This window comes from Carcharodon carcharias, chromosome 17, assembly GCF_017639515.1.
Source record: "Carcharodon carcharias isolate sCarCar2 chromosome 17, sCarCar2.pri, whole genome shotgun sequence".
NCBI classification, from domain to species: Eukaryota; Metazoa; Chordata; class Chondrichthyes; order Lamniformes; family Lamnidae; genus Carcharodon; species Carcharodon carcharias.
In genome coordinates, this window is record NC_054483.1 from 58964242 (window position 1) to 59108420 (window position 144179).

Genomic DNA, 144179 nt, shown 5'->3' on the forward strand with positions numbered 1-144179 from the left:
TTTTGGGAAGTTGATTTTACTATTTGCCTGATGGTATGATGTCATAGATTTATTATGTGTTTGTTTTTCATTTAAATAGGCTTCAGGAAAACTTTCATTTTTTTATTCAGTTGTTTTTAATGTAATTGTTTCTTGGTCTGTGCCTTCACTGAGAGATCTTTCTGATCTTCCTTGCTAAGTAAGGAACACAAAAATATTGATAGGTTATTTTAAGGCAACAGCTTAGCTCATTCATATGCTTTCAATGAAGTTTTCAAAGGGGTAACATTGCCATAGTGATGTGACTTACAAGACAGCATAGTTTTGTATATAGTTTTGCTTCAGTTGTACAGGGCATTGGTGAGACCACATCTCAAGTATTGGATACAGCACTGGTCTCCTTATTTAAAGAAAGATGTAAATGCATTAGAAGTAGTTCAGAGAAGGTTCACTAGACCAACACCAGGAATGGGCAGGTTGTCTTATGAGGAAAGGCTGGACAGGTTAGACTGGACAGGTTAGGAATTTAGAAGAGTAAGAAGCGACTTAATTGGAACCTTTTAGATCCTGAGAGGTCTTGACAGGGTGGATGTGGAGAGGATGTTTCCTCTTGCGGGAGAATCTGGAACTAGGATCAAGGTTTTGCCCTCGTCGGGCCGGCTCAGTGGGAACGACCGGGAAGCTGACCACCGCCAGTGATCAGGTTGTGACTGTGATTTCATGCTGGTGAGCCAATTAAAGGCCCAACCAGCATGAAATGCATGCTGCAGCGCTCAGCGCTGCCTGTGTTTTTTTGGGGGGGGGGAGGGGCGGGGACGAGGGCTAGTGCACAAGTTTGCGCATTCACATGTGCGCACGCAGGAAAAGCTCCCTGAGGCACAGAGCTACCTCAGGGAGATGAAGATTCTGAAAAATAAAAAGAAGGATTTTAAAAATGTTAACATGTCCCCTCATGTGACTCTGTTAAATGAAGCCTGTTAATTGTTGGCAGGCATGCTGCCGACACCCACACATGTCCACCGACTGAAATATCGCACGGGACACTCACCCGACATCATCACATGTCATTTTACATTCATTTGGGTCGGGCTCACATCCCCACAATGAGTAGAAAATTCTGCCCTAGTGGTCACTGTTTAAAAATAAGAGGTCACTCATTTAAGACAGATGAAGAGAAATTTTTCTCGCAGAGAGTTGAGAGTCTTTGGAACTCTCTTCCTCAAAAGGCAATGGAAGCAGAGTCTTTGAATATTTTTAAGGCACATCTAGATAGATTCTTGTTTAACAAGGGGGTTAAAGGTTATCGGGGATAGTCAGGAATGTGCAGTTGAGGTTACATTCTGATCAGCCGTGATTTTACTGAATGGCGGAGCAGGCTTCAGGGGCCAAGTGACCTACTCCTGCTCTTAATTTGTTTGCTTGTATATTTAGGAAGATTAAATTACATAATTGCATCATTACGGGACTAAACTGCTCTGTAAATTTATTTTATTTATAATCTAAACTTATCATAAGAAGTCCATGATGAAAAATGGTTTCAGCTATTCCAGAATAAAGAAAAGCTCCTTAACATGGCAACACCTCTCCTTTAATACCAGACTGAGACTTTCAATGTTGGCAGGTCTAATTCAACTCTTTCTGAATTGAAATAGTCAAGTATTAGAAAGAATGAAAATAACCACTCCTAATTCAGGAAGAGTACCTCTCCATGGCCATTTTTATTTAATGCTCATTTTAGTCCACAGTCCTGACAACTTTGGGGAGGATTCCTCTCCTAGCAATTCTAAATAATTTTCAAAGATGGAACAAAAGAGAGGAATTTAGTTAACCGGACATGGGGTTGGCTTGAGGTGTTTTAGAACTGGCTGCACAATCTACTTAAATACTGCTAATAGTATCTTATTTTGTTTTATAATGTTCCTGTGAAGCACCTTGGGATGTTTTATTGTTTCAAAGGTGCTATATGAAGACAAGCTTTTTTATTGTGTTTATTCAATGCATTGTAGTTGGACTAAATAAAGTTTTTATTTTGTTACTCCACCTAAGTTCAATAAGGAAGAAGTTCTTAGTTGACAAGTATTTAGGAAACACTGGAAAATTCATTACTAAAAAATGCAATGTCATTGAAACACCTTGTTGTACTGCAACAATAATGCCATGATGCCACTTGCTTATCATTACAAAAGACTCTAATTGTACAACCCCATTGTTTGTGAACAATTAGATATATGCCATAAGCTATTGGGGAGGTTGTATTTGTAGCATAATATTTTAAAATTTCTTCAGCTCTGTAAGAGTGGCCTGTTACCCTTGGGAATGATTGTGAGTATTTGAACTTAATAACAAGATAAACATTATATAACAGGAGTTCCTGGAATTGGCTATCATGACACGTTGTACAAAGTTCAAAGTTGGACCTCATTTGACTTAGGAAGTTGTTTTTATCATTTGCCTAATGGTCAAATGCCATAGAATCGATATGCACTGGTTCTCATCGTGTACCTGTTCTTAATTTAAATAAAAGTAGGTTTCAAAGAAGAATTCTTTCATATTGTAAATTCAGATTGCAATTAATGTAAGTGTTTCTGTTCCTTCTCTGAGAGATTTTTCTGATCTTCCTTGCTAAGCAAACATTGACACACATAAATATCAAAAGGTTATTTTGAGGCAACAAATTGGCTCATTTGTTTGCTTTCAATGAAGTTTTAAAAGAGGTAACATTGCCATTATGATGTGACTTACAAGACAGCATAGTTTAGTATATTTAGGAAGGTAGAATTACATAATTGGATCATGACTAGACTAATTAGAAACTAAATATAAACTAAACTATTATAAACTAAATTTAAAATAGGAATTCCATATTGAAGAAAAAGCTATTCCAAAATATAAGAAAAGATCCTTAATATGGCAACACCTTTCCTTTAATGCTATGCCAAGGCTTTCAATGTTGGCAGGTCTAATTCAACTCTTCCCTGAGTTGAAGGAAGTCAAGTGTTAGGGAGAATCAGAATAATCAGTCCTAATATAGGAAGAGTAATTCTCCATGACCATCTTTACTTACTGCTGTCATGAAGCTATTAATGTATATAATATTTTGGAAAATATTTTTCTTTTAAAATAGAGGTTTAGTCTGCAGGTATGTCTTAATTGGATTAAAGCCTGGGTGCTTTGATATGTACTAGTTTTGATATGTAAGAGAGATAGTGTGCATTTGCATTTTTTGAATAGAGCATTCAAGAAGTGGGGTGAAAATTTGACACCTTTCTAACAATTACAAAGCAATCTGTTTATATTACTAATAAAATTGGTACTATGAAAGGGGTTCCATTGTTAAAAAGTAAAGTTCAAAGAGACTGGTGAGACAATGAGAATCTGAATTCAATCAGTGATGGTAGGTATAACTTCAGTAGTTTTCATGTCTGCAGGAAGACGCAATGTAAGATCAAAAGGCAACTGCAAGCCTCCAACTGGCTCCACAGTGAAAAGAACCTCATTTTGAATTTGTACTGTGATAATGCTTTGTCTGGTGTTTGGCTGAGTCTTGGGTTGCTGTTGCCTTAATGGAGATTAGTTTGGGAATTCGTTAAAAGTTATGATAGTAGTAATTTGTAGCCAATGTGTACATATATTTTAACGTGTGTAAATTAATAAAATGGTTCAATTAGTTTCATGTAAAACCTCAAGAACTAATGGTCTGATTCCTGAGTTTAGAGTCGCATCTCAAACATAACACTTAAAATTATTGGTTATGACAGTTGTTTAAAGTTTTCCTCTGGAATTTTTTTAAAAATAACTCCGCTTTACCAACTGCATCAGTCATAACAACTGACCATCTCAGTCCACAGTCCTGGCAACTTTGAGGAAGATTCCTCTCCTAGCAATCCTAAATGATTTTCAAAGATGGAACAAAAGAGAAGGAATTTAGTTAACCAGGCATGGGGTTGGCTTGAGGTCTTTTAGAACTGGCTGCACAATCTATTTAAATACTGCTAAGAGTATCTTATTTTGCTTTATAACGTTCCTGTGAAGCACTTTGGGATGTTTTATTATATTAAATATAAGCAATAGTTCTTGTGTAACACATTACATATATTTAGGAATATCACAAATGGACGACTCACAAACATTCAAGTGTTTTTGGTTGTTTGCAGTAGTGACCTTGATTTGTCCAATGTGGCTGTTCGCCTGGAGTTGATTAGCAAAGCACTTTGACTTAGGGATCGCAATTACTATTGATATGTCAAATTAATAGACCCTGCATTCTCCAAAACTGTTTAAGCAGTAGTTTTAAAAGACTGACTTGCTGACTTAAGCTCTGACTTACTAAATACAGGTCCATGAACTCAATAATGGTTTAGTAATCCCTTGAGTTAATGCATGGACCACCTGATAGCTATTATTTCCTAGGAGTAAGAGAGTGGAGCAATAATTATATAAACATTGCCTTTCTCATTATTAAGCCACTACTTTTAGGCTAGTTAATTGCCCCTCAGTAATAATATCCTAGTCATTATAAAACAATTCTTTCATCTTTGTACGTGATATATTGGAATTTGCTCCATTCCAATAGCAGTTAGCCATCTTCCCATCTATACATTAGCTTTGAGTCAGTTCCTGAGGATAAACTTCACACCCATATTCTAAAATACACCAGTACTTCCAGTTAAGAGTTCTTTTTTAGTTTGATCACAGATGAAAATTATCAATTCAAATATTTTAACTAAGATCCAAGCCTTTAGCTGTACAATCAGCTTGATGTCTGTCATGTTAACAGGTTCTGGTGTGGCCTCCCCAAACTTGAAGAAAGTGGCACAAATTTATGGCAGTAATGAGCAGTCATTACTGCTCTGAAACTGACAGCAGCTTCTGAAGTCCACACATGTCCAATTAAATGCAGAAACTCAGAAGTTGCTGTTAGTAAATCTACATTTCTCCAAAGGTGCACTCTTAAAGTCTGCATGACTTTAGAGATGGGTCGAATTCCCAGCCACCAAGCATCAGGAAAACCTTTTGCATACATTTGGATGGATGTCATGCATGCTTATTATTAAAAGGCCAGCTCACCAGAATTAAGTGGCCTCTCCCATTTAAGCTCCCTGTGAGCAAGAAATGTGTGTGTTTAGAATCATGACTGCATATAAGTGTCACGCACCTGACAAGGTAGACTTCTTTCTGGACTTTGGGGCGAGTAGCTTTTGCTTTGTTCTTCTTTGGGACCTCTCGTAAATGTCAGCCTATTGATTGAGATCGGGTACTGGTAGTCCAAGCTCCGGGGAAGAAAGCCAGACGCTCCAGGGCAAGTTAGGAAGGTGTCCAGGAAAGGAAGCCAGACTGTCTGCGGCTTGTTAGGCGAGTGTCTGGAGCAGGGAACTAGACTCTTCGGGGCAGTTTAGGAGGGTGTCCAGGAAAAGAAGCCAGACTGTCCAGGGCTTGTTAGAAGGGTGTCCAGGGAAGGAAACTAGATAATTGCTGTTTAAGAGGGTGTCTGGAGATGGAAGTGAGGCTATTTGAGGCAGGTTGGGAGGTTAAGCATGTCTCACACACATTGTTCCAATTGTAGGGCGGTGAATGGGCTTTCTGGGCAGTGAGTGTTGTAGAGAGATGTTTCTAAAGGGTTTGATCGGTGATGTCAACAGTTGCGTCCAAGGGGTTTAAAGGAGGGTGCTGGGAGGCAGAGGATACAGTGTCAGAAGGGGTAGTTGGAACAGGTAGAGTGGAAATTTTAGCGTCATGAATGGGTGGTGTATGGTCTCATGGAAGGGTTGCGGAGGCACCTTAGGATGTCCCAGGATGTGGTTGCTCACATATGCCAGCTCCTCAAGGACTGGGTGGCAATCCCATGCAGGTAGCCTTAAAGGTGACTGCAGCCCTAAACTTCTTTGCCAATGTCTCCTTGCAGGGCTCCACTGGGAATCTGCGCAGCATCTCCCAGTCAGCAAGTGTATCCGGGAGGTGACAGATGCCCTCTTCAGGACAACATATGATTTTGTCAGATTCCGCTTGGATCCCGAGAGCCAGGCAGCCAGGGCATTGGGCTTTGTAGCAATCGCAGGATTCCCGCAAACATAAGGGGCTATTGACTGCACTCATGTGGCATTGAGAGCTCCCTGCATCAGCCAGCCACATTCATCCAAGGGAAAGGCTTCCACTCTTTGAATTTGCAGCTAATTTGTGGTCACAGCAGACAAATCCTGCATGTTTGTGCTTGGTTCCTAGGGAGCTCTCACGATGCCAACATTCTGAACCACTCCCAGGTGCCACAATGTTTTGAAGGGCCTTGGCAATTGCAGGGCTGCCTTCTTGGGGACAAGGGATACCCCAAAGGATCTGGCTGATTATGCCAGCTCGACGTTCACAGAGTGCCACCAAGGAGAGCTAAAATGCCACCCAGGCCTCCACAAGGGTCACCGTTGAGCAGACAATTGGCCTCCTAAAGACCAGGCTCAGACGTTTGGACCGCTCAGGCAGAGCACTCCAATACTCCCCACAGAGTGTGTCCAGGATCATTGTTGTCCACTGCACCCTGCACAACCTCGCACAACAAAGGGGGCATGTCTTTGCAGAGGGTGACATTGATAGCTGATATGTCTCCGATGACGATGAAAATGAGGAAAGTGATGGCGATGACGAGGGCCAGGATGTTGTGGGGGTACATGCAGAGGCCATTGCAAGGGTGTGACGTGGCAGACAGGCCTGTGACAGTCTAATAGCTAACAGATTCCAGGCAGAGTGAGCTGCTGATAGTTATCCTTTGTGCTGTTGTTTTTAATCCTCTGCTGGCTGGCAGGCCACAGCTCTGGGTTTGGGTCACACATTATGGTTTAGTTTCAGTGACCTTGTTTTCTGATGGTTGAAGTAAATTGCACTATTCATCATTCGCTTTGCGGATCCTTTGCATGCGCCAATCTGTGCTGATAGACATTCCTCTTGTGCCAAAGCATGCAGCAGTACCTGCTCAATACTGTGTGCTTCCGTGACCTCAGGCGCCTCAAGAAAAACTGATTTTTTTCCCTTGCCCACTTGCACGATATATTGGAAGCCATAAGCAGTCTGATCTCGGCAGCAATGCATTCATGTCACCCTGACACCTGCCCCAAACGGGGTGGATTCCTTGTAAAGAAACCTTTCAGGTGGATTCAGAGACATAGGTGCATAGGAAAAAACAGCCTGATTCGATCATTTGTCCACAATAGATTGCTCCACCATGCACCTCGATCAGGGCTGTTCTTATAACTATGATAATAATAACTAAAAACAGAAAATGCTGAAAAAGTTCAGCAGGTCTGGCAGCATCTGTGCAGAAAGAAACAGAGTTAGTGTTTAGAGCCTGTACGACCCTTCAGGGTTAACTCTTTTACTCTCTCCACAGCTGCTGTCAGACCTGCTGAGCTTTTCCGGCATTTCCTGTTTTTAATCAGCATCCACATTATTTTGCTTTTACCTTTGTTCTTATAGCTGTTTGCCAATTTTCGCACAATGCCCTTGACATCTTTATTAGCTAGAAATCTATCTATTTAATTGGTGAACATACTCAATGACCGTGCTTCCATTCTCCTACGGGGTGTTGAATTCCAACCACTCTCCACCCTCTAACTGAAGAAAATCCCATACATCTCAGTCCAGATGGCCTACCTATTACTGTGAGACTGTGTCCCCGATTCTGGATACCACAGTCAGGTTAAACATCTTTCCTACATCCGCCTTGTGGAGTTCTGTAATAGGTCTTTATGCTTCACATTGATAGTCTCTCAGTCCTGCACTGTCCAGCATACAGGCCCATTCTCCTCACTCTCACCTCATGGGATGATTCCCCAGTCCCTGAATTAAGTCAAGTGCAGCTCGGTTGCAATCCCTTTACGTGAGCTCTGATCCATCTCTAGATAAGGAGACGAACAAGGGCACACAATAATCCAGGTGACATCTCACCAAGGCTGTAGTCAACTGCATCCAAGCCTCTTTAATCCTACACTCAATCCCTCTTGCCATCTGGGTCAATCAGTCAGTACCCTCTTTTGTGCTGGCTTCACCTGCATGTTAGCTGAAAATTACATTTACACAAGGACAGCCAGGTCTGATTAGACAGCCACACCTCTCCATTTTCTCACCATCTAGGAAAGCCTCTGGTTTTCTATTCTTCAGAACACAGTGGAGAGCCTCATGCTTTTCATCTTCATGCTCCATCTACAGTGTTCCTTGCTACTCACTTAGATGTTTAACTCCCCTGAGAGTTTTTGGCATCCTCCCAACATCTCACATCAGGACAAAACCAGCATAAAATGCAATGACTCAGCTGCTGGTACTGTGCAGAAAGCATTCTCATAGAGCTCAGAACCTGGTGAGCTGCACCTGATGATTGCAGAATATGTGCCCAGGCCACATTTTCAAGATGATTTTCAGGATCAGGTCCTCTTGTTGTTATATTGAGTAACCACAGTGCTGACAATGGGAGACAAGTGTCTCGATTATGAGACATAATTGGAATCTGATGGGGCCAAGTTTGACACACCGAAATGCCCGCGAGCATTTAAGCAACTGGCAGCAAAACGAGAATCCAGGAAACTTCCAAACAGTGTAAGTGAACATACATTCACAAGTGTGAAAAATCTCTACAGTGGTTGGACACTAATGCCACCTATGTGCCTTCAAAACTTCTTTATGTTTCTCTTTCTACCGCTATGCCTAGGTGCAGCCCCAACAACCACAGCTGAGGTGGAGGCAGCCTGCTGACTGCTATGCCCTGTTCACTGTCATGACTTTACAGGCCTAGAGGGCCACAGCCTGCTAAGGGCTTCCTGCACAGATGCAGGTGCACCCTCCTTGGCCTGTCCTGCTGGAGACAATGGGGTCACTGGCAGAGGGGAAGTGGATTGGCATGGCATGCTTAGAGTGCCCTTGGATGAAGCCCAGGTGTGCTCGGCTGGCACTCCTCCTCTCTTAGTATGTGATGGCACCTGTCTGACTCCTTGAAGAGAAGGGGCACTTGGAGAGAGGACAAGGTGCCCCATCCCCTTCACACCTAGCCACTGCTGCACTGCACCCATGGCTAGAGCGAAGGAGTGAAGGTCCAAGTGCACATCTGGCAGCCATTGCATGTTCTGCTGGACCTGGGTCTCCAAGGTGGCCGCTACCCTTTCCACGGAGGCAGCCAAGCTCTCTCCTGCCGGAGCCATGACAGCAGAAAGAACGTAGACAGGATCCTCCAGCTTTCAGTCCAGTCTGCGCAAGGCCTCTGGCATCTCTGCTTGATGTTCCCCCACCAGTCTCTGCATCTCCAAGAGGACTCTTATGACCAAATCCAGAGGCTCATCACTGCATGGGGCTCTGCAGGGTCCTGGTCTCCAGCAGTCCTCCAAATGTCAGAGGCCTCGGCTGTCACTTCCTCCATCAGCTGTGGGCCTGTGTTAGTGAAGTGCTCACCAGATTCTGACCCTGAGTCTACTCTAGCATGTGCACCCAACGAGGTGCATGTCTCTGTGCTGGTGGAGGGTGCAGGTGAACGCTATGGCAGTACATCCTCTGAGGCCTTCTGAGTTGGAGCTGGAGGTGGAGCTCGGGGAGGAGCTGCAAGTGGAGCTGCACGTGGAGCTGGGGGTGGAGCTGGGGTGGACCTGAAAGTAGAGCTGCGGGTGGAGCTGAAGGTAGAGCTGGGGGAGGGCCGCCTCCTCTTAGCTTTGGCCTGTTTGCTGGTACCTGGAGTGGAGAAGAGATGGACTTAGCTGAAGCTTATGAAAACTCTCTTATCCAAACATTGTCTCACTCCGTCAGTGCTTCTGACGACTTCAGACTGGAGGCATCCTCACTAGCTTCCTGTCTCGCCAACAATGCAGGTATGATCCCAATCCTCCCGGGCTGGTTCTGCAGCCTCCTCCTCGAATGGCGTGAGGATCCAAATACCCAGCAGTTCACCACTAGTCTGGGACCGTTCTCTCTTGTTGTGAGTATTTTCCTCCTGCTGACAGACAGAAGGATTGAGAGTCATCCCAATGGTTGCATGAGTGGTCTAGGAGCATGCATGCCTATGCCAGCTCTTGAGCCCTCCCCAATAAGAGATTAACAAGCACGATGCCCTCCAACTGAAACAACATTGAGAGCATGAAGTGGCAGGCACATATTCATTGCTTAGGTCCCATCTGCTGCTGAGTCCTACTACCTAATCTCCTGTCTGACATCCCTGTGTACTCGCACACTTACACTGCTGATGCCCTTATGAGTGTGACTTTGCAGCGAGTAGACTGTGACACTTACCCTGGCAGAGTTCAGCAGATCATTCATCCTTTTTTAGCACTGGAGCCAAGTTCTTTTGTGCGCCCACAAGCACTAGCCTCCACTGTAATGTCCATCCATCCCACCTTGACAGAGACGGGGGGGGGCCCCTGCTGCCAACCCTGGGCATCATGACCTCCCATCTTTCCTGGGCGACCTGGAGGAGAACCTGCAGGGAGGCATTGCTAAGCCGGAGGGTCACACGCTGCCTGCTCTGTGACATCACTGTTTTCGGAAGGGTGAGCTAACGACAGTAACAGTGATGTCGCTAGCCTGCAGTGAGTGAAAGGCTGTCTGGATGCCCTTTAAATATGGCACCCGGGCCTCAACCCACTGAGGTAAGGACGGGGACAGCGACTTCCTACCTGACCCATGCAAAATTCATCATGCTCCTCGCATGTGCACATCTAATGAACTGACCAGCACAATATCGTGCGTGGCCAGCTGCTCTGCCCCCGAGTGGATGACAATCTCATTTTCACTCCTGTCTCCCAATTTATACTTTAAAATGGAAGATCCCACCCTTCTCGCTTAGTCTTGCTATGAAAACCTTTGAAAAAGTTACACCTTATCGAATCAGTATAACTGATTTATAATGATGCAGTAAATTCATAATTACTGCTGATCAACCTCACCGGCCCTGAAAGATGAATTTCATACTTGTAGACAGATATGTCCATTATGCTAAGATAATCCACATTTTTAAAGTCATAGTTTTTAAAAGAATATTTGTTTATATTTCAGCTTCTACCTTAAACCCATGTGAATGTCCCAAACGTTTATTTTGCTATTTGTAAAATTTAAATTAGAATTGAAGAGGTTCAGTTACTTTCATTGCTAAGCTTGCTGTCTGTGAGAATACTTCAGTGTGATTGGCTGCGCACTCTGCTTTACCCATTACTATTGGGGACACCTGGAGATGACCTTGATTTGGCGCCAGATTCAAGCTGATGTTTAGCAAAGGAGAAATCCACTTCACAGGGATTGCTAGACGTTTGTAGGCAGCTTTCTTCAAAGTCAGTGGCAAGCAACATCACTTCACCACTGACTGCAAATTCAAGGCCAATGGGAATCAGTATCCCTTAAAGGGCTGACAGTTTTTCCCAGGATAACTGAGTTCATATCAGCAAAGACTCAGTCAAAGCTGGTCTTACTGGTTGTACAACTATTAATAACCAAATTAGATTCTGTTATTGTTAGTGCTTCTATTCATTCAGAACAACCAGTTTATATGCACCCAAGAGTGAGGTATTAGGTAATCTCTTGTATTACCTACACATCTTCATGTTTTAACACAGTAATGACATTCTGCCATTAGCTTGCAGCTTTGGTACACTGTTGAGCAGGATCTGTGTTATGGCCAGTAAGCTGGGCCTTGCTGCCACTACACATCACAAGGCCTCTTCCTCTTCATCTGCATTCCGACAGTTCTAGTAGTTTGGCTTTATCATGTAAACAAGTGTTCCTATATTAAGTTCACTACAGATGAAATCCTTGTCCATATGGGCTGCATCATTCCACTCACAAGAATGGCCTTTACAGGCTATTTGATTGTCACCATTTGATGACACTCTCTGCAGTCTGTTTCAAAGGACAGGGTTTTTAATAGTATTCTTGAGTTCTTTTCTTTCCCTGTGTGAGTGACAGAGGTCCTGGACTATTGAAGATTGATGCCGTAACTAGTGTTTTTCCTTTTTTTTACTTTATTGGTTTTAGTTGATGGCTGTTTCAATTATGTCCATTTTCAGTTATGCCCTTTGAGGCAGGGGAACCATTAGGTTTGCTCTTGCAATTTTTGTTGTGGTGCTAAACAAGTTCTGCGTTGTGGCTGATAAACTGGGCTATGTTGCCAGTGCACACAGCAAGACATCCTTTCCCTCACCATCTGTGTTCAGGCAGGGCATGGCCACAACATACGGCAACGCCAGTAATTATCTCTAATTCAGGTGCAGCATCCAAGTTAGTTGCATTGTTTTTCACAGTGCTAGTCAAAGTGAAAAAATTCCCAAACAGCGGCTGAAAAGAAACCTCAAAGATCACAGACTCATATATGCCTGATCCTTGAAGGCATGACAATCAAAGTTTGCAAATAACCTTAGGCCGTTGTCATACTTTGATGCATTACATTGTCAAACATTTTCTTTCAACAAAAATGCCAATGTTAAAAATCTAAGGTTGACTGAGGGTTGGAATGTTCAATCCAGAATCAAAATAATGACACAATCCACCAGAGAAGGATAGCACCTCACAGAAATCAATTTTCTAAACCTCCTTCTTAACAACAACAAATTATATTTATAATAGTGCCTTTAATGTAATAAAACATCCCAAGATGTTTCCCATGAGCATTAGAACACAAAGTATGACATGGAGCCACAAAAGGAGATGTTAGGTCAGGCGACCAAATGCTTGGTCAAAGAGGTACCTTTGAAGGAGCGTCTTAAAGCTGAAAGAGGGTAGAGAGGCGGAGAGATGTATGAAGGGAATTCCAGAGCTTGAGACCAATGCCACTGAAGGTATCAACTAGCAATGGTGAGTGATTAAAATTAGCTTTAAGAAGCCAGAATTAGAGGGGCCCAGGTATTTCGGAGGGTTGTGGATCTGGAGAAGATTACAGGGTCAGGGATGGGACAAGGATATGGAGAGATTTGAAAACAAGAGTGAGAATTTTAAAATTGAAACATTGCTTGACCAAGGGCCAATGTAGGTCACCAAGCACAGTGGTGATGGGTGAGCAGAACATGGTACAAGTTAAGAAATAGGCAGCAGAGTTTTGGATGACTTCAAGAGCCAAGATCCAAGGAGATCTAACAAGAAGAATACACAGCAGCTGCCAGCGTTATCTGGGGTAGCCAAATAATGAAACGGGGGAGAAAGGAATAGGTGGATATGCTGATAAATTGAGATGAAATGAGGTGAGCGAAGGCTCATGTGGAACATAAACACCAGTATAGGCCAGTCGGGCTGAATAGCCAGTTCTTGTATTGTAATTTTAATGTAATCTGCTATGTTCTCTCAACATTTTCTTCTGCAAATGTCAAAATGAGGCAAAATTAAGGTTCCAGAAGAAAAGCAGGTTAACTTAGAAACCAAGGCTTATGAGTAGTGCATCATCAGGAAACTCGAACTTAACTGGTGACCTCTTTCCACATTGGTGCAATGCTGTGATAAGTAAAAGTGTCCCTGTGAATGTCAGCATCGAGTAGAAGGAACAGCAGTTAGTGATAGTGGCTATTAGGGAATTTTACCTGCACTATTTGAAACTCTACCAGATATGTAATTTCTAAATAAAGGACCTACTGTTCCTCTTGCTGTCCTAGAAAAATACATTTGTTTGTAGGTAAAAAAAAATTTAGTTCTATCTAATCTGATTACAAGAATGTCTAGATTTGAGGCAACAGCTTTGATATTTAATTCTATAGTATTTCTGTCATAATTAATTTCAGTTGCATTAAGTTAATAAGAGTTATTCTGACCCTAATCTAACTTTTAATTGTTCAGAAAGAACAATCTCACAGCCTCAGGTATAGATATAATATCACCATTTGGCTCAAGTACCGCAAAGCACAATTCCAATTTGTCATAGTCAGGTTTGAGGCCAGCCTTTCACCAAATGATGCTGAGCCCAATAGCTACTCAGCACCGTGTTAAAGACTGCATTTTCCTCTTCCTACCCCCGCCATGTAACAGCCCCTTCAATCATATCCCAGGTTTTTGCCATTCATTTGAATAGAATATTCATGCTCTAATTTGACAAATCATAAAGCTTTCCATTGTGGTGGTAGGGGGCAGCGATCAGAGCCATTCTTATAAACATTCTGTGCCTTTTTTTACACCTCAAAGCTTCATTCCGAACGTTTCCTCCGATTGTACAAAATGTAAGAAAGGACAATGATTTTTACAAAACTTCTCTATTCATTGCCCCCAACAAAACTGGTTTACCTGCACATTAACTGTAACTCAGAAAAAAAGGTCCCCAGGGCACTTCACAGAATAAGCAAAATGGAATCTGAACTTTTCTGTAAGGGTTGGATGTGTGTAATAACTGGATTGTGAAAATGGACTTTGAGTGAGATGGTGGAGAGAAGAAGCTGGGGGTGGGAAGGGGAATGAGGAAGTGAGCTCCAGAGAGTGTTCGGGCGGAAGACGGGTGGGTAGGAGACTGGGGACTCAGCTAGCAATGGTATGTTATCTACTAGATGTGTATGAAATTTGATCAATGCACAGTTACATATCTTCGCCATCAAGGCTGCATTATTATACTTATTATAGCTGGGGGCGGGGATGTGCCAAACATTCTTTTTTAATACTGAGAAATGTCTCTCTTAAGTGTCGTTAAACAGTGAATGCGTCTTTGGCACACTTTGGGATGTAAATTTGTGTGCGACAGAATAGTGTCGTCTCCTTGCTTTGGGATAAACTGGAAGTATGAATTACATTGTTCCTCAGGCCCCCTTTTGATTTTCGATCCCGGCAACTTGTCTTAGTGCTCAGTTTTCTGAAGACATGTATTTTAGAATCAGCCCTCTTTCTTCACTTTTCCAAAGTGGATGAGTAAACTGGTTTCCTGTGTTTCGTCCAGCCGGCAATGACGTGGCTGGTGTTAATATGCAGATCGGTGGTTCTGGGGCTGCTGAGAGGGGACTGCTACGTGTCTGAACGATTTAAAAAGCAATCTAGCTTCCATCTCAGCCCAGCCTCTTCCATCAAGACAGTCAGAGAGAGAGAGAGAAAGAGTGGGAAATCCTATCTAAAGCTTCCTAATCCCGCTTCCACATCTCAACATGTCAGGCAACAAGAAACTGTGCACGGTAAGACAATGGGCGAAATCTTCAGCAGAGCAGTTTCAGATTAAATTTGCAGTTCAGAGTCCGATGTCATCTACTCTGTACGGAGGCGGAGAGCAGGGGATCCCAATCTATAACACTCGGCTGCCAAACGAGGGTTGCGTTTATTGAACTTTAGTTTTGGTGAAAGTAGAGGCTTACGATCATTCGAATGCAGTTAACAGTCGTACAGCATTGCTTATTGAGTGCCACACATGTCATGGATAAGGCGCACTGTAGTCACTGGTCTTCACCAGGCAGCAGGAGTCTGGCTTTGGTTATTTATGTTGAGAGAAAACACAGGAAAGAGAAAAATCGCAACTTTGAGAAGATATGTCTGAGCAGAGCAGAAGTATTAATATGAATATAAAATACATTTCTAGCACGACGTCAATATAAAAGGCTAGTCAAGTTGCTTTAATGTGAATATATTCTATACCCACAGCAGAATACTGTTAATTCAAGTATATATTTAATAGAATAATGCAAATGTCAATATATATTTAAGAATAGCAGAATATTTAATTTGAGTGTACACACAAGAGAACAGCACTAATTTTCATAGAAGTAGTTTTTAAAAGTGTTTAATATTGTTCTGAGTTTTTCAGTACAGCCAATGATCTGAATAGGTCAGTATTTTATCAAGATTATGTAGGTGTTCATTACCTATAGGCTGTCATAATTAATACAAAGCTGCTTTTTTGAACACTTTCTAAGTACAGTATGTACTTGTCTGCGCTATGTAGGATGTCATTGGTATGCCTGTGCTGTCTGCAACAAACATTGATTGTGCATTATGAACAGTGGTTCATTCATGAATGCGAACCTTTCACAGTTCAGTATGAAATCAGACCTATTCCCCAGTGATGCTGGTTCTTTTGGTATTTCCTTCCATGGATACCAAATAGAGATTGGCTGATGACTAGCTACCTTCTGACAGGGGACTCACCAAGGGGAAAAAATGAAGTAGCTTTATGAAAAAAGTATACTAAAATCTATTGCTTTATATGTGAGGAAGAGCTGACTGCCACAGTAGGTCAGTATGGCAGTGGAATGTTGCGGTGAAGCAGACAGGTCTCCTGTCTGGTGAAAAGCATTTGTAAAAAAAAGTTTGCTCCATTTATAATGCACTATTCAGATCAACAGTTGTGTGTTAGTTTCTCAAGTGTATTTCATCAGCCCATAGTTGAAGCGTGTGTACAGTGTTCCTGTTCCAATGTGCCTTGGTTGGAGTGAGGAAGAAAAATTTCAATACAGCCACTGTAACGTCTTAACGTCATAGACAGGAGACCTGTCTGTTTCACCGCAACATTCCACTGCCATACTGACCTACTGTGGCAGTCAGCTCTTCCACACATATAAAGCAATAGGTTTTAGTATATTTTTTTCATAAAGCTACTTCATTTTTTCATGAACTTCCCATGTGATGATAAGGCATTTCCCAATGAGCTAAAGATACTGTCTTGGTATGGTTTTTAACCCCTCTGATCAACCTTAATGCTGAATCAGAGAAGAGCTCGGTTTCTTTTTGATCTGCTCTTTTAGATTTAAACAGCTGTTTGAAAATGTGAAAAAACTGAAGGAATTTCTTTCTTCTGATTCCTCAATTTTATTTTTTACATGTTGCTGTAATGCAAGCAAATGGTTGAAATGGGTTTGGAATGGAGCAACCTTAGAGTAGGTTAGTGGTCTGTTGGTCAGTTGAGTATCTGACTTTGAGAGAAGCCAATCATCATCTTGCTCAGAATGTTCCTAAAGAAAATAACTGCAAAATCTGTATGAATAGATTTCCCAATTACCCAGGTGAATTTGCATCTCCTTCCCTTAAAGATCCAGTTTGCAACCATACTGTATTCAGTCTGGATACAACACCTCGAGAGGGCCCGAGAGAAAGGTACAGTGTAGATTTACCAAAACAATGCCAGGCTAAAGAGGATTAAAACTGGATACTCATGATGCACTGTGGGAATCAGCAACAGCAGAATTTTAGTCCACCACAATCTGTAGCCTATCCCTGAACTATGGTCACATACTATCAAGCCAGGTGACCAATCCAAGTTCAATCAAAAGCAGCTAAGGAATACTACAAGCAAGAGATCAAATCAAATCTCTACAGTTCTGTCACATCCAGCTGTGAATGGTGGTGGACAATTAAACAACTAACAGGAGGAGGTAACTCCACAAACACCCCATTTTCCACAATGGTGGAGCACAGGAGGTGAGTGCAAAAGACGAGGCTGAAGTATTTACAGCCACCTACTCTTAATTATCTGCAAAATTATGAAAGGTATTGCCGATGCTGCTATCAAGTGACATTTGTTCAGCAGCAGCCTCCCACCAATGTTACTTTGGATTCTACCAGGGCCGCCCGTCTTCAGATCTCATTACAGCTTTGGTCCAAATATGGACAAAATAGCTGAAAGAGGTGATGTGGTAATGACCCCCTGACATCAAGGTAGCATTTGGCCGAGTGTGGCATCAAGGGGCCCTAGCAAAATTTAAGTCATGTGAAATCAGGGGGAAAACTCTCCATTGGCTGGAGTCATATGGAGTACAAAGGAAGATGGTGCTGGTTCTTGGAGGCTAGTTATCTCAGCTCCAGGACATCGCTGCAGGTGTTCCTCAGGGCAGTGTCCTAAGTCCAAGCATTTTCAGCTGCTTCATCAATGACCTTCCTTCCAAAATAAATCAGAAGAGGAGATGTTTGCTGATGATTGCACAGTATTGAGTTCTGTTCACAAATCCTTAGATAATGAAGCAGTCCATGCTGTGTGCAACAAAATCTGAACAACAGCCAGGCTGGGCTGATAAGTAGCAAATAACCACTTGCCACTTATCAGCCCACATAGCCACCATTGTGCCACATAACTGCCTGGCAATTATCACCTTCAACAAGAGACTAACAACTTCCATTTTACTTTCAATGGCATTATCAGTGTTGAATTCACCACTATTAATATCCTGGGTCGTCACAATTGACCAGAAGCTTAACTGGACCAGTCAACTAAACACTGATTACAAAAGCTGCTCATAGCCTGGGCATTCACCACCAGATTTCCAAAGCCTTTCCACCATCAACTGGGCACAGGAGTGTGATGATATTCTCCACCTGGCTTGGATGAATGCAGCTTCTGGAACACTCAAGAAGCTTGATATCATCCATCAGCCTTCACGATTAGCACCTCATCCACTACCTTAAACAAGTGGGGAGGTGATGGCGGAGTGGTATTGTTGTTGGACCAGTAATCCAAAGACCCAGGGTAATGCTCTCGGGACTTGGGTTTGAATCCTGCCATGGTAGATGGTGGAATTTGAATTCAAATAAAAATATGGAATTATAAGTCTGATGATGACTTGATTATCGATTGTGGTAAAAACCCACCTGGTTCACTAATGTCCTTTAGGAAAGGAAATCTGCTGGTCTGGCCTACATGTCACTCCAGACCTGCACCAATGTGGTTGACTCTTAAATGCCCTCTGAACAAAGGCAAATTAGGGATGGGCATTAAATGCTGGCCTAGCCAGCAAATAAATAAATTCAGCAACTCACTTAGGTTCTTTGACAGCACCTACCAAACCTGGGATGTCTGTCATCCTAGAAGGACCAGGACAGCAGGCACATGGGCACCATACCAGTCACACACCATCCTGACTGGGAAATATATTGGTGTTTCCTCACTGTCGCTGAGTCAAATTCATGGAAGTTGCTACCTTGGTTTACATAGGCTGCAGCAGGTCAAGGCAGTGGCTCAAGGCACCTACTCAAGAGCAGTTAGGGATAGGCAATAAATGCTGGTCTTGCCAATGCTGCCTATATTCCATGAATGAGTAGTTAAATAAGACATTACAAGGATTGGTTACATGAACAGGGGTTGTATTCTCTTGAGTTAGAAGGTTGAGGGGTGATCGAATTGAGATGTTTACAACGATTGAAGGATTCATAAAATCAGTAATGAATAGAAGGGTGGATAGCTCAGTCGAGTTCAGCTTGGTGCTTAATAATGCCAGTAGTGCTGTTTCAGTTCCTATATTGACTGAGGTAGTTCTTGCAGCCTGCATCTTCTCCTTGTCCAATTGTGATATCATGGCATAGGTATATGTGGAGAACCAGAATTAGAAACCCTCAGACAACAAGGATGCTACATGAAGTGAGCAAGAGATGCAGAGAAGCTATTTCCTCTTCTGAAGCATTCCAGATTCAGGGGGAGCAATTTTAAAATTAGAGCTCATTTGGGGGTGAAATCAAGGCAAACATTCTCACTCAAAGGTGAGTAGAAATCTGGAACTCCCTCCTACAGAAGGCTGGGCAGTTGAATTTGCCAAAAACCACAATCTAATTAAATAGTAGAACAGGTTTGAAGGATGAAATGACCTACACCTGTTCTTATGGCACACCCACTTCCCTGTGTTCAGAAAACTGATTCCTGGGCTGGCAAGATTGTTGTATGAGGAGAGATTGGGCCAACTAGGCCTGTATTCACTAGAGTTTAGAAGAATGAGAGGGGATCTCATTGAAATTTATAAACCCACATGCAATGTTGACCTCTCCCTGCTCCATCAATGAGCCAATCTGTCTGTTTAATCATCAATATTAGATCAGATATTGTATTACAAAGTCTGCCATACAGTGTCAATCTCACTTTGACTGTAATATGTCACCTTCAAACAAACCCAAACCTAAAGCGGTCCCACTCTTAGCTCATCCCTTAGCTCTCTGGGGAGGCTAGATAGGTACATGAAGGAGAAAGAACATAGCGCAATGGGGAAAGGTCGCTGTCGAAAACCATTCTGACATAGTGCACCGAGGGGCTGGAAAGGTATAGACCTCTCAGGCAATACGACTCACATTAATGCATGTAATGAATATTAAATGTATCATAATTGTATTGAAGCACCGCAGAGTGCAACATGATGAATGTTGATAACTCCAATACCATTACACTGTCTGACTGTCTGTAATGCCCATATTGAAATGACTGTAATATTTATTGATTGTATTGAAGCACCTTGTGACCCATGTGTAAAAGTTGAAAATGATTGTACTTTTTGTGATGGCCATTTAGAAATGTTTTGTAATGTTCTTCCAGATGTGTTATGAATAAAGTATATTTTTCAAAAATAAAATGAAGGAGAAAGGATATGGTGATAGGGTGAGATAAAGTAAGGTGGGAGAACTCTCATATGGAGCATGAGCATTGGCGTGGACCTGTTGGGCCAAATGGTCTGTTTCAGAGCTGGTATATTCTATGCAATTCTGTGTATTATGATGTAGATTTACATTTATTCATAGTCAATGAAATATAAATGGACTGTGTATAATTAAAGGAATCACATTTTTATATAATCAAAAATGAACAATTCAGTTGATAAATAGATCAATCATTAATAGAGTAAAAAAATTACATTCAAGGAATAGATTCAACTGCTACAAGTCAATATATATTAAAATTTGACTTGAATCTGCAAAATTTACTAACATTTGAAAGAATCTAGCAGCACATCATGAATTAGATGGAGATGAAGATCAGACTAAAGGCCTGGCATTCAATCCTTTACTTTCAACATAGTACACTGGAGTGCCCATTACAATCGTATGTACAAATCACATCATGGCACTTAATGAGACAATACATTAATAAGGACTCTATTGATTATTGAAAACCATGGTCTAACATTAACTGAAAGATCTCACCAATCTGTTGACTCTGATTTTTTTTCATTCCACCAAACAACACATACATTTTCTCCATCTCATAAGTAATCATGTACAACAGAAGATTGATATTACTTGTGGGAGAAATTTGGTAGAATCTCATCTTCTTGGAAGTTTTATGTATTGATTGTCTTCCTCAAGAGATGCTTGGACAAAGGGGTGATGGGGGTAAACCATGTACAAGTATTATAAGGAAAGGCATTGTATTTATTGAGCACCTTTTAATGATGTCAGAATATCCTGAAGTGCATATGGATTTCTTAGGATAGAAGACCTTTACTCATATCTTTGTTATCTTTATACTTGGTTCTCCACCCTCCTTCTGCAACCAATATGTCTCTCCCTCACACACTAACGCATTCTTTCTATCTTTCAAATCCAGCAAGTAATGGATTAGAAGTGAGCAGTGCCAGATATTAAATAACATTTATTATGATCCTTATCCTGTCAAGGATAATATCTGATTTAGCTGAGATGTTAATGGTCACCTCACCATGCTGACTTGGAATTATATCACCATTCCTTCATTGTCGCTGGGTCAAATCCTGGAACTCCCTTCCTAACAGCACTGTGGGTGTACCTACTCCACATGGACTGCAGCGGTTCAAGAAGGCAGCTCACCACCACCTTCTCAAGGGCAACTAGGGATGGGCAATAAATGCTGGCCTAGCCAGCGAAACCCACATTCCATGAATGAATAAAAAAACTATTTTACAAGATTCTGTTCTCCACCCTGACTATCTCCGTGGCTTCACACTCCTTCCATCTCTAATGTATCTCAGAATCAGTCTAATCCCCATTCTGACCCAGTATTCCTGCCTACATTTTGTCATCCTACCTGGCCTGCTCCATTCATCTGAGGTTAGGAGTCAGCACTATCCAAACTTGTCTTATGCTATCAAGCATGTTTTTTGTTGCTCACTTTTTTAAGGTAATAATGAATCATCTGGTCTCATAGTTACCCATAAAGAATTTTTTACTCAAATCATTTCATTTTTCTTTAATGAGCAGCGATGGGCTAAGAGCATTTAAGTCGACAATGGGCAGAATTTTCTGCTTGTTGGATGGGTGGGCCCGACCCAATCTCCGGCAGGCAGGGAGCCGATTCCTGCCAGTGAAGTGGGCCACACCGCCATTTTACGTGGGCGGGCCAATTAAGGCCGGCCCAGCGTGACATCCGGCGGGAAGCGCTATGCGCTTCCTGTGCAAGCAGGGGGTGGGGAGAGGATTCCCTAAAAGCGAGAGTGTGCTCTTTTGCACATGCGCACAGAAGAACGCACATCTCCCTGAGGCTAATTGCAGCCTCAGGGAGATCGCTTCCATTTTGAACAATATTAAAAATTTTTTTAAAAATTCCCTAACCTGTCCCCCTCATGTGACAGTGTCACATGAGATGGGACATGTTCATAATTTGCAGATTAACTTTATTAAAATTTTTAACACCCTGCATGAAACCTCATTCTGCCTGTGGATGAGGTCTCATGTTTTCTCTATTTGCCGTAGGGGCTCCTGGCCTGCCCGCCAACCTTAAGGTCGGACGGGCAGATCCTTTAATTATTTAAATGATCCTGTCAATGGCCTCAATTGGCCATTGACAGATTGGCGAGCCCACAGCTGATTTTGCTGCGCCCCCATTTTCCTGAAAATTTAAATGGGGCGGGATGACGTCGCGAGTTCCGCCCAACATCATCCCGTGTCATTTGATGTGCCGGTGAGCGGGCCCCGCCCCCTGCTCACCGACGGCAAAATTCAGCCCAATGAGTTTGCTTCAAACTTTCAGTTAAACCTTTATTTCCATTGGAAGAGACAAAAGGATGACAGCATTTGCAGGTTTTAAAAGAAGAGATATGCATCAGTTTTGAATCTAGTATTTCCATATGTACTTGTTCCATCCAAGACCTGGTTTTGATTTTCAAGATGACAGCCATGCCTCAGTGAAAAGATACAATACACAGTCTCAGTGTTTTAAAGCAGCCCCCATTAAAACTATTGAGCAGAACAGTCAATAGATAATCATGTTACTATTTTTGTTCAATCCACAAGAATTTAATGAATTTGGAACTTTACCACTCATGTTACTACTGAAATAAGAATCTTCTATTTATAATGGAATGATATTATCCATCATGCATATCATAACACATGCATTCAGAATTCTGCTCTGGGGAGATACCTTTGTAAATCCTATGCATGCCACCCACATAAAGTTGGCAAACAATTAACGTTAGATATAAAATAGATGGTCAAAGTTGAATTGCTGAAGTGTTAATTAAGCTATTTTAAATTCAGGACTATTTAAAATTAGGATAAGAAAGCTAGAAAAAAAGTGTGAGGTAGTTACACTAAAGCTAAGGGGAAACTTTATGATGCAGATTAATTGCATCAAAAACCTCAACAATTTGTCTAAAAGTGCAACGTAACTCAATTCTTGTTACATTGCATAACTTGAAAGACAGCCATATGAAGGGGACAGACCAATTGCTGTTTTGAGTTGAATTAAAGGAGAAACCCAACCAAAGTTTGGTTGATCATATTGTGCCATTGTCTATGCAGAGTAAATTTCCACAAACAGCAATGAGATGAAGATGAGTGACCCGATAGTGTGTTCTTAGTGGCATTTATTTAGAGGTAAAGATTGACCAGATTACCCCTGTACTTGTTTGAATAGTGCCATGGGGTCTTTTACATCCGCCTGATTAGGCAGATGTGACTTCAGTTGATTTTTTATCCAAAAGGACAGTGTATCTAACAATACATTACTAGCTCTGGACTGGAGCGTCACCCTAGATTCTGTGTACCTGAAGTGAGATTTGCACCTATGATGTGAGAGTACAACGTTATGAAGATGTTTTTTATAGAATATTACTTTATAATGTCAGCGGCTGGACATATAAAACATTTTGAGAAGAATCCTTTTGCTAGGCAAAGAACACTGGCCTACAGCAGCTATTATGTTGCATTTGTGAAGGATACAAGCTGCTTTACGGAGACAGAGCTCTCAGAGACAGTGGCTAAGATAAGCCCAGATTGAAACTAGAAGGAGATCACATGACCTCACTCTTGGGTGTAAAATATACTGAATATTAACAATCAGAGAGACTGCCACAGGAATAGAAGGGGCATCAACCTTATCCCCTCTCTCTTTCTCTGAAACCTTCTCATCAAAGCTGAGCTGTTTGTGATTTGAAAGCCCACCAGAAGACCTCATTGCTGCAAACTGAGAGTCCTTAAAGGAGGATTCTGAATCAATTCCATTGTCTCCAAGAGAAAAAAGAATCAGCCAGCCCCAACTGCTGAACAACTACTCCAGTGAGAAACCCAAGTACCAACAGCTACTGTGGAACGTGACCCTTCAGCTGTAAACAAGCATCCAGAAAGTCTGTGAATATTTTTTTTCTAACTTCACTTTTTACTTTGCCAAGTTTTAAGATTTGATATTCTGCGGAGTTTTATTTTTTTTTGCATGCTTGAGAGGTTGTATGTGTGCTGGTTTTGTATTAGTGAGTAGTTGGACATATTTGTACATTTTAAACCATTTGTTAATAATTTCTGTATCTTTAACTGAGTTTTAGTAATAATTTAATTTAGTAATAGTTCAATTCAGTAATAGTTTAGTAATAGTTTAGTAATACTTTAATATACTTAGGGGTGGCAGTGGAACAGTGGTATTGTCACTGGACTGGTAATCCAGAGATGCAGGGTAATGCTCTGGGGACCCGGGTCCACATCGCACCATGGCAGATTCTGGAATTTGAATTCAATAAATACCTGGAATTAAAATTCTAATGATGACCATGAAACCATTGTCGATTGTCGTCAAAATCTATCTACTTCACTAATGTCTAGTTCACTAACGTCGTCACCTGGTCTGGCCTACATGTGACTCCAGATCCACAGTAATGTGGTTGATTCTTAAGTGCCCTCTGAAATGGCCTAGCAAGCCACTCAGTTCAATCAAACCACTAAAAAGTCAATAAAAAGGAATGAAACCAGATAGGCCACCCGGCATCAACCTATGCACCGGAAACGACAACGGCAAACCCAACCCTGTTGACCCTGCAAAATCCTCCTTAGTAACATCTAGGGGCTTGTGCCAAAATTGGGAGGGCTGTCTCATGGACTAGTCAAGCAACAGTCTGACATAGTCATACTCACAGAATCATACCTTACAGATCATGCCCCAGAAACCACCATCACCATCCCTGGGTATGTCCTGTCCCACCGGCAGAGGTGGTGGCACAGTGGTATACAATCGGGAGGGAGTTGCCTTTGGAGTCCTCAACATCGACTCCCAACCCCATGAAATCTCATGGCATCAGGTCAAACATGGGCAAGGAAACCTTTTGCTCATTACCACGTACTGCAACCCCCTCACTCCCCTCAGCTGATGAAGCAGTGCTCCTCCATGTTGAACACCAATTGGAGGAAGCACTAAGGGTGGCAAGGGCGCAGAATGTACTCTGGGTGGAGGGCTTCAACGTTGATCACTAAGAGTGACTCGGTAGCACCACTACTGACTGAGCTGGCCGAGTCTTAAAGGATAGCTGCTAGACTGGGTCTGGGGTAGGTTGTGAGGGAACCAACAGGAGGGGAAAACATACTTGACCTCATCCTCACCAACCTGCCTGCCACAGATGCATCTGTCCATGACAGTATCGGTAGGAGTGACCATTGCACAATCCTTGTGTAAACAAAGTCCCGTCTTCACATTGAGGATATCCCTCATTGTGTTGTGTGGCACCACCACCGTGTTAATTGGAATAGGTTTCAAAAAGATGTAGCAATTCAAGATTGGGCATCCAAGAGGCGCTGTGGGCCATCAGCAGCAGCAGAATTGTACTCGAACACAATCTTTAGCCTTGTGGCCCGTCATATCCCCCACTCTATCATTACCATCAAGCTAGGGGATCAACCCTGGTTCAATGAAGAGTGCAGCAGGGCATGCCAGGAGTAGCACCAGGCACACCTAAAAATGTGTCAACCTGATGAAGCTACAAAACAGGACGACTTGAATGCCAAACAGCATAAGCAGCAAGTGATAGACAGAGCCAAATAATTCCACCATTAACAGATCAGATCTAAACTCTGCAGTCCTGCCACATCTAGTCTGGAATGGTGGTGGACAATTAAACAACTCACTGGAGGAAGAGTGTCCACAAATATCCACATCCTCAATGATAGAGGAGCCCAGCACATCAGTACAAAAGATAAGGCCAAAGCATTCGCAACAATCTTCAGCTAGAAGTGCTCATCCATCTCAATCTCCTCCGGAGGTCCCCAGCATCATAAATGCCAGTCTTCAGCCAATTCGATTCACTCTATGTGATATCAAGAAATAGCTGAAGGCACTGGATATGGCAAAGGCTATGGGCCCTGACAATATTCTGGCAATAATGCTGAAGACTTGTGCGCCAGAACTTGCCACATCCCTAGCCAAGCTATTCCAGTACAACTGAAACTCTGGCAACTACCTGGCAAAGTGGAAAATTGCCCACAAAAAGCTTGACAAATCTAACCCAGCCAATTACCACCCCATCAGTCTACTCTCGATCATCAGTAAAGTGATGGAAGGGGTCGTCAACAGTGCTATCAAGTGACACTTTCTTAGCAATAGCCTGCTCACTAACGCTCAGTTTAGATTCTGTCAGGGTCACTCAGCTCCTGACCTCATTACAGCTTTGTTTCAGAAATGGACAAAAGAGCTGAACTCCAGAGGTGAGGTGAGGGTGACTGCCCTTGACATTGAGGCAGCATTTGACCGAGTGTGGCATCCAGGAGCCCTAGCAAAACTGGAATCAGGGGGAAAGCACTTAGCTAGTTGGTGTCAGACCTGGCACAAAGAAAGATGAGTGTGGTTGTTGGGGGTCAATTGTCTCAGTTCCAGGACATCACTGCAGGAGTTCCTCAGGGTAGTGTCCTCGGCCCAACCATCTTCAGCCACTTCATTAATGACCTTCCTTCCATCATAAGGTCAGAAGTGCGGATGTTCGCTGATGATTTTACACAATGTTCAGCACCATTCACGACTCCTCAGATACAGAAGCAGTCCACGTCCAAATGCAGCAAGACCTGGACAATATCCGGGTTTGGGCTGACAAGTGGCAAGTAATATTCGTGCCACGCAAGTGTCAGGCAATGACCATCTCCAACAAGAGAGAATCCAACCATCACCCCTTGATGTTCAATGGCATTACCATCACTGAATCCCCCACTATCAACATCCTGGGGAGTTATCATTGACCAGAAACTAAACTGGAATAACCATATAAATAATATGGCTACAACAGCAGGTCAGAGGCTAGGAATTCTGCAGTGAGTAATTCACCTCCTTACTCCCCAAAGCCTGTCCACCATCTACAAGGCACAAGTCAGGAGTGTGATGGAATACTCTCCACTTGCCTGGATGACTGCAGCTCCCACAACACTCAAAAAGCTTGACACCATCCAGGACAAAGCAGCCCACTTGATTGGCACCACATCCACAAACATTCACTCCCTCCACCACCGAAGAACAGTGGCAGCAGTGTGTACCATCTACAAGATGCACTGCAGGAACTTACCATGGCTCCTTAGACAGCGCCTTCCAAAACCACGACCACCACCATCTAGAAGGACAAAGGCAGCAGATAGATGGGAACACAATCACTGGGAAGTTCCCCTCCAAGTCACTCACCATTCTGACTTGGAAATATATCGCCGTTCCTTCACTGTCCCGGGTCAAAATTCTGGAACTCCCTTCCTAACAGCACTGTGGGTGTACCTGCAACACATGGACAGCAGCAGTTCAAGAAGGCAGCTCATCACCACCTTCTCAAGGGCAATTAGATATGGGTAATAAATGCTGGCCTAGCCAGCAATGCCCACATCCCATAAATGAATGTATTAAAAGAAACTACCTCTTTACTTGTTAACTTAAGGAATCTGGCTTATTTCTTATACTGAGCTACACACAATTATATATATTGAGTTTGCAATATCGCCTTTTTTAAATTCGAAGTCTATTATAGCCAGCCCAGGGGCAAGATTTTTAGATTGGCGTGCGGGCACGAGCAGCGGGCCTAGGAGCGGCCTGGGAACAGCTGACCTCGATCAATCCTTGACCACGATTTCACGCTGTCTGGCCAATTAACAGCCAGCCAGCATGAAGCGCGCGCTGAAATGCTCAGCGCTGCTGGGGTGGGAGGAGGGCGGGCACTGATGTAAGCACGGGTGCGGGCAAATGCAGAATGAAAGCTCCCTGAAGGCAAATAGCTGCCTCAGGGAGCTGAAGACTTCGAAAGTATTAAAATAAAGATTTCAAAGTCAGAACAAAAATGTCCAAGCATCAGCCACCATAATATACATTATAAAAATTCTGTCCATCGCTTTTTTTAAATTTAATAACGGAAACCTCATCCCAATCTTGGAAAAATGTAAAGGTCGTCTGGCCGATTCACCCGTCCGCCAACCGTAAGAGTGGATTGACCACCAAAATTCAGGGAAAATTACAACTTTAGCGGGTTTAATTGCCCTCTTAATCGTTGGCGGGCATGCTTCCGACTTTTGCACATGCCCGCTGACCGAAATATCGTGCGAACACAAGATGACGTCGGGACACGCTACTTTATGCTCGAGCGGGTTGTGTGCACACGTGAATGCTGACCTGAATATTCTGCTCCAGGAGTGGGACAAAGAAAAGAGTCAGTTCACTGCTTCCAACCTGCTTGTAACAATTACCACTGATATTATTTAACATATTTTCCAACTTTTAAAGGGTGTGGACAGGTGAATTCTTTAACTTTTTTAATCCAGGCATACTTACAGATTTAGTGGCATATAGTAAAAGCATAGCAATTGGTTAAGGGGCATTGTCAAAGAATACAATAACCCAAGATTAGCAGCTGAAAATAGAGAACAGCATTTTTAACCTGCTGAATTGCTGGACAAGTGCACTGGCTAAATGCCAGATTACGTTAGGATTCTCAAAGATATTAACAGAACTCTTTCATAATTGTTCAAGAAATTACTCTTTGATAGGAACTTCCAGGGCTCAGTAATGTGCAATAGGAAACATTCAGCAAGATTACAAAATTATTTTCAGTTGGACAGAAAGCCATTGTAATCAGAGTTTCCACTCAGAAGATTTCTACCACACATTTATTCACATATTGCATTAGCTTGATGTATGCAATTCCCAACTTAGGCAAAGTATTATAGTAAAAGTGTTAACCTTGCAGTTGAATATTTAATTTGCTGTTGACATTCTCAGTTCCTTTATACTCATTTGGACTTATATGTGATTATATACATTCCCTGGTCCATCCCAACTGCACAGTATCACATTCTGATCTGGACCAGAGCTGTGGTTCACATAAAGTTAGATTCTTGACATGCCCTCATTTCATTCTGGAGATCACCCAATAGCTTAAGCAGACCTGCACTGGATAAAACTGCCTGGGATTTCTCATCTAAATTCTGAATTGGAATTTTCAGCAGGATTTTAAACTCGTAGTTTAGAGTCCAAGCATTATTATTGCCACAGCTGTTAGCAGCTTCTAGTTGAAAAGTAAAATACCTGTGGACGCTAGAAATCTGAAATTAAAAACCGAAAATGCTAGAAATATTCGGAAGGTTATAGGCAGCATTTGTGGAATGAGAAACAGAGTTAATGTTTCAGGTATGTGAACTTTCACCAGCAGTTTTTAGTTCCTGGGTTTGTTTTTACATAAAATTACATTAATAAATTTGAGCTAAGGCATTAACAGCCAAGCATGTGTATAACTCCTTAAAGAAAGAATATTGGGATATATTGAAGTTCCAATTTTGGAAAATTATAAGAATATCACAAGACTTTCTTTCTCAGATCTCTTGGGTACTATCTTATAAAGTTATTTTAAATAAATGGATTTCAATGCAGGCAAATGTACTTTGGACCTAAAAAGGATAGAGCAAGTTTCTTTCTAAGTGGTGAAAAATTTCAGGATGCCCAGAAAGACTTGGAAGTGCAAGTACACAGATCATTAAAATGTTATGAGCAGGTGCAAGAAATAAAAAGGCTAATGAGATACTGGATCACATTTTCACTCTGTGTAAGTAAAAGGGATTTAAGTGAGTTTCAATGGGACCCTGCCCTTATATCTGGAGGACAAATGTACAAGGGGATAGAAATCATGCTTCAGCTATACAAAGCCCTGAAGTGCTCTGAGCAGTTCTGGGCACCACACCTTGTAAAAAAGTATTGGTCTTGGTGCAGCATAGGTTTACCAGAATGATACCTAGACTCCAAAGATCAAATTATAAGGAGCAATTGCAAGAACTGAGGTTGTAGTACCAGGACTTAAGAAGATTACGGGGTGATTTGATTGAAGTTTCCAAGATGTTAAGGGGAACAGATAGGGTAGATAGAAACTCTTTGTGCTGATTGGGAGTCTAGGTCAAGGGGGCATGCGCTAAAAATTATAACTATATCTTTCAGGAATGAAAAGGGGAAACACTTTTACACACAGGTAGTGGTAGAAGTTTGGAATTCTTTTCCACAAACAGCAATTGATGCTGGATCAATTGCAACTTTTAAACCTGAGATGGATAGATTTTTTGCTACCTACAGTTACGAAGGAAAATGGGTCAAAGGTGAGTTGATGGAAGTAAGTCACTGATAAGCCATGATCTCACTGAATTGTGGAACATGTTCGAGGGGCTAAGTGGCCTACTCCTGCTCCTATGTTCCTATGAAGGTTGGAGGTGAACAAGGTATTGTGTGGAGAAAGAAAGTCCTTTTGAAATTGCCCCCTAAACAATCGCTGTGCTGTTATGGCCTGCCATTAAATCTGTAAATATGTCTGGATTAAAAAGGTTAAAGAATTCATCTGTCCCTCCTTTTAAAAGTTGGGAAGTATATTAAGCAATATCAGTGGTATAACTCCCATTTCAAAGGTTCAAACCTCACACTATGTTGAAATAGGTGTGATATCTGCAAAAATCCAACCACCAAGCCAAGTAATTAGGAAAGCTAATATAATGTTATTGTTCATTGTGAGGGGAATTGAATATAAAAGTAGGGAGGTTACGCTCCAGTTATACAGAGCATTGGTGAGACCACATCTGTGTACAGTAATAGTCTCCTTATTTAAGGAATGATGTAAATGCTTTGGAAGCAGTTCAGAGGAAGTTTTACTAGATTAATGCCTGGTGAGGAAAGATTGGACAGGCTGGGCTTGTATCCACTGGAGTCTAGAAGAGTAAGAGGTGACTTGATTGAAACATATAAGATCCTGAGGGGACTTGACAGGGTGGATGTGGAAAGGATGTTTCCTCTTGTGAGAGAATCTAGTACTAGGTGCCACTGTTTAATGATAAGGGGTTGCCCATTTAAAATGGAGGTGAGAAGAAATTCTTTCTATCAGAGGGTCGTGAGTCTTTGGAACTCTCTTCCTCAAAAGGTGGTGGAAGCAGACTCTTTGAATATTCTCAAAGAGTTAGATAGATTCTTGATAAGCAAGGTGGTGAAAGGTTGTTGGGGGGTAGGTGGGAATGTGGAGTTGAGATTGGGAATGTGGAATTGAGGTTACAATCAGATCAGTCGTGATCTTATTGAATTGTGGAGCATGCTCAAGGGGCCGAGTGGCCTACTCCTGCTCTTAATTCGTATGTTTGTATCCCATTGAATTGTGAATGTATTGCATGTAATCTAAAGCCACTAAATTTATTTATTAGAAGCAAGGTCACGACTTCCCAATGGCTTGATATGATTTCTCATATGTTTTTCTTGATCGCTTTTCTGCCTGTGCGTGTCTGCATTCTGAGCTGGACATTAAAAAAATCCCATAGCACTATTTTGAAGAAGAGTAGGTGAGTTATCCCCAATGCCCTGGCCAATATTTATCCCTGAATCAATATTACAAAAACAGATAATCTATCATACTGCTGTTTGTGGGAGTTTGTTGTGCGTAAGTTGACCACAATGTTTGCGACATTACAACAGTGACTACATCTCAAAAGTATTTCATTGGCTGGGAGGTCCTGAGTTGGTGGTGAGCACCATACAAATGCAAGGCTGTTTTATTGACCCTCTCGCTAATGGAAACAGTTTCTCTTTATTTACTCTATCAAAACACTTCATCATTTTGAATACATCTATTAAATCTACCCTTAATGTAGGCTGCACCAAAGAGACCAATCCCAGTTTCTGTAGTCTCTCCACATAGCTGAAGTCCCTCTTACTGAAATAAATCTGATAAATCTTCTCTACACCCTCACCAAGGCCTTGACATCCTTTCTAAAGTTTGGTGTACAGATTTGGGCACAACACTCCAGCCAAGACCTAACTGGGAATGTATAAAGGTTTATAACATTCTGCTTTTACAGTCTGCACTCTAAGATTTCCATATGCTTTTTAACAGCTTTATCAAGTTGCCCTGCTACCTTGTTTGTATGAACCCCCAGGTATTTCTGATCCCAAATACTTTTTGTTATATTGTGCTATCCCATTCTTCTTCCTAAATGGCATATTTCACACAATAAAAAGGTAATATTTGTGTTGGACTGTAACAACAATAACAACTTACATTGATATAGCACCTTTTGTATAGAGTAACATTCAAAATGCTTCAGAGAAAGTAAAGGAAATTTGCTAAACTGTAGAATGAGAGAATAAAAGATGTGGCACAATGCTAATTTGGTGAGATGATTTTAAAGGTGAAGAGAGAAATGGAGAGGCAGAGAAGTTCATGGAAGGCTGTCCAGGCTGTAGAGCCAATGCTGCTGACAATAGTGTGTAGATGGCAATCAGTGATCTGGGTGACAGGCAGGCTTTTGACAATCAACTCTGGGTTAATTAGCAATTCACAGGTTTTCAGCCTGGTTTAGCCTAATTGAGGGACTGGAGAGAAGAACGGAGTCAATGGCGAAGGAGTGAAGTTTGTGACTTGGGCAGAAAATGGTCTTCTGGCAGTTGGAGAAATTTTGGCTCAGCTATGACTTGATATCAGACAGACAGACACAGCATTGGTTTAACGCAAGGTCAGGAAAGGTTGTGGGTAGTTGGGTGTCATCAGCAAACATGTGGAAATTGACCTCCATACCTGTGGATTATATCACCAACGGGCAGCATGAGGAAGAGGAGGAAGCCAAGGATCAGTCGTTAGAGAACATTGGTGGTGATTGTATTATTTAGAATAATGAAAAGAAGGAAGCTAGGGAAAAATGAGGATAATAATTATATACTCTAAATGCATGTAAGGCATTACAGAAGGAAGAGTTGTCAAGTTAATACTAACAAACCTATGAAGAAATCTATGCTGCCTTCCACAAGCATTTACAATCCATGAGTTTTGCCTTTCTGTAGGAAACCAGGCTCTGTGTTGCAAATACTAAATCATGACCATTGTGAGTCCACATTATCCATGACTTCTAATTCAAGTGAGGTCTCTTCCTTCAATGCCAAATAATGAATCAAGAGGTATTATTCTAAACCTTAACAGCAGCAGATTTATACAACACCGAACAGGGCTTGAGTAAGGTGAGATTTTAGAATCTGCTGAGCGTAAGGTGTGAACAGTGAAAGTATTCAGTATTGCACAGTATTACATAGTTTGGATTAGTGAGGGCTGAAAGCGTGATCGGTAAATATTTTTTAAAAAAGACTTTCAAACACTGCTTTACTGTTTCATACACCTGGCACACCACAGTGTCAAACTGTTTTAAAATTACAGCCACAAGCTCTGCCAACAAGAACAGTTAGTGAAGTAATTACTGGAGTCTAGCTGATGCTGAAGAGGGGAGTGCCTTCACATTTAGATTTTTTTTCACAAATGGAAGTTGTATTAAGTTCCTCACTGGCATTTTCTACTGGTCCTGTTTCCTGAAAGATTCAGTTTATAATTTTGGCCACAAAGGAAGCTGGCTGTGTAATTCAGCTGTGGTTGAGGTTTTCAAATGTAAAGGGCCCAGATAACCCATATTATCCTGAATTCTGGCCTGCAAAACACTGCTCTTCTTAGAAGGCGATGGGTCAATATCTTGCAACAGGCTCATTAACTAAAGTACAAAGTAGTTTAGTGGTTTTTAAATCAGGGATTTGATTTTGTCGATAAATTAGGTTCCTATCTCAATAACTGAAGATAATACAATTCTGTTCTTAAGTCCTAACAAAATAAACATTCAAGTGTTAATTTCATTTTTTAGCAGAAAGTAAGGCTGACTGTCCACTGCCCTTGATAAATGGATCCCGTTTTTCTGTAAAGCTTGCACCCATCAGATCCAAGGGGATCAGTGCTTAGGGATGCAACATGTTTCCATTTTCTGCTTTAGAAAATTCCTGAAGGTGGCTGAAAAAGGAAATGGAATTATTCACCTCGGTGCAGTGAGCCAGGTTTGGGTGGAGAGGCAGAATGGGAGCCGTTGAGAGGCTGGTTGCGTTGTGCCTGACCTGGAAGTGCTTGATGTAGACAGAAAGAGGTTAAGCGTAATTTTTCCTGTTGGGAAACTGACCAAATTGGATTACACCCTTTATATCCTTTTGTTACTAAATGTAAAGTCAGGTGGGGGTATTAAATGGCCAGTCAGTATGACCTGTCAGCTTTCCAAAAGGTGGTTAGGTTAAAGTAACTCCCCTAAGTGTCTCCATTCAAACATCTCAGGCACATCTCTACAGATCTCCACTAACCTGTCTTAACTCAAGCCTCTCAAGAGATTCCCCCTATTGCACCAAAGTGAATTTTTCCATATCTGACAGCTTCACGACTTTTCTGCAGCAGATTGCCAACTTTGAGCCAATTGAGGAGCAAATTGGTCATGTGGACCCAAACCCACAAGGAAATGGGTTGAAGTTACACAACTGCTTATCTAGGGCCCTATAGGAAGTTGGGAGAAGGGATCTTCAGTCTGTTCATCAGGGCTGAATTTGAAGGCAGGTCACGTACATAGCTTTTTTTATTTGTTTACGGGATGTGGGTTTCGCTGGCTGGGCCAGCATTTATTGCCCATCCTTAATTGCCGTTGGGAAGGTGGTGGTGAGCTGCCTTCTTGAACCGCTGCAGTCCATGTGGTGTAGGTACATCCACAGTGCTGTTAGGAAGGGAGATCCAGGATTTCGACCCAGTAACAGTGAAGGGACCCCAATATATTTCCAAATCAGGATGATGAGTGACTTGGAGGGGAACTTCCAGGTGGTGGTGTTCCTGCCCTTGTCCTTCTAGATGATAGCAATTGTGGGTTTGGAAGTTGCAGCCTCAGGAGCCTTGGTGAGTTCCTGAAGTGCATCTTGTAGATGGTACACACTGCTGCTACGATGGTGGAGGGACTGAATGTTTGTAGATGTGGTGCCAATCAAGCGGGATGCTTTGTCCTGGATGGTGTTGAACTTGACTGTTGTTGGAGCTGCACTCATCCAAGCAAGTAGAGGCTTTTCCATCACACTCCTGACTTGTGCCTTGTAGATGGTAGACAGGTTTTGGGGAGTCAGGAGGTGAGTTATTCATCGCAGGATTCCTAGCCTCTGACCTGCGCTTGTAGCCATAGTATTTATATTGCTAGTCCAGTTTAGTTTCTGGTCAATGGCAACCCCCAGGATGGTGATAGTGGGGGATTCGGTGATGGTGATGCCATTCAATGTCAAGGGACAATGTCTAGATTCTCTCTTGTTGGAGATAGTCATTGCCTGGCACTTGTGTGGCGCAAATGTTACTCGCCATTTGTCAGCCCAAGCCTGGATATTGTCCAGGTCTTGCTGCATTTGGACATGGACTGTTCCAGTATCTGAGGAGTCGCGAATGGTGCTGAACATTGTGCAATCATCAGCAAACATCCCCACTTCTGATCTTATGATGGAAGGAAGGTCATTGATGAAGCAGCTGAAGATGGTTGGGCCTCAGACATTATCCTGAGCAGTGATGTCCTGGAACTGAGATGACTGACCTCCAGTAACCATAACCATTTTCCTTTGTGCTAGGCACGACTCCAACCAGCAGAAAGTTTTCCCCCTGATTCCCATTGACACCAGTTTTGCTAGGGCTCCCAGATGCCACACTCTGTCAAATGTTGCCTCGATGTCAAGGGAATTCACTCGCACCTAACCTCTTGAGTTCAGCTCTTTGGTCCATGTTTGAACCAAGGCTGTAACGAGGTCAGGAGCTGAGTGGTCCTGCCGGAACCTAAACTAAGCATCAGTGAGCAGGTTATTGCTAAGTAAGTGCCGCATGATAGCATTGTTGATGATCCCTTCCATCACTTTACTGATGATCAAGAGTAGACTGATGGGGCAGTCATTGTCCAGGTTGGATTTGTCCAGCTTTTTGTCCAGCTTACAGGACATACCTGGGCAATTTTCCACATAGCCAAGTAGATGCCAGTGTTGTAGCTAGGGGCATGGCAAGTTCTTGAGCACAAGTCTTTAGCACTATTACTGGAATATTGTCAGGGCCCATAACCTTTGCACTATCTTGTGCCTTCAGCTGTTTCTTGATATCACGTGGAATGAACCGAATTGGCTAAAGACTGGCATCTGTGCTGGGGGCCTCCAGAGGAGGCCAAGATGGATCATTCACTCTGCATTTCTGAATGAAGATTGTAGCAAATGCTTCAGCCTTATCTTTTGCACTGATGTGCTGGGCTCCCCATCACTGAGGATGGGGATATTTGTGGACCCTTCTTCTCCAGTGAGTTGTTTAATTGTCCACCACCATTCCAGACTGGATGTGGCAGGACTGCAAAGCTTAGACCTGATCGGTTAGTTGTAAAATCACTTAGCTCTGTCTAACGCTTGCTGCTTATGCTGTTTGGCACGCAAATAGCCCTGTGTTGTAGCGTCACCATGTTGACACCTCATTTTTAGGTATGTCTGGTGCTGCTCCTGGCATGCCTTCCTGCACTTGTCATTGAACCAGGGTTGATCCCTGGCTTGGTAATGTTGGAGTGGGGGATATGCTGGGCTATGAGGTCACAGATGGTGGTTGAGTACAATTCTGCTGCTGCTGATGGCCCACAGCACCTCATGGTTGACCAGCCTTAAGTTGCTAGATCTGTTCAAAACCTATCCCAATTAGCAAGGTGTTAGTGCCACACAACATGATGGGGAATATCCTCAATGTGAAGACGGGACTTCGTCACTACGAGGACTGTGCAGTGGTCACCCCTACCGATACTGTCATGGACAGATGCATCTGCAGTAGGCAGGTTGATAGGAATGAGGTCAAGTATGTTTTTCCCTCTTGCTGGTTCCCTCACCATCTGCCTCAGACCCAATCTAGCAGCTATGTCCTTTAGGACTCGGCCAGCTTGGTCTGTAGTGGTGCTACCAAGCCACTGGATATTGAAGTTCCCCACCCAGAGTACATTCTGTGCCCTTGCCACCCTCAGTGCTTCCTCCAAGTGGTGTACAACATGGAGGAGCACTGATTCATCAGCTGAGGGGGGGACATTACGTGGTAATCAGCCGGAACTTTCCTTGCCCATGTTTGTGCTGATGCCATGAGACTTCATGGGCTCTAGGGTCGATGTTGAGGACCCCCAAGGCAACTCCTTCCCCACTGTGGACCACTATGCCACCAACTCTGCTAAACTGTCCTGTCCCATTGGCAGGACAGACCCAGGGATGGTGATGGTGGTGTCTGGGACCTGTTCTGTAAGGTATGATTCCGTGAGTATGACTATGTCAGGCTGCTGCTTGACCAGTCTGTAAGACACCTCTCTCAATTTTGGCACTAGCCCCCAGAATTTAGTAAAGAGGACTTTGCAGGGTCAACAAGGCTGAGTTTGCCGTTGTCAATTCTGGTGCCTAGGTCGATGCCAGGTGGTCTGTCTGGTTTCATTCCTTATTGACTTGTTTTTAGAGGTTTGATACAAGTGGGGATGAGATCAGAGAGCATTTAAGAGTCAACCACATTGCTGTGGGTCTAGAGTCGCATGTAGGCCAGACCAGGTAAAGGCAGCAGATTTCCTTCCCTAAAGGGCATGAGTGAATCGGCATGGTTTCATGTTCATTATTAGACTTTTAATTGCAGACATTTTATTGAATTCAAATTTCAACATTTGCCATGGTGGGATTCCAACCCAGGTCCCCAGAGAATTACCCTAGGTCTCTGGATTACTAGTCCAGTAACAACACCATTATGCCATCACCACTGTTAATACCCAGGAAACAGCAATGGCGTTTCAGTTGACTCCCAATCTGGGATGAATACCTTGGCCAGGAATGAGCTTGTTGCTAGCTGGCAACTATCCACCATGTTTTCCAACTCACTTTGGGTGTACAACATATAGATTAGAATAGCATTGAGGTCACAACTTTGCTTTGTAAACTTGATTGACTCCTCCCACTTTTTAATCCATCCACCTTTTTTGCTGTCCCTGGAATAGAACTCCTTCACCTGCAATCTCTCCAACTTTTCCTCTTGCACACCTCCTCAGTTAGTCTAGTGAATTACAACTTTACTACCATTTGCATACACTTGTGTTTGCCCCTGGAAGTCCTCCACCCCCACTGCTCTCCTGGTACAACAGGCTCTCCTCCTCAGGTCTGTGGGCCAGATGCTTTAGCACATGGAGCAGATCCAGTTTGGCTGCTTATTACCAGATTTATCTTCACTGTCTCAAGTGGTTGGGCCTTTCTCTGTTCTGCTAATGCTGTACTGGAGAGCAAAGTCAAACCAGTACAAAATACCTCTCCTCTGTCCTCATTACTGATCAATCCATGCACTCTCCATCCTCACCTCATTTTGTTTTCAACATTAAGATCATGTGTGGTTGCCTCTCTCTCCTGCATTGTACTCTGAAACTCATTGCTCCCCTAATTGTTCTCTAACTCAGAACCTCAACCCTACCCTTGGCAGTATTTTCCCTTCTCTTCCCAAGCCCTCATTAAAATTGACTTCTTGTCAGAAGCCTTCTATCTGCTCTGTCAACCTTTTTAAACCCATTTTCTCAGCAACTACCTATGCACTCTCCCGTCCTACTCGTATCCTTTCATTCCACTTTCCACTTACCCTGTAACACCGAGACCACTTTGTCCATTATATTCTAAGACATCCCATATGGCTATAGCAGCTCACTATCCTCCTTCACCCTCCTCAATTTTTCCATCAGTTTTAACATCCTTCATGCCTCACTTCACAGTCCACCTCCATAGCACCATTACTTGCATTGTTTTATTGGTACTGTACAACACAATTGTTGCATCTCCTCAGATGTTTCCTTTTCTTGTGCCCACGTAGTGATCTGTTGTTTTCAAATGGTACCCACTAGGTTCATCCCATTTATGGTCCAATTGCTACTCCTAGATAGTATCTGCAAACATGGAGGGGAATGTAAACTGATGATGCCCAACTATATACCTCACTGTTACTGCCATTGACTTCCTCCCTGGCAGCAAGCCTTGTTGAGGCAAAACTTACTAAAGCTCAACATCAGCATACTCACTGTCACAAATAAGCATTGGTACTGACTCAATCAGCCTCCCTGCCTGCTTGCTAAGTTTACCCTGATTGTGTGTAAATTGAGCATTATATTCAAACCTGAGCTGAGATTTCAACAACGTATACATTCCATCATCAAAACCAATTTCTTCTACTTCTGAAATGTTGCCAGTTTACATCCTTAACCCTCAGATGCTGAATCCCTCATCCATGTCATCACCAGCTTGAGCTCCAACTTCTCAAATGCTCTCTAATCCAGCCTTGCTTCCTCCATCCAGATGACAGCTAATCCAGCATTCCTCAATTCAAGCTTCCTTCTGAACTTTCACCATGCCCATCCTTGCCAAGTTCCACTGGTTCTCTAATTTCCAGCAGATCTGGATTTTTATCTTCATTTTAAAATTGCTTTCAAAGCTTGTCCCACCCTGGTAATCATTTCCAGTTAAACATCTCAGCCCACATCATTCACCCGCTAGATTCTCAATCACTTCTTGGTCTCCATTCCTTCTGCCCCACATCAAAGATTGATCTTTCAGTTATGACCATACTCTCTGAAACATGCCTTCAAAGCATGTTGCTTTACCATTCTGACCTTTTCATAAGCTGATTCAAAATCTCTCTTGTCGAAGGCAGGGGGTAGGCGGGAGCTGTTTCAACAAGGGTGGCCCTACCCTCCATGGGCCTTGGGTGCTGATAAGGAAGGTCTCCCGGGCTCACAGGGGGACCACCAGCATTCATTGGCGTAGTGCATAGCACCATCAACCACCCCCCACATGCCCTTGCCATTGGTATTCTACTAGTGGCAGCAGGATGAGGTCCTTAAGTGTTGCCCATTTAAGACCCTCAATTGGCCTCTGGGCAGAAAGGCCATCCTTGATTTAAACTGACCCGGATTTATTTGGGGGCGGGGTGTGGCAGAAGACAGGGTGGGCGAGCAGTCTGCCTCCAACCTTCCCTTCTGATTCTATGGCCATCCCCTACCCCCACCAACCACCTGTCTTGAGGGAGGAATTCTGCCCAATGATTGTGCAGCACACTATTTCCTGACTGCATTGCAGGAAACCATCTGACTTGTCCAACTGTCTGAAAAGCTATTTTATGACTCCAGTAGTTTGCTCAGTGAGTCTTTCAGTTCAAACAGGAAGCTGACTATCTTGGAGTTCCACAGCTGACCATGATTCTAAAGAAATATCATAAGTCAAGTGTGAAGGGGGTAGCACTCATTCCCCAAGCAGCTGGCCTTTCTTCTAATGTGTAAGGGAAACCACTGGAGGAATGAACAACTGATGCGGTATAAAAGCATCAGACTATAGATAGGTTCAGTGAGCGGGCAATAATTTGGTAGATGGAGTATAATGTGGGAAAATGTGAACTTGTCTACTTTAGCAGGAAAGGCAGAAAAGCAGAATATTATTTAAATGGAGACAGCAGAACTCTATGGTGCAGAGGGATCTGGGTGTCCTGGTACATAAATCATAAAAAGTTGGTATGCAAATACAGCAAGTGATTAGGAAGGCAAATGGAATGTTGTTGCTTATTGTAAGGGAATGGAATATAAAATTAGGGGACAAAAACAGAAAATAGATAAACTCAGCCGGTCTAACAGCATCTGTGGAGAGAAAAAAAAAGAGTTAACTTTTCGAGTCCTTATGGGTCTTCTTCAAAGCTGAAGAAGAGCCATAAGGACTCGAAACATTAACTTATTCAAAGCTGAAGAAGAGCCATAAGGACTCGAAACATTAACTCTGTTTTTTTCTCTCTCCACAGATGCTGTTAGACCTGCTGAGTTTTTCCAGCATTTTCTGTTTTTATTTCAGATTTCCAGCACCTACAGTGTTTTGCTTTTATAAAATTAGGGGAGTTTTGCTACATTTGACAGGCCTTTGGTGAGACCACACCTGGAGTACTGTGTACAGTTTTGGTCTCCTTACTTAATAAAGGATATAATTGCATTAGAAGCAGTTCAGAGAAGAGTCACTCGACTGATTCCTGGGATGAAGGGGTCATCCTATGAGGAAAGGTTGGACAGGTTGGGCCTGTATCCATTGGAGTTTAGAAGAATGAGAGGTGATCTTATTGAAAATATAAGATCCTGAGGGTCTTGACAGGGTGGATGCTGAGAGAGTGTTCCCCCTTATGGGAAGACTAAAACTAGCGGCCACAGTTTAAAAATAAGCGATCTCCCATTTAAAGTGGAGATGAGGAGATCTTCTTTCCTCTCAAAGGGTCATTAGTCTGTGGAATTCTCTTCCCCGAGAGCAGTGGAGGCTGGGTCATTGAATATTTTTAAGGCAGAGCTCGATAGATTCTTGATTGGCAAGGGAGTCAAAGGTTAAAGAGGGTAAACAGGAAAGTAGAGTTGAGGTCACAATCAGATCAGCCATGATCTTATCAAATAGTGGAGCAGGCTGGACAGGCCAAATGACATACTCCTGCTCCTAATTTATATGTTCACATTGACCTTACTTTAGATTCCAGTCCCCACCCTCCCCTTGTTCTATCTTCCTGGCTTGCCTCTTACCCTGACCCTGTCAGCCTCCTTGTCAGGGTACAAATGTAAGTTGTTGTTGATGCTTCATGTACCTTCAATTTCTTGACTATTTCAAATTAACATTGTTCCAGAGATAGCAATGAATAGCTGCTTCAGCTATCCATTTAACCATTTATACAATTTTAGCCTCCTAGCACACTGTGAAGACTTCAAGGAAGGCTGCAAGGAAGTTTCTACTGGTTTACTTTGGCATGGAGAGTTTTCTTCAAGAATTATGAATGAGCTGCTGAATTCCCTTTGGTTACCTTGTTTGAACCTGGCGTGATTGCTGGTAGATAGAAAGGATGGGAAATTTACTTTCCTTCAGGTGGTGCCCAAACATAGGCCAGAATTTTACACCCTCTCACCGGCAGGTTTTTAAGATGTAGGAGCAGTGTGAAATCGAAGGGATGGGATTCCCTTTGGATTCACCCCAGCCCGAACCACACAGCAATTTTAAACTGGGACAGGCAGGTTCTTAGACAACAAGCTTGCCCTTGCCCCAATTGAGGACCTTAAGTGACCAATTAATGGTTATTTAAGGGCCCTTTCCCACCCAACCTCAATTTTTAGGCTGGCAGGAGGATTGAACCTCTGTGGGGGAGGCCGGAAATACATCTCGAGTGGGAAGGGTTGGGGGGAGGGGGGCGCCTCCATCAGAAACCCCTTCTAAACTCAGGTGCCCCCCACCTTCCGCAGGGTCCAGTGGCCTCTGGGCCTCCCTTCACCTCCACCCCAACATCTCTCCCGAGACCCTAATCGCTCCCCCCCTCCCCCGCGGACCCCCCTAGTCCTTCCCTACCCTCCCCATCCTGGGACCCCCTAAACTTACCTGGGCCTCCAGTTCCTGTACTTAGTCTCCAACGTCTTCTTGAACTTCCTTTTCTGTCCACTGCAGCGCAGTCACTGCAGGGGACTGGAGAGCTCTCGGCCAACCAGATTGGCCAGCAGCTCTCTAAGGCAGGACTTCCTCCTGAGTGAGGGGTGGAAGTCTTGCCTGCAGCCAATTAAATCCTGTTGGAGCCTAAATTGGCTGTGGGGCAGTCGGAATTGGCAAGGACGTGTTCTCCGCCAACTTTTCAGATGGTGGGACACAAGACACCGCCATCTGAAAAATTCAGGCCATAAGATTTACTTATTAAAAAGTTCATTTCAGTTTCCATTTTGCTATATTTTATCACCAGAATCTTTGCTGAATGTAAATGTTAAAAAAAAAGTTAGGGTAGGTTTTTCATTTAGGATTAGTGTGCCATTAAAGCTGATGTAATAGCATAAAATATTTAATAAAATGTTGCCTGGTAAAATTATTCAGTTTTGCATGTTGTACCTGCTGAACTGAATTACTGAAAAAGAAACATATTCAGGAAATAATAGCCTGATGTGAAAATTATTGTTTCAATGACAAAAATGCTAACTTAATTCTTTTAAATCTTCACCAGGTGAAATTGGTGCGCTATCCTAGTTTCAGTTCTCACTTGTTACAGATTATTATACTGGCCTATTAGTTGTCATGAAAAGGTCTCAACTTACAGTAATGGGGTATGACCTAGATCTTATAATGCTCACATTAACAAAATATGAACCACTGCAGGAATGAACTTCAAGATTCAAAGACAATGGCACAGTGTAAGATTAAACTTCCTTAATTACTTAAGTAATAGCCTCCATTCATGCAGTCCCTTTGTGAAAACTGTCTTAAGTTTGTTGTGCAGTTTCCAGAGACTCTGGAATGAATGCCTTTGCTTTGTTGCTAGTTTAAAGTGCTGTTTGTTTGACTGTCATTGTTCTCCAGCTGCACCTTCTTAAATTTCTGAAATTATCACATTGATACCAAGCTCCTCTTGCTTATTGAAAATTTGAATCCTATCACTTACTTGCCTCTTTTATTTCTGCTGCTTCACTCTTGTTTGGCACTATTTCCCATCAGTATGCTTTCTACAGCTGGGGATTGCTACAAGGCATGCAGACAATAGCTTGGTATGTGGAACAACACTGACCAGAGCAGTTTCTGAATAAGTAATCAGCAAATAATGAATCAGAAACCAAATAAAGTGACAGTAGTACCATGCAACAACAGCATCTTTATTTCTACAGCGTCTTTAATCTAGTTGTGTCCCAAAGTATTTCATGGGAGCATTAGCCATCATGTAAGTAGATATTAGGACAGGTGGCCAAATCTTGGTAAAAATTTAAGTTTTAAGGAGTGCCTTAAAGCAGGAAAGAGAAGTAGTGAGGCAGAGAAGTTTAAGAAGGGAATTCCAGAGTTCAGGGCCAAGGAAGCTGCATGCACGGCCAGGAATGGTGGAGCAAACGAACCTAGGGAATGCACAAGAGGCAAGAATTGGGGGAGCGGAGATACCTTGGAGACTGGTAGGGCTGTCTTCACTCATCTTCTGCAAATACTTCAAAGCAAAAGACACTGAGATATTTTCATACCCCATGTCCAGAAAACATACTGCCAGTGGCAAATATGATTAGACTGCAGCCATTGGTTCTGGATGCCACATTTCATCTGTTGGGGAAATTCATTCAATCAGAAATATCATGTGACATGTTTGCCTACAGAACAACAGTAACTAGATTTGTAAAGATTGGAGACCTGCCCCTAAATCAGGTGAAGACTAAATGATCAGAAACTTGAAATCACAAATGTAACCTCTAAGCAACTAAGCATCTGTAACATACACTTGATATGGCCCTGCAATATCTGTGGGATACAAGCTTTAAATTTTGTGTCATTTATTCTGTGGTTTAAAAAAAAATTACCAAAGAGCATGTCCTATTCACCACCACCCCCCACCCCTCCATTCCCCTTAATGTTATCCATGGGATATCTTCTGGAGTGCTCTACATAAGAGACTGTATTAGTTAAGATATCCTGGCATCACAAACTCTGTCTCATTCAAAGATGTTATGAAAGAATGCACAAAGCAGTGCCTTAGTTCTTCATCAAATGCTGACTACAAATTTATCAAAATTTTAAAACTTAAACCTATTGAAAAATAATTTTATTTTCACTATTATCTTTCTTTAATCATAGTCATCTCCAGAATTCTGGCACACTGACAGAGCACAAAATGCAGTATTTATTATCTTACCAATGCATACGTCATTCAGTATGAACAGATTAATGGTACCTCTGGCTATTATTCTATTTCTTGAGATCTCCATTGATACATTATTAAATGTAAGAATTCCAATGAAAGTTGGAGCAAACAATCAAGGTAAGCAGAGGTCAAAAAACTTGCATTTATATAGCACCTTTCACAGCCTTAGAAACCCCAATTCACAGGTAGTCAATTATTATTGAAGCCGACTCATTGTTGCTTTGTAGGCAAACATGGCAGCCTTTCTATGCACAGCAAGGTCCCATTCAAAACCCATGAAAACAAACTAATAATAAAAATGGGCACCAGACCTCAAAGGAATTCAGGTAGACCCCCCTCCTCCATTATTAGGTTACACTTTGGACCATATTCTATGCAGAATGTGAATCCAAGCTTTGATCTCCCTAATTCTGTTTCAGTATAAATTGAGAAAAGCACAGGGAAGTGGGATACATTAGAAGTAAGAAGAACGCAAGCTGTAAGGTATTTCCCATCTTGGTTGAGATTATTTTGATGTACACCATTTATAGATTGTGGTTTGATTTTAGAGAGCAACAGCCTGAAAGCAAGGCTTTAATTATTGCGCTGCAGCAAAGCACTGAGTTAGGAATTAGTATAGAAATACAACACAGAATTTTCCCGTTGGCGTTTGGGTTGGGACCCGCACTCCGATGCTTAAAATGACGCGTGGTGATGTTGGGCGAGTGTCCTGATGTCACCACGCACCATCGCGATATTTCGATGGGCAGGCGCACAATGATATCCAATGCGCACCCACCATTAATTAACGGGTCACTTAAGGCCCTCGAGGCGCCAATTGATGCCAATTTTTTGGTGCCCGTGTGATCTTCGAGTCAGCACACAGGCACAATGGGCAGGCGGAGGAGACATTTGTATAAACCTCATCCACAGGTGAGATAAGGGGGCTCAGTGGCGTCACGAGTGTGCTCTGTCGTATATTGATTTTTCAAACTTACTGATACTTGCCTGAGTGACCTGCAATACTTCAAAATGCATGTCAGCTGCTTATACTGGACTCACAACCTTCAGGTCAGCACTCTACAGTGAAGAATCTTTTTTAAGCCTGCAGGTTTCAGGAAGCCTTCAGTTAGCCTGGGAATGGGAGTTGAAATCTCCACTGGGAGCACCTCCTCTGAGGAGGAAGGGAGGGCTAGAAGCGGGAGGAGGCCAGGAGTACACATTCAGCCTCCAGAGGAGCCACCTTCAGGAGGACAGGCGCAGGCACAAGGGGCGCAGGGCCAAGAGGTAGTCCAAGGCGGAAGGGGCCGCAGAAGATGCCACTATCCTGCTGCCAGGGTATACAGGCAGCGAAGCAGCTACCTCAATTCGTCTGAGGTGCAGTGCCGAAGGAGGCTCCGTCTCCCAAAGGAGACAGTCAATTATATCTGTCAGATGATTAGGCCTCAGATCTCTGCTAACTGTGTGGGCGGACGCCTCATGTCAGTGGCTCTAAAGGTAACAGCTGCCCTCAACTTCTATGCCTCTGGCTCCTTCCAGGGATCAACGGGTGATCTTTGCGGTGTCTCCCAATTAGCTGTCCACATTTGTGTCAAGCAGGTTCAGGTGTGCATTGACCTTCATCCACTACAGTTGGGACCAGGCAAACCAGACAGAGTGAGCCAGAGGCTTTGCAGCCATTGCTGTCTTCCCCTGCATCCAGGGTGCAATAGACTGTACACATGTGGCCATCAAAGCGCCAGCAGGTGAGTCCAGTGCCTTCGTCAACAGGAAGGGCTTGCACTCCATGAACGTGCAGATAGTGTGTGATCACAGGATGCCGATTCTACAAGTCTGTGCCAGGTACCCAGGCAGCTCCTACAATGCCTACATCTTCAGATATTCCCAGGTTCCGGGGCTCTTCAGTGCTCCAGCCCGGCTGGATGGATGGCTGCTGGGTGACAAGGGCTATCCTCTCAGAAGGTGGCTCATGACGTCTCTCCGCCATCCAAGAACAGAAGTTGAGCAGCGCTACAGTAGGAGCCAGGGCACCACAAGGGCTGTGGTGGAGAGAGCCATTGGTCTTCTCAAAAAGCCCTTCCGATGCCTGGACTGTTCAGGGGGCGCAATCCAGTATCCCCCATATCATGTCTGGGTGATAGTGGTTGCATGCTGCACTCTCCACAATCTGGCGCTGGAAAGGGGGGACGAGGGGGATATAGAAGATGTAGACGCATTAACTGTGGCTGCACATGATAAATCTAGCAGTGGCTCCGAGGATGAGCACAGGGAAATGCTGAGGGGGTAGACGCTGACCCGGGCATACTCCAGGGAGGCAGGAACACCTGGGAGGCTTTAATCCAATGAACCTTCAACTAGCACACCACAGATGGATCTCCAGGACAAGCCTGGGCTGCAGGCTCGATACCTGAGTGCAAAATCTGCCTGGGTAGGAACATTAACTAAGAGTCTTGTTAATAAAGCTGAATATCCCACAAATCATCCCTAAAATTATTGGTAAACATCCACCTGCAGAAGAAAAGAGTCACCCTCAGCCATGGTGACATGTCTAAATTTAATATTATAACAAAAGGAACTTAAGAAAACAAAATGACAAAGGTGTTAAACATCACACCAACTCATAATGACCTCATTGTGGACCAACACAAAAGCACCAGTGATAAACCCGTGGTGTGCCTAAGGTACCTTATGTTTATGTTTTCGGGTGCTACGTCTTGGTGCTGCCCCCTCGCTGGGAGTGGTATCTGAGCCAGCCTGCTCACTCTGCTGTCCTGTTGGCCTCAATGACCTTGGCGGGCGTCCTCTGGCCCATGGAGCCTGTGCTGGCCCCGCCTGGGAGGGAGCAGCTAGTTCCACAGCTGGCATCTCCCCAGAAGTCGCAGCCTCACCGGATGCAACAGTCACTGGGAGAGGGCCAGAGGATCTACTACCCTCATCCGGAGCACCCTGAGAGGAGCCCACAGAGACAACAGGCAGCTGCTGCGCCGACATGAGGCCACATCGGACCTCCCTGGTCACCGCGGATGGATGGGCACCGAGCTGGGACACTTGGTGCCCAGACCAACTCCCACACTGGCAATGACCAGCTGAGGTCAATGCCAATATGAGGGCTTGCTTGTCCAAATGGTCTCCTGGAGGAGCGTCTCCATGATTGTCGTCACTTTCTCCATGGCACTCGGCCATGAGGTTCATTGCATCAGCGTAGACTCCTCCACCACAGAGACCAAGCCAAGCATAGCCTCATGTATCTCCCCCAGATGCTCCCAACACACCCTGCTGCATTTCCTGTGTTTTCTGCATCACAGATGACCCCAGAGGCACATCATCAGGCACCGACTGAGCATGTTCCTGGTTCCCTGCAGTCCTCCGACTGCTGGCGCTATGGGCACTGTCTGTCTCTGCCAGCTCCTCCAACAGCTGTGAAGTGCCCTCACCACTGTGCCCCGGGATACTAGCCGATGTTCTAATTCCCACCGAGGTGTTAGTATCTGCGCTGGTGCCTGCCTGGCAGAGATGGTATGACGCTGGTGAGATTTCAGGCTCCTCGGGTGTGAGAGGTGGCCTCTGCTGCTCCTCCTCCCAGCCCTGTTTCACTGATGCTGAATGAAGAACAAGGACATTGGATCAGTTAATGTGGAGACAATGTCAATGTGCATCCCTGTCCCCTGGATCATTATGCGCTCATCCTTCCATAAGCAATGGTCAAGCCATGTTGCAAACTTTAATCACTGAACATTCAGCACTGCCATGGCTGCTGGCAGAACAACGGTGACCTCAGTGCTGTGCAAACATACCTGCCCGTGGCACCCTATCCTCACTGACACCGGTGGACCTGGGCGCGTGGCGCCTCTCCAGATCTGGGGCCTCCTGCACAAAATGGCTGAGAATCGTCAGCTGGGCCGGCCCTCTGCCAGTCCTCAACCTGCTCGGCAGCATTATGTGCATTCTTCTCCTGGAAAGGAGAGAAGACCATTGCTAAATGCTACTTGTACCTGGATTCTCTTTGCAGATAGCCCAACCCAACCTGAGTGGAACATTGCAGGGCTCCAGTGTCTCTTCACCCTGCTGCCGAACACTCTCACAAAGATGCAAGGCCTGTTCCCCCCCACGCCTCCTTGGCCAAATGCTGCCTACATCACATTTGGCACCACATGTTTTAATCTTCCATAGCAAGGAGGCACTGTGGAGTGCAGAGGGCAGCAGATCGATTGGTGCCACACCACCTTGAAGCTCCCCTCCCAGCATGTCATCACCCTGACTTTGACATGTCCTGGTGTTCCCGCACTGCACCTAGGTGCAGCTCCTCCAGGTTGCCCCCAACATGGTAATGTGGATCTCAGTGTACCACATGCTGTGGGTGCAAAACCCATCTCATCACCACCCTCTCAGGGTGACCTCGGCATGGGCAATATCTGCTGGCCCACCCAGCGAAGGACACATGCGTCAATGAATCAATGCAGTCACTACAGTCAGACTTGGGGCGGGGGGTCACCTAAGGAGCAGGTAGGAGGTAAGCCTACCTGCTGGGTTAAGTGATCGATGCCAACAAGGTACTCACCTTTCACGAGTGCAACAGGTCATTGAAGCTTTTGCGACACTGGATCCAGGTGTGTTGCACCATGCCGTGGGAGCTCACCACCTCCACCACCTCCTCCCAGGCACGTTTGATCATGTGGGAGGGCCTCCTCCTCCAGTCCTGGGGTTTGAATACCTCCCGCCGCGCAGCCACCTGCTCAAGGAAGGCAGCAAGGCATTCATCCGAGAAACGAGGGGCACAGTACCCCCCTGCCCTACCCCCCTGCCCTTCCACTAGCCATGATTCACAGTGTTTGAAAGGCTGCAGCAGCTTTTTAAAACAGGCCGGCAGGTCGCCATTGGACCGGGTGGTCATTGCAGTCCCGCCGCCGCCCACCCACTCCCGCTGTTCCCGGGAACCACGATTCACGCTGGGCGGGCCTTAATTGGCCCGCCCATGTAAAATGGTGGCACGGACCCAATCGTGGATGGCGAATGGGTCCACACCTACCCACACCCACTCCCACAACACCCACCCAACAGGCAGAAAATCCTGCCCACAATGTTATTGAAAGGCTGCTTTTCTGTGAATGAATTATGCAATTAACCAGAAGCCCTACTGCTTCATAATGGAATTAGTGAATAACTAATTACTGCCAATATAAGCTTGACTGATAGGTGCCATAGGATAGGTTTAACTAGTCAGCATCCTTTGCCCAAAATTCGAAAAGTTTCACAAGATGACAATTATCCTATTTATCTTTATAAGACCACCAGCTAAAATCTAATCAACAAATGCGCCATGAGAACTGTGCCTGTGAGTGTTGAGGTGGGGGTGAAGTCTAGTCAGACTTGCCACATTATCATTTGTCATTATTTGCCCCAGTGTTCTGGTCACAAACGTGTACTGATGATAATCTTGTAACTCGCAGTTAAACTGCAAGCTAATCTGTGATGCACACTGACATGTCACATTTGGGCTTCCATTATGCAGTACATGGCAAATTAATCCTCACTCAGCAAGGAAAACTCTTGGAGGTTTTATATTTGCATGTGGTTTGCACTCAGGTTGGTAATCATCCAATGTCTCTTCAGTGAACATTTGGGAACAGCAGCTTCTAGTGGACCACATCCTGTTTTTGTTAGTTGGCTAGGATAAGTTAAAACAAACAAAAATCCTCAATCATTCTTTTCCCAGTATCATACGTTAAAAGATGATACAAAATGTGCCTCATTAATATACATTTGCTTTACTTAATAATATGTGGTAATTTTAATTTTGTTTACTTTTTATGGTTCTTCTATTGCCTGGTAAAATGCCCTGTCAGAAAATTGCTAACTCATAACATTTTCTATTCTTACAGGAAATTCAGAAATCCACCAATGTGGTCTATCAGTCCCATCATGTTAGTCGAAGCAAGAGAGGCCAAATTGTTGGCACCCGTAGTGGATTCCGTGGCTGCACTGTCTGGCTGACTGGTAACTTGTTATCTACGATTATTTATGATTGCATGCCAATTCACCAACATGAGTACAGTAACGATATCACATACTTAACCCCAGGACTTTTCATTTATCTCATTATTTCCCAGACAATGAGCAAAGTGCTCTGTGCTCTTCCAATAGGTTTACACTTGCGAGTGCAATATTGTTTCTGCTCCTGCTCCTGCAACTGGAGCTAGCCTGCAGCAGCAGAATTGGGGAGGGAGGATGGGTTGCAAGTAATCTCAGATTGCAGTAGAAGTGAAAATCAAATTAATAGGCAGGGGAAAGCTGCCAGCAGCATCGATGCTGGTATGGTGGGCATGTGAGGTAATACCGAAATGGCGGTTCTCCTTTGGATCTTTCTTTTAGGAATTTTAGGAAGCTCATTCCAACCTAATTGACGTCATAATTTTCCCTTCAGGCCTATCAGGTGCTGGAAAGACCACAATTGGATTTGCATTGGAGGAGTACTTGGTAACCCATGGTATTCCTTGTTACTCTTTGGATGGAGATAACATCAGACAAGGACTAAACAAAAACCTGGGTTTCACCTCTGAGGACCGTGAGGAGAATATTCGGCGTATTGCTGAGGTATCCAAACTGTTTGCAGATGCTGGACTTGTCTGTATCACTAGTTTTATCTCTCCATTTGCAAAGGTAAGTTCATTAGAAAGAAGAAACTGACATGTTCCTTGATGTAAATTCATTCCAGCCTTCATTCTCTGGACAGGTGGATAAATGATATGTATCAAAGTCTCTGACCATCAGCTTCTTAGAACAACCTCTAATTCATTGTGGGAGCATTAAACTGTGAATGATTTGAATCTCAATCTTGACTACCTGTTTGAGTTTACTGTAAACTGTAAATGTTGGCCAAGATCTTTGGGAGGATGAAAAGCCCCAGCAGGGAGGGAATATCCCAAGAAATTAGCCTCCTGGGGAATCAATGAAGGAGCAGCACTTGATGATACTATGAGCTTGTCTACAGAATGGACTGTCCCTGCATCCTAACCAAAAAGGAGAGCTTTGACACAGAGCACCAACCTAGGGCCAGAAAACAGGGAGTAAGGGAAGAGGAGTGGTAAAACTTTTCAAAAAACATTGAAATGCTAGACTCCTACCATATACAGTTGTAGTGACTGACCTGGATGTAGCTAATGAATGTTGGAAAATAAATAAGGAACCGACTATAGTTTCTTTAATGTAGAATACCGAGAATGTTTAGCATCAAGTTCCTTGACTGGTGCTTTATAGAACCAAATGGCATCTTTCTATAATCTATTCAAAAAGATCAAATTTTTTTTAGAAACATTTTAAACAATGTTGGGCTCATCCATTTCATTGACCCTTACATCCTGAATTGTATATTTGATAAATGATTGTTTGTAGGAAGAGATTTGCTTGATGGATGAGCAAGTACATTAAACTCTCTATAACTGTCAGTAAATAAACCTATTGTTGAAAGTTCTCTCCAACAGTTAATTGCAAATGCAGGAAGAAGCAATTTGATCGTTAAAACTTTATTCTCAAAGGTGTCAGAAAAGGTCATTTAAGAGGCAGACAATTTATTTGATGATTTTATTACAGTACTCACTAAAATGGCACTTTAATTATTAAAATATGCACTTACTCCCACATTATTGTGTTACAGTGAAAAGATAAGGATATGTATAAAATACACCCAATGAAATTATATAGACAACATTTTCTGCTGGTTTTAATTGCTTTTGTATTTTGTGAACAAGACATGTTTTATCAAAGACTGTTTAAACTATTTATTAAAAATACAGAAAAAAACAATTTGATCCCAAACCATGGAGCACAATTAAGGCAACCTGATAATTGATTTTAGCACAATACTTCTTTGACTGACTGAGTCACAAGATAGCCTGGTGGAAAGATTTAAGGAGGAATAATCATGTGTCGTGGCCCCAACAACTGTCACAAACAAGCAGTGTTAATTTTGTATCTTCATTTAAATCTTTAGGATCGTGAAAAAGCAAGAAAAATTCACGAGATCTCCAAACTCCCGTTTTTTGAAGTCTTTGTCGATGCTCCTTTAGATATCTGTGAAAGTCGTGATGTGAAAGGTCTTTATAAGAAGGCTAGAGCAGGAGAGATCAAAGGTACTAATATACTATCAGCAGAAGGGCTCTTGTGATAATGCCATCAACTAAATATTCTCTGATAATGTGAGACCTCTCAAGCACTGCAAATTGTAGCTTTCAGCATTGTTGATGGCTATCAGTTAATTGAAGAGATGTTACAAGAATGTTTGCACAGTGAACATGCAGCTCCATTTTGTGCAGTGAAACAATGTTCATTTAGTACAGCTATCAGTGAGAAGTGTGAGAAAAACCAAAGTCTAGGGGCAGGGGTGATATTTCATTCCTAATCTGCAGCATGACCTTGCTGTATCCATGCTAATAAAATGCAGGAACATCAAACAACTGCAGTAAAAACTGCACTGATTTTGAATTTAACAGAAAGACAATGGAAACCTTAGAGAATTATTTGTGAGGTAAAAGCCCTCTTATCTTGCTTCTGCTTTAATGTCCTCAGGGCCCAACTTGCCTCTTTTGTACCATTTGCTGTAATGCCCAAATTACATATTTTCCTATCCTGGATATTGCATGGAATTTACAGTAAGGCTAATCGGCCCAACTGGCCTGTGTTAGTGTATAAGCTTCATATGTGCCTCCACCCTTCCTACTTCATCTTACCTTCTCTACGTCCCTTCTGTTCCTTTCTCCCTGAGGTGCCTATCTAACTTTATCTTAATGGACCTATGTTATTCACCTCAACTACACCAAGTGCTAGCGTGTTCCACATGCCACTGTCTGGGTAATTTCCTGAATTTCTTACTGGATTTATTAGTGTCTATCATATATTTAGGATCCTGTGGCAGGGTTTCCCACCCCACCACCGAAAAAGTTGGTGGGGTACTTACCCTCTGCTCCATATGGCTGCCCTGCAGCCATTTAACAATCTGATTGGCCTGCAGCTGTCTGGTCTCATCAGTACCATGGGGAGCGGTGGTCACTGCTGGGACTGCATCCAGTTCCAGAAAACAAAGAGCCAAGTGCTGGATAAAAGGTATATCTGAGGGGGGCTCTCAGCAGGGACAGGACAGGAGGCCCCAGAGAGGTAGGGGAACCAGGTGCAAATGCCAGGAGGAAGGGGCCACTTCCACGGAGACAGACCTTGGGGAAGGCCTCTGATTGGAAAATGGGGCCCGTGAAGGAGACAATCCCACCCCCTTTCCCAACTGATGTCCAGGAGGTTAACCTGCTGGGCATCCCTCCTTCATCACTCTCCTCCCGCTGGCTGAAATGTTGCAATCAGAGCAGGAAGTGTCTCTTAAGCGGACATTAACTGATCACCTAAGGGCCTCAATTTGGGAGATGGCTAGGCATTCATGAAATTGCAGTGAGGTCTGAGGCAGGTGAGTGGGCAGAGGGAAAGTCACCTGCAGGATTTTACAGGCCCCATCCCACCTGCAAGCTCATCACAGGGGACAGTAAACTTCTGCCCCTAGATTTGAACTTCCTGCAAGTGGAAACATCTTCTCTATGTCCAAAACAAAAATAAAATACCTGGAAAAACTCAGCAGGTCTGACAGCATCTGCGGAGAGGAACACAGTTAAAGTTTCGAGTCTGGATGACCCATCAACAGAACTAAGGAAAAATAGAAAAGAGGTGAAATATAAGCTGGTTTAAGGTGGTGGCGGGGGGGGGGGGTGTGGTTTGACAAGTAGAGCTGGATAGAGGGCCAGTGATAGGTGGAGATTGCCAAAAGATGTCATAGACAAAAGGACAAAGAGGTGTTGAAGGTGGTGATATTATCTAAGGAATGTGCTAATAGGTGACATTAAGGGTAGAAAGCAGTTCAAGCAAGGTTCAGATAGCCCTAGTGGGGTGGGGTGGGGAGAAGGGATCGAAATAGGCTAAAAGATAGAGATAAAACAATGGATGGAAATACATTTAAAAATAATGGAAGAAAGGTGAGAAAAAAAAATCTATATAAATTATTGGAAAAAAGGGGGATCAGGAAGTGGGTGGGGATGGAAGAGAGAGTTCATGATCTAAAATTGTTGAACTTAATATTCAGCCCGGAAGGCTGTAAAGTGCCTAGTTGGAAGATGAGGAGCTGTTCCTCCAGTTTGCGTTGAGCTTCACTGGAATGTTGCAGCAGGCCAAGGACGGATATGTGGGCATGAGAGCAGGGTAGTGTGTTGAAATGGCAAGCAACAGGGAGGTCTGGGTCATGCTTGCGGACAGACTGAAATTGAGGGAAGTACAAGTGGAGTGCTGCTTTACTTGAAAGGAGTGTTTGAGCCCTTGGACGGTGAGGAGAGGGGGAGTAAAGGGGCAGGTGTTGCACCTTCTGTGGTTGCATGGGAAGGTGCCGTGGGAGGGGGTTGAGGTGTAGGGGGTGATGGAGGAGTGGACCAGGGTGTCCCAGAGGGAATGATCCCTGCGGAATGCAGCCAGAGGGGTGAAGGGAAGATATGTTTGGTGATGGCATCATGCTAGATTTGGCGGAAATGGCGGAGGATGATCCTTTGAATGCAGAGGCTGGTGGGGTGATAAGTGAGGACAAGAGGACCCTATCATGGTTCTGGGAGGGAGAGGAAGGTGTGAGGGTGGATGCGCGGGAGATGGGCCGGACATGGTTGAGGGCCCTGTCAACCATGTCTATCCTAAGAAGTAGTTCCATTATTTAATGACCCCTATTCAGTTATCCCTCAGCCATTTCTTTTCTAGGGTCATGAATGCAACCCAGGTCCTATCACTCTGGGTACAAACAGAGAAATTGCTCACTTCCTTTTTTAAAATTAGTGGATGGAAAATAAAGTCTGAGAGTCCAAGTCTTCTAGCCCATCTTCATATCCTAATCATGTGCATCATTTCCAGGGCTTGGTTCATTCTGTTGTGCCTTTGGCTCACTCCTGCAAATTGCTAAGGGCATCACAGTCAATTATGGTGCTTTTAACTGACTTCCATTCTAGGTGTCGAGTGAGAAAAGGAACCCGTGCTATTATTTTCCCCTACACCAGCGAGCCCAAGTTCAATTGTAGCTCTCCAACTGCTACCTTGACTGAGAATAGCTAACTTAGCACATGGGCCTTTCTGATTCATCTGGTGCTACACCAATAGCCCTGTTATCCATTGGTCCCTGGGAGAAGTTGAACAAACAGCCCTGTATAATGTTAGATAAGGTATTTTTCTTAGATCAATAAAAGTCATGTTAATACCTAAAGGATCTATGCATAATTTTCTGCATACCCCAGAATAAGGTCCAGTGCTTCATTCAGCTTATTTTGTTTGCTTGTTTAGGATTTACCGGGATTGATTCAGAGTACGAGAAGCCTGAAAGTTCGGAGCTGGTGCTCAAAACAAACCTCACATCTGTGAATGAATGTATCCAACAGGTGGTGGAGCTGTTAGAGGAGGAGGTAAGTGAAATGTCCAGGTAAAGTTGGAAGTTATACCTGGGTTTCTGAAAAGAAAATAGCTACTTGCAAGACAACAGCTGTTAATGGCGGGCTTTGAATTTTATTTTTATATTTCTACAAGCATACAGACAATAACAGACAGAAAAAGACACTCTGGCCCATCTACCCTGTCCCAGGAAGCTGCAATGCTGTGTGCATCACATGATGTACATTTTCCGCTCCATCCAAAACCATGTGATCACCTGGTGGAGGTGAAAACTCAGGATGATTTGAAGAAAAAAATCTGGGAAATTCCTCCTTGACCTGCTTAGACAATCGAAACTAGTCCAGATCACCCTGGCCCATATGCATACCACTGTACTTTTCTCAGTTAAGTATCATTTGCCAGCCTTGTGCCCAATCCCTCAACACATCAAATCCACCTCTAGCATTCAAGCATCATCTACAAACCTGACATTCACACAGGTCGTTGTTTAATTTTCAACTTGCCCCAACACTTGGAACAATAATAAAATCAAGTTTTGCTCTGATAAAATTCAAAAAATAAATTGTGAAAGAGCTTTATTTATTTCAGTCTCCTTCCTTTGTGAGTGGCACAGTATCATGGAGAAATGAGAATTTAATATTTTTTCAATTATTCTTAATTCAAACCAAATGCAGCCTTTACTTCACTTTCCTTTTCTGCCTTTTCTCCTGATGGCTGCTACTTTGGTACAGAATATGGACTGCTCTCAGAAATAGATGTACACACAGTTACCATCTATACTGTGTCTTAAAGATCAACAACAATTTCCATTTCTTTAGCACGCTTAACCAGAGAGTGAAGGAATAGTTCATGTTGACAAAGTTAGGTGTTGTGACAAAGTTTGGTGGAAGACGCCAAGGGGAGAAATTTACTTGTGTATGCAGACTTATAGAATATAAGAACATAAGAATTAGGAGCAGGAATAGGCAATTCAGCCCCTCAAGCCTGCCCCGCCATTCATTACAATCATGGCTGATCTCATCTCGGCCTCAACTCCAATTTCCTGCCCTCTCCCCATAACCTTTCAAGCCATTACTAATTAAAAATCTGTCTATCTCCTTCTTAAATTTATTCAGCGTCCTGGCATCCACTGCACTCTGAGGTAGTGAATTCCACAGATTCACAACCCTTTGAGAAAAGTAATTCCTCTTCATCTCTGATTTAAATCTACCACCCCTTAGCCTAAAACTATGGTCTCTTGTTCTAGAATGCCCCACAAGGGGAAACATCCGCTCCACGTCGACTTTGTCTATCCCCTTTAGCATCTTATATTCCTCAATTAGATCTCCCCTCATCCTTCTAAACTCTAGTGAGTATAGGCCTAAGCTGCTCAATCTCTCCTCATAAGACAAGCCCCACATTGCTGGAATCAATCTAATGAACCTCCTCTGAACCGCCTCCAATGCAACTACATCCTTCCTCAAGTAAGGGGGCCAAAACTGGGCACAGTACTCCAGGTGTGGTCTCAACAATGCCTTGTACAGTTGAAACTACACTTCCCTATTTTTATACTCTATTCCTTTAGCAATAAATGCCAACATTCCATTTGCCTTCCTTATTACCTGCTGTACCTGCATACTAGCTTTCAGTGATTCATGCACAAGGACACCCAGATCCCTCTGCACTGAAGCATTCTGGAGTTTCATTCCATTTAAATAATAAGTCGCCTTTTTATTCTTCCGACCAAAATGGATAACCTCACACTTAACCACGTTAAACTCCATCTGCCAAATTTTGGCCCATTCACTTAACCTGTCTATATTCATTTGTAAATTTCTTATTTCTTCAACTGACTTTCCCACCTATTTTGGTGTCATCTGCAAATTTAGCTATAGTACCTTCTATCCCTGAATCCAAGTCATTAATATAGATTGTAAGTAGTTGGGGCCCAAGGACCGAACCCTGTTGCACCCCACTAGTTACAACTTGCCATCCAGAAAAAGACCCATTTATCCCAACTCGCTGCTTTTTGTTGGTTAGCCAATCCTCTATCCAAACTAATATATTACCCCTAACTCTGTGTAATCTTTTGTGCGGCACCTTATCAAAGGCTTTCTGCAAGTCCAGATATACTAATCTACAGAATCCCCATTATCCACTTTGCTTGTCACATCTTCAAAGTACTCTAGCAAATTAGTCAAACACAATTTACTCTCCATAAAACCATGCTAACTCTGATGGATTGCATTTTGACTTTCCAAATGCCCCATTACTACTTCCTTGATAATGGATTCCAACAATTTCCCAACGACAGACGTTAAACTAAATGGTCTATAGTTTCCTACTTTCTGCCTCCCCTCCTTTTTGAATAAGTGTGTTATATTAACATTTTTCCAATCCATTGGAACCTTCCCAGAATCCAGGGAATTTTGGAAAATTATAGCCATTACATCCACTATCTCTGCTGCACTTCTTTTAAGACCGTAGGATGTTGGCCATCAGGTCCTGGGGATTTGTCACCCTTTAATCCCAATAGTTTACTCAGTACTTTTTTTCTAGTGATGGTGATTGTTCTAAGTTTCTCCTTCTCTATACCCTCTGTACTACCTGTTACTATTGGGGTTGTACTAGTGTCCTCCACTGTGAAAACTGAGGCAAAATATTAAATAAGCATCACTGCCATTTCTGCGTTTCCCACTTTTAATTCCCCAGTCTCGTCCAAGGGACCAACATTCACTTTAGCCACTCTCTTTTTATATACTTGTAGAAGCTTTTGCTATCAGTTTTTACATTTCATGCTAGTTTTCTTTCATAATTTACCTTTGCTCTTTTTATTATTTTTTCAGTAACCCTTTGTTAATCTTTAAAAATTTCCCGATCTTCCAGCCTGCCACTGACCTTTGCAATTTGGTATGCCTTAGTTTTTGCCTTTAAGTTATCTTTAACTTCCTTGCTTAGCCATGGATGCTTTTTCCCCCCTTACATCTTTCTTCCTCATTGGGATATATTTTACTTGGGAGGAATTGAATATCTCCTTAAATATCTGCCACTGTCCATCAACTGTCCTACCTTGTCGACTTCCTGCCCAGTCCACTAGGGCCAAATCTTCCCTCATACCTATGTAGTTACCTTTGTTTAACTCCAGAACACTAGTATGGGACTCAAGTTTCTCGCTCTGAAACTGAACTTGAAATTCTAGCATGCTATGATCACTCTTCCCTGGAGGATCCCTATGTTGATTCATTGAGGGAGACAGTGCAGTGAGTGGCTGCATGTCCACCCATGCACCATTTTTCAGTAATATCAATGGAGAATGCCACCCCGGCTGCAATGGTAGGGACTTATGACACTCGTGCTCCCAGGGAATCGATATAAGTCTGTGTAGTGTCACAACATAAATGAATTTTTCCCCTCAAGCCTTTTAAAGACAGGAAGGGAGATAGAGTGAGGGTTGGAATTCTAGGAAGCAGGGTCAAGGTGGCTGAAGGTTTTTTTAAAAATTTATTCATGGGATGTGGGCATCGCTGGCTAGACTTAGTGCCCATCCATAATTGCCCTTGAGGTTCTGCCAATAACCTGATAGGAGTGGAACATCTTGCAGATAGTGAGTATAATATGAATGAGTTTGAGAACCAGCTAGGAGAATCACAAACTAAACTTCTGAATTTAAGTAAAAGGCAAACTTCAACTGATTGCAGCAAACTGATTGAATTGTGTTCAAAAGGTGGGAGAGCGGGACTAGCTGAGTTGCTGTACATGTAGCAATAAAAGGCAAGATCTTCACTTGTAGTGCGGCAACCATGGTCAACTAATGAGGAAAATGACAATATCAAGTTCAAAGAAAAGGCTTAAGCAAATGCAAGGTAGAAATCCAACAAATTGGGAGATCCATAGAAAAAAATAAAGGGATATAAGGAAATGAGGTAGAGTGGGATGAGGCCATGGAAACTTTGTACATTATACTAATGGAAAGAAAATAATGGAGAAAGCACCCGAATTCATGACTCCACTTCTGGTTGGATGGAGGGAGGTTTGGGGGTCATTAGGGGGGTGCTGGTGGTTGTGGTGAAAATATGCTTTGGGTGCAGGAAATTGCAAAACTATTCCTGTTAAGTTTTAGGTGTTCCCTACAACCATTTCATACATGTATCAACCATATATGCACCAGGGTACTTGTTTTCTGATATATCCACTGCTTCCTTCCTCACTCCCTCATCCCAATAGTGCAGCTGAGATATGACCTTGTGTATTTAAGTTATTTTGTCCCAGCACACAGTGACATTGTGGTGCCTGGCTAGAGGACAGTTCAAGCACTATAGGTGAGAATGAATTCACGTCTGTTAAAGCAGCCAAGGAACACCTGAACTCCCTGTCACAGGTGAGATATTGTGATGCTGGCTCATAGTCAAGGTAACGTAGGTTTATGGTGGAACTTGACATTTATCGTTAAGTGAATTCTGGAACAGCAGATGCTGCAGTCGCAATATTAGTTAGGACTATACACAGGTTATCAGATCTGACTGTCAAACTGTGAGCAGCAAAATTAGCAACATTAGATGGACTGACTGTTAGAAGTGGAACACATTTGGAACCCACCCTGAAAAGAGAATGAATTATGTGTCATGTTCTGACATTCTGGGAGGCAAGCCAGCAGAGTATGGAACTAATGTATTTATTGTTACTCTAAGGGCATTGTCCCCCCTGCCGCCAATGAAGAAGTGAAGGAACTCTTTGTCCTTGAAAACAAGCTGGACTTGGCATGTGCAGCTGCCCAGGTCCTGCCCACACTGCAGATAACACAGGTAACACTTTCCATTCTACTCTTAAAAATTATTTTCTTACATAACAATGTGATTAAACAAAAGCAGATTGTCAATGTTTCACACAATTGTACATTATTGAACAATTCTTGATACCTGACTCCTGCAGAGTGACTGTAAAGCTGACAGGAAGGAGCCATATTCCTTTCACCAGCTCTTTCCCACCAGACTAGCTGTCCTTTAAATATATTGCTGCCTGCAGAAATCGAAGTATTTTCAGTCCTAAGATCTTGTTTAGTGTTATTAGCTGTGCAGATGAATGGTGTCATCTAGTCCAGAGCAATCAGGTTTAAGATTGGCGGTTTGTAGAAAAAAACTTCAGTTTCACTTTTGTGGCGAGTATAGACATGCCTTTTTAAAATTCAGTCATGGGATGTGGGCATTGTTGGCAAGGCCAGCATTTTTGGCATCCCTAATTTCCCTTGAGAAAGTGAGCTGCCTTTCTCGAACTGCTGCAGTCTATATGGTGTCGGTATACCCTCAGTTCTGTTAGGAAGGGAGTTCCAGGATTTCGATCTTGTGAGCGAATGGAAAAAAAAGTGCTTGAATGTGGCCCAGATCTTGCTGAATGCAGGAATGGACTACTACACCACCTGAGTAGTTGCAAATGGAATTGAATAATGTGCAACCATCAGTGAACATCCCCACTTCTGACGTCATGATGGAGAGAAGTTCAATGATGAAGAAGGTGAAGATTATTGGGCCTAGGACAATCCTCTGAGGAACTCCTGCTGCAATGGCCTGGGACTGAGCTTATTAGCCTCCCCACAACCTGAGGATATGACATTTGAGAAGTGTTATTGAAGCTTGTGTCGAGTTGTGTGACTTTGGAAGCAGGGAGACTCTGCAGCTGTCCTCTTATCAATGATTTACATAAAATCCAAGGGAGCATTACCACGTGGATAACTGTTCACACACCCAGATAGAGAATAGCCCTTTAACTAACAGGCAATTCCCTCAAAATTAATAGGCATAAAATCATTAACAGAATTTGCAATAAGCGCTTCAATCCTAACCAGGCACTGAAGAGGAATAAAAACAAAAAATGCTGGAAAAGCATCTGTGGAGAGAAAGACAGAGTTAACATTTTGAGTCCATATGACTCTTCTTCAGATCTGAAAAAGTGTCATATGGACTCAGAATGTTAACCCTGTTTCTCTCTCCACAGATGCTATCAGATCTGCTGAGTTTTTCCAGCATTTTTGTTTCTGTTTCAGATTTCCAGCATCCGCAGTATTTTGCTTTTATCTAGCTGAAGAGGAATACCTGATCTTTTTCTGTATAAAAAAATGGAAATTGATGGTATTATCTGATTGGACAGACAGTGTCCATTGTCAGGAATTTGTTGTATTAAATTGGGGTTTGCACAACAAAGCATTTGGACTGTGTCTATATTCATTAAATATCATTAGAAAGCTGAGAAATCCTGGTTGGTGCATGTGTTGCCATGGTGCAAGTGAATTGCGGGCATTGTTCACAGGTTGGAGGTTTATCATCTAGCAAAAAGGACTGAAAAGAAAGAAAAAGATACAATGTACTTCAAACAGAGTTAATGAATGTCAACAAATTTAAAACTTCATTTGGACATCATGGCAGTTTCTGGCATTAAAACCATGCCTGAATATGTATTATTAGAAGAAATTGGAACTCTGAAAGAATCACTGCATTAATTTTTGTTTATGTTCAGTAAATTGATAGTGCATTGGATTCACTGAACGACCTGTTCTCTCTACAGCTGGATCTGCAGTGGGTGCAGGTCTTGTCTGAAGGTTGGGCTACTCCACTATCAGGCTTCATGAGGGAAAGGGAATTCCTGCAGGTTCTGCACTTTGGGACTCTCTTGGATGGTAAGAACCACTGACTGCAAATTCTTCAAACTGCATTGGCGATAATGATAGCCGTTAATGTCTCAGTTGTATTAAACATAGTCCTTAATGCCTCCATTGTATTCAATATAGTCGTTTTGATGTAAAATGTGTCTGATCCTCACAGGGAAGAAGGATTACCTACATGTGTCAGTTCTCATCACCATTAGGGTCTTAGCCCGTTTCTTTCAGTTTTGGTCATGACATTCATTGCCAGGTTCCAGTGTGCTGCCACATATATGCTATTTGAAGGCTTCTTTTTATTCATCCATGGGATCTGGGTGTCACTGGCTAGGCCAGCATTTATTGCCCATCCCTATTTGCCCTTGAGAAGGCGGTGGTGAGCTGCCTTCTTGAACCACTGCAGTCCATGTATGTACACCCACAGTGATGTTAGGGAGGGAGTTCCAGGATTTTGACCTAGTGACAGTGAAGGAATGGTGATATATTTCCAGGGATGGTGTGGGGCTTGGAGGATGGTGATGTTTCCATGTATCTGCTGCCTTGTCCTTCTATTTGGTAGTGGTTGTGGGTTTGGAAATGCTGTCTAAGGAGGCTTGGTGAATGTTGCCCAGTCTTCTGTAGTCTTATCATTTACCTCTACAGAAAAGCAGAGACTATAGATCAGTGGTCATATTCACAGATTTTATTGTACAATGATCTTCAATGATTTTCATAGAAGCACCAGGTGAACGACATTGAAGAATGCTGAAGGCATCAAGTTGGGGATGATAGCAAACTATGAAGAAGAAGATAGGAACACGTTGGTAAATGGAATGAGCAGCCAAGTGATAGATGCAGAAAAATTATAGAACAGTGAAAGAAACAATATCTGAAATGCTAAAAGAAAGATGGATTTCTATAGCACCTTTCATGACCGCAGGACTTCCCAAAGCACTTTATAGCCAATGAAGTACTTTTAAAATGTTGCCACTGTTGTCATGTAAGAATGTGCCAGGCAATTTGCACATAGCAAGGTTGCAAACAGCAGTGGGAAAATGACCAGATAATATACGAATTAGGGGCAGGAATAGGCCACTCAGTCTGCTCCACCATTCAATATCATGGCTGATCTGATTGTAATCTGAACCCCACATTCCTGCCTACCCCTGATAACCCTTCACCCCACCTTGTTAATCAAGAAAATGTTTTAATGAGGTTGATTGAGGAATAAATATTGGCCAGGACAACTAGGTATCTCCTCTCCTCTTCTGCAAAATATTGCCATAGGATCATTTACAATCATTCAAGTGGAAGATGGGCTTTGGTTTAACATCTCATTCAGAATGGCAGCACCTCCAGCATTGCAGCAATCCCCCAGTGCTGCGCTGGAGTGTTAGCCAGGATTTTACATTCTAATTCCAATGTAAGAGTGCTACCCACTGAGCTACTGCTGACACCCAAGACTCATAATGGAGTGTAGAAAAAGATCTCAGGAGCAGACAGATAGATCTTTAAAGGTGAAAACCAAGATAGACAACAACATTAAGAAGACACAAAGAAATTCTAGGTTTTATACATGGGGACACTGAGTATAAAAGTAAGGAAGAAAGGTTAGCTTTGTACAAGTCAATGATTAGAGTATTTCCATAGGGGCTGGAGAGGGAGGTGTGGGGTGGGGTGGGGTGGATTCCCTGAACAGGTATGAGAGGAAGCCTGGAGATTTCCAAGGTGGGTTCTCCTGATCTCCTGCTGAATTTCCACACATTTCTCCCCTAACTCACACTACTTGCTTCATTCCAAGGCAGCTGAGAGGGACACCGTACCGCTTTATCCTGTGTTTATAAAATCACTAATGTCATGAAAGGGTTTGATAGGGTCACAGGAGGGAGTTGGTTTTCACTTGTGGGAGACAAGTATTTGAAAGGAGGAAATATAAATGGATATATGGGAAGGGTAGGAAATAGGATCAGAGTAAATGGTTTAAGTTGAAGGCCTACTGCTGGTTAAATGGACTGCATGGCCTCCTTCAAAAATGTAAATTCTGGGATTCAGGTTCCTTGCCTAACTCAAAACTATCAATTTTAAAATGTGTGTTTATTAGCCATAAAAATCTTGGAGATGGGGGGAAAAAACAGGAAGGTCACGTGATGAAACCTCTAGGAATATGTCCAAGCAGCGCTAGCAACTCCAGTTGTAAGACAATATGAAGGCAGGAAATTAATTAAAGTAACAAGAGAGCAACTAGATTGTGTGGTAAACGTTCATCACTCAGGAAGAGTTTTGAAAATTGTTGCTAATATGTGGGAGGTTGGAGAAGAGTGAATGATGTAGCACTCCTCAAGCTGGAGGTATTGAGACTGAGCTGAAGGGGTATTTACTGGAATCACGAAAACTAACAACATAATAAATATGCTTCCAATGGCACTGGCCACCAATTATACTTACTATGTACAGGCTGAGGTGTATAGAATGGGTTTTCCCCGTTGCTGGACCTGCTACATGCACCACAGAAGGTTTGTTATGAGGAAATAAAGTTACAAATGCAACTCTCAATCAACTGATTTTTGCTGTTGCAGCTGTAGAATCCATTGTGAAGTATAAATACGGTAAGCAGCACTTTCAGATAATGGTATAATATTTAACCAGTTATAAAGAATTACATAGAATATATAGCACAGAAACAGGCCATTGGGCCTAACTGCTCCTTGTTGGTGTTAATGCTCTTAACAGCATCCTCCCAACCCTCTTTATTTAACCCAACAGCAAAACCTTGCCTTCCTTTCTCCTTTACCTATCTTCGCCTTAAAAGCATCTGTACTATTCTTCCCACTACTGCAAATAGCAGCCAGTTCTTCATTCTAACTAATCTGGGTAAAGAACTTTAATCTGAATTCTTCTTCTTAGGCAGTCCCTGATCGAGGATGACTTGCTTCCACACCAGTTCGATAGGTTCTGAGATGACTGATAAGTCCGATGCACAATCTGCAGACTCTGTCACAAGCGGGACAGGTGGTGCTTGAAGGGTTGGGTAGATGGGTTTTTTGGAGGGTTGTGTGTTCCTGCAGCACCTCGGCTTCATCTCTGCACATTCCAGATGAAATCTCACAATGCTTTCGGTGTCTTTCCGAATGAGCCTTCTCCATTTTGGTCACAAGCCTGGGTCTCCCATGTGTCAGTGGGATTGTTTGATCTCTTCATGGATGCTTTGAGGACACCCCTACTACGTTTCCGCTTTCCCCCTCGGAGTCTCCAACCAAGCTCCGAATAGAGCAGTTGCTTCGGGAGCTTGGTGTCAGATTTATGAGCGACATGTCCCAACCAATGGAGCTGGTTTTGAGTGATTAGTGCCTCGATGCTAGGCAAAGTGGCTTGGACCACCTTTCTTGCCACTGGATGTGGAGGATCTTGTGAAGGTGAGTGACTGTCTAATATTAATGGCCACTACTTTTGCTGTCTCCCACAAGTGAAAATCAACTCCCTCCTGTGACCCTATCAAACCCTTTCATGACATTAATGATTATATAAACATAGGATAAAGCGGTCCGGCATCCCTCTCAGCTGCCTTGGAGTGAAGCAAGTAGTGTGAGTTAGGGGAGAAATGTGTGGAAATTCAGCAGGAGATCAGGAGAACCCACCTTGGAAATCTCCAGGCTTCCTCTAATACCTGCCACGGGAATCCACCCCACCCCACTGTCCCCATCTCCCATGGAAATTCCATTGGCATTCCTTCAGTTGTGTGACTACCTGCTCTTCTGATTTGGAATTAGTAACTGACTAGAAGTTATAGCCCAACTCTCGATATTGTAAGAATCACACAATTCGTATCTCTGTGGCTTAATCAGTGCTGAAGGATAACTAGCTGCATGGGAAAGATAGAGTAGGATAAAGAAATAAATGGTACCTGACTGAAATTTGATAATTGAGGTCTTAGATGCCAGACTATTATTTTGTTTGCCAGGAGCTGGATCATGACAGTTCTAATGCAAGGTAAATGTTATCCTTTCCAGAAGTAAGTACTCCCTTTTGTTCACCACACCCTGAGGGTGGCTTTTGTCTACTTTTGTGAAGTGAAGTCTTTCCTTGCGTTACTGTTGGAGTTTAACCAAAACAATTAGACCGAAGTCCTGCGGCTTTTCCCAGTAATTTTTTCAGACTTTTCAAGGATGTCAGTGAGTTAGTTATGGCAAGATAAAAGGTCATGGTTAGCTGGGAATCATGGGGGGTCAAATTCCAAAAAACAATTATATGCAATTCTCAGAAAAAAGTACAAACTGTGCCTTGTGTATATGAAAAAAATGAGCTAAGGCTTGACTTGAACTGGAAGCAGCAATTCACGGAAACAAGCTTTTGAAAAGTTGATAATAAAAAACCCAATATAAAGAATTTCGAATGAAATATTGGGAAAAACACAATGCCATGGATTAGTTAGTTGGTACTCACATTGTGGGGAGAGAGGAGATAAAGATCAGTAATATCCGCAAACAGGAACTCTAATTGTGATTGACATACCTGGATTTTCAAAGGTTATCAGATATGAATTAAAATAGTCCCAAAAGAGACAGGCTCATCATTTCTTTTACTGCTGTTTGTGCAATTTTGTTCTGTGCTAATTTGGCTGCCACATTTGCCAACAAAACAAAGTGACTTGTGTTTCAAGTGTAATTCATTGGTTGTGATGTACTTCAGGGTGTTCTATGAAAGACATTTTCTGAATTCAATCGCTTCCTTTTTTGAACCAATTCCCTTATGTGTCACAAAGTTGCTGATTTATTGGTGTCAACTGCTAAGGCAATATCAAACCTTGTATTTTCTTTCACGAGACAGTGAAATCATCTTTATAAATTACTTAAGAAGAAACATTTCTTGCAGATTTATTTTCTTAGCGAAACACAAGAAATAAGAACATGTATTCACGTTTAAAATTTGTTTTGTGGGGATGGGCAAGGTCATATTCATTACCCCTGAAAAATTGCTGGTAGGCTTTCTGTATGAATTTAAGCTAAGTGCCTGATTAGGCACTTCAGAAGACATTGAGGGTTAACTACATAATACTGGATTAACAAAACATGTAAAACTTGACTGGGTCGGGTATCAATGAACCTGCTGAGTTTCTAATGACAATTCAATTGCGTTTTCAGTGCCAACCCACAAATGAGTAGTTTTATTGAATTCAATTTGTCATTGAAGAATTTGTACTCAGTAACCTCTGGATTGTGAGTTCAGGCACAAAACCACTAAGCTATCTGTCTAGCACCTATCATCTAAGATGATGCCCAAGGTACTTTAAAAATAGAGTCAAGTAAGTGAAATGAGCACCTAGCCAGGAAGGGAGAGGTCAAGAGAGTTGGCTCAAAGATCAGTTGAAAAATGGATTTTGAGAATTTTTTTTACATTTGAAAGTGCCTAAGGAGGGAATTTTGGACAGCAGGCTAGAGGCTGTTTCAGGCTTTGCCAAAAGTGCTGTACTAAATGGATAAAGGGGTGCTACAAAAGGCCAGATTCACAGCAACAGATTTCATGAGTTCTGTGAGTGAAGTCTATTTGCTCACTCTAATATTACTCAGTGGTCTGAATTTTCTGGTTGGTGGGGGGGGTGGAGCAGGCACGGGCGGAGACCAATCGCCACTCGTGATCAGATCCACACCACCATTTTACGCAGACAGACAAATTAAGGCCCACCCAGCATACTTCACGACTCCCATGCATAGCGGGAGTGGGCGGGCAACGGTGGGTGCACTCAGTCTGCCAGGTCCAATGGCGACCTGCATAAAGGAAGGCCCTGGCAGCCTCAGAAAGGCTGCTTGTAGTGGCTGGGTGAAGGGCTCTGCAGGGGGCAATGGAGGTTATGTAAGTCTGGAAGGTAGGCCAGCAGGGCAGGCCAGGCTGGAGGGCAGCCCTTTGGGGCAGGCCAGGCTGGAGGGTGGGGGGGGGGGGGGGGGGGGGGGGGGGGGGGGGCAGTGTGCCCCTTGTTTTTCAGATGACTGCCTTGCTGCCCTCCTCGAGGAGGTGGCAGCACGGCGGGAGGTGCTGGTTCCCCAGGATGGGAGGAGGAGGACCCCTCCACAAGACGAAACGTGCCTGGGAGGAGGTGGCAGAGGTGGTGAGCCCCCAGGATGTGGTGCAGTGCACCTGGATTCTGTCACAACGACTTGTTGTGCTCTGGAAGGGTGTGTACCATGTTGGCATTGGTCACTTAACCCAGCAGGTTGGCTTATCCCCCTTCTGCGCACCATCCCCCCAAGTCTGAGTGTAGTGACTGCAATGAATCATTGACAGCATGTGTCCTTTGCTGGGTGGGCCAGCAGATACTGCCCATGCCGAGGTCACCCTGAGAGGGTGATGAAGAGATGGGTTCTGCACCCACAGCATGTGGTACACTGAGACCCACATGACTGGTTTGGGGGCAACCTGGAGGAGCTGCACCCTAGGCGCAGTGCTGGAACTCCAGGACATGTCCCAGTCAGGGTGATGACATGCTGGGAGGGGAGCTTCAAGGTGGCGTGGCAACAAACCATCTGCTGTGCTCTGCACTCCATATGCTTACACCTCCTTGCTATGGAAGGATATACCGTGTGGTGCCTAATGTGATGTAGGCAACATGTGGCCAAAGGAGGTAGGGAACAGGCCTGGCATCTTTGTGTGAGTGTTCGGCAGCAGCAGGGTGAGGAGGCACTGGAGCCCTGATATGTCCCCCTCTGGTTGGGGTGGGCCATGCGTGAAGAGAGTCCATGCAGAATTTGCACAAATCAATGCTCATCTCTCATTTTCGGGAGAAGAATGCTCATAATGCAGCAGAGCGTGTGAGGACTGGTGGAGGCCAGGCGCAGATCGCCATTCTCAGCCATTTCGAGCAGGAGACCCTGGATCTGGAGAGGCGCCATGAACACAGGTCCACTGGTGTCGGTGAGGCTGGGGTGCCACGGCCAGGTATGTATGCCCACCAGTGAGGTCAGCATTGTTCTCCCAACAGCCATAGAACTGCTGAATGTTAATTGTTTTAATTTTGCAACACGGCTTGACCATTGCTTATGGAAGGATGAGAGCTGAATGATCCAGGCAACAGGGATGTACTTTGTCATTGTCTCCATGTTAACTGATCCAATGTCCTTGTTCTTCCTTTCAGCATCAGTGGAGCAGGGCCTGGAGGAGGAGCTGCAGAGGCCCCTTCTCACACCTCAGGGCCTGAAGTCTCACCAGCATCACACCATCTCTGCCAGGCAGGCACCAGCGCAGATACTAGCACCTCAGTGGGAATTAGATCATTGGCTAGTGTCCCGGGGCACAACGTTGAGAGCATTTCACAGGAGGAGCTGGCAGAGACAGAGAGTGCCCATGGTGCCAGCAGTCGGAGGACTGCAGGGGACCAGGCACATGCTGAGTCGGTGCTTGATGATGTGCCTCTGGAGTTGTCCACAATGCAGCAGGTATAGGGAATGCTGTCAGGTGTGCGGGAGCATCTGAGGGAGATACATGAGGCTATGCTTGGCTTGGTCTCCGTGGTGGAGGAGTCTATGCGGACAATCGCCAAAGTAATGAGCCTCATGTCCGAGTGCCATGCGTCCTCCACGGAGAGAGTAGTGACTCTCATGGAGAGGCTTCTCCAGGAGACCAGTCAGGCCTGCATGGAGATGCGCTCTGACCAGCAAGCCCTCACATCGGCATTGACCTCAGCTGGTCAGTGCCAGTGTGGGAGATGGTTTGGGCATCAAGTTTCCCAGCTGGGTGCCCATCCATCCACGGTGAGCAGGGAGATCCAAAGTGACCTCACCTCGGCGCAGCAGCTGCCCATTGTCTCTGCGGGCTCCTCCCAGGGCACTTCGGATGAGGGCGGCAGCTCCTCCGCCCCTCTGCAAGTGACCGTTGCATCTGATGAGGCTGCAACAACTGGAGAGATGCCAGCTGTGGAACAGGCAGTTCCCTCCCAGGTGAGGCCAGCACAGGCTCCACGGGCCAGAGGATGGCCGCCAAGGTCATCGCGGCCAACAGGACAGCAGAGTCAGCAGGCTGGCTCAGATGCCACTCTGAGTGATGGGGCAGCACCAAGACATAGCACCTGGAAATGAAAACATAAGGCAATTTAGGCACACCATACCTTTATCACTGGTGCTTTTGTGTTGGCCCGAGCTGAGGACGTCATGATTTGTTCTGATTTGGAACACGATTGTCTTTTTTTTTGCATACGTTTGTTTGTTTGACATATTAAATTCAGATATGTCACCATAGCTGAGGGTGCCTCTTTTCTTCTGCATATGGATGGTTTCCAAAAATGTAATGAGTGCTGTGTTGGACATTCAACTTTATTACAAAGCCCTTAGTCACTGTTCCTAACCTGGAAGCTTTTACACTTAGGTGTCAAGTATGGAGCCTGCAGCCCAGGCTTGTCCTGGAGGCCCATATGTGGTGTTCTAGCTGAAGGTTCATTGGATTAAAGCCTCCCAGGTATCCCTGCTTCCCTGGAATATGCCTGGGTCAGCGTCTACCCCCTCAGCATTTCCCTGTGCGCACTGATCCTCAGACTCACTGCTGGACTCATTGTGTGCAGCCGCAGCCACTGCACCGACATCTTCATCATCCACTGCGCTCCCCCTTTCCAGCGCAAAATTGTGGAGAGCGCAGCATGCAACCACTATCAGCGACACACGATCTGGGGGATGCTGGAGTGCACCTCCTGAGCGGTCCAGGCATTGGAAGTGCATTTTGAGAAGGCCGATGGCTCTCTCCACCACAGCTCTTGTGGAGGCGAGGCTCCTATTGTACCGTTGTTCAGCTTTTGTTCTTGGATGGCGGAGAGGCATCATGAGCCACCTTCTGAGGGGATAGCCCTTGTCACCCAGCAGCCATCCATCCAGCCGGACTGGAGCACTGAAGATCCCCGGCATCTGAGAGTGTCTGAGGATGTAGGCGTCATGGGAGCTGCCTGAGTACCTTGCACAGACTTGTAGAATCAGCATCTTGTGGTCACACACTATCTGCACATTCATGGAGTAGAAGCCCTTCCTGTTGACGAAGGCACCAGACTCATCTGCTGGCACCTTGATGGCCACATGTGTGCAGTCTATAGCACTCTGGATGCAGGGGAAGCCAGCAATGGCTGTGAAGCCTCTGGTTCGCTGTGTCTGGTTTGCCTGGTCCCAATGATAGAGGATGGAGGTCAGTGCCCGTCTGAGCAGTGCGTCTGTAACCTGCTTGACACAAGTGTGGACAGCTGATTGGGAGACACAGCAAAGATCACCCACGGACCCCTGGAAGGATCCAGAGGCATAGAAGTTGAGGGTAGCTGTGACCTTCAGAGCCACTGGCATGGGGAGATCTTTTAACAGAGATCTCAGGCCCAATCATCTGACAGTTGACTATCTCCCTTGAGAGACGGAGCCTCCTTCGGCCCTGTACCTCAGACATATTGAGGTAGCTGCTGTGCCACCTGTATACCCTAGCAGCAGGATGGTGGCATTTTCTGCGGCCCCTTTCGCCTTGGTTCACCTCTAGGCTCTGCACCCCTTGTGCCTGCGCCTGTCCTCCTAAAGGTGGCTCCCCCAGAGGCTGAGTGTGCACTCCTGGCCTCCTCCCCCTTCTAACCCTCCCTTCCTCCTCAGAGGAGATGCTCCAGTGGAGAGCTCAGCTCCCATTCCCAGGCTAAGGGAAGGCTTCCTGAAACCTGCAGGCCCAGAAAAGATTCCTCACTGCAGTGTGCTGACCTGAAGGTTAAGAGTCCAGACAAAGCAGCTGGTATGCATTTTGAAGTACTGCAGATCACACAGGCAAGTTTCAATAACTTTGAAAAATGAATCCTTGACAGTGCACCTTTGCGACCCCAGTGAGCCCTCTTATCCCGCCTGTGGATGAGGTTTATACAAATATGTCCTACCCGTCTGCTCATTGCACCCATGTGCCGACCTGAAGATTGCACATGCGCCAAAAAATCGGTGTCGATTGTAAGTCAAGGGCCTTAAGTGGCCCGTTAATTAATGACGGGTGCGCATCAGACATCATCCCACGCCAGCCAATGAAATATCGTGATGGTGTGCAGTGGCGTCAGGACGCTTGCCCGACATCACCACGCGTCATTTTAAGCGCGGACATGCGGGGCCCAACCCCGCACACCAGCGGGAAAATTCTGTCCAGTATTACCGGAGACTCCAGAAAAATAAAGAACAATTTTTTTATCATCCCTAAGGCTGTTCTCCCCAGCTGCTTGCAAAAGTGACCCAAAAATCCATCAGGAACTTTATCACTACGCTAATGTTACTGGACGACTAAGCCAGAGGCCTGGACCAGTGCACCAGAGACATGAGTTTGAATCCCACCACAGTAGCTGGGCGAATTTAAATGTATATATTAATAAATCTGGAATTAAAAAGCTAATTTCAGTAATGATGAGCATGAAACAAGCAGATTGAGGTAAAAAAGCTCACCTGGTTCACTGATGCCCTTCATAGAAGGAAACGTGCTGCCCTTACGTGCTCTGACCTACATGTGATTCCAGAGTCACAGTAATGTGGTTGACACTGCAATAGCCTGGCAAGACTCTCAGTTCCATCAAACCACTGCAGAACAGTTGAATAAGAATAAAACTGGACGGACCACCCTTCATCTATCTAGGCAGCAGAAACGACAAGGGCACATACAACCCTGTTGACCCTGCCAAGTTGTCCACAACAACATCACAAAATCACAGAATCATTGCAGTGCAGAAAGAGACCATTCAGCTCATCATGTCTGCAATGGCTCTCTGAATAAGCAATTCCTTTACTGCCGTTCTCCCACCTTCTCCCTATAATCCTGCACGTTCTTCCTTTTTGGGTAAGAGTCCAATTCCCTTTTAAATGCTTCAACCTGCACCAAAGCTCCCTGCACCACACTCTCAGGCAGTGCATTCGAGACCTTAACCACTCACTGCGTGAAAACATTTTTTTCTCATATTGCTTTTGCTTCTGTTGCCAACTACAAAGACATCTGGGGAACTCCACTACAAACCTTCCTCCAGCCCAAAAACCATCTATTAATTACTATTCTCTGTTTCCTGTTGCTTAGCCAATTTTGCATCTATGTTACTATTTCCCTTTTAGTCCTTGAGCTATAAACTTTGCTCACAAGTCTGTTGTGTGGCGTTGTGTCAAATGCCTTCTGGACAGCCATGTACATCACGTCAACAGCATTACATTCGTCAACCCTCTCTGTTACCTTATTAAAAAACTCCAGCAAGTTAGCTGGACATGATTTTCCCTTAAGATATCCATGCAGGCTTTCCTTAATTAATCCATGTTTATCCATGTGACTATTAATTTTGTCTTGGATTATTGTTTCTAGAAGTTTTCCCATCCACCACCACTCTCCTCCGTCTGGCTGAACTTGTTCTCTCACTGACAATTTCAGCTTAAACTCGTCTCACTTTCTCTAAATAAAAGGTGTGGCTATGGGTACCTGAATGGGCCCCAGTTATGCCTGTCTCTTTATGGGGTATGTGGAACATTCCTTGTTCTAGTCCTACTCCGGCCCCCTCCTACAACTCTTTCCCCAGTACATCAAGGACTACTTCGGTGCCGCTTCATGCTCTCGTCTGGATCTGGAAACATTTATTAATTTTGCTTCCAATTTCCACTCCTCCATCATTTTCACATGGTCCATCTCTGACACTTCCCTTCCCTTCCTTGACCTCTCTGTCTCAATTTCTGGTGATAGACTGTCCACCAATACTCATTACAAGCCTACCGACTCCCACAGCTACCTTGACTACAGCTCCTCACACCCCACTTCCTGTAAGGACTCCATTACATTCTCTCAGTTCCTTCGCCTCCGTCGCATCTGTTCTGATGATGCCACTTTCCAAAACAGTTCTTCTGACATGTCTTCCTTCTTCCTTAACTGAGGTTTTCCATCCACGGTGGTTGACAGGGCCCTCAACTATGTCAGGCCCATCTCCCGCATATCTGCTCTCACACCTTCCTCTCCCTCCCAGAACCATGATAGGGTCCCCCTTGTCCTCAATTATTACCCCACCAGCCTCCGCATTCAAAGGATCATCCTCCGCCATTTCCGCCAACTCCAGCATGATGCCACCACCAAACACATCTTCCCTTCACCCCCCTGTCGGCATTCCGTAGGGACCATTCCCTCCAGGGCACCCTGGTCCACTTCTCCATCACCCCCTACACATCAACCCCCTCCCACGGCACCTTTCCATGCTACCACAGAAGGTGCAACACCTGCCCCTTTACTTCCCCCCTCCTCACCATCCAAGGGCCCAAACACTCCTTTCAAGTGAAGCAGCACTACACTTGCACTTCACTCAATTTAGTCACTGCATTCGCTGTTCCCAATGCGGTCTCCTCGACATTGGAGAGACCAAACGCAGACTGGGTGACCACTTTGTGGAACACCTTCAGTCTGTCCGCAAGCATGATCCAGACCACCCTGTCGCTTGCCATTTCAACACTGCACCCTGCTCTCATGCCTACATGTCTGTCCTTGGCCTGTTGCAATGTTCCAGTGAAGCTCGACGCAAACTGGAGGAACAGCACCTCACCTTCCGACTAGGCACTTTACAGCCTTCCGGACTGAATATTGAGTTCAACAACTTCAGACCATGAACTCTCTCCTCCATCCCCACCCCCTTTCCAATCCCCCTTTTTTCTAATAATTTATATATATATTTTTTAAATATATTTTTCTTTTCCCACCTATTTCTATTATTATTTTTAAATTTATTTCAATCCATTGCTTTATCTCTACCTTTTAGCCCATTTTGATCCCTTCCCCTTACCCCACCCCCCCACTAGGGCTATCTGTCACTTGCTCGTCCTGCTTTCTACCCTTAATGTCACCATTAGCACATTCCTTAGCTAATATCACCACCATCAACACCTCTTTCTCCTTTTGTCTATGACATCTTGGCAATCTCTTCTTTGCCTGCACCTGTCACTGACCCTCTATCCAGCTTTATCTGTCTCACCCCCCTCAATCAGCTTATATTTCATTTCATTTCCATTTTTCCTTATTTCTGATGAAGAGTCATATGGACTCGAAATGTTAACTCTGTCTTCCTCTCCACAGATGCTGTTAGACCTGCTGAGCTTTTCCAGCTATTTATGTTTTTATTTCAGATTTCCAGCATCCCCAGTATTTTGCTTTTACCAAAGTTAAACTAACTGGCCTGTAGTGGCTGGACTTATCTTTACATTCTTTTTTGAACAAGGGTGTAATATTTGCAATTCTCCGGTCCTCTGGCACCACCCCTGAGCTAAGGAAGACTGGAAAACTATAACCAGTGCCTCCATAATTTCCACTTACTCTTCCCTCAGTATTCTTGAATGCATCTCATCCGCCCCTGGTGACTTATCAACTTTACGTTCAGACAGCGTATCCAATACCTTGTCCTTATCAATTTTAAACCCTTCTAGTGTCTGAAATAACCTTCTCCTTCACCATGACCAATGTAGTGTCTTCTTCCTTGGTAAACACAGATGCAAAGTATTCATGTAATACCTCGGCTGTGCCCTCTGCTCCACGCGTAAATCCATTTTTAGGTCCCTAATTGGCCCTACTCCTCATTTCCCACCCTTTTCCTATTTATATGTTTCCTCTGGGGTCTTGTGCCAAAATTGGGAGAGCTGCCCCACTGGCTAGTCAAGCAGCAGTCTGGCATAGACATGCTCACAGCATCATACTTTACAGTCAATGTCTTAGACTCCTCTAGCACCATCCCTGCTTCTGTGCTGTCCCAGCAACAGGACAGATCTTTTAGAGATGGTGGCACAGTGGCATATGGTGGGGCGAGAGTGGCCTTGGGAGTATTGGCTCAGGACTCCATGAAGTTTCATGGCATCAGGTCAAACATGGGCAAGGTAACCTCCTGCTGATCACCACCTACCGCCCTCACTCAGTTGATGTATCGGTACTCCCCATGTTAAACATCACTTCGATGAAGCACTAAGGATAATAAGGGCACATAATGTACACAGGGTGGGGGACTTCAAAGTCCTATCACCAAGAGTGGTTTTGTTGAACCATTGCTGGCTGAGTCCTGAAGAACTTATCTGCTAAACTATACTTACCTCAAGTGGTAAAAGTACAAATTAGAGGGAAAAACCTACTGACCTCACACTCATCTAACTGCCACAAATGTATCAGTCTATGACAGTATCAGTAGAAGTGACCACCGCACAGCCCTTGTGGAGATGAAGTCTCATCACCACATTGAGGATACAGTCCATCGTGTTGTGTGGCACTACCACCATGCTAAATAGGATAGATTTTGAACAGATCTAGCAACTCAAGCTGAGTATCTATGAGGTGCCGTGGGCCATCAGCAGCAGCAGCAGAATTGTATTCTACCACAACTTGCAACCTCATGGCCCAGTATATCCTTCACTCCACCATTACCGTCAAGCTGGGGGATCAACCGTGGTTCAATGAAGAGTGCAGGAGGGCATGCCAGGAACAGCACCAGGCATACCTAAAAATAAGATGCCAACTTGGTTAAGTTACAACACAGGACTACTTGTATACTAAACAGCAAGAGCAACATGCAATAGACAGAACTAAGCGATCCCACAATCAACAGACCAGATCTAAGCTCTGCAGTCCTGCCACATACAGTCGTGAGTGGCGGTAGCCCATTAAACAACTTACTGGAGGAGGACGCTCTGCAGAAATTCCCATCCTCAGTTATGGGGCAACCTGGAACATCAATGCAAAAAATAAGGCAATGCAAAAAGAGCATTTGCGTCTTCAGCCAGAAGTGCTGAGTACATAATCCATCTCAGCTTTCCCCTGAGGTCCAGTATCATAGGTGCCAGTCTTCAACCAATTCAATCCACTCCTAATGATATCAAGAAAAAGTCAAGCATACTATATACTACAAAGGGCATGGGCCCTGACAACATCCCAGTTCTAGTACTAGAGAATTGTGCCCACAACTAGTCACACCCCTAGTCAAGCTGTTTCAGCACAGCTACAAACCTGACATCTACCTGGCAATGTGGCAAATTGCCATGGTATATCCTGATCACAAAAAGCAGGACAAACCCAATCTCGATAATTACTGCCCTATCACACTTAATCATCAGCAAAATGTTGGAAGATGTCATCAACAGTGCTATCAAGTGGCACTTACACAATAATAACCTGCTCGCTGGTGCTCAGTTTGGGTTCCACCAGGGCCACTCTGATCCAGACCTCATTTCAGCCTTGGTTCAAACCTGGACAAAAGAGCTGAATTCCAGAGGTGAGGTGAGAGTGACTGCCCTTGACATCAATGCAGCATTTTACCGAGTATGGCATCAAAGAACCCTAGCAAAACTGATGTCAATGGGAATCAGAATAAACTCTCTCATACCCTTTTTTTTATTCATTCTCGGGATGTGAGCTTCACTGGCTGGCCGAGCATTTATTGCCCATCCCTAGCTGCCCTTGAGAAGATGGCGGTGAGCTGCCTTCTCGTACCGCTGCAGTCCATGTGGTGTAGATACACCCACAGTGGTGTAAGGAGGGGAGTTCCAGGTTTTTGACCCAGCGACAGTAAAGGAACGGCGATATATTTCCAAGTCAGGATGATGAGTGACTTGGAGCAGAACGACCAGGTGGTAGTGTTCCCATCTATCTGTTGCCCTTGTCATTCTAGATGATAGTGGTTGTGGGTTTTGAAGGTGCCGTCGAAGGAGCCTTGGTGAATTACTGCAGTGCATCTCGTAGATGGTACACACTGCTGCTACTGTGCATCAGTGGTGGAGGGAGTGAATGTTTGTGGATGTGGTGCCAACCAAGTGGGCTGCTTTGTCCTGGACAGTGTCAATCTTCTTGAGTGTTGTGAGAGCTGCACTCATCCAGGCAAGTGGTGAATATTCCATCACACTCTGACCTGCTCTTGTAGCCACAGTATTTATATGTCTAGTCCAATTCAGTTTCTGGTCAATGGTAACCCCCCCAGGATGTTGTTAGTGGGGGATTCAGTGATGGTAATGCCATTGAACATCAAGGGGTGATGGTTGGATTCTCTCTTGTTGGAGATGGTCATTGCCTGACACTTGTGTGGCATGAATATTACTTGCCACTTGTCAGTCCAAACCTGGATATTGTCCAGGTCTTGCTGCATTTGGACATAGATTGCTTCTGTATCTGAGGACTCGTGAATGGTGCTGAACATTGTGTAAAACCATCAGCGAACATCCCCACTTTTGACCTTATGACGGATGGAAGGTCATTGATGAAGCAGCTGAAGATGGTTGGGCCAAGGACACTACCCTGAGGAACTCCTGCAGTGATGTCCTGGAGCTGAGATGACTGACCTCCAACAACCACAACCATTTTCCTTTGTGCTAGGTATGACTCCAACCAGTGGAAAGTTTTCCCCTGATTCTCATGGACTCCAGTTTTACTAGGGCTCCTTGATGCCACACTCGGTCAAATATTATTTATACAGCTATTTAGATGTATTGTGAGAAAATAGAAGGTGAGGTGGAAAAGAAGGATTAGGACAGGGAATTAAACTATTTAAATTTCACAAAATTATGTTTGCATCAATATTTGCAATGTAAGTGCACCTTTAATGTACACTTCAGCAAGTTGAACACAGCAAATTGGTACAACCCGAAATGTCCTACGTGAAAGACTGATGGAAACAGAATCAGGATTAACATGAATTTATGAAAGAAAATTGAATAATTGGATATTTAAAGTCCAGTCAAGTCCCAACTATGTAACTGGGAAATGATTTGAGTATGTAAATAAGGTCTCCGCTGCTGTCCTGAGAATCTCTCCACTCGCCTGCCGAAAGGAGCAGATTAAAATCACTGCCCGCAGGAAGGCTGTAGGAATGGTGGGGACACGTTGCCAGCTAACGTTTCCTGCCAGTTTTGGTGGGACACTCCCGGACCTCATGCCACCAAGAGCCCAAGTGATTGCTGCCCGTATGACTGCCAGCGGGCTGAAAATCTGGGCTACCACAGCTGCAAACAAACTATAATATTTCTTATAGTCGTAACAGTAGATAGGCATATAATGTCCAACCTCAATGAATCAATAGTGAATGATAGCCTGGATTTTGCTCTGCTCCTAATTTTTGGCACCCAACTCTGCTCCACATTTCTGGTGGGGTCCCGATGCACATCTTGGGTCATATGTCTGGGCTCTGACAATCCAGAGACTGGAAGATCTGAGCTGATAAGTCATTTGCTTTGTGGAGTTTAACTTCATATATATGACTCTTGGGCTTAGAGGGTGAAGTTATAAGGACAGGTTACACAAATTGGCTTGTATTCCCTGAAGTATAGAAAAATGAGAAGTGATTTGATCAAAGTATTTAAAATGTTGAAAGGATTTGATAAAAAGAGAGAGAAACTATTTCCTCTGGCAAGGGTATCAAGAATAAGACAACATAACCTTAAAATTAGACCAAGGTCATTTTGGAGGAAATTGGAAAGTGCTTTGTCCCTCAAAAAGTAGGATAACATAAGGGATTATATCCCCAAAACGGCTGTTGAACCTTGGAGTCAGTTGGTTTCTTAATACTGAGATCATTAGATTTTTGTTGGGTAATGGTATTGAGGGGTATGGAGCAAAATGGGTAAAAAGGGTTGAGATACGGATCAGCCAAAATGTAAGTAAGAAACTGAATGGCCTATTTATGTTCCTATATGAATAGAAACATAGGAAAAATAGAAGCAGGAGTAAGTCATTTGTCCTTTTGAGCCTGCTCCGCTATTCAATATGACCATGGCTGATCCTCTATCTCAATGCCATACTCGCGCTCTCTCCCCATACCCCTTGATGCCTTTAGAGTCTAGAAATCTATCTATTTCCTTCTTAAGTATATTCAGCGACTTGACGTCCACAGCCCTCTGTGGTAGAGAATTCCACAGGTTCACCACCCTCTGAATGAAGAAGTTTCTCCTCATCCCAGTTCTAAATGGCCTACCCTGTATCCTGAAACTGTGACCTCTTGTTCTAGATCCCCCAGCCAAAGAAAACATCATCCCTGGATCCAGTCTGTCCCGCCCTGTCAGAATTTTATACAATTCAATGAGATCCCCTCTCATTCTTCTAAACTCCCGTGAATACAGGCCTAGTCGGCCCAATCTCTCCTCATACGACAATCCTGACTCCCTGGAATCAGTCTGGTGAACCCTCGCTGCACTCCCTCTATGGCAAGTATATCCTTTCTTAGGTAATGAGAGCAAAACTGCACACAATACTCCAGGTGTGGTCTCATCTAGGCCCTGTACAGCTGCAGCAAGACATCCTTGCTCCTGTGCTCAAATCTTATTGCAATGAAGACCAACATACCATTTGCCTTCTTGCTTGTTGCTCCTGCATTCTTGCTTCTGCATTCTTGCTTTCAGTGATTGGTGTACAAGGATACCCAGGTCCCTCTGTACAACAACATTTCCCAATCTATCATCATTTAACTAATACTCTGCCATTCTGTTTTTCCTATCAAAGTGGATGACTTCACATTTATTCCCTATACTGCATCTGCCATGTATTTTATCATTCACTCAACTTGTCTAAATCACCTTGAAGCCTGTTAACACCCTCGTCATCGCTCACATTCTCACCTAGTTTTGTGTCATCACCAAACTTGGAAATATTACATTTGGTTCCCTCATCCAAATCATTGATATATGTTGTGAATAGCTGGGGCCCAAGCACTGATCCCTGCGGTCCCCCATTAGTCGCCACCTGCCATTCCAAAAAAGACCCATTTATTCTTACTTTCTGTTTCCTGTCTGCTAACCAATTCTCAACCCATGCTAATATATTACCCCCAATCCCATGTGCATTAATTTTATGCACTAACCTCTTATGTGGGACTTTATCAAAAGCTTTCTGAAAATCCAAATACACCACATCCACTGGTTCTCTCTTATCTATTCTACTAGTTACATCCTGAGGAGGTTTGTCCAACATGATTTCCCTTCCATAAATCTATGTTGACATTGTCTAATCCCGTTGATATTTTCTAAGTGTCCTGTTATCACATCCTTTATAGTAGACTAGCATTTTCACTACCACTGATGTTAGGCTAACCTGTCTGTAATTCCCTGTTTTTACCCTCTCTCCTTTTTTAAATAGTGGGGTTACATCTTCCACCCTCCAATCTGCCAGGACTGTTCCAGAATCTACAGAATTTTGGAAGATGACAACCAATGCATCCACTATTTCTATGGCCACCTCCTTTAGTACTCTAGGATGTAGATTATTAGGCCAGGGGGATTTTTGACTTTCCCATTAATATCCCCAGTACTATTGTTTTAGTAATACTAATTTCCTTCAATTCCTCCTTCTCTCCAGACCTTTGGTTCCCTAGTATTTCTGGGAAGTTGTTTAAGTCTTCCTCTGTGAAGACAGAGCTAAAGTAGCTGTTTAATTGCTCTGCAAAATCCTTGTTCTCTACTACAAATTCTCCTTTTTCGCACTGTAAGGGACCTACATTTTTCTTCACTAATCGTTTCTTCTTACATACTTATAGAAGCTTTTACAGCCCTCTTTTATGTTCATTGCAAGTTTACTGTCATACTCTATTTTTCCCCTCTTAATCAATCTCTTTCCCCTTTATAATTTTGTGATAGTAACAGTTGCTATTTTGATGTGTCCCTTATAGTAAAGGATTCTGTCCTATAGAGTAACTGGTCTTGTTGTTCACAGGTGGAGTCATCAATCTGACTATTCCAATCGTCCTGCCGGTCAGCACGGAAGATAAAGAACGTTTGGGCTGCTGTTCAGCCTTTGCGCTTGTATACTCGGGTCGTAGAGTGGCCATACTTCAAAACCCAGAGTTTTATCTGCACAGAAAAGAGGAACGTTGTGCACGACAGTGGGGAACAACCTGTGAAAAGCATCCCTACATTAAGGTATGTGACGCCAATGGCTGAACGAACAAATTGAACAAGTGCCAGTACTCAGACTCTACCCAATTTGTTTCATACAGGTTAGCAAGCCAGTGATCCTTAACACATTTCTGAACCCTAACTTGTATTGATCCCTAACCTCACATTGACCTCTAACCTCACACTGACCCCTAAGTTCTACAGCAGAAACTTGCATTCATATAGCACCTTTAACATAGTATAATAATCCCAAGGCACTTCACAGGGGTGTTGTCAGAATTTGGCAGCAAGCCACATTGGTGCAAAAGAGGAGAAACTTAGTCAAATAGGTTTTAAGGAAAGGAGGGAGGTAAAGAGATGCAGAGACTAAATGAGGGAATTCCAGAGCTTGGGGTCTAGGCAGCTGAAATCATGGTTGCCAATGGTGGAACAGTTAAAATTGGAGACGCTCAAGAGGCCAGAATTGGAAGGGTTCAAAGATTTCGGAGGGTTGGGGGACTGGAGGAGGTCACAGAGATAGGTAACCAGTGTAAGTCAGCAAGCACAGTGGTGATAGGTAAAAGGGGTTTGGTGTGAATTAGGATATGGGCAGTAGAGTTTTGGATGGCCTCACAATTATATAGGATGCAAGATGGGAGGCTGGCCTTGAGGCATTAGAATAGTTAAGCCTAGAGGTGACAAGGACATGGATGAGGGCTTCAGCAGAAGATCAGCCGGGGCAGGGAAGAGGAAGTCAGACAAAGCTATGAAGGGGGAGCTATGCAGTTTTAGGGATTGTGAGGATATGTGGTTGAAAGCTTAGCTTGGGATCAAGTGTGATCCCAAGGTTGTAAACTCTCTGACTCAGACTCAGACAGTTGGTAAGGAGAGAGATGGAGTTCCCTAACCTCACATTGACCCATAACTTCACACTGACCTCTAACTCACACTGACCCATAACTTTACACTGACCCCTAACTTCACACCTTTAAGTTCACACTGACCCCTAGCCTCACACTGACCCCTAACCTCACACTTACCCCAACCTCATACTGATCTCCTAACTTCACACTGACCCTTAAATTCAGACTGACACTAACCTCACTCTGGCCTCTTAAGTTTACACTGACCCCCTAACCTCATACTGCCCCTTAACTCCACCCTGACCCTTAATCTCACAATGACCCCTAATCTCATGCTGACCCCTAACTTCAATGATCCCTAAACACACTGACCCCTAACCTCACGGTGGCCTCTAACCTCATCCTAACTTCAATGATCCCTAATAATGCTGACCTCTAACCTCACTCTGACCCCTAACCTCATGCTGACCCCTATCTTCACATTGCAACCGTGCTGAGCCAGGAACCTTGCTCAAAGCTCCAAACCAATTTGAATACCAAGATGTAGGAATGTCATATTTTGGTCAGTGTGCCTCTTCAATCTACTACTTGTAAAGAATCAATTGTCAGCTCTGTATAATTAAAATATATAAGGTGAAAACACGATGAAGAACTGGAACTACCAATTTGATGGCATCCTACTAGGTGTGAAGTGGTATGAGCCAAGAAGGTTTAATGGCTTTGAGTGCAAAGAACGTTACAAGAAGTGTTTGGTAAGTTTCAAGACTTGCACAGTCCCTTTCAGCCCCACTCACTCATAGGGCAAAAATCCTAGCTGACTGCTTTTAATATCAGGACTAAAAAGTGTTTTTGGAGATTTCCAAGGTGCAACCTCCTTTAATAACTGGAATTTAACTTTGTTGGGGAAGGGCAAGTGAACGAACTCTAAGCTCCACCTTAGGGTTACCAACTCTCCTAGGCTTGTCCTGGAGTCTCCAGGAATGAAAGATCAATCACCTGCATGGACATGCTGTAAGTAACCCAGAAGAAAAAATATGGCATTGAAAAAATGTGTGTTTTCTTTCTTGGGTCCCTTTTCTTTATTAGCTATTATAATATTGGAGATGGGAATAAAGGCTACTTGATTGGGCAGAGTGGTTCCAAGTGAGAAGTAAAGTGATGAAACCTCTGGGACACAAGTAGAGTCGGCAATCTTACTCCAACTAACTACAGCTTCAAAATGGCTGCCAGAAAGTACCGCAGATCTCATTCAGGGGAAGGTACTGGCCCTCTCTGTGACGCTCACCACAGGGACACACCTGAGATTGGACGGTGGGGGGCTCAGCAACTCACACCACAGCATTCCCTGACACCACAGGTCAGCACTTTTCAATAAGCTTTGGCACTGCACATCACTTCTTACTTGCCGAAGGTGTCAATGACTTTAAGTTTAGGCATTGACATAGCTAAGGAACCACTGAGTCTCGCTGATGGTGTTGTTTCCACCTGCAGCAACAAAGTTCATCAGCAAGAAGAATAAATCCAAAGTGTTGTGCTTTATAGATAAGTGCAGGCGTGATTCGTTTCTGGAGATGGAGGTGGGTTATTTAACATGGAGCACATTTCTAAACGTTGCTTTAATAATAACTATTTCAGATGGTGATGGAAAGTGGAGACTGGCTTGTTGGAGGTGACCTTCAGGTACTGGAGAGGATTCGGTGGAATGATGGTCTGGATCAGTATCGCCTAACTCCTCAGGAACTCAAGCAGAAGTTTAAAGACATGAACGCTGGTATAATTTCTCCACTGCTGCTAAATTCCCCTCAGCTCAGTATTGATGATGGGGCTGAATGAATTCACTCCACTAATATCTGTTCTGAGCCAGCCTGGTCCCTCCAGTAATCTCCGTCCCCTTCTGTGATAAATTACTTTTCACAGAGTCTATCCAGTGGTCGTCCTTGGTTTCTTGTTCCATGGGTTTCTGTAGGGCCATGTTCCCATTCTTGAAAGGTACCCAAGCCATTGTAGTCCCTCTTGGATCTTGCGTATAAACATTGTTTCTTAGCCACACCGTGATCCTTTAGTATCATTCTTAATTTCTCTAATCATCCAGCAATTAGAAAACTTCTTGTGGATGTCAGTTCTGAAATCTTACCGAAGATTATATTTGTAGATGACTATTGTGCAGTTTGGGAGAGAGGTTTTAAAATTATTTTGATAGTCAGTGACGAAGGTTCATCAGTTTGAAATTGTCAGAAAATGGAGGAGGGAAATTGCTTTGTGCAGAGTTGTTGGAGCACAGAATGTTTTATCACGAGTAGTAAATCATTACACCTTTTAAAGGAAGAGTGGCTAAGATACAAAATGCAAGACCTGGGAGAGAGCAAGGCAATGGGATCAGTTGTGAATTGCTCTAGCAAAGATCCTGAACAGACACAATGGACCAAATGGCTCCCTGTGTGGTAAGCCACTATGCTTCTATGATAGGGGTTTGCTGGGTCATCCAGAACTGGTTGGGAAGAAGTTTCCTCCAATTAAATATTGGGAATACTGAAGCCATTGTTTTCACTCCCCAATCCAAACTCCATTCCCTAGGTGCCAGTTCCATGCCTCTCCTTGGCAACAGTCTGAGATTAAACTAGTCTGTTCACAAATTTGTTGTACTTGATGCCAAGCTGAGGTTCTGACCTCATTCACGCCATCACTAAGCCCACCTATTTCTAACTCCATAACATCACCCAACTTCACCCTTGTCTCAGCTCATCTGCTGAAACCTTCATTCATGCTTGCATTACCTCTTGACATGACTATTCCAGTGCACTCCAGACTGGCCTCCCACATTCCACTCTCCCTAAACTTGAAGCCATCCAATCCCCAGTTGTTCACGTCTTAACTCGCACCAAGTCCTGTGTCACTCCTATGCTCACTGACATACACTGGCTCCCAGTCAAGCAATGACTTGATTTTAAAATTCTCATCCTGTTTTCAAATTTCCCCATGATTTTATCCTCCCGATGTCTGTAATCTCCTCCAGCCGAACAACCCTCCAAGATATCTGCACTTCTCTAATTCAGGCCTCTTGTACATACCCGATTTTAATTGTTCCACCATTGGTTCTTGCACCTTCACTTGTCTGGGCTCTAAGCTCTGGAATTCTGCCCTCTGCCCCCCACCACTACACCTCTCCACTTCTCTAGCTCACTTTCCTCCTTAAGACCCACCTCTTTGACCAAGCTTTTGATGATCTGTTCTAATATTTCCTTCTATAGCTCAGAGTCATCCTTTGGACAGAATTTTTCCCTAGTCGGGCGGGCGTGCACCCGACCCAAGCGGGAGTAAAATAGTGCGCGATGGCGTCGAGTGAGCATCCCAACAGCATCACACACTGGTACTTTGGTCGGCGGGCACATATGGGAGTCAGCAACACACCCGCCAACTATGAAGAGGGCTGTTAAGCCCATTAATTCATTTATTTAATTGAATTTTCCCCTGCCCATCCAACCTTATGGTTGGCGGGTGGGCAAGTAGGCCAAACGGCCTTTGCATTTTAGTGAAACCTGATCCATGGGCGGGATGAGATTTCAACTGGTGATTTTTTTAAACAGTAAAAACTTTTAAAACTAATTTTTAACATGCCCCTGCTCATGTGGCAGCGGCACATGAGGGGACATGTTTTCCTTATTTTTCCATTCTTTATTTTTAATGTTAAAAGTCTTCAGCACCCTGAGGCAGCTCTGTGCCTTCAGGGAGATTTCATTGAGTGCAACCGCGCACATGCACTGACATCTGCGCTCGCACTCTTCCCCTCCCCCACCCCGCCCACTCAGGCAGCACTGATCATTTCAGTGTGCGATTCACGCTGGTTGGTTGTTAATTGGCTAGCCATCGTGAAGTCACGGTCAGGGCCCGATCGCAGGCAGTAGCCGATTTCGCGGACACTTATGGGCCCACCGGCCACGCCCGCCCATTGAGGTAAATTCCTGCCCTTTGTTTCATAATGATCCTGTGAAGCACCATGGGATGTTTTATTATGTTAAAGGCACTATATAAATATAAGTTGTTGTTGCTTCTAGTTATAAGCTACAACTGACTATCATGTTAAGATGTTTGAGTGAACGTTTAGGAACCACTTTAAAAGTAGATTGCATTTTTGGATAAACTTACTTAACTTTTGGTAACTGTTTAACGGCTTTGCCTGCATTTCCGTAGTGTGCATAAATGTGGTGCTGCTGTTTTCATAATGATGCCTTGGTGTAACTGTTCTCTGCTTCAAAGTAAGCATAGGATTGCACTAAAAGCTGAAATACAGCTGGTCGTGCTAGCAGTAGACTTATTTATTACCAAAACAGGTTTGTGACATTGAACTCAACTTTACAGCTCAACTGGGGATTCATTTGATTCAATTTGCATGAGAGTTTTAGTACTTTAAAGGTATCCTATCAATGCATGTTGTTGCTGTTCTTAGAATGGAAAGAAAATAATTTTTCAATTGGTGAAGGATGAGGGGGGATCTGATTGAAGCTTACAGAATACTGAAAGGCCTGGACAGAGTCGACGTGGAGAAGATGTTTCCATTAGTAGGAGAGACTAGGACCCGATGGCACAGACTCAGAGTAAAGGGAAGACCTTTTAGAACAGAGTTGAGGAGAAACTTCTTTAGCCAGAGAGTGGTGAATCTATGGAATTCATTGCCACAGAAGACTGTGGAGGCCAGGTCATTGAGTGTATTTAAGACCGAGATAGATAGGTTCTTGATTTGTAAGGGGATCAAAGGTTACAGGGAGAAGGCGGGAGAATGGGGTTGAAAAACTTATCAGCCATGATTGAATGGCAGAGCAGACTCGATGGGCTGAATGGCCTAATTTCTGCTCCTATGTCTTATGGTCTAATGATGAATACAGTCAACTGTAACCTATTTGTCAAGACAAAATTTTCTGAAGTAATATAGCCAGCCAGTAATTCTTTCACGCAAAATACAAAAATGATCCTTTCTTATCTTTGTTGCAGATGCCGTTTTTGCATTCCAGCTCCGTAACCCTGTTCATAATGGCCACGCTCTACTGATGCAGGACACGAGACACCGGCTCCTGGAGAGGGGCTACAAGCGGCCGGTGCTGCTCCTGCACCCACTTGGGGGCTGGACCAAAGATGACGATGTCCCGCTGGACTGGCGCATGAAGCAGCATGCGGCGGTTCTGGAAGAAGGGGTGTTGGACCCGCAGTCAACCATTGTAGCCATCTTCCCATCACCCATGATGTATGCCGGGCCAACGGAGGTTAGTAAGAGATTGAGGAAAGGCAGGAAGTAGACGGGCACGTTAAGATCACTCAGCACCTGAGAGCATTGGGCGTAAGACCACTTAGGCAAAAATGACATATGTGTTATAAATACTGAATTACCTTGTCGCTTTCAGCATTTTCTCTGTGAAAAATTACCATTTCCGTTAACTCTTTGGTTCAAGATTGTTCTGTTGCCACCCCCTAACCCCCCACAAAATTTCCTAATGTTGACCTTTCCAGTGGTCCAAAGCAGCTCATTATAATGTATAGTAATGAAGGCTGGCATCATCTCTGCTCACTCTGTGCCTGATTTATCCCAATTTTGTTGATTTGGTTTTCATTTAAAAGATTATCATCTCTGCTCACAATGACTCTGGTGAGTTAGAAAGGGATAAACATCTTTTAGATAACATCATTGTCAATACCCCTTTGTCATTTTCTATGACATCTTTGGCAGTCTTTTCTTGGCCTCCATCTATCATTGGCCCCCTTTCGAGCTCCACCTGTCCCACTCCCTTCTACTAGCTTATATTTCATCTCATTTCTATATGTCTTAGTTCTGATGAAGGGTCATATGGACTCGAAACATCAACTGTATCCCTCTCCACAGATGCTGTCAGACCTGCTGAGTTTCTCCAGATATTTTTGTTTTCATTATAAATAAGGCATGGCTACTCTCAGAGTTAGGTGAAAATGAGAAATCTCTGAGTGTGAAGATTTGGAGAGTTTCAGTGGTAATTACCATGCCTGTAAATAATCCTTCCCACACAAGGATTGCATGGGAATTGCTGGGAAGTTTAAACTTCTGATGGGCAATTACCCTGCACTGAGAACCATCAGATAATCTGACTTAAATCGGTGACTTCAGATGGTTCCGACTCTCTTAGTGAATAGTTATCCAAGAAAAATTAGAAGAATTAAAACCACTTCTAACTCCTAGTACTGACTGCCCTGACCCCCAAATGAAATACCCCCCCCACCGACCACCCATTTAGCCCACCTGACCACCGCCCTATCCGCACCCAAACACGGCGTCACCCCATCCCCGACTAACCCCGACTACCTCCCAACCCCCAACTACCCTCCTGACCTAACACCCCCTTGACTATCCCCCCACACCCCAGACTACGCTACTGACCAGCCCCCCAAACCCCAGCAAGCACCCCCCAACTCCCAACTATCTTTCAGACCCCCACGACTACCTTCCTGACCCCCCCTACTATCACAAACCCCTGGACTACTCCCCCCACCCCCCGACTGATCACCCGAACCACCCGACCCATCATATCCCACCCCACCCTGCCCCCACCCCTGGGCCCATCCTGCCCCCACCCCTGGACACATCCTATCCTCCCGACCCATCCTACACCCCTCTCCCCCAACACATTCCCACACCCCCCCTCCCGTCTCCCCCACCAATCCACCTGCTCCCACAACACATACCTTCACCAGTTCCCCATCCCATCCACTTATTTTAGCAATTGCCTTCTCTCTGGCTTCTCAAACTGGCTGGGACCTTCAAAATGACCTGCTTTGTGGCAGCTGGTGCTGTAAAAAGGGGACTTGGCTTCACTTCCCCTACTACTGCTGCACTCAACTGAAGGCCTCAGGAACCCTCAGCACTGTACCGGCCTGAGTCGGATGTTTGGGTGAGAAAGGTGAAGCTCCCGACCAAGGTAGGAAAAAAGGAGGGGGTTGGCAATCCTCCGAGGTTCTGGCCCAATGTTTCTCTCGGTTATCAACATATGCAGCCTTGAACTTACTACTAAAAATGTGAGGCCACTGTGAGGGTGGTCTGGGGTTTGGCAAGGTAGCCGGCGTGTTGGGGAGGGTGGTTGGGAAGGGGTAGTTGGTGGGGGAGCAGGAGGGTAGTCAGGGTTTTGGGGGTTGTCATGGTACATGGAAGGGTAGTCAGTGAGGGTGTTGGGATAATACGGGGGTAGTGAGGGGGTCGGAAGGGTGGTTGGACATTTTGGAGGTAGTCGGGGGTGTTGAGGGGGGTAGAAGGGGGTATTGGGAGAGTAGTTGGGAGGTTGTGAGGCAGTCAGGGTTAGCGGGAGAATGGGGTTAATCGAGGTTGGGAAGTGGTCGGGGGCTGGGGGGTAGTCAGTGGGTGGGGGAGTAGTTGGGGGTGGGGTCAGTGGTCAGGGGGTGAGGGGGTAGTTGCAGGGTATTTGGGGGGTCGGGATTGTAGTTAGGGCATTGGGAAATTTTAACCAACTCTGTCCCCCCTACTGCTGCCCCAAATCCCACCCATTGCATCCCATCTTAGCGAGTGTGGCTTGGGTGCAGGAATGGCACTTCTGATAAGTATCCCTTTATAAGGCAATTTTCATGATGCACCCTACCAATTTGCCCACTCTGAACAATTTGTAGCGGGCACATATCCTTTGCTGAGATGATATGTATGAAAAGAGTATCTACTGCTGGCCAGCCTCCCATCTCCCACACTCCATGATGTTAAGCTTATCTAAAACTCTGCTGCCCAAGTCCCGTTCACCCATCACATCTGCGCTTACTATTGCACATTGGCTTGCTGTACCCAAAGCCCTCCATTCCATAACGTGACTATGAAGTGCCATGGAATGTTTTATTAGTTTAAAGGTGCTGTATAAATGCAAGTTGTTGTTGTTGTTATTGTTTTTCACCAAAGAGGAAATCAGGTAGAGCTCCTTTGTTGTAATATGCCTTTAAAGGATTGCAGCATGTCATCACTAGAAGGAAGTGTGTCAAGCAATCAGTTTTAGTTTCACTTTCGCTTTTAAGCAGAAACACACATACAGTGCTGCTGCTGGTGTCTTCACGCTTTCTGTCCATGTATAAATGTTCCCATTTGCCTAGTCTCAATAAATGAGCCTGCAACTTTGATAACACGCCTATGAAGTGCCATGGGATGTTTTATTATGTTAAAGGTTCTAAATAAATGCAAGTTACTGTTGTTGTTCACCAAAGAGGAAACAGGCTGGCACTCCTCTATGATGGCCTGTAGCTGCTCTCATCTGCCCACACTACTCCCAACATGACTGTGAAGGTGGCCAGCACAGCCACGTTTCCTGGCACAGGATTATTTCAGACAGCCAGTGGAGGCCTCTATGGTGCCAGTGAAGGTGCTTTATGGACATATATTCATCAGAGGTGTGACCACTTTTGCAGGAGAGCTGGGGAATTCATCCATTTGGGAACAAATACAGCACAAGGCTGGTTCTCTAATCGAACACTCCCAGCACAATTTGGCACTTGTAACAACAGCATTTATGTAGCATCTTTAGCATAGGCATCCCAAGGTGCTTTGCAGGAGTCTAACCAAACAAAAATTGACACCAAATCGAGGAGAGTAATATTAGGACATGTGATTGAAAGCCTCAACAAAGGGGTAAGGATCTGAAAGAAGGAGAGAGAAGTGAATATATGGAGATTTTTAGAGAAGGCATTCCTGAGCTTAGGGCCTGGCTGCTGAAGGCGTAGCCACTAATTGTGGGTGAAGGGAGTAAAGAATGTGTAAAGGACATTTTCAAAGTTTGCAGATGATACAAAACTTGGAAACATTGTAAGCTATGAGGAGGATAGTGTAGAACTTCAAAAGGACATAGGCAAGTTGGTGGAATGGGCCGATAGATGGCAGATTAAGTTCAATGCAGAGAATCGTGAGCTGATTCATTTTGGTAGGAAGAACATGGAGAGACAATATAAAATAAGGGGTACAACTCTAAAGGGTGTGCAGGAGCAGAGGGACTTGGGTGTATATGTGCATAAGCCATTAAAGATGGCAGGACAGCTAGAGACAGCAGTTAATAAAGCATACAATATTGTGGGCTTTATTAATAGAGACAGAGTACAAGAGCAAGGAGGTTATGCTGAACTTGTATAGGACACTAGTTAGACCTCAGCTGATGTATTGTGTACTATTCTGGGCACCACACTTTAGGAACTATGTGAACACGTTGGAGAGAGTGCAGAAGAGGTTTACAAAAATGATTGCAGGGATGAGAAGCTTCAGTTACGAAGGTGGATTGGAGAAGTTGGGACTGTACTCCTTAGAGAGAAGAAGGCTAAGAGGACATTTGATAGAGATGTTTAAAACCATGAGGGGGATGGATGAAGTAGATAGGGAGAAACTGTTCCTGCTTGTAAAAGGATCAAGAATGAGAGGGGACAGATTTAAAGCGACTTGCAAAAAAGGCAAATGCGATGTGAGAAAAAACCTTTTCACACAGCGAGCGGTTCAGGTCTGGAGTACACTGCCTGGAAGTGTGCTGGAGGCAGGTTCAATCAAGGCATTCAAGAGGGCATTAGGTGATTATTTAAATAGAAATAGTGTGCAGAGTTACAGGCAAAAGGCAGGAGAAGGGCACTGAGTCATAGGGCAGAATTTTCAGTTCGGCAGGCAGGCCCTGCAATCCTCTGAGAACTCTACATTCTTCCAACTCTAGCCCCTTCACAGAATCATAGAATTGTTATGGTGCAGAAGGAGGCCATTCAGCCCATCATGTCAGTGATGCCCTGAAGCAATTTGAGTACAAGAATAAGAATTTTTAAATTGAGTCTTTGAGAGTCAGTGATGGGGAACGGAACCAGGTGCAGCTGAGGATACAGGCAACAGAGTTTTGGATAAACTCAGATTTATGAAAGGTAGAAAATGGGACACAGGCCACGAGAGTAGAATAGCTGAGCCTGGAAGTAACGTGCAGGGAATACTAATTGGAAATCAAGGGCCTGCAGTCCCTGTTTCTTTATCCACCTAAATTATTGGACAAAAGATCAGGGATTCACATTGAATCCAATTGGGAAACAGCCCTAATTGTCATCATTTAAATCACGTGCATTCCATATTTTCAAATCATAACCTCATGCATTGTTAAGAATATCCTAAAGATTACAAACTTTACATCCTTTTAAATGCTCCAGTGACTATGAAGAATTTTGGTGTTGCCAAACTTGCAATTATAATGACTGAACCTGTACTGGACTAATCTTGGAGAAAGTGGCTTTTAGGGAATTTGCAGTAGAATCCTCTCAGTGGCCAATGAGTCATGTTTCATATTTTGATCTAAGCAAAGAGAGAGAGTAACACGTGGTTTAAGCGCTCAGGAACCAAAGTCACAGGCAGAACTTGGGGAAAAAAACATTCTATAAAGGCCAGAATAATGAGATGATTTGTTTAGGTCGGAATAACGAGATGATTTGTTTAGGTCGGAATAACGAGATGATTTATCCTGCCATATAGTGGGACATTCTGAGAGTTCAACTCAATAATCAATCTTGCTAGACTGTCAGAATAGGCAGCAATAACCATACTAGACTTTATTCCATTCTGGATGTTATCTTGCCACAGTAGAACTTAAGGCACCAGTTTTGTGCCATATACCTTGAAGGTGCTGCAGATGGAGTCTGTATTTGTGAGATGCCAGGATTATTTCATTAATTTTACTGTGGCAAATCCTTTATGATTTTTGTGTCTTTACTCCAGATGTTTTGCTGGGGTGCAGTGTTTCCTGTAAACAACTCTTCACTCCCTCTGAAGCAGAGCACACGTTTACCTGCCCATTATCTAGGTATTATATGGTGAGCATAGGAATTGAACTCTTATTATTGTATGCTGAGGATATCACTGCCCTCATGTCAGTTGTAAACTGCTTTGGGACATCCTGAGATCATGAAAGACACCTTAAAAATCTTAGTTCCTTCTTCTTTTAAGTTTATATGATCCTCCCTAACTTTGGAAGGCAAAAGAAGGACCAATCCATTGGTAATGCCTTAGACTCTAAACTGCCAATCAAATTCTAAAAACGTAAATAGATAAGTGAACAGAAGCAATGACACACTGAGATTTACAGTGCTTACAGAATAATTATCTCTCCTAGGGAGATAAAAAGTAACTCTCAGTTGGTCCGCTACATTATACTTCAGTGTGAACTGAACCATGCCCAAGGTCACTGAATGTTAACTGTAATATGGCCATCTCTCTTGCTGGCCTATTTATCTCTTTCTCATAGTTTTGGAGGAACTGCTAAATTTAAACAAAAGGCGCTCAGAAATGTCTTTCAAAAAGGTGACTGGAAAGAGGAAATGTAGACGTGTGGGATCATATTTTACCATTTGTGAAGATGGTAATTGGAGTGAGGAACGCCCTCACTGCTCGCCTGTTGCCCACGATTCATGCACACTGATCCAGTGAACTGCACACACCACACCAGTGACCCATCACAAACATAAGAATTAGGAGCAGGAGGAGGCCAATTAGCCCCTGGAGCCCATTCCACCATTCAATTAGATCCATGGCTGATCTGATTGTAATCTCCCACCTACCCCCGATAGCCTTTCAACTGTTGCTTATCAAGAATCTATCTAGCTCTGTCTTAATAATATTCAAAGGTTCTGCTTCCACTGCCTTTTGAGGAAGAGACTTCCAAAGACTCAGCCCTCTGAGAGAAATAAGTTCTCCTCATTTTTGTCTTAAATGGCTGACCCCTTATTTTTAAACAGTGACCTCTAGTACTATTTCTCCCACAAGAGGAAACATCCTCTCCACGTCCATCCTGTCAAGACCCCTCAGGATCTTATATGTTTCAGTCACATCGCCTCTTACTCTTCTAAACTCCAGTGGATACAAACCTAACCTGTCCAACCTGTTCTCATAAGACAACCTGCCCAATCCAGGTACTAGTTTAATAAACCTTCTCTGAACTGCTTCCAGCACATTTACATTCTTCTTTAAATAAGGAGACAATACTGTACACAGCACTACAGGCGTGGTCTCACCAGTGTCCTGTAGAATTGAAGCATAACCTCCCTAATTTTATATCCAAATCCACTCACAATATATGATAACATTCTATTAGTTTTCCTAACTACTGCATATTAGCCTTTTGAGAATCATGCACTAGGACTCCCAGATCACTTTGAATCTCAGAGCTTTGTAATCTCTCACCATTTAAATAAGATGCTTCTTTTTTAATTCTTCCTGCCAAAATCGACAAGTTCACATTTGCCCACATTATACTCCATTTGCCCACATTATACTCCATTTGCCAGATCTTTGCTCACTCACTTAACCTACCTATGTCCCTTTGTAGCCTCCTTAGATCCTCTTCACAACTTACTTTCCTACCTATCTTTGTGTCATAAGCAAATTTAGCAACCACACCCCCAGTCCTTTCCAAGTCATTTATAGAAATTGTAAGTTGAAGCCTCAGCACTGACCCCTGTGGCACACCACTCATTACACCCAGCCAAACGAAAAAGACCCATTTATGCGTACATTCTGTTTCCTGTTATCTAGCCGATTTTCTATCCATGCATGAAATTTTATTTCCCGCAATAAATTTTCATATACACCTTATCAAATGCCTTCTGGAAATCTAAGTACAGCACATCACTGGTTCCCCCTTATCCACAGCAAATGTGAGTCCTTCAAAGAACTCCAATAAATTGGTTAAACATGATTTTCCTTTCACAGAATCATGCTGACTCTGCCTGATTGCCTTGAATTTTTCTAAGTACCCTACCATAACATCTTTAAAAATAGCTTCCAACATTTTCCCTATGGCAGATGTTAAGCTAGCTGGCCTACAGTTTCCTGCTTTCTGTCCTCCTCTCTTTTTGAATAAAGCAGTTACATTTGCTATTTTCCAATCTAAAGGAATCTTCCCGAATCTAGGGAGCTTTGGAAAATTAAAACCAATGCATCAACTATCTCACTAGCCACTTCTTTTAAGACCCTAGGATGAAGTCCATCAGGACCCAGGGATTTGTCAGCCCACAGTTCCAACAATTTGCTAAGTACCACTTCCCTGGTGTTTGTATTTTTCCCAAGTTCCTCCCACCCTTTGAATTCCTGATTTACAGCAATTTCTGGGATGTATTCTATAGTATTGTCTCCTTATTTTTGCTCAAACCTTGATCCAGGGCAGGATGAAATCTCCATGGGGAAATAAAATAAAAAGAAATATCTGAGGACTTTTTTTATGAGGTATGCTTTCAGGTGCTTAATTGTACTGCATGGACATATTTTGCAGCATTTTTGTCATTTCCTTTATTCTGCGGAGGTCTGTAGCTCCCTGAGGCATCTCTCTGCCTTCAGGAAGCTCACTGGAAGCACTCACCAGCACCCACAGCGACGTTGGTGCCCACCCTCTCCCGCCTCCACCCCGGCAGCGCTGAGTATTTCAGTGTCCATTTCACGCTGGCTGGCCATTCTAAAATGGCTTCCTGCCTAAAGCAGATGGATTCACAGGCTGCGTATTTAAATCTGCTACCAAGATGGTAGCAGCCCAAATGCCAGTGTAAACAGGGCAATAAATGACCTGATGCCACTTTCAAGCCACTACCTCCCCATAAACAACAGGTGGTTATAGTTAAAATTGGCCCCTTAAAAAGAAGCTAACAAGTGCCAATCAAACATATCTACAAGTAAGATCGACAAGATGGTTGTATTTGAATTGATTATTTGAACCCTCCCTAACACAGATACAAAGGATCATTTATGTGTCCACATTACTGATAGGCAGCCACACAGGAGTTTGCACCATGGGAGGGTAAGGCCCTCTGCTGGTAGAGCAAAGTCACAAAATCACCAGGTCACTTCCTCTGTGATACTGATTCTTAACCCCATATGTACCAAGACAAAATGAAATGAAATACCACGCTACATGATAGATAACAATGCTTCATTTGTTTCACATCTCCTACAATTCCAGTACCATGCTGTCCTACATGAACAGTGGATTAATTGTATAGCATCTTCTTATCGATGACTTACTGGGCGCTATGTGCTGCTGTCATCCATGATGAGGGTGAGGGAGGAGGGGTGGAGTGCTAACCTTGTGCTTCAGTATCCATGAGCTGTGTGAAAGGAAAAACAATTAGTCTCCCTGCTCCTGGCCACATTCAGTGATCCACATTCCCATTACACAGTCTACCTGAGGTTTCTCCCGTTGGCATTGGACAGGATGTATATTGGATGGCCATTTTGATGCGATCCATTTGCAGCAACACTAGAGTCAAATTTTACCCACTATATGTTTTCCTGCGGGTTTGTCTCACTTCAATTCCCTAACTGACACTGGTAACCAGGTTTGCTGCTGCATTTCCAGCGAAAGTATGGCACAAAGTAGGAGAAAGGCCTAAAGAAGTTCCTGGTCTAGGTGAGAATAGGTCTAGGTTTAACACTGATGTTTAGCCATTTCTCAGCACTCACTATCCAGACACACATATAACAAAAGGCCACAGGAAGAAGTAGAATAATGCCTGTTCTGCCTCCACTGCTGCAGCACCCACTTTGGCCGATGCACTGCGTTCCAGAACTAGATCCCTAGCGGAAGTGGGGCCCACCTGTGCTGCTTTCCTGGCAGATCAATTGCCATTGGAAAAGTGACAACATTAAATTGTTTCAGCCCCAATGACATAAGTGCCCACCCTTTCCCCAATGTAAATAGCTCTGACCTTGGGACTTACAATGAGGCAAGAGGCGCAGCAGAATAGTACTGGCAGAGCAGGACCCCTGTGCTTTGAGTAGATGGGGCTCGTGACACTAACACTGGCAGTTGTTCAGTTGACTAATTACCACTGCATCCTATTGAGAGCTGCTACTTTTATGTGCTGTTTGTTTTCAGGTTCAGTGGCACTGCAGGTCCCGTATGATTGCCGGAGCCAATTTCTACATTGTAGGCCGTGATCCTGCGGGCATGCCTCATCCTGTCACTAAGAAGGATCTGTATGAGCCAACACATGGAGGGAAGGTTCTGAGCATGGCACCGGGTCTAACGTCTGTGGAGATCATACCCTTCAGAGTTGCTGCATACAATAAGGATAAGAAGTGCATGGACTTCTATGACCCAGACAGGTGAGATGTTACAAGAACACACTTTCAAGCCTGATGAATCAAATCTAAGGAACTGTGACAGTTCAAGCCTTTAATGCTAGGCATTGTCATTGAATCCCAAGCTTTCCAACCAGGCATGGTCAGTCTGTTTCTCAAGAGCTCCTATCACTGCTAGGAGACAGTTTAGCTAGTACCACCAAAAGAAGATAAAACATTCAAAAACATGCCATTTGTTACCCAATGATCAAGCAGCAATAATAGAGCAGCAGAATGCCTTGCTCTTCTGGATGTAAGGCTCATTGTACCGTCCAGATAAATAGGAGTAGGGAAAAAGGCATTCGCAAATCCCAATCATTATAGCATGTATGCTCCCCGTGTGACAAATGTGGGGTTTGGATTTGTGAGCAATGATGTTAGAAGGGAGCATGACTCTCCACAAATTCTTTTTGTAAAAATGAACCTTTACTGAGGTGCGTTCCTCTCAGTCCTGGTATGATATAATTGACAATGTTAAAGTGGCAATTTGAGAACAATGATTGAACTCAGCATCGGGAACCAAACAACACATTCAACCAATGGGATTCTGTTTCAGAAAGGTATTCAGTAAAACATTTCCTGGAACTTAATAATTCTGCCACCGTCTCCCCACCCCCACAACTCCTGACCCTGCCCCCTGTAACAGTTCTACAGATGACTGAGCACAGATAATTTAGTGCAGAATTTGACAGTACTTTGTGTGAGTGACAGATACAAGACTCTAATATTTAAGCATTCTTGACCTGGAAGCTTCAAACTGTACATTATTCCCCCATTTTGTGATAATGCTGGGGGATAATACCACACCTGTACTGATTTGGTGCTGATAAAAACCCTGAAGTTTTGTATAGAAAAACAACCTTTTATACCGCTCTTTAGATCCTCTTGCACAAAAATACAGGTGACAAAATAATGTCTGCCCTAAAGAGAGAAAGAATTTGCATTGATTTTAGGAGATGGTGGCATAGTGGTAATGTCACTGCGCGAGCAATCCAGAGGCCCAGACTAATGCCCTGGGGACATGGGTTAAATACCACATGACAGCTGCTGGAATGTAAATTCAGTTAATAAAACTAGAATGGATGCTGCACCCCTTTTTTAGTTATTTGAAAAACCTTCTACCTAATTTTTAGTTGCATTTCAGTCCCAAGCTCCTGATCTATGGGCACCCGGTGTGGAGGGGGGGTGCCAGGAGGGAGGTGGACCTCCTCGTGAACCTGCTCCCAGGCCTGGCCAAACTGAGGCAGCGGGCAACCGAGGGGATCATCCGGCCCGACTGTCTGCCCATCATCCATAGCTACTTTCGCAGTCGGGTGTCCTTGGAGAGGGAGCACACAGTGTCCGCTGGCACAGTTGAGGCCTTCCATGCCCGATGGGCGCCACAGGGATGGGAGTGCCTTATCAACCTTCTTAATCACATTTTAATTTGAGTTTTGTAAGTTTCCCTTTGAGATTTGTCTTTCTCTTTGCAGTATCCCTTTAAGGGGCTGCCTCTTAATTTGTCCCTCATTTTTATTAATTTAGTTTAATTAGCTCTATTCAAAAATGTAAAGCTAATCTCATCTAGTTTAAATAAAACATCTCATCTGAAAGATAGCATCTCCAACAATGCAGTGCTCCCTCAGCTCAGCACACCACTGGAGAGCTAAAACCTAATGTTTGTGTTCAAGTCTCTGGAGTAGGGTTCAAACCAACAGTTCAGCCAGTTGAACGTTCTACTCACTGAGCCAAGGTTGAAGCCTAAATTGCACTGCTAAGATCACTCAGTGTGTTCATTAGGAGGTACTTAAAAATGGTTCAGGATGAGTTGCCTCCTGGGGAAAACACCTAACTTCTCTGCAGTGCTTTTACTGATGTAACCAAGGTTGCATAATCTTTAGCTCTTTTCACATCCTCAGGATGTCTCAAAACACTTCACAGCTTAAGTGCAGTTGCTGTCATAATGTAGGCAAAAAAAGCCCCACCAATACATAATCTCTTTTAGTGATTTTAGTTGAGAGGCAAATGTTGGCTAGGACACAACTTTCCTGGTCTTTTTTGAATAGCATCTTGAATCACATCTATCCAAGTAGGTAGGGCTTCCTTTCAACATTGCAGCTGAAGATGCCATCTCAGACAATGTGGCACTCAAGTGGGAGCCTAGATTATGTGCTCAAGTCTTTGGAGTTGGGCTTAAAGCTACAAGCTTTTAACTCCGAGGCAAGCATGCCAATGCTGATCTAAGACTGGAATTTGCATTTAACAGTTCCTTCCCAAGCCAGTTCAGATGTGAACATCATCTCATCACACCTATGTCACTGCCTTGTGTTATATCAAAATAAGAGCTGCAACATCACCCAAGACCAAAATTATTTCTAAAACCCTGAGTCACTTAATTTTGTGAACATTGAATAGCCTTGTATTAAATGGCTAATTGCACAGTTTGCTGGCAGTTTGGTTGAAATATGGACAAAAGCTATGGCAGTGAAATTTATCTTGAGCTATAGTGCATAAACAGGTGATAGAACATCAGTATCCCATGTTTCACAATGGAAGAGAATATTGAGTGCAGTGTAAAATAGGCTGGTAGTTCACCATCACCCATTCATCATCACCCATTCATCATCACCCAGTTCACCATCACCCAGTTCACCATCACCCAGTTCATTGCCACCCAGTTCACTATTGCTAGTTCACCATCATCAAGTTCACTGTTGCCCAGTTCATTATCGCCCAGTTCATTATCGCCCAGTTCATTATCACCCATTTCACCATCACCCAGTTCACCATCACTCAGTTCATTGTCGCCCACTTCACCATCACCCAGTTCACCATCACCCAGTTCGCTATCACTGGTTCATCTGAAACAAACTTCACCCCTTCAGTTTAACATGATTGTCATCAATGAAAGGTGAATATAAACTTTTTAAATGCTAAGTTTGTTAATATATCTTATGGCCATTTATTTTAGACATCAAAGTTTTGATTTCATCTCTGGTACTCGTATGAGAGCGCTCGCTCGTGAAAATAAAAATCCACCTGATGGCTTCATGGCTCCCAAGGCTTGGAGGGTGCTGACTGAATACTATTCCTCACTGGAAAAGAACAATTAAAGTTTTACAATACAAAGGGCAATTTTTGGAGTGTGAAATTAGCTGTTTCCTTACTTGCAATTTTTCCTCTCTCTATTCTCTTAATTCATGCAATTATTAAATCTTAATTTGATTTGATTTACAGTTATTAACAATTGGTTTCCAAATGACAGAATGAAAACCTAGCTGGGAAAATAGGTTACTGTTCATTGCAATTGTTAAAATGCTATTTATTTCCTTATCATGTTTAAATAAATGTAACATTCTTTTTGGTCCATTGCTGTAGCCATTAACTTCATATTAATATATAAAGTAATAACCAAGCATAAGTGGGAACAATTTGAGATGTTTTAACATTATATGGAGTTACTTCTCAAAGTGAATGCAACACTGTTCTAAGTGTTTCCTGTTGGTGGTTTGCATTAAGTTGAATTACCTAACGTTGACAAACTGCACTTTTAGTGCAATCTAAAGAGTCAGATTGTTGCGAGGTCCTGTGTAACCTTGTCCAGAATGTGTAAATATTAAAATTTGTAGCAAGTACAAGTCAGTTTTTATCCTGACATGTTCTACAAATAGGACATGTGTTTAGCAGAATTTTATCTTTGCCATCTGTAATACAGTTAGGCACTGAGTTGCTTTGAAGTCATTTTATATTTTCATATTTGTTTTGCCAAGAGTTTAGGATTTAAAGGGATGATATTTACATCTTAGAATTCTGGATATGATGAAAGCACAGTTGTCATGAGCATAGTCTGAGCATGATTCTTTGATGATGACGTTATTGATCTGCTCTCTTACAATTGCAGATTGCCTTACTTTTAAAAAACCCTTGCCCCATACTCCCATTTGTTCATTATTGACTTTGTAACTTACTGAGCAGGTAAAGGGACAGAGATAATAGCAAAGAAGACAAACCACAGACACAGGAAGAAGAACATGCCTTCAAATGATAATTATTCCAGTCAACACAGAATCCTTAAATAATTTGAGTCCCCCAACAATTTTGATATTGATCCTTAACAGGAGGTTGAGGCACTTACTTCACAGCAGTGCATCTCTAGCTGTCAGGCACTATCTTCTAATGCTGCCATACTGAATAAAGACATTGCTTTTTAATTAAAGTACCATTTAAAATCCTGTCTGTCCTGTGGGAGGGAGGGATGTCATTTTTGTACCCCAGCATGGCTCCAAAGCACTGGGAGGTATCAGACAGAATCCAAATCAAACTTTCTACACATCAGAACATTGGAGCGTCAATATTTTAATTTTTATTAACACCAGCTGGGAATTTCAGTCTGTTATGCCTAACGAATAGGTTTACAATTTAAGTATTGCTGCAAAAAAGAGACATGCTGTCAAAGCTTTTCATCTTATTCTTAGCAGGACACATATGCAAGAATACCAATTCTAAAGGGAGCAACAATTTATACTGCATGAGAAAAGAATGCTGATTGGTTGGCCAGTGGACTCCAATTGGTAACGTCATTGCCATGGAGAATGCTGTTTTCTTAGCTTGGCAGTTAACTGTTCCTGGTGCATTATCCATGGCAATGCCTCTACCAATCAGCATCCACTCATGCAGTATAAGTTGTTGTTCCCTTGAGAATTGGCTTTCTTGTGAATCTGTCCTGAAGATTGCAAGGTAAAAAGCTTTGACAGCATATCTCTTTTTTCAGCAATACTCAATTTCTGTATTACCAAGCAACTATATGTTTACAATTCCAGTTCCACGCTCATGCTCACTTTCCTCAGTTGAGTGATTGCTCATCAGCCAAATGTCAGGCTACAGTGAAACATTTCATTTTGGGAAGTAAAAACTGGACATTTCGATCAATTCTCCTTTGTGCCTCTTAATGGTGGATTACAGAAAACCATGGGCACAGGATTTGGGCAGGTCCACAAATCATAATGTCCTTTTTGGCCAGATGAGGAAGCTATTTGGATGGGGGCACCCTTGGTGAAGAATCAAGAAAGAATATGTGAATGGGAGGATTAAGGGAGTTATTTACATGAGATTTCCAGCACCAATGACATCACTCAGGCTCATACAAAAGTAAACTAAATGAAGAAACTTTTCAATTTAAGTTTCACATGAGTTGCCTTTTAATGAACAATATAGCATGCTTCCAAAGATGCTTGAGGGGTTTTAAATTCACTTTCAATATGAATAATGGCTACAGCAAAATACAAAGAGTTAACGCAGCAGAAGTTATATTTAGTTTCTAGAGAATACTGCTTATACTTTAATCGACTGCATCCATTAGTGCCTTTCCATCAAATGCTCAGAAATATATATTTATTTTTAGATATGGAATGGCTTTTACATTGTGCCTTAACCAATATAAGCCTTGTATGCCTTTCATATATATGATATAGCTAAATCTTCATATTAATATAATCTTGTACTGTTTATACAAATAAAAATTAATCAGCATTGTCTGTGTACTGCATTATCACTTAGTATGCACTGTTCATTGCTACCATTATTAATTTAGTGCCCCAATGTGAATCCAATCAGCTATGTTTCGTCAACATAGACAACACCTGTTATTCTTTCCTCGAAGCGTTTGCAAATGATTGGACCCATCTTCCCTCTTCTACCTTTTTATTTCAATGGATTTCTCCAATGACTAAATAATCCCACCAAAAGTGTGAATTAAGGGCTGAAAATGATGGAAATACACAACAAGTCTGTTAGCACCTGGAATGTGAAAGACAAGATAAGAGGAAATATTATTACATTTAGATAGCAACTTATCACATCCTCATGATGTTCTGAAGTGCCTCCTGACCAAAGAATTACTCTTGATCTGCAGTGACTGTGAGTAGACAAGTAGATCAGGTGGATGGCTTTTAATAGAACTCATCAGGATTAGATTATTTTTGTCTTAATAGTTGTTGAGAAAACTGCTGAAAATTTCCATAATCTCTGATCTTTTTAAAATCCAAATCCTAAGTACTAAGTGTTCTTCTTTATCTGTACCAAGAAGTCTGATTTATAAACGATGTGTTATAATGCTGCATTTTCAAAGCTGCCAGAATAATGCTTCTGTACAGAGTGGGGCTCAATTAAGTACAAATTCTGAACTCACATTTGGCTACCTTGATGTTTAAGTATCTCAAACAGCCTTGATAGACTATAATTGGAGAGAGGCAGGTCTGTATGGTGCTGGATCATAGGAACAGGAGCCGACCATTCAGTTTGGCAAACCTACTCAGCTGTTCAATTAGATCATGGCTGATCATCTACCTCAACACCACTTTCCCGCGCTATCCCCATATCCCTTGATGCCATTAGTCTCCAGAAACCAATCGATTTTTGTCTTGAACAAGCTCAATGATTGAGCTTCTACAACTCTCTGGGATAGAGAATTCCAAAGATTCACCACCCTCTGAGTGAAGAAATTCCTCCTAATCTCAGTCCCAAATCGCCTCACTCTTATTCTGAGAACATGTCCCCTGGTTTTAGACTCACCAGCCAGCGAAAACATCCTATCTAGATCTGCCCTGTAAGGATTTTGCAAACTTCAATGAGATCAATGATAATTGACTCTATAAAATTAATCTGGGTAAATGGAATTGAATTATAGATCAACCGTGATCTAATTGAATGGTGAAGCTGGCTTGAGGAGCTGAATGACCCACTCTTATTCCTGTGGCTAACTAATGTGGCTTATTATTGGAATATGGAAGGGAGAGATGTTTTTCTGGGGGGCTGAGATAGAGTCATAGTTGTCTACAGCACAGGAAAATGCCCTTCAGCCCATCAAGTCTGCGCCGGTCAAACAAGTACCTAACTATTCTAATCCCGTTTTCCAGCACTAGGCCCATAGCCTTGTATGCCATGGCATCTCAAGTGCACATCCAAATACTTCTTAAATGTTATGAAGGTTTCTGCCTTTACCACCCTTTCAGGCAGTGAGTTCCAGATTCCCACCACCCTCTGGGTGAAAAAATTCTTCCTCACATCCCCTCTAAAACTCCTGCCCCTTACCTTAAATCTATGCCCCCTAGTTATTGATCCCTCCACCAGGGGAAAAGTTCCTTTCTTTCTATCTATGCTCCTCATAATTTTATGCACTTCAATCATGTCCTCCCTCAATCTCCTCTGCTCCAGGGAAAATAACCCCAGTCTATCCAATCTCTCCTCATAACTAAAACTCTCCAGCCCAGGCAAAATCCTGGTAAATCTCCTCTGCAGTCTCTCTAGTGTAATCACATCCTTCAAATAATGCGGATTCCAGAACTGCACGCAACACTCTAGTTGTGGCCTAACCAGCGCTTTATAAAGTTCCAGCATAACCTCCCTGCTTTTGTATTCTATGCCTTGGCTAATAAAGGCAAGTACCCCGTATGCCTTCTTAACCACCTTATCTACCTGTCCCGCTACCTTAAGGGACCAGTGGACATGCACACCAAGGATCCTCTGATCCTCGGTGCTTCCCGGGTCCTACCATTCATTATGTATTCCCGTGCCTTGTTCATCCTGCCCAAGTGCATCACCTCACACTTATCCGGATTAAATTCAATTTGCCACTGATCAGCCCATCTGACCAGGGAAAATAACCCCAGCCTATCTAATCTTTCCTCATAAGTAAAACTCTCCAGCCCGTCTATATCCTCCTGTAATCTAAGGCTATCCTTCTCACTATATTCCACCCTGCCATTTTCATGTCATCTGTGAACTTACTGATCAACCCTCCTACATTCAAATCTAAATCATTTATACAATACCACAAACAGCAAGGGACCCAACACTGAGCCCTGTGGAACCCCACTGGACACAGGCATCCAGTCACAAAAACACCCTTTGACCATCACCCTCTGCTTCCTGCCACTCAGCCAATTCTGGATCCAATTTGCCAAGTTGCCTTGGATCCCATGGACTCTGACCTTTGTTATCATTCTCCCATGTGGGACCTTATCAAAAGCCTTGCTGAAGTCCAAGTAGACTATGTCAAGTGCATTGCCCTCATCTACACACCTGGTCACCTCTTCGAAAAATTCAATCAAATTGGTCAGACATGACCTTCCCTTAACAAAACCGTGCTGATTGTCCTTGATTAATCCCTGTCTCTCCAAGTGTAGATTAATTCTGTCCCTTAGAATTGCTTCCAATAGTTTCCCCACCACTGAGGTTAGATTGACTCCTCCAGGCCACTCTACATACCAGGTAAGATAGTCCTAGGTGAATAAGCTGTGAGAAATTGCAACAAGTACTTTGTTCTGATAAAGCACAGTGCCAATACAGCACCTTGGGGTGGGGTGAGGGGAGGGGTGGATATTAGACAGTCCCTAAATTTCAACTCTTACTTCAAAATAAGATTGTGAGAGAGAGAGTACATAAGAAAGAACACGGAATGAAGCAATTGGAAACTACCCATGTCAATTTCTTAGTCATGTAGATTGGGGATTTATTTTGAAGCATGGCGATGGATTGAACCTTTGTCAGACACACAACTGCCCAAAAAGAATTGTGGCAAAGCACAGCCAGGCAATGTACCCAAAATTTTGTGCTTTTGACGGAGATGTTAAACAGCAGGCCACACTGAATCAAACCCTGATTATTTATTGAGGTCACTCAGTCCCTCACCCTGTCCCTGTGGGTGGAATCATCCCAGATTTGCACTAAGTATGGTAGTGCACGGGTAAAACGATGTTTTACCCGCCAGTCGCAATAGTGGGCTTTCATGCCTTATCATCCCAATCCGCTGTATTATTTATGCTTTCCCAGGATACACATTGTTTCAAAGGCGAACAGGCTCCGATTCACCTGCCACACCATTGCCTCGCTGCTTCATCATGCCAGGCACCACACTTAAAGTACAGCCGCGCTCAGTGCTTCCAGCCCAAGACTGCAGCAAAGAAGACATGGCCCCAAAAGGCAAGAAGACTGCAGCCCTTGAACACCCTTTGGATGCCATGGAGGCCCACTGTGATGTCCTCGACCCCCACTCTGGCCACAGGAGGAGCAGCAACATCACCAGTCCGGCTTGGTAGGCGATGGCAGTGGTGATCAGAGCCAATGCTGCACAGAAGAGGTTAGCCATCCAGTGCAGATAGAGGATGAATGATCTCATCCACGCAGCCAGGATACGGCAACCATCTCATCACTCTAAACTCACACACTCAAGCCCATCACACAATCACTGGCATCTCACTCACTGCCAGCTCAAGGGATATCATCACCCATTCTCACACACATACCCTCACATGTCCACCTGGCCTCATCTCCTCTGGAGACTGCCTCCTCAGCCCTCACCATCTTGAGATCAACACTTGCACAGATCAACATGCGCCCCCACACACACCCTGGGATACCCTCCTTCCCCAGTACAGCCCTCATCCTGTAGCCTGTTCCCTTGACTGAGGCCGCTTCTCCCCATTCACCAAGCAAGCCCTGGTCCAGCAGCTACTGAAAAGCCACCCACATATGCTGGTCTGGTAGGCAGAGTTCTGCCTGTGAGCCCCCCCTAAAAGTGATGTGGTGCTATCTGTGAAGCCTGGTACTGATGACTGTGAGTGCTGACCCAAAGCAAGGTAGGCAAACAAACCTTGAAGGCCCAATTGAAGTGAAACACGTTGGTGTGTTTTCCTGTTGAAGTGGACGGACGATCCAGTGAGGGAGGACTATTCCAGTAGGCAGGCCTAATAACGATATGCTGATACATTACAATGAGGTTCCTGATGTCCAATGGTGGGAAACGCAGCCCACCATCAGCAGTCAGAGCGGACGATCGCGAATTGGTTTCATGCCGTTGTGAAACCAATCATGCCATATTGTCTGCCCATGCCTGATGTCAGCAGGCACAGAAAATCCCGGCCTATAGCTGAGATTAAAGACTCACAACAGTGAATCTGCATCCTTTTATTCTGTGTTATACCAGCTTTATATTGTCAATAATAATGGAACAAAACAATTGATGAATTACAGTAACACAGCAGTGAATTATTGCATTATGTCTAGACTGCCAGCTTTCTCATGGTTCAGTCTGTCATGATAGCTGACTGGATTCTATCAGCTGTGGTCGATCTAACAATGCCCAGAGTGTCCTGCTTGCCTTCCTCCATCTGAAATCTACAAACCTTTTTGCTACAGAAAATAAATAATTTCTTTGACACTGTAATTGTTTTCCCAACAGATTATTGGAATGAAATTCCAAATGGAGAGCTCATGTTTTCCAGTAGGGAGAGTAGAGATAAAATGAGGAAATACTCCAGGCCACTTTAAAGAAAGCTTCCATTTCCCTGAGTTCTTAATTTCAACTGAGCTATTATGGGGTGTCCCACACTCATATGACTTTACAATAAGATTATGACACAATGAAAGATTTATGCCAATTAAATAACAAGGTCAAAGATTGAAGCATATAAACTAAACACCAGGATCTATTTCTATCTTCAGGAAAAATATAATCTTTCTGCAAAACAGTTTTTACTAGGAATTGATGGACAAATCCTCCGCTGTGTAGATCAAACCAGACCCTGCACATTGTTTCCTCTCGTCTCTGTGTATCCAAAGGTGGACACGCTCACCAGCTTCTTCCTAACCACCAGCCCATCTACACGTGGATCCACTCAATATGGAGCACAACAGTAAGGAAAAGCACACCGAAACAGTTTCCAGGGTCATCCATAAAGCTCACTGTACCACACCTACTGTTTGCTAGGCGCAGGGTATGACAATGACAATAAAACAATTCGAGACAATGGGAGAAAAAAATTTTCGTGCAGAAATTTCACTTCTGCACTCACTGTAATTTTCCCAGATTGGGGGCTGATGAGAGTAGAAAAGGAATTTCTACCCCTTGGTCTTCAGAAGATATTAACTTAAAATTGGAAAATCTACCTGTCACTGAAAGTCTCTGAGTGAGGGGTAAAAACGCATTTTAATTGACAGTTGATCAGTCAGTAAGGAAGATTAATAGTCAATTCAATCAGTAATCTATTAGTTTATTTACCTTTTCAGGGCTGTTTTAACCTAGGGTAGGGTGGGATGAGGTGATAGGATAATGTGGGTGAGGGGATAGGATAAGGTAGGATGAGAAGGTAGGATAGGGGGTGAGGGGGTAAAACAGGGTGGGGTGAGGGGGTAGGATAGGGTGAGATGAGGGGGTAAAACAGAGTGGGCAAGGGGGTAGGATAGGGTGGGATGAGGTAGGGCAGGGTGGGGTGAGGGGGTAGGGTGGTAAAATAGGATGGGGAAGGGTGTAGAGTGTGATGGGGAGGGGGTTGGGTACAGGACAAGGTGGGGTGAGGGTGTATGCTGGGGTACAGTGAAGTGGCAGAGCAAAGAAGGGTGAGTGGTTAGGATAGAATAGAAGGGTAAGGTGGATTGAAGTGGGTGAGGGCATGGGTAGGATGGGGGAATGAGGTAGGGCAGGGTAATATGTGAGGGACTTGCCATTTATCTGGTTTTGAACTGGATAGTCCATTTAATTTTATGAGCAGGCTGTCCCAAAATGGCTATGGATGCAAGTTTAAAAAAATGCAAAACAATTTCTGCCTCATACAAGTGCTAATATCTGGAGCCAGGGTCCACTCTAACTGCAGAGGTGTGGTGAGGAGTTCACACCGTTTCACTTTGATACCACAGGATGTGTTGTGATGCCCTGCTCAACATGTAAATCCATCTTACCTCAATTTGATTGTAGAGAGGACAGCACATCCACTCCCCATTGCTAACTTGCAGGCAGCACAGAGAGACTCCCTCCAGTTCCAATCAGGCTCCCACCTGACTATAGCTACAACTATTAAAGCTAGACATAGGCTAATAGCAATAGTTGGGTAAATATGCACTAAAATCTGATACTCAAAGGCTCTCTTTCTAAAAACTGACTATATGTTAATATTGACACATCCTTATGAATACTATTATGAATATTATTTTAAAGTAGTTTACAACAGTAGCAAATGTCAGGTAAAAATGGTACCAAAACAGCAATGGAAATTTGAAATTGACTAAAGCAAGAATAGGAAAGGATAATAAAATATTTCTTGGTAAAATGAGAAGTTGGACAGTATTTGATGGCCTCCAGTGGAGCTGAGACTACAATCAGACCAGCAATGATCTAATTGAATGTGGAGAGGATGTTTCCTCTTGTGGGAGAATCTAGAACTAGGCGTCACTGTTTAAAAGTAATAGGTTGCCCATTTAAGACAGAGATGAGAAGAAATCTTTTCTCTCGGAGGGCTCTGAGTCTTCAGGACTCTCTTCCTGAAAAGGTGATGGAAACAGTCTTTGAATATTTTTAAGGCAGGTGTAGGTAGATTCTTGATAAGCAAGGAGGTGAAAGGCAATCAAGGGTAGGCAGGAATATGGAGTTGAGGTTACAATTAGATCAGCCATGATCTTGTTCAACGGCGGAGCAGGTTCGAGGGGCCGAGTGGCCTACTCGTGCTCTTATGTTCCTATGTTCCTACTGAGGTGGGTTTGGAGGCAGGGGGCATTTAATTAAGTGGGAGGGTGCCAGGTGGGGACCCCGCCACTTCCTGCCTCTGCACTGATTAAATCGCATAATCACAGAATTGTTACAGAGCAGGAGGCCATTTGGCCCATCGTGTCTGCACCGGCTCTCCAAATGAACAATTCACTTAGTGCCATTCACCTGCCTTCTCTCCATAACCCTGCACATGGTTTCTTTTCAAATAACAACCTAATTCCTTTTTGAATGCCTTGATTGAACCTATCTCCACCGCAGTGCATTCCAGGTGCTAATCACTCGCTGTGTGAAAAAAGTTTTTACCATATCGCTTTTCCTTCTTTTGTTAATTACTTTAAATCTGTGCCCTCTCATTCTCGATCCTTTCATGAATGGGAACAGTTTCTCCCTATCTACTCTGTAATTTTGAAAACTTCTATAAGATCACCTCTCGATCTTCTCCAAGAAAACAGTCCTAACTTCTCCAATCTATCTACATAACTGAAGTTTCTCATCCCTGAGACCATTCTCTTAAACCTCTTCTGTACTCTCTCCAATGCCTTCACATCCTTCCTAAAGTCCTTCACCCAGATGCAATACTCCAGCTGAGACCAAACTAGTGCCTTATACATGTACAGCATAATCTCCTTGCTCTTGTACTCTAAAGCCTAGGATACTGTATGCTTTATTAACCGTGCTCTCAACCTGTCCTGCTGCCTTCAATGACTTCTGCATGTATATACCAGGCCTCTCTGCTCCTGAAGCCCCTTTAGAGTTGTACCCTTTGTTTTATATTAAGCAGAATTTTCCATTCCAGAGGCTAAGTGCGGTGGTGGGTGCGAAAGGCGGCCTGTTTCCCCTCAGCTGTCATGGCGGGCTTCTGTGTCAAATCATCTGCTTCTCAACTCATTATGTACGCATGAACATGCGGCACATCGCATCTTGCAGTGGGGCGGGATGAGACTCGACCACTCTACCGCTACCCCACCAACTCCTAATAACAGGCACCATAATTAAACAGCACCCGTGCACAAATTCACTCTCTGCACCCAGAACTTGTTGTGGCAAGTGTCACAAACGCCCCAGAAGTAAGAAGCCGATTGCCCCAAAGTTCAATGACAAAGCACTGGCAGACCCCTCCAGACAGTCAAGGGCCAAAGGGTGACACTTTCCCCCTGTGATGGGAGCCGGAGGTCCACCAACCCCACCTCCAAGGCTTGGGAGGAAATCACCAGTGCGGTCAGCACCAATGCAGTGCAGAAGAGGACCACTATCCAATGCAGGAAGAGGATGAATGATCTCATCCGCACATCCAGGGTAAGTCAACCTTCTCCTCACTCTCAATATTCACTTTCATAAAGCCACCAGGCATTCGCAGGGTTACAGTGCATAGGGATCTCACACATTACCAGCACAAGGGACATCTTCACTGATTCTCTCACCTACACTTTGACATCTTCATCCCTTGTCTCATGCTGCACAAGTCACGTCCTAACATAGATCCACTCAGCATAGCGAGGGCCAGAAGATCCCATCAATTGGCTCTCCATGTTCTTCCTATCAAAATGTTTCACCTCACATTTCTCCGCATTGAAATTCATCTGACACACATGCGCCCATTCCACCATCTTATCTATGTCCTTTTGAAGTTCTATACTATCCTCTTCAGAGTGTACAATGCTTCCAAGTTTTGTATCATATGCAAATTTTGAAATTGTGCCCTCCACACCACGCCTAAATCATTAATATATATAAGGAAAAGCAAGGGTCCCAATAATCACTGCTGGGGAACTCAACTACAAACCTTCCTCCAGCCTGAAAAACATCCATTAATCACTACTCTCTGCTTCCTGTCACTTAACCAATTTTGTATCCATGTTGCTACTGTCCCTGTTATTCCATGAGCTCTAACTTTGTTCACAAGCCTGTTGTGTGGTATTATATCAAATGCCATTTGGAAGTCCATGTACACCAAGTTAATAGCATTGCCCTCATCAAACTCCTCTCTTACCTCTTCAAGTTAGTTAAACATTATTTTTCCCTAAGAAATCCAAACTGGCTCTCCTTACTTAACCCGATTTGTCCATGTGACTATTAATTTTGCCCCAAATTATTGTTTATAGAAATTTCCCCACCGCCAATGTTAAATCTAAGTCTGGGAAGAATGTGGGAGTCAGTGGAAATATTTCTCAATGGATTTGTAATTAGGTGACAGACAGACTCTGGGTGGTGGTACAGGCACCCTGGAAGAACATTACCAGTCACGTCCCATGGGGGCTATGTTTTGGGATTTCTTTTGTTTAATCTTGTAAATTAGCTGGAGCTATGAGTCACCAGCACTACGTTTAAAGGAGGAGCATTGTTTCAAAGCTGAATAGTTTAGACAGGAGGATTTGAAGGTTTTTGGGAAGTGGTGCCAACAAGGCAGAGAAATTCAAAATGTTTCAGAAAGGCATTTTACTTAAATAAAAAGAAAATAACATTCATGGGAAATGAAAGACAACTGGGTGCCCTGATTAAGAATTTGAAGCTATTTGGTAGGAAGTAAAGCAAATGGTCTGGAGATGCATTGAACGATCAATATTGACTGAAATAATGAGGTAATCCTACCACTTCAAAACATCATTAGTCTGCGCTTAGAACATTACACCCAGCTCTGGTCCTTGCCGCACAAAAATAATATTGCTGCTATTGAAAGGATACAGAAAGAAGCTGCCAGAATGACTGGGGGCATGGATGAATTGGATTCTGGTGAGTGGCCGTGTAAATTGGGTGTGTTATCGCTGAAAAGAAAAGGTTGAGAGATGTCAGATCACTGTTTTTAGGCTTTTAATAATGCTCATTGCGGCAAATGGTTTCACCTTGTCCCAAACAGTTGAACATGAGGACCGAGTCTGCGTTTGAAGGGGGAGTAAATTTAAAACTAATCTGCAAAAAAATCAAGGCTATATTTGCCTGAGTATGGCATCAAGGAGCCCTAGCAAAAATGGAGTCAGTGGGAATCTAGGGTTGAAAAACTGTGCTTAAAAGTATTCCTGAAGGTTTCATCACATGACTGGCTCCCATGCTCCAGCCATTAGTCGGCCAACACATCCATCCTTGTGGTGCGCTGACTTCCCTTGCCAGTTGGAAAGCAAAAGGATTCATTACACTGTTGGATGATGCTTGACTGTCAGCCAAACAGCCTTTTTTCCCCACTTTCAATATTTTAATACCTGGTAAAGATAAATGTCAAAAAAATTACCAAAATAAATTGTTTTTAAAAGTCCCAAGTATTTTACTCCAGGGTTGCACACAGCAGTGCCCTGGAGATTGATCTGCATTTCCTGGAGACTCCGGGCCAATCCTTGACGGTTGGCAATCCTAGGGAAAGCTTTCACTGGTTGGAGTCATACCGAGCATAAAGGAAGATGATTGTGGTTGTTACACGTCAATCATCTCAGTTCCAAAATATCACTGTAGGAGTTCCCCAGTGTAGTATCCTAGGTCCAACCATCTTCAACTGCTTCATCAGTGACTTTCCTTCATCATAAGGTCAGAAATGGGGATGTTCTCAACGTTCAGCACCATTCCTGACTTCTCAGATACTGAAGCAGTCCATGTTCATATGCAGCAAGACCTGGACAATTTTCAATCTTGGGCTGATAAGGGGCAAGTAACATTCATGCCACACAAGTACCTCCAATAACCATTTCCAACAAGTGAACATCTAACCATCTCCCAATGTCATTCAATGGCATTACCATCACTGAATTCCCCACTATCAACATCCTGGGGGGGTTACCATTGACCAGAAACTGAACTCGATCAGCCATATGAATACTGTGGCTACAATAGCAGGTCAGAGGTTGGGAATTCTGCAGTATATAACTCACCTCATGACTCCCCAGATCCTGCCCACAATCTACAAAGGACAAGTAGGGTCTGTGATGGGATACTTTCCACATGCCTGGATGAGTGCTGCTCCAACTACACTCAGGACATTCAAACCATTCAGGACAAAGCAGCCTGCTTGATTGACACCTTATCCACCACCTTAGACACTCAGTCCCTCCACCACCAACACACAGTGACAGCAATGTGTGCCATCTACAAGATGTATCACAGTGATTCCCCAAGTCTCCTTAGACAGCACTTTCCAAACCCACAACCACTACCACCTAGAAGGACAAGGGCAGCAGATGCATGAGAACAACACCACCTGCAAATTCCCCTCCAAGTCACTCACCATCCTGGCTTGGACCTATATCGCTTTTCTTTCACTGTCCCTGGGTCAAAATCCTGAAATTCCCTTCCTAACAGCTCTGTAGGTGTACCTATACCACATGGACTGCTGTTGTTCAAGAAGGTATCTCAACATTGCCTTCATAAGGGCAACTAGGGATGGGAAATAAATGCTGGCCTAGCCAGTGACGCCCACATCCCATGAATGACCAAAAATAATAAAAGAATAAACTATGGCACCAAGATTGCTCTGTACTGCAGCATTCTGCAGTTTCTATCCATTTAAATAATATTCACTTTTTCTATTCTTCATGCCAGAGTGGACAAACTCTTATTTTTCCACATTAGACTATATCAGCCCAAATTTTTGCCCGCTCACTTGTCTTGTATGTATCCCTTTACAAGTTCTTTGTATCCTCCTCGCAATTTGCTTTTCTCCTATCTTTAATCATCAGCAAATTTGGCTACAATACAGTCAGTCCCTTTATCCAAGTCACTAATATAGATCATAAATAGCCTAACATTGATCCCTGTGGCATTCCACTAGTTACAATTTGCCAATCTGAAAATAATCTATTTAACCTGACTCTCTGTTTCCTGTTAGTTATCCAATCCTCTATCCAGGCTAATATATCACCTCCAGCAACATGAGCTCTTATGTTGTGCAGTAATTATTTATGTGGCATCGTATTGAATGCCTGTTGAAAATCCAAATACATTACATCTACTGGTTCCCCTCTCTCTACCCTGCTTGTTACATCCTCAAAGAACTCTGATAAATTTGTCAAACATTATTCTCCTTTCACAAAACCATGTTAACTCTGGCTGATTGTATTATAATTTTCTAAATCCCTGCTATTATGTCAATCCTTAATCATGGATTCTAGCATTTTCCAAGTGACATGTGTTAGACTAACTGGCCTATAGTTATGTCTTTTCTGTCTCCCTCCTTTCTTGAATAGAAGTTTTACATTTTCAATTTTCCAAACCGCTGAGACCTTTCCAGAATCTATGGAATTTTAGAAGATTACAACCAATGTATCCACTATCTCAGCATCCACTCCTTTAAAGGCCTTATTCTGCAGGCCATCAGGTATGGCAGCTTTCCTTTTCAGGTTGGGATGACTAACAATCCTGGATTTTCCAGGATTGTCCCGAAATTTGCTTTTCTGTCCTGCATCCAGCCTTCCCACAACGCTGTTTACCCCAAATTCCTCCAGCAGCAAAAGACAAGGCTGCTCAGAGCCTTCTCTTGCCACTGTCCAAGCATCTTTGGTGCCTGCACTTGCATAATGTATTGTCGCTCATGAGCAGACACCAGACCACACAGCCGCGAGGTACAACCAGGGAGATAGTGAGGTTCATGTTGAGCACTGGCAGGAGGAGTGGTGTTGTCCCTCTTACTATTATAAAAACTGTGTCTTTATGCCTAGGAAGCAAATTGCACCGGCCTAGCTTTCTCTATGCCCAGGTTTGTGACATTGTCTACAATACTGGATAAAGATGCAAAAGCAATGGCTTCAAATAAAAAAGCAAACCTAATACAGCAAACAAGAACCAAAAGGTTCTTAGAAAGCAGTGCATCTAATAAAAAGGAGCAAACAAATATCTATCACATTTTATAAATAATGTGCTTTGAAAACATCTTACAAACAAATAACTATATGATATTACAAAAATGCAGTTCTAGCCTTCTCACTCTACTTGTTATGCTGTTGTCATTTCTTAGCTGCAGTGGAATGGCTCAATCATGAAAACCCTGAAGTAAGTACAACTTGTGTTAGTGTGTTTCAAACCCCTGTTTTGTTTTGCCATAAACTACTTTTTGCTTATTTCAAGAAACCAAACATCACAAATGAACCAATAATACTCTATTTCCATTTAAAATTCAGAAAAATGGTATATTGATTTTCACACAGATTAAGTACCTCTATTCTCAATGTAATATTTGCAGGAGAATACCATTAATCAGAAACTTAACTAGACTGACCATATAAATACTATGATACAAGAGGAAGTCAGAGGCTGAGAATTCTGAGGTGAGTCATGCTGTGTTCGATCATTTGAGTGATCTGCTTTTTATTATGCTAGTTGGTTCTCTGATCTATGTAACTTTACTTAATGGATTAAGTCTGTGGGTGGAGCTAGAGAGCTAAATAAACAGAAGCTTCTGGAGAAAACCTGAGCTGAGACCATGTGGGTGTATGTACTAAATCCTGTGAGTTCTGAGATGTTTTAAAGTAATGTAAATAAACCTGCTCTAGATTTGGAATTAGTCATCTCTGCATTATTCTGAGATAAATCAAACATATAAGGTATAAAGCAATTTAGCAAATACATAACAAATAATTCACCTCCTGACTTCCCTAAGTCTGACCACCATCAATAATGAACAAGTCAGGAGTATGATGAAATGCACTCCATTTGCCTGGATGAGTATAGTTCTAACCACATTCAAGAAACTCAACACCATCCAGGACAAAGATGCCCACTTGATCAATATCCTATCCACCAACTTAAGCATCCACTCCCTCTGCCACCACCATCATGGGACTGTGTCTGCAGTGTATACCATTCACAAGATGCACTGCAGCAACTTGCCAAGCCTTCTTCAACAGTACCTTCCGAACCCATGAACTCTTCCACCAAGAAGGACAAGAGCAGCAGACATATGGGAACACCGCATGCAAGTTTCCAAACAACACATCATCCTGACTTGGAACTATTTCACATCGCTAAGTCAAAACCCTGAAACTTTCTTCCTAATGGCACTGTGGATGTACCTCCATAACATGAACATCAGCAGTTCACAAAGTCCTCCTCAAGCGCTATTAGAACAACAAATGTTGGCCATATCAATGATGCTCACATCCCATGAATAAATTTTTGAAAACACTGATGGTATAGTGGATGACCTCAATGCTGCCTCTCTCAAACCCTCCATTGCTTGATATGTCATGCTATTTGTCTGAATTCAAGGGTCAGATGAGCAGAAACAGCCTCCAGTTAAATATTGGGACTGAAGCTATTGTCTTTCCTATTTCCTAGCAATCTCCCTGCCCACTGTCTGAGGCTGAACTAGATCATTTGCAACTTTGGCAATCCCCTTGATCCTGAGCCGAGTTTCTGAAACATATCTATTAAAACAACAAGGTCGGCTGCTCCAGCCTCTGTAACGGCACCTGTCTCCACACCCACCTCAGTTCATCTGCTCCTGAAACTCTCATCCATGCATTTGTTATCTCCAGATCAAACTATTGCACTCCTCTTTGAACTGGATTCTTACCATGCCTTGAGCTCATCCAAAACTCTACTGCCCAGATCCTGACTCTCACCAAGCCTGTTCGCTCATCACCCCTGTGCTCGCTGACCTACATTGTCACCTGGATCAAGAAAGCCTCAACTTCAAAATGTTCAACCTTGCTTTCAAATCTCTCATTGCTTTGCCTGCCCATCCAATCTCCGCAACCTCCTACACTTCATTCACTTTGTCCCTTCAATTCTGGGTTCTTGCGCACACTGGTTTTAATCAGCAGTGAGTGAGCACCTAAAGTTATGGGGGTTAGTGGGTGGGAAGAGCATGTCAGGTGGCTGGTCCAGGGGAGTCTTGTCAGCAATCGCCACCCACCCCCCCGCCCCAATTGATCAGCGGTCTCACCAGCATCCCTTAGTGGAAGTGTTCATTTTTTATAACCCACAGAGCTGGTCACCCAGTTTTGACAGAGAGAGAGAGAGAGAGAGGGGGAGGGCAGGAGGGAGCCTTCATTTTGAGGCATCCTCTCTCCAATTTTTCAATCTTCAAAATAAAGAATAGACTCAGCATCCAATGAACCATTGTGGAGTGGGAACTGGGCTGGTCCCTGCTGCCAGACAGCTGGTCTAGTCCCCGGCCCCTCAGGAAGCTGGGAGGTCAACTGGAACATTCCAGTTGTCTTCTCAAAATAGGCCTTAATTGGCCTTTAATTCCTGTTAATTGGCTACCAAATGCTTGCCACCCTCTCCCATCCCATTCGAGGAAAATGGCTCAACCCCGTTGAGAGCTAGAAGTCCTGCCCTAGACCAATTCAAAATTTCAAAACTGTGATTGCCAGGTTTTTCTCAGGAAAGTGTACTTAGAGTTAGGGAACCAAGGCAGAGAAGGAGTCAAGACATGCACCAACAAATGTAACGGAATCTAAGGAAGGACGGAACAGGCTTGGGGCTACTCCTGGTCCTATGGCCAGGATTTTATGGCCCCACCGCAAAGTGTCACCACCCACCCTCCCCCCGCCCCCAGCGGATGCAGCGAACCATTTAAATCTCCATTCAGTTCGGCAAGTCCATAATATCCCCCTGGGCGGGAGGGGCTATAAAATCCTGGCCTATGTTTCTGTTTTAAATACTAAGGTACTTGGGCTAAGGAAAGTAAGAATGAACAATTGGTGTTTATCCATCACACAAAGATGACACCTAGTGGAATTTAAGCAGTCATCCAACTCCATTGTTGAGCATAATTCATTAATGGACCACAAAGATTTTTCTTTGATCATTAGATGTCGGTTTTGTTTAATGTGTGAACATCAATTGTCCTGCCTTCTAGGTTTTCCTTTCTGCGCGCCATCCAGACAATGCAGTAAAAGATAAACATTTACCAGGCAATTTTGTACATCAGTTTTGACAACTATGAAAGCACATATTCCAGTTGGAAGACTATGTCTGCTGCATTAAGCTACCCCATTTACCAGAGTTGCTGGATCTGAATGGAGGTTTTAGAAGACGTTATTTTAGGGGATTTTAAGGACAATACAAAGTTGCATTCAAGCAGAAATGCATACTCTGTCATTATAGTGTTAATGTCAGTGAAAGTCTTGTAGCTGATCACATAAGCTCACAAGGTTGTGGAAGAATTTTAGTTAAGGAAAGAGCTCATGCTAACTCAACTATGGCTGTACCAATTCTGCTTCATTGATCATGCATTCCCAGGAAACAAACCGGCTCGCTGGCAGGGCATCCTCTCATTCGCCCACCCCGCCGTCACCTCCGGCCTTCAGTGAACCGGGAGACACCCCTGCAAAGAGCTAGGTCTCTTCAAGGGACAGGAAGCTGCTGTGAGAGTGGGTGAAGACCAGCAAGCAAGATCACCATGGAAGGCGGTGGCAGAGGTGGTCAGTGCCAACGCTCTGCAAAACAGGACAGCCACCCAGCGCAGAAAGAGGGTGAATGATCTCCTCCGTTCCACCAGGATAAGTCACTCTTCTCATCAGTCTCAGCTCACACACTCACAAACCCATCACACATCCACAGGGATCTCACACCTCAAGGGACAACTCTACTAACTCTCACACACACCCTCACATCTCCATCAGGCTCATATCCTCACCACACACAAACATTCCATGCAGTGTCATGTGTCCTGTTCACACTCTCTCCATCTGTTTCCAATGAGGAGAAGCTGGCTCACATCAGCAGGGAGAGGTCCCAGACCAGGGGTTGGAATGGACCACATTAGGCCCCTCACTCACTTTGAGGAGTGTGCCATCGCGCTGACTGGTGAGGACATGGACTGTGCCTGCGGCGACAGTGAGGTCTACAGCCAACCCCTACTTGAGGATCCTGCACCACATCATTCCTCTCTCAGCGCAACTGTGAGTGCTCTCTCTCCTGTTTTTGACTCTGCTGCCATGCACTAATTATCTCTACTTGGGTTCATAGGGAGCTCTGCAAAGCAACTGACACCCTCAGCCAGTCATTCCCTCAGCTCAATCTACGTCCTCTCCTCCAGCCAAGAGGGCACCTCCTCCATTGAAGAGCTGGAAATAAGCAGCCTGGAAGACCCATCACAGCGCTTACCCACACCCTCCAGCAGCACAGGGACACACACCTCGGTGGGACCTAGATCTAGAGCAGGCTCCGGTTTACATTCAGGTGGTCACTACATGGACACATGTCTGCAGCAGGAGAAGACAGTTTCAGCCAAGCTTCCCAGGGCAACATGATGTCCCTCCAGGTGCTCCCTCCCCTCAAGAAGTCAGGATCAGGCTCTCTGGCACCCGAAGGAAGGAGAACTGGCAGGTAGACATCCCTGGGCCATCCACTCAGGAATCTCATGGCAGAGCCATGGGCCAGATGAGGATGTGAGCTGCAGAGGATATGAGCCTGATGGAGATGTGAGGGTGTGTGTGAGAGTTAGTGGTGTTGTCTTCTCGCTCCGAGTCCCCTTTGCCTGTGACCCCGTCAACCTCATCCTCTGTCACCACAGAGGCAGCAGCTGGCCCACAGGAGGACAGCCAAAGCAAGCCGAGGCCCCCAAGGCCTCGGATCTCCAGAGGACCCATGCCAAAGTCATCAGAGGCAACCGGGCCAACCATTGCACAGGCTGTCCCCGCCCTTGCTGTAGATGTCAGGGCAGCACCTAGAAGAAGTGGTAGGCCCAGAAATGTTAAGGATTTCTAATCATAAGCAGTTGCACAGGTGAACATACTTTATCACTGTATAACCTGAAAATATATTCACTTTCACTGAATAACATGTAATGTTGGCTTTCAGCTTCATTTACAGGCTTCCTGAGTCCTTCCCCCTGTATCACCACCCTTGCCCCACTAGCAGTTTAGCTACACACAGCCAGGCCACGAGTGATCCTGTGGGGAGAAGCATGTATGTGGCAAAGCCCTTCGGAGCCTTGTGCAAGCACTGTCCCACACACACGAATCCTTCCTCCATCACATTCATCTCAATGTCCCGAGCATTTTCAATGCTGCCTGCTGGGGTTCTCTTTCAATTGTCCATCTGAGCTGACTTGAATCTCCACCCACCCACTGCTCGCACTCCCATGCAGTACCTGTTCCCGCCCAACACGAGGCTCTGCTCACTTTCGATTTTGTAAGGTGGTACTGGTGAAATATGCCTTTAGCACCCCTGTCCTATCCCCCCCACCGGTATACCTTTCTCTCCCAGCCAAAATTACACCTTCCCTTCCACTCCCTCGATGATCATCCACAGCAAACCAGGGCCAAGACACTGATGTCCCAAAGCAGACCCTCAACAGTAACCTTCCACCTTCTGAGAGCTGCTTCGCAGCAGAGTCATGCCCATCAGAATCCACCCAGTAGGCGATACACAAGTTCTTCCAGGGTCTGGTTGCTGTTGGGCTCCAGTATCTTTTGCTCCTCTGTTGTCCGCAAGGCTTTGATGGTAAGTCCCAACTTCTGCACGTCAGACTTGTCCAGACGTGTTCTGCACCTGTGTGTTTTCCTGCCGATATAGGTGACAAATTTGATGTGGGCAGTTGGTTCCAGTGAGCAGGGCCTATAATGATTTGCAGATTTGTTAAATTGAACATCCAGTAGCGGGAAAGACGGCCCACCATTGAAGGGCAGAGCAGACGATCGCAAACTGGTTTCATGACAGCGTGAAACCAATTTTTGGTCTTCCTGGCATATTGTCCACTTAGCCTGCCATGACCCCTGACGCCAACAGGCATGGAATCCACCCATCAAGTCTTGTTTTTCACATTAAAATACCAGCCTTCAGTCCTTAGTTTAGTTCTAGTTTTTTTGTAGTTTTCGTAGCAGAAGGTTTTGGAGTTCTTTGTCTAGGATATATAGACACGTGTCTCCAAAATCAGAAAGTCTGTCTCCACAGAGACAGAATGTTATAGCAGTTAAGATTGTACAGCTATACTAGTCAGATGTCCTGTGTGTTCTGCCCAAAGGCCGGTCCTTGCTTCATTGCCTGCTGATGTTTCATCCTGAGCCATTTTCTTATCATTAGTGTTTTGTCATAGCCTTCCACTCAGGGGCAGGGCAAGGAGGTATGTCCCAGGCCTACCGCAGCCAGAGCAGGAAATGAACCCACACTGTTGGCATTATGCTGAACCACATGCTAGTCACCTAGCCAAATGAGCTAGCCAACCCCCACTAGTCAGATGTCAATTATTATAAATATGTCAATATGAAAGTTGAGATCATCGCTCCCAGTGCAGAAGGCAAATGTACACAGGATCAAACAGTCCTGAATGGATAGCACCATTACAGCTGGAGGTTCATCACTCTGACCTCTCAGAATGTTAACACCATGTTTCCAGAGCAAGTTAAGGCAACCACTTCATCTATTCCATAAAGACAAGGTCATATATGTTCTGATAACTACAAGACTATAGGTTTTAATCCATTCAATAGAGTGGCTATCTAACTTGTCAGGTATCTAGAATGTCTAACCTTAAGTTAATCTCAGCAATTTATATTGATCTCAGACATTGATCTCAATTACAAATTTATAATCAGCAAGTACAGTTGTTGTCCCTCCACCTCACTTTCCTCGATTAAGACATACCTTAAAATCTTACATTCTAATCAAGCTTTTAGTCATCTACCTAACAGCTCCTTATGTAGCTCGGTGTCATATGTGTTTTCTAATGTCCCTGTGAAGTGCCTTGGGATATTTTATTACATTCAAGGTGCTTTAGAAATATAAGTTGTTGTTCTAGTTAATGTTGCATTACAATGACATGACCAAACTGCCTATGAATCCTTTATTATTTATTCCATCAATTCATTCAATTATTTTAGTACTCAATGTTTAACTGCTGCTAATTGTAATTCTAAAGCCATTCTCACACATTGGAACTTGCGATTATTCCCAGGCTCAAGTTAATTTAAAGGTCCTAGCAGCTGTTTCAACCCTAGGGGGATAGGATAATCTATATAAAGACGTTAATTTCTGTCTATGTTCGACAAGATAAAATAGAGGACTTACAGGATGTGTAGCAGATGCACAGTAATAAGTCAGAAATAATGCTCCAAAATTGCCATACTTTACCAAGTGGCAGCTGAACTATTCTGCTAACCTCATCTGCAGAAGTTAAGAACCATTGGTTTATTTAGTCATTGAATATGAATCACTGTGTATTGGAAGGTCATTTGTCAACCTATTTCAAATTCAAAGTAATTTGTATTTTCATGGAATTAGCTCCTTTCCCCCTTTACTCGGGTTATTTTGTGTGGTATTATGGAGTCCAATGGAATGGAACTCAAAATGCTTCACTGCAATAACAGAAGAGACAAAAAGGTGACTTTTATATAGACATTAATCGCTTTAATACATTTTAAGACTATTAAGATATAAACTATGCTGCTAGAAATTAAATTATTATACTTGCATGAATACTCAATGTTTGATTTGTTAAGCTGTTAAGAGAAGCCATTTCCAGGAGCCCCCATGGGATTAAATTCCGATCAGGCACTTAGCTGCCTGCCTTCAGGGTTCCTGAGCCTTTGGAGGTGAAGATCCCACCTCCAAGAGCTGTTGACCAATTAGAGGGCTGGCAGATTTCATTCCAGCAGTGCCACTGGGACTGGTGGTCACCGCTGAGACTGCAGCCAGTCCTCAACCAGGAGCAGCACTGGAGGCCCGGAGGAGAAACAAGTGGAGCAGGCTTGCTGGGGCCAGTCAAGCAGATCCCAGGGCAATGGGGTAGAGAGAGGTTCAGTGTGGGAGGGACTTTCAACGGGCACTGCCCATGCAGCAGCAGGGCCTTCAGTGGGGCACAGGGTGCCCAATCAGGAGGTCAGGCTATCGGTAGAGAGGCCACCAGGATTTAAGTGCCTCATTCCGCTGCTGCAGGTGGGGTACCTGCCATGCAGGGAGTATGACAAGCAAACCCTGGTGTGCTTGCATGTGGGATCCCAGGGAGGAGGATCCCTTGATCGAAGGCACTCAAGGGACTGGCTTCGGGAAGGGAGTGGGCAGCTAAAAGGGCACCCTGCCCTTGCCCTTGCTGTTAATAACCTCCCCTGCGACCACCACTCCACAATTCCCTTGCCGCCAGTACTGACCTGTGCCTTGGTCCCTCCTGGATCAGAGGCCTTGGGTGGGAGTAGTACCGGTAGCAGCTACCCCTTCCCCAGTGGTGCTGCTGAGTACAGAAGAGCTGCCAACATCTGACCAGCAGCTCCCAGTGGGCAGGATTTCTGCCCCGTGGTTCTTGATCCCAGGAAGAAGGCCCACTCCTTGCCTGTTAAGTACATGAGAGGCACAAAATGTGGCTGGCCTGCCCAAGAAAAAGCGACTGGAAAACCAGCATTTTTAAACCTCAGAATAAAAGCAAAATACTGTGGACGTTGGAAATCTGAAAAACAGAAAATGCCAGAAAACTCAGCAGGTCTGGCAGCATTTGTGGAGAGAGAAACAGAGTTAACGTTTTGAGTCCAATATTACTCTTCTTTGGTGTCACACCATTTTACTGCTCCCCATCCCTCACATCTCCAATCCCAGCAGCATGGGTTGGGCAAAATCCTGTTACTGGATTCTAAAGCAGTATTTTAACTAGCTGATGCCTGCAATTTAGAATATTGTAGAGACAATGTTGTTAATATCTGACCTTATTTATCAAGTAGATACATTAAATGGCTGATTGAGTTGCCTGGTATTTGGCTTATAAATGCTGTGGCTAAGAGAGCAGGTCACAGGCTGGGAGTTCTGCAGAGAGTAACTCACCTTCTGACTCCCCAAAGCCTGTCCATCATCTACAAGCCACAAGTCAGGAGTGTGATGGAAGACCCGCCATTTGACTGGATGAGTGCTGCTCCAACGACCCTGAAGAAGCTCGGCACCATCTAGGACAAAGCAGCCCGCTTGATTGACACTCCATCTACTACCTCCAACTTCCACTCCTTCCACTACCAATACACAGTAGCAGCAGTGTGTACCATTTACAAGATGCACTGCAGGAACTCATCAAGGCTCCTTCGACAGCACCTTCCAAACCTGCGACTTCTACCACCTAGAAGGTCAAGGGCAGCAGATGCAAGGGAACACCACCACCTGCAAGTTCCCACCAAGTCACATAACATCCTGACTTGGAAATATATCGCCGTTCCCTCACTGTTACTGGGTCAAAACCCTGGAACTCCCTCCCTAACAGTTAGCACTGTGGGTGTACCTACATCACATTGTCTGCAGCGGTTCAAGAAGGCAGCTCACCACCATCTTCTCAAGGACAATTGGGTGTGGGCAATAAATGATGACCTAGCCAGCGACACCCACATTCCATGAACAAATAAATTTTTAAAAATGAAAGAGCCTTACACCTCACAGTAGTGGGCAGCCCAAAAGTTTAAAAAAATATTTCTGGCCAGTACTTTTATTGCTCAGTTTTCACTGATTTTCCCTTCTGGGGGGTAATTAAGGCAATTTATAAGTCAATTGACAGTGCTTTGTCCAGCAATTTGGGATTTTGCAAGGGGCACACAGGTTCACAGCAGTGAGAGCTCAGCAACAATTGAGTAGTGGAAGTAAGTAGCAGCCATTGCTTGCAGCTGAGGGGACAAAGAAGCAAGGGCTAGCAAGTTTGGTGGCAGAGTGAAGGGCTGCTAGTGGAAGGGTGCCTATTGCACCTTCTGGAGGCAGGACTTAGTTGATCTTGAGAAGACCATCACGATGAAGGTTTCATTTGCCAATGGGGGTTTTCCATTCAGAGTTTGAATTTCCAGTGAGGAGGAAAGTGGTACAGAGAGGGATATGTATCCACATGGAGTGGCTTTGCAGCAGCCAGGGAAGTTCCAGCAGCTTGAGGAAGTGATGGGATATGGACAAAGAAGGCAAGGGAGCAAGACTGCAGCCGCATGATTGCAGAAAGCATCAGCTGAATGGGTGTACTATCAGAGGCTCAACTTCAGTAAGGGTGCATGGTCAATGAGGGAGATTTCACCTGAGTGAGACAGAGACCAAGTGAGTACAACTGGGAATTTGATTCAAAGTGGGAAGTCAATGCATAGGGGGAAAGAGGTTCTTCAAGTAAGGTTTGCTGCAAGAAGTAAAGCGTGCTGAGTGGGGAGTTCGGTGAAGGGCCGGGAGGAGATTTTTTTACTCTTTTTCAGCATCCAGTATTTGATTTCCACCTTGGTGCAGCTGAAGGAGCAGGTAAAGCAGTAACTAATATAATTAGTTTTTATCAGTATTGTAAGTACTGTATTGTTTTATCAGTGTTGTAAAGTCTACTGACAGTGCCAAAACCTATTGGGAGGTGTAGGCTTTATTAATTATAAATGAATTAGCAATTATTATATAATTAATTAACACATATTGGAGGTGACAGGGCAGGTGCTGTGCTGTGATTGCAGGATATGGGAGCTTCTGGATACCAGTGTGATCCAGGGCAAATACATCGGCAGAAAGTGTTTGCAGCTGCAGGAACTTCAGCTTGGAGTTATTGAGCTGGAGGCCGAGCTGCAGACACTTAGGCACATCAGGGAGGGGGAAAATTACCTAGATACTTTATTCCAGGAGGCAGTCACAGCTCTTAGGACTGGATTTGGTCAGTGGTCAGAGACAGGAGGGTGTGACTGCAAGTGAGGCAGGTAAGGGAACCAAGAGGGCAGGAGTGCAGGAGCCTCGGCCCTTGCAATTGTCCAGCAGGTTTGAGGATTTTTCAGCTTGTTTGGATAAGAGTGGGGGCTGCAGGGTGGATGAGCTGACTGGCCATGGCACCGTGGTACAGGAAGCCATTCAAGCAGGGGGGAGTAACAAGGAATATAGTGGTAATAGGGGAGAGGATAGTTAAAGGGATTGACCCCGCTCCCTTCAGCAAAGAGCATGAATCCAGACAGCTGTGTTACCTGCCCAGTGCTAGGATGTGGGACATCTGCTCGGGGCTGGAGAGGAACTTGCAGTGGGAGGGGGAGGACCAAGTCATCCTGATCCACATAGGCACCAGCGACATAGGCAGGACAAAGAAGGAGACTGTGCATAATCAGTATGAGGAGCTTTGCTTCAAATTAAGAAGGAGAACCTCAAAGGTCATAGCCCCTGGATTATTACCTGAGCCACATGCAAATTGACATAGGACAAATCAGATTAGGGAGATGAATGTGTGGCTCAAAGACTGATATGAGAGAAGTGGGTTGTGGGTCTTGGGCACTAGCACCAATTCTGGAGAAAGTGGGATCTGTACCTTTGGGATGGTCTATACCTGAATCATGCTGGGATTGTTTTTCTTGTGAACCACATAATAAGGGAAGTAGAGAGGGTTTTAAACTAAGTAGTGGGGGAAAAGGTACAAATCTGGGAAGATGTGGTAAATCAAAGAGTAAAGACATGGTAAAAGAGAAAGGTATTATTATGGGAAATTAAAAACAGACCATGACAGGAAGGGATAGAGAGTACAAATCTAACAATAAATCAACAGATGAGACCAGAGGTTATAAAAAGAATAAAAGGATAAAACTAAAGGCTCCATATCTGAATGCACAAAGCATTTGAAACAAAATAGATGAACTGAGAGTGCACATAGAAATAAATAACTATGATTTGATAGCCATCACAGAGACATGGCTGCAGGAGGACATGGATTGGGACCTGAATATAAAATGGTATAGGACACGTAGGAAAGACAGGAGATGAGGAAAAAGTGGAGGGGTGGCTCTGTTAATTAATGATGGTATTAGCACAATAGAGAGGGATGACCTAAGTTCAGGAAACCAGGATGTGGAAACAGTTTGGGTAGAGATGAGAAATGGTAAAGGCAAGAAGCCACTTGTGGGAGTCGTGTACAGGCCCCCTAATAGTAACCATGTAGTATGGAGCATAAAGGAAGAAATGATGGGAGCTTGTCAGAAAGGCACAGAGATAATCATGGGAGATTTTAATCTACATATAGATAGAAAAAGTCAGACGGGCAAAGGTAGCCTAGATGAGGAGTTCATAGAATGTTTCTGGGATAGTTTCTTGGAACAGCACATTCTGGAGCCAACCAGAGAGCAGGCTATACTAGACCTGATGTTGTGCAATGAGATGGGATTAATCAATGATCCCATAGTGAAAGTGCCCCTAGGTAGCAGCAACCATAATATAATTGAATTTTACATTCAGTTTGAGGGAAAGAGGAATGGGTCCTAGACAAGGGCCAGGATTTTACAGCCCCTCCCACCTGTCGGGATATTACGGTCCTGCTGAACTGAATGGAGATTTAAATGGCTCACCGCATCCGCCAGGGGGAACACACTGTGGTGGGGCCATAAAATCCTGGCCAATGCTTCTAAACTTAAATAAGGCAATTACAAGGGCATGAAAGCAGAGCTAGCTAAAGAGAATTGGCAAATTAGGTTAAGGGATAGGTCAACAGAGATGCAGTAGCAAACATTTAAGGGGATATTTCACAATACACAGAAAATATACATTCCAACAAGTAAGAAAAAGTCCAAGGGATGGACACACCATCTGTGGTTAACTACAAAGGTTAAAGATAGTATCAAACTTTAAGGAAAAGCATATAATCATGCAAAGACAGGTGGAAGGTCAGAAGTTTAGACAGAATATAAGGAACATTATAGGATGACTAAAAGATTAATAAGGAGGGAAAAATTAGAGTACAAGAGAAAGCTAGCCAAAAATAATAAAACAGATAGTAAGAGTTTCTATAAATATTTTTTAAAGAAATGAGTTAACAAAGTGAGTGTTGGTCCTATAGAAAGTGAGTCTGGAAAACAAGGAGATGGCTGATGAGTTGACCAGGTATTTTATATCAATCTTCACTTTGGAGGATACAATTAACATCCCAGTAGCAGCTACAAATCAGGAAATGAGAGGGAAGGAGGAACTCAGGAAAATTACAATCACCAGAGTAAATTGTTGGAGCAGTGGGCTGACAAGTGCCTGAGCCCTGATGGACTTCATCCCAAGGTCTTTAAATAAGTGGCTAGTGAGATAGTTCATGCATTGGTTTTAATTTTCCAAAACTTCCTAGATTCAGGGGAGGTCCCATTAGATTGAAACATAGTAAATGTAACACCATTATTCAAAAAGGGAAGGAGACAGAAAGTAGGAAACTGTAGGCCAGTCAGCTTAACATCTGTCGTAATGTTAGAAGCTATTATTAAAGAAGCTGTAGCAGGACACTTGGGTAAGTTCAAGGTTATCAGGCAGAGTCAACATGGTTTTGTGAAAGGGAAGTCATGTTTAACCAACTTATTGGAGTTCTTTGAGGAAGTAACATGTGCTGTGGATAAAGGGGAACTGGTGGCTGTATTGTACTTAGATTTCCGTAAGACATTTGATAAAGTGCCACATCAAAGATTATTGCATAAAATAAAAGTTCATTGTACATGGGGTAACACATTGGCATGGATAGAAGATTGGCTGGCTAACAGGAAGCAGAGAGTAGGCAAAAATTAGTCTTTTTCAGGTTGGCAAGATGTAACGAGTGGCATGCCACAGGGATCAGTGCTGAAGCCTTAACTGTTTATAATTTATATAAATGACTTGGATGAAGGGATGGTTGGGATGGTTGCCAAATTTTCTGATGGCAAAGATAGGTAGGAAAGTAAGTTGTGAAGGGGCCATAAGGAGGCTACAAAAAGACATAGATAGGTTAAGCGAGTGAGCAAAGATCTGGCAGAGTAAAATGTGGAAAAATGTGAAATTGTCTATTATGGCAAGAAGAATAAAAGAGAAGCATATTATCTAAATGGTGAGATATTGCGAAGCTTTCAGGTGCAGAGGGATTTTAGTATCATGTCTTACTGCATGAATCGGAAAAGGCTAGAATGCAGGTATAGCAAGGAATTAGGAAAGTTAATAGAATATTATCATTTATTGCAAGGGGAACTGAATACAAAAGTAGAGAAGTTATGCTTCAGTTTTACAGGGCACTAGTGAGACCACATCTGGAATGCTGTGTACAGTATTGGTCACCCTGTCTAAGGAAGGATGTAAATGCTTTGGAAGCAGTTCAGTGCAGGTTTGCCAGGCTAATACCTGGAATGGGCAGGTTGTCTTATGAGGAAAGGTTGGACAGGATCAGCTTGTATCCACTGGAGTTTAGAAGAGTAAGAGGCAACTTGATTGAAACATGTAAGATTCTGAGGGGTCTTGACAGGGTGGATGTGGAGATGTTTCCTTTTTGGGAGAATCTAGAACTAGGGGTCACTGTTAAAAATTAGGGGTTTCCCATTTAAAACAGAGGTAAGGCAAAATTTTTTCTCTCAGAGGGTCACGAGTCTTTTGGACTCTCTTCCTGAAAAGGCAGTGGAGGCAGAATCTTTAAATATTTTTAAGACAGAGGTGAATAGATTCTTGGTAAGCAGGGGTGATAGGTTATTGGGGGTAGGCGAGATGCAGATTTGATGTTACTATCAGATCAGCCATGTTCTTGTTGAATGGTGGAGCAGGCTCGGGGAGGTGAGTGGCCTACTCCTGCTCCTTGCTCATATGTATGAAGGTTCATGAGCACCAATGTCACTGAAGACAGTGGTGTGGAGGAGGCATTTAATGCCAGTGGGAAGTAGTGGACACCCATTGCCTAGTGCAGTGAAGATAACAGTGGCAGTGAACTTTTTCACCTGTGCGTTGTTCCAGGAATCATCTGGAGATCTATGTGGCATCTCTCAGTCAGCAGCTCATCGCTGCATAAAGGAAGTTACAAATGCCAGTTACTGTCGGGCTGGCTAATACATCAGGTTTATCACCAATCAGGCCAAGAACACTAAGACTGGATTTCACCATGTTCAGAGGGTCATTGACTACTCTCGTATGACCATCAAGCTTCTCTCAGAGCAGCCAGGAGGCTTTATAAACAGGAGGAGATTCTACTCGCTGAATGTACAAGTCCGCTACAACCACTATAAATGGATCCTGCAGGTGTGCACAATGTTCTTGAGAAGCTGGCATGGCACATTCATCCTTAGGCAGTTCCCAGTGCTTCCGCTGTTCAAGTTACCTGACAATCTTCATGGTTGGATACTGGGGGCAAGTGGGTATTCTCTGTATGGCTCCTGAAACATCTTTGCAACACAAATACAATTGCTACCAGTGCCACCAAGATGAGATTTAAATGCCTCGACAAATCTGGGGGAGATCTGCAATATGTACCCTCAAGGGTATCCTGGATCATTGTCATCTGCTGTGCATTGCACAACCTGGCGCTCCAGAGGGGAGGACAGCTGGGACCAGAGGAAGATGCTGAGAGAGCCACATCCTCAGAGGAGATGGATGAGCATGAGACACCTCAGCAGCTACCAGCTGATGGAAATGGTGCCATGAGATCCAGGGCACCAGGCAGGGCAAGGAGACTTGCAACTTTTTTTATCAGCATTTACTTCTCATGAGCTCCAGTACAACGGGTCACTGAAACTTTAAACCTTCTTCCTTAGGTGGCCTTGTTGTCCTTTCATCAAATTCCCTCACAATCCCACTGGCTCCGTCATCACAACATGCCCAGGCCTTTTGCCAATCCTAGTGCTTATGAGGCACTCACCTTTACACATTGTCCACCTAATTACATTCACATCTGGTCAGGGTCCACTTGTGCAGAAATAAGCATGCAAGCTATTAATGAGTGCATCACAACACCTTTAACTCTGATCAAGCATGAAAAAGACTGCTGCATTGAGCAAAGAAGTATCACCCAGTGAAACCCCAAGAGCTAGTCAGTGCATTTCCGCACTTATTTGAGGATGCTCCTACATGTGTCTCTCCCTGTACTTGCTTCCTTTTGTGCTTCAGTGCATTAAATAGCCGTGCCTTGCATCCTCTGGGTACTTGAGCCCTATGGAGCTCAGTACATTTGGATACATCAGGATCTGTGCAGGTGCTGCCTCAGTCATCAGACCAGCATGCAGCATTGGTGTGATCATTAAAGGGGCCAAGGATCCCCCATTGTCTTCTGCCTGCCCCTTCTCAGCTCTTTCAGGCCCCTCACACACTCCCATGGTGATCTGGAGTGGTTCACCTCGTAGCAACAGAGGGATGTGTGGTTGGTCCACCTTGTCCATCACTGGCTCCATAGATCCCATGGATGAGGCCATGCTATAGAGATCTGTGATCACCTCCTGAAACCCTTCAGTGCTAAGGCATGCAGTCACATGCTAGAGACATGGTTCCACAATGGCATGGATGGATTCCTGCTTTGCACATGGGGCTGCACTGCCTCTGGAAATGTCAATGGATGTGCACACATTTCATGCTGCTGCTGAAGTATCTGCTCCTTTGCTGATAAACGGAAGGCTCACCAATGAGTGTCACTAGTCTCCTCACTCCTCTGAGGGGAAATGGCTGCAGCTGTCACTGCCTCCGTTACCTTCTCCTGAACGTCTATGCAGTGTTCACCAGCTGGTGCCCACTGACATGAAGGTATCTGTGTTGGTGGAGAGTGTGCTGGACTGAAGTGGTGGGACTGAGGTGTCTCATGGACCGAAGCCCTCGTTTCTGTCTCTTCCCCTGCTGAAGAGAGATGATTTATGTGAAACAGTTGCACCTCCAAACAGCACAGTGTGCCTCCCCTGGATCAGGAACATCCAGCAGTGTTGGAGGCCTGCACAGGATCCCACAGCTGACACATGGCTAATGGAATGATGGACACATCCATCCCTCCACCCACTTTTCATGAACTTCACACACACCACAGCTTCTGCCACAGTCTATGCATAAGAACATGCAGCCTTACAACATAGGAGCAGAAGTAGGTCGTTCAACCCCTCAAGCCTGCTCCACCATTCAATAAGAGCATGGCTGATCTGTTTGTGTTTTGAATCCCAAATTCTCATCTACCCCCGACAACATTTGATTCCCTTGTCTAACATGAATCTACCTCTGCCTTAAAAATATTCAAAGACTCCAGTGGAAACAAACCCAGTCTGTCCAAGCTTTCCTCATAAGACTGCCTGCTCATTCCAGGTATCAACCTAGTAAAACTGCTGTCCTGCCACCACTCATCCATGACTTTCCTGCAAGTACATCTGTTTCTGAGTCACTGTAAATGTGCTAGGATGGCAGTGACAAGCAGCCATTCAACCACCCCGATGCACTGTTCACCACTGACTGACCACGGAGTTTGGCTGCACAGAATCTGAGTATCAGCCTGTGGTGTCTGGTCATGTTCTATGCATGCGTCAACCATCTGGGCTCACATTTTAATGGTGCCTTTCAATTCGTTCTGGGCTGCCACTTTGTAATTACGAATGCTACTTGCTCTCCAGACTGTATCAGGTCAGTGAAACTTTCCAGCACTGGACCCAGGTTCTTGCGACCACCCCACTGCTACTGACTTGCTTAGATACCTCCAGTCATACCTTCTTTGTGAGGTTTGGTCTTTAAACACCATTTCTCTCTGTTCCCTTATCGCCTGCAGGAGCACCTCCAGGGAGGCAACACTGAATTTTGGAGTGACTGTTCGTCACACAGCACCCAATATTTCCCCCCTCTTCCCGGCCTCCCTTGCTCAGCTCCCCTGCCGATGGACCCTGTGTCTGTAGCCTGAGGAGTAGACTGTCCTTTAAAAGTGTCCTGGGTGATCCGCTGGCACAGTCTCCCACCTGCCACTCAGGATTAGCTGGCTCCTCTACCCACTGGCCATTAACTGATGCTACTTGGCAAGCTTGGCAAGGAAGTCCCTCCACCTGCCCACACAGCTGGGCGACCTGGATATGCCCCGTCATCGAGACTTCCATACAAATAGTAAAATACAGCCCCAGGTTTCAGAATGGGCTCCACCTTCCAAAATGAAGGGTGGAATCGAGAAGACAATCACAAGCAAGCCAGTAAAATACTTAATACCAAAATAGTGAAGAAATTCCAGTAATAGCTGCAAATCAGGAGGTGAAAGGGAGAGAGGAACTTGGTGAAATTGAAATTACCAGGGAAACAGTATGGAGCAACGATGGAACTGCAGGCTGGCAAGTCTCCAGGTCCCAATGGACTACATCCTAGGGTCTTAAAAGAGGTGGCTAATGAGGTAGTTGATGCACTGGAGTTAATTTTCCAAAATTCACTAGATTCTGGAAAGGTTCCATCAGACTGGAAAATAGCAAATATAACCCCTCTATTCAAGAAGGGAGGAGGCAGAAAACAGGAAACTATAGGCCAGTTAGCTTGACATCTGTCATGGGGAAGTTATTAGAATCGATCATTAAGGAGGTTATAGCTGGGCACTTAAAATAGCTCAAGGCAATCGGGAAGAGTTAGCATGGTTTTCTGAAAGGAAAATCATGTTTAACCAATTTATTGGAGTTTTTTGAAGGAGTAACATGTGCTGTGGATAAAGGGGACCCCGTAGACGTACTGTACTTGGATTTCCAGAAGGCATTTGATAAGGTGCCACATCAGAGGAAAATAAAAGCAGATGGTGTAGGAGGTAAGATATTAGTATGAATAAAAGATTGGCTGGCTGGCAGAAAGCAGGGAGTATGCATAAATGAGTCTTTTTCGGATTGGCAGAATGTGATGAGTGGAGTCCCACTGTGCTGTAGCCTCAGCTTTTTAAGATTTACATCATCAATAACTTAGGCGAGGGGAGCGAAGACATGGTAGCTAACTTTGCAGATTAAACTAAGATAGATAGGAAAGTATGTTGTGAAGAGAACATGAGGAGGTTGCAGATGGATATAAATAGGTTGAGGGAGTGGGCAAAGGTCTGGGAAATGGTGTTTAATGTGGAAAAAGTGTGAAGTTGTTCACTTCGGCAGGAAGAACAAAAAAGCAGAGTATTACATAAATGGAGAATGGCTGCATAATTCTGAGGTGCAGAGGGATCTACGTTTCTAGTACATGAGTCACAAAATGTTAGTATGCAGGTACAGCAAGTAATTAAGAAGGATAATAGAATGCTATCCTTTATTACAAGAGATATTGAACATAAAAGTAAGGATGTTATGCTTCAGTTATACAGTGCATTGGTTGGACTGCACCTTGAATAGTGTGTGCAGTTTTGGCCTCCTTATTTAAGAAAGGATGTAAATGCATTGGAGGCAGTTCCGAAGAGGTTTACTAGATTGATACCTGGAATGATTAGGTTGTCATATGAGGAAAGATTGGGCAGACTGGGCTTGTTTCCACTAGAGTTTACAAGAGTGAGAGGTGATTTGATTGAAGTATATAAGATCCTGAACGGCCTTGACAAGGTGGATGTCGAAAAGATGCAGTGAGTCCAGAACCAGGGGGCACTGTTATAAAATTAGGGTCCGCCCTTTTAGGACAGAGATGAGGAGGGTTTTTTTCTCTCAGATGTTGTGCAACTTTGGAACTCTCTGCCTCAGAAAGTGGTGGAGGCGGGGTTATTGAATATTTTTAAGGCAGAGGTAGACAAATTCTTGTTAAGCAAGGGAATCGAAGTTTATCGGGGTTAGATGGGAATGTGGAAAATGAAAGACAAGAAGATCAGCAGGCTCGAGGGGCCGAATGGGGTCTACTCCCGTTCCTATTTTTATGTTCTTATGTAAGTTCTTAAATAGAATATGCTGCAATTGATAGAAGATAAGTAAAGGCAATGTGAAAATAAAGAGAAAGGATGGGGGAAGGGGAAGGGGACTGTTACAATGGAAGAGCAATGTATGACAGAATGATCAGAGTTAGCAGCAAGCCTTTGAGTGAGGTACACAACCAGATCTATAATAACCAGCAGGAACAATAAACCAGCCACAAGGTGCTATTAGCGACAGTGAAGATCACCATCGACCTAAACATTTATCACTAGGTCCTTCCGAGCAATCACAAAGATACGTCACAGGGTTCAGTCGCAATGGTATTTACTGCTGCATGAAACTGAAGCTCTGTTAAGCTACACATTTGTCAACCTATACTTAAACAGGGACCAGTTTTACTACATTGCTTGATTCCTCTAGCTACATGTCAATATTGATTGTACACAAGCACAAACATGCCAACTGCTAGGACTTTGAGTCAACAGTCAATGTATTTAATCTAATATTCTTGAGAGAACAATGTAAGATATTCAAACTGGGCAGTGAAGCATGAATGCTAAATTTTGTTTGTGTTTTAGGTAAGACTTGGAACAGTAATAGCCTTGGGGATTAGCCATAAGAATCATTGAATTACTTTGGAGCTGTAAGTTCTGATGTTGGTGTATAGTATTACATTGAGGTAAAGCTACCCTTAATGTTCTGAAGCACAATCATGATTTCTATTCACAGCAAGGAGGAAAATCAAGTGAACGAAAATATACCAAAGAATCTTATCATACAATGTTGCTTGTCATGACAAGCATGTCGGATAATTTGAATTCCAGAGGCATCAGAGTGGAATCAGCTGGATTCTTCTCTCATGAGGAAGCTGTAAAGCTGGCTGTATGCTTACAATATATTATAACGTTGGGGCGAACATATTTACATTGCTTTCATTGATTTCCTAATGTCTTCTGGCCAAATGATTCATTCAGCCCTCATAAAAAGCCAAAGCTGTAATGATCAGAGTGGGAGCTATTTTATTTTTGGAAGTTTGTTTATAGAGCTCCAGTGAGAAGGAGATAGATGAGCAAATTTGTTGGCAAATTTCAGAAGTATGTAACAAAAATACAGTAGCAGTTCTTGGACACAGTGATTACCCTATTCAGTCACTCTGGTTCAGAGTCATTAGGCTGGGGTGTGAGTTAGAGACTCCCTAAACATAAGGGAGGGGAGGGAATTTCTGGATAGTTTTATCCAGAGCACAGTCAAACCCAAAAGTAAAGCACAGGTTAGAGGGATCAGAGGATGTGACAGTCAGGGATTCAGATAGTGTGACTTTGGAAAGGTTGAGCTGCGGACCCACAGACACTGGTTCAATCCAAGAGGTACGATGTACTTGCTATCTGTGAGGACAACGAGGACTGCAAGGAGAACAGCCACAATACAGACCAAAGCACCATGACTCAGAAGACTGTCCAAGGAGGGGAAGAGCAGAATAGAAATCCGGGAGTGTTGGGTATTCGAAAATTAGAGAAATAGACAGGCAAACAAACAGATAGATAGGCAGACAGATAAATGAACATAAGAAATAGAGGCAGGCATTAACCAATTGGCCCCTGAAGCCTTCTGTGCCATTCAAAAGATCATGTCTGATCTGATTGTAGCCTTAACTCCACTTTCCTGCCTGCCCCATAATCCTCCATTCCCTTGTAGTTCAGAAATCTGTGTCTCTCAATCTTGACTATATTGAATGACCCTGCTTTGGCTGCGCTTAGGTAAGAGAATTCCAAAGACTAACGACCCATGGAGAGGAGAAATTCCTCCTCATCTCTGTCTTAAATGGAAGACGTCTTATTTTGAAATTGTGCCTCCTAGTTCTAGATTCCCCCATGAGGGGAAACATCCTCTACTCTGTCAAGCCTGCTCCGAATCTTATATATCTCAATAAGATCAACTTTCATTCTTCTAAACTCCAATGTATAGGCCCAACCTACTTAATCTTTCCTCATAAGACAAACCCCTCATCCCAGGAATCAGTCCAGTGAACCTTCTCTGAACTGTCCCCAATGGAAGTATATCCTCCTGAAATAAGATGACCAAAACCATACGCAATAATCTAGGTGTGGTCTCACCAAAGCTCAGCACAGTTGTAGCAAGACTTCCTAATTTTAAACTTCACCGCCACCCAGCCCCCTTGCAATAAAGGCCAACATTCTATTTTCTTCCTAATTACTTTCTGTACCTACATGCTAACTTTTTGTGATTACTGTACAAGGATACCCTGATCCCTTCATACTGCAGCATTCTGCAGTCTCTCCCCATTTAAATAATATTCTGCTTTTCTATTCTCCCTGTCAAAGTGGACAACCTTAGATTTTCCCACTTTATACACCAGAAAAATAAGAACTGGGAATAAAACATTGCAGGGTATAATCATTTAGAAATTATAAAGAGGGAAAAAGAAGCAGAGGAGTAGCTCTACACAATGGCAACAGAGAAAAGTAATACGACTATCAGTAAGACAGAAATAGAATCCATGCAGATAGAGGTAATAGATAATGTTTCAGATTTTACGGTAAGAAAGACATCAATGTTTGCCATCATTACTCCACTGAAACTGACAGCAACTGCCAGAGTCTGCACATGCACAGAAAACAGAAATCCAGATGTTGCTGTCAGTTATTCTACACTTTGTTGAGGATGCGTGCTGTTGAGTCATTCCCCATCGTCTGCAATCAATGGGAAATCTATGAATTGATGAGAACTTCCACCCTTATGCTTTTAGTCTCACTGTAAAACTTTGAAAAAGTTGCACCTGTTGAATGAGTGTATCTAGGTTTTTAACATGTACTAATTACTGCTAAACACCCTCACTGGCCCTGAAAAGCTAATTTTATAGTTGATTGTCAAATTTCTCCATAATGATTAAAAAATCCACATATTTTTAAAATACTTTAAAAAGTTTATTTATCTTTATTTTAGCTTCTATCTTAATCTGATCATAACAATTGATTTCACTATCTGAAAGTTTAAATTAAAAATAAAGGCTATTAAGTGTTCTTAATTTCCTGGTTTGTTGTGTGTAAATAATTCAATGTGATTATGTCCTTACCTGCCTTTAGACATTACTGATGCTATACACCAAGACATCCAATTGTCTTCATGCCAGGGGAGAGCATGACAGGTAGAATTAGCAAGTCAGAGAAACTATGAGGAAGAAATATGAAATTAAGTTAGTCCTGTACACACTGCGGGAACTCCATTTCCTTATTCCCTTTACTTGCCTCATCTGGCCAATTAATTTTGGGGTGGTTGAAATTCCCCATGATTAATCATCTACTTTCTTTTTACTCATTTTACCCAATTTGTTTGCATATTTCTTCCCCACGTCTCTTCAATTATTGAGTGGTCTGCAGATGACCCCAATGAGATGGAATGAAATGAAATTATCAAGGAACATAAAATAAAATAGTAAAATATTCCACAGGTACATCAATAAAAAAACAGAAGTTAGAATGGGAAGAGGACCACTAAGGTATAGACAGGATAAAAATCACAGGCAACAATAGTGAAATGGCAGAAATATTTAATAATTATTTTGCTTCAGTATTTAAGAGGAAAATAGAACAGGTGGACATGACATTGAAAGATGAGATTAGAATTGATATAACCACATGTAAAATAATAACAAGGAAAATCATATAGAAACAAATCAAACTCAAAGAGAGTAAAGCCCCTGGTTGGGATGGATTGTATACATGCATTTTAATAGTCCAGGAAAGAGATAGCAGGGGCATTATTACACATACTTAATAATTAGAACTGCTAGAAAGCTAACATTATACCTAAATTTAAAAAGAGAGGTAGAATATATCCACTCAGCCTAACATTGGTGATAGGAAAATAATGGAATCTCTACTAAAGAAGAAAATAGAAAAGCATTTAAAATCTAAAAATATAATAATGATTATTCAGTATGGGTTTCAAAAGGGAAAGTAATTCTTCACCAGCCTCATTGAATTATTTGAAGAGGTAACTACAGATAAAGTAGACAAGGGTAATGTAGTAGGTGTAGTATATCTAGATTTCCAAAAGGCTTTAAATAAGGTGCCACATAATAGATTAATAACTAAGGTCAGATCATGTGAGTCAGGGGACAATTAACAGAATAGATAACTGAAGACAGAAGCAAAGCGTTGTCATAAAGTGTCGCTAGTCAGAGTGACAAAAGGTAGCAAGTGGGGTCCCACAAGGATCATGTTGGGACCAATATTGTTCATAATTTATATTAATAATTTAAATTTTGGAATCAAAACCAAAATTTCTAAATTTGTGGATGGCAAATTTTGTGGCGGGCGCAATTTTGTCAGTACTGACGAAGATTGCAACAAATTTCAAAGAAGACATGAATAAACTTGCAGAATAGGCATATAATTGGCGCAGGTAAGTGCATTACATTTTGGTAGGAAAAATAAGGACATCACATATTGCTTGGAAAATAAGAATCAAAATTGGGTAGAGGAACACAACTTATTAAAAGTAGCAACATTGGTTAATAAAGCCATTAAGAAAAACAAACCACACTCAGCTTTATTTCTAGAGGGATAGAACTGAAAAATGGAGATGTTTGCCAATTGATAACCTTGGTTAGATGACAATTGGAGTGCTGTTTATAGTCACCATGTTATTAAAAGGATATAGAAGAAATGGAGAGGGGGTAAAATGAATTATAAAGATGATACAAATTTTTCCTATCAGGAAAGAATAAATAGGCTGTGTCTCTTTTTTCTTGAAAGGAGAAGGGTACCTAACAGAGGTCTTTAAAATTATGAATGATTTCGACACAGTAGGAATGTTTTCACTTGCGGGGAACAGCAAAATTAGAGACCATCAATATAAGACAGACACTAAGAAACCAAATAGGAAAGTCAGACGAAACTTCTTTACCCAGACAGTGGTAAGAATGTGGAACTCACTATTAAACTGAGTGGTTGATGCAAATAGTATCAACGCATTTATATGAGGGAGAAAGGAGTAGATGGTTATCCTGAAAAAGTTAGATGAAGAAGCTTGAATGGAGCATAAATACTGACAGAGAATGGTCCGTTACCATGCTGTATATTCTATGCAATTCTATGGGGAAAAACAGCACTAAATGAGAGGAATTTCTGACATGCATGCAAAGAACTTTCTCACTCAATATGTCTCCATTCCATGAAGCAGTGTTCGATCTGGTTCTGAAAAATGAAGTAGGGCAAGTGGAGTGAGTGTAGGACATCAGCTAGCTTACAGTAACCACAACATGGTTTGTTTAAAGTAATTATGGAAAGAGACCGGAAAATATCGAAGGTAAAAAATGCTTAACTAGGGAAGAGCTAATTTCAGTGATTTGAGAAGTGGATGAGCACATGTAGATTGGAATAGAATTTTCAGGGCAATGCAGTGACTGGGTAATGTGGAGTATTCAGGAAAGTGTCGTTCAGGTGCAAGGTATATTCATTTGAAGGGAAAAGATAGAGCATCGTAAAACCATCATTTCAAATGACAAAGGAAATAAAAGTTAAAATAGCACAGGAAAAGGAGCAAGGTTCAGTTAATAACCAGGGCAATTATGAAAATTACAGGAGTGTGAAAAAAAAGCTGACAAGAAAGGATTAGCAGGCAAGAGTAAATTGAATCCCAAAACATTTATAAACGTATAAAGTGTAAGAGATTAGATAGAGAAAACGATTGGACAATTCAGGGCCCAAAGGCAAAGCTTCATGAAGAGGCAGAGGACAGAGCTAAAGCATTAAATGAATACTTTGCAAAAACAAATACAAAAATACCTGGAAAAACTCAGCAGGTCTGGCAGCATTGGTGGAGAGGAGCACAGTTGACGTTTCGAGTCTGCATGACTCTTCAACAGAACTAATTAAAAATAGAGAAGGGGTGAAATATAAGCTAGTTTAAGGGAGGAGGGGTGTGGTTGGGACAAGAAGAGCTAGGTAGAGGGCCAGTGATAGGTGGAGATAACCAAAAGATGTCACAGACAAAAGGACAAAGAGGTGTTGAAGGTGGTAATATTATCTAAAGGAATGTGCAAATTAAGGGTAGAAAGCAGGACAAGCAAGGTACAGATAGCTCTAGTGGGAGTGGGGTGGGGTGAAGGAGTCGAAAAAGGCTAAACGGTAGAGATAAAACAATGGATGGAAATACATTAAAAAATAATGGAAATAGGTGGGAAAAGAAAAATCTATATAAATTATTGGAAAAAACAAAAAGGAGGGGGGAAAATCGGAAAGGGGGTGGGGATGGAGGAGAGAGTTCATGATCTAAAGTTGTTGAACTCAATATTCAGGCTGGAAGGCTGTAAAGTGCCTAGTCGGAAGATGAGGTGCTCTTCCTCCAGTTTGCGTTGAGTTTCACTGGAACATTGCAGCAGGCCAAGGACAGACATGTGGGTATGAGAACAGGGTGGAATGTTGAAATGGCAAGCGACAGGGAGGTCTGGGTAATGCTTGTGGACAGTCTGCTTTTGGTCTCTCCAATGTAGAGCAACAAATGGAGTAGTCTAAGTTGAGGTAAGCGCAAGTGAAATGCTGCTTCACTTGAAATGAGTGTTTGGGCCCTTGGAAGGTGAGGAGAGGTGAAGTGAAGGGGCAGATGTTGCATCTTCTGTGGTTGCCTGGGAAGGTGCCATGGGAGGGGGTTGAAGTGTAGGGGGTGATGGAGGAGTGGACCAGGGTGTCAAGGAGGGAATGATCCCTACGGAATGCCGCTGGCTGGGGGTTGTGAAGGGAAGATGTTTTTCGTGGTGGCATCATGCTGGAGTTGGCGGAAATGGTGGAGGATGATCCTTTGAATGTGGAAGCTGGTGGGATGATAAGTGAGGACAAGGGGGACCTTATCATGTTTCTGGGAGGGAGGAGAAGCTGTGAGGGCGGATGCGCGGGAGATGGGCCGGACATGGTTGAGGGCCCTGTCAACCACTGTGGGTGGAAAACCTCGGTTAAGGAAGAAGAAGGACAAGACAGAGGAACTGTTTTTGAAAGTGGCATCATCAGAACAGATGCGACAGAGGCGAAGAAACTGAGAGAATAGGATGGAGTCCTTACAGGAAGTGGGGTGTGAGGAGCTGTAGTCGAGGTAGCTGTGGGAATCAGTAGGCTTGTAATGGATATTGGTGGACACCAGAAATTGAGACATAGAGGTCAAGGAAGGGAAGGGAAGTGTCAGTGATGGACCATGTGAAAATGATAGAGGGGCGGAAATTGGAAGCAAAATTAATAAATTTTTCCAGGTCCCGACGAGAGCATGAAGCAGCACCGAAGTAATCATCGATGTACCGGAGAAGGAGTTCAGCCAAGGATTTAGTTTCATACCCTTACCCCCTCATCTCAATGAATTTCGGGCTCGGCATGATGCTGAACTCTTCTTCCGCCGCCTTCATCTCCGTGCTCACTTCTTTGGGCAGGACTCCTCTCCCCGTTCAACTTTTACCCACCTCCAATATTCTCCCTCCCCTTGGACCCCTCCCTCTGGATTCTTACCTTCTCTTGATCTTTTCATTGAGAACTGTCGGCGTGACATTAGTCGTCTCAATTTCTCTGCTCCTCTCACCCATTCTAACCTGTCTCTCTCTGAACTTGCTGCATTCCGTTCTCTCAGGTCCAACACTGACATTGTCATCAAACCTGCTGACAAGGGTGG

At 43.6% G+C, this 144179-nt stretch overlaps 1 protein-coding gene across 1 annotated transcript; it reads left to right on the plus strand.

The window, feature by feature from the left end:
• Window positions 1-14873: 14873 nt before the first annotated feature.
• On the plus strand, window positions 14874-103069 carry papss2b (3'-phosphoadenosine 5'-phosphosulfate synthase 2b). Its single transcript, XM_041210437.1, has 12 exons — window positions 14874-15056; window positions 50666-50780; window positions 51208-51443; window positions 52774-52912; window positions 56127-56245; window positions 60899-61012; window positions 62766-62877; window positions 82480-82685; window positions 85139-85274; window positions 88490-88758; window positions 98374-98603; window positions 101569-103069. Exons 1-12 carry the CDS (start codon window positions 15030-15032, stop codon window positions 101708-101710), a joined length of 1845 nt encoding a protein of 614 aa, XP_041066371.1. The 5' UTR covers window positions 14874-15029; the 3' UTR covers window positions 101711-103069.
• The last annotated feature ends 41110 nt before the right edge of the window (window positions 103070-144179 follow it).

Excerpts from the sequence above, each read along its gene's own strand:
- papss2b (XM_041210437.1), top strand. The coding sequence starts at position 15,030 with ATGTCAGGCAACAAGAAACTGTGCACG. Across the intron at positions 15,057-50,665 it reads GCAACAAGAAACTGTGCACG|GAAATTCAGAAATCCACCAA; the intron begins GTAAGACAATGG and ends CTATTCTTACAG. Across the intron at positions 85,275-88,489 it reads GTTTAAAGACATGAACGCTG|ATGCCGTTTTTGCATTCCAG; the intron begins GTATAATTTCTC and ends TCTTTGTTGCAG.